The sequence below is a fragment of the Pagrus pagrus genome (genome assembly GCF_965226575.1).
Source record: "Pagrus pagrus genome assembly, chromosome: 17".
Classification (NCBI taxonomy): domain Eukaryota; kingdom Metazoa; phylum Chordata; class Actinopteri; order Spariformes; family Sparidae; genus Pagrus; species Pagrus pagrus.
The window spans coordinates 16,963,768-17,085,663 of NC_140201.1; the positions used below are offsets into that span (position 1 = coordinate 16,963,768).

At 41.9% G+C, this 121,896-nt stretch overlaps 5 protein-coding genes and 1 long non-coding RNA gene across 11 annotated transcripts in view; 4 read left to right on the forward strand and 2 right to left on the reverse strand.

Moving 5' to 3' along the window:
* tra2a (transformer 2 alpha homolog) overlaps nt 1-1,529 on the forward strand; it is a 7,575-nt gene extending 6,046 nt beyond the window's left edge. Inside the window, exons 6-9 of the mRNA XM_084378894.1 lie at nt 114-229; nt 408-581; nt 662-732; nt 903-1,529. Coding sequence (XP_084235020.1) covers nt 114-229; nt 408-581; nt 662-732; nt 903-913 — 372 coding nt within the window. The 3' untranslated portion in view covers nt 914-1,529. The remainder of the gene's footprint in view (nt 1-113; nt 230-407; nt 582-661; nt 733-902) is intronic.
* A 7,223-nt stretch (nt 1,530-8,752) lies between these two features.
* igf2bp3 (insulin-like growth factor 2 mRNA binding protein 3) lies at nt 8,753-34,249 on the forward strand. Of its 4 annotated transcripts, none has more exons than XM_084379902.1 (16): nt 8,753-9,590; nt 10,595-10,655; nt 16,290-16,338; nt 19,932-19,983; nt 20,254-20,317; nt 21,135-21,413; nt 23,900-24,034; nt 24,508-24,630; nt 24,802-24,937; nt 27,617-27,748; nt 27,953-28,021; nt 28,868-28,990; nt 29,139-29,213; nt 29,449-29,580; nt 29,761-29,874; nt 31,077-34,249. In XM_084379902.1, the coding sequence occupies exons 1-16, from the start codon at nt 9,416-9,418 to the stop codon at nt 31,182-31,184; spliced, it is 1,827 nt and encodes a 608-aa protein (XP_084236028.1). In that variant the 5' UTR covers nt 8,753-9,415; the 3' UTR covers nt 31,185-34,249. The 4 variants fall into 4 exon arrangements, with proteins under 4 accessions (XP_084236028.1, XP_084236029.1, XP_084236030.1 ...); XM_084379903.1 differs by having other exon boundaries at nt 28,871-28,990; XM_084379904.1 differs by lacking the exon at nt 27,953-28,021 and having other exon boundaries at nt 8,757-9,590; nt 31,077-34,248.
* Nucleotides 34,250-35,856: 1,607 nt separating this feature from the next.
* On the reverse strand, nt 35,857-44,591 carry gpnmb (glycoprotein (transmembrane) nmb). Of its 3 annotated transcripts, none has more exons than XM_084379641.1 (12): nt 44,338-44,591; nt 42,508-42,657; nt 42,268-42,429; nt 41,076-41,249; nt 40,811-40,972; nt 40,370-40,693; nt 39,336-39,380; nt 39,023-39,226; nt 38,228-38,333; nt 36,924-37,144; nt 36,688-36,778; nt 35,857-36,538 (listed from the first exon to the last, which is right to left on the reverse strand). In XM_084379641.1, the coding sequence occupies exons 1-12, from the start codon at nt 44,405-44,407 to the stop codon at nt 36,385-36,387; spliced, it is 1,863 nt and encodes a 620-aa protein (XP_084235767.1). In that variant the 5' UTR covers nt 44,408-44,591; the 3' UTR covers nt 35,857-36,384. The 3 variants fall into 3 exon arrangements, with proteins under 3 accessions (XP_084235767.1, XP_084235768.1, XP_084235766.1); XM_084379642.1 differs by having other exon boundaries at nt 42,289-42,429; nt 42,508-42,660; XM_084379640.1 differs by having other exon boundaries at nt 42,508-42,660.
* A 4,101-nt stretch (nt 44,592-48,692) lies between these two features.
* Nucleotides 48,693-55,329, forward strand: LOC311272504 (polypeptide N-acetylgalactosaminyltransferase 15-like). The gene is made up of 10 exons (XM_084378957.1): nt 48,693-49,913; nt 50,035-50,201; nt 50,284-50,488; nt 51,261-51,428; nt 52,670-52,787; nt 53,255-53,449; nt 54,134-54,265; nt 54,419-54,520; nt 54,597-54,740; nt 54,832-55,329. Exons 1-10 carry the CDS (start codon nt 49,384-49,386, stop codon nt 55,015-55,017), a joined length of 1,947 nt encoding a protein of 648 aa, XP_084235083.1. The 5' UTR covers nt 48,693-49,383; the 3' UTR covers nt 55,018-55,329.
* A 9,833-nt stretch (nt 55,330-65,162) lies between these two features.
* Nucleotides 65,163-118,943, reverse strand: kcnh8 (potassium voltage-gated channel, subfamily H (eag-related), member 8). The gene is made up of 16 exons (XM_084379785.1): nt 118,630-118,943; nt 102,183-102,416; nt 98,249-98,380; nt 95,918-96,045; nt 94,068-94,305; nt 93,492-93,649; nt 88,367-88,571; nt 85,469-85,678; nt 83,275-83,474; nt 80,873-81,122; nt 76,732-76,946; nt 75,017-75,055; nt 73,569-73,852; nt 72,314-72,429; nt 71,989-72,068; nt 65,163-67,360 (listed from the first exon to the last, which is right to left on the reverse strand). The coding sequence occupies exons 1-16, from the start codon at nt 118,703-118,705 to the stop codon at nt 66,773-66,775; spliced, it is 3,153 nt and encodes a 1,050-aa protein (XP_084235911.1). The 5' UTR covers nt 118,706-118,943; the 3' UTR covers nt 65,163-66,772.
* Nucleotides 89,862-102,318, forward strand: LOC311272981. The gene is made up of 3 exons (XR_014624628.1): nt 89,862-90,064; nt 90,486-90,637; nt 102,235-102,318. It is a non-coding gene; the product is annotated as an uncharacterized lncRNA (long non-coding RNA).
* Nucleotides 118,944-121,896: the final 2,953 nt, after the last annotated feature.

The window sequence follows — 121,896 nt, forward strand, 5'->3', positions numbered from 1 at the left end:
GGGGTTACAGTGTGTGATGTAGGTGGGCCTTTGTGAATTAAATCATGATAACCAAAAAGCTTACATTAGTCCGATAACATCTTCGGTCTTCTCCTGCCTCTTGTGCTCCCCAGGCAATGGAGCGGGCCAATGGCATGGAGCTGGACGGGAGGCGTATCAGAGTGGATTATTCTATTACCAAGCGTCCCCATACGCCCACACCAGGAATCTACATGGGCCGACCTACTCAGTAAGATCAACACTACTGTGAAATAATGCATATTAGTGTCCTTAATCTATTGTGCCTCCTTTCTTGAAACACATGTGATTTGTAACAACTTATATCAGTTTTAATGTGGTGCTGTGTTTTTTCAAGAGATAAGATGCCTGGAAGTCACAGCTTTGTTATTTATTTTTCATTCCAACAGCAATGGTGGTGGCGGGGGTGGTGGTGGTGGTGGTGGTGGTGGCGGCGGCGGCGGCGGCGGTGGTGGTGGCAGCGGTGGCGGCGGCGGTAGCAGCAGAAGGGGAAGAGATTCATACTATGACCGTGGTGGCTATGACCGCTACGACAGATACGAGGAGTACGACTATAGGTATAGGTGAGTGATAATTTTCTAGTCAGTGTTACACTTCTGCGTGGGAGAAAATGTATTAAATTTTTTCTTTTGTCTCTTCGCAGTCGCAGGCGCTCTCCATCACCCTACTACAGTCGATACAGGTCTCGCTCACGGTCTCGCTCCTACAGCCCACGTAAGTGTGAAGAGAAATACATACAATAGAAAGCTTGCCTAACTGCATCCTTTGTATCATCTTAAGACATGAATTCAGACTGCTGTTAGTGTGAATATTTTAACAAGTTGGATTTTTATGAGTAATTTACTTACAACTGCACTCATGAGTGTCATATTTTCTTTTTGCAGGGCGATACTGAGTTCTTCCAACGTTCAGCTTCCCTTCCAGTAACTGATGATTCATCAAGGTGTTTCTGAGGGGAACATTTTTGAATTAGCATGTCTTTATCAACAGAACTCTTCAGTTTGAGATAGTTCCTGTTTACATGCAATAGATGTCTTAATTTTTAGAGGTTCTTATGCATTTGTGTCGAGTGTGAGCAAAGAACTTGGCTACTACTGGTTGCTGTCGCTTCATTCTTGGACTCGCATCTTTCCTTCCCTCTTCATCTTCGGCAGCAAGAAGTGATGATTAATATGATTTATTGCATTAATCACTGTCAACATGGTTCATGATGGGGAATAAAAACTGGGTTTTAGTTAATAAAGGTGACACTCATGGCCTGTATTAAGGAAGTAAATCTAAGAATACAAGAGAAGATGACATAAATGCCAATGTTAACTTGTACTGGGTTTACTGGTAAGTAACAGGTCATTTGGGATGTAAATGGGTGTTTTTCTAGCAATCAGTGTTTGGTTCTCTGCTCACATTCAGAGTCACTCTTTTCTTTGAGTTTCTCCAGAGAGTTTTATTATCATGTATTACATTTTTTTATTGTCGTTTCTTTGTATGGAAATACAAATATATGAAAAGTTTGTAATGCGTTGTTCTGACTCAATATGCATGAAATTGAAGTTGAACTTTACTTGTACAGGTGGGAGGTAATACTTTAAGTTGAGTGGGTGAGGTGGGAAAACTAGCTGGGAGAGTTTCACAGAACAAGACCAGCGCCAAGATGTTGTGGATGATAAGTTTATGTTCACACAAATTCTAAAGTACTTGGTCAGGAGCCACAATAGATTGTCCAAAAGTTTGAGTTTGAGTCCTTTTTTTTTCTCATTCAGGCTACACCAATGAAAACACACGAAGAAGGACCTTTTACCAAGCTTTTATTGGGTGGCTTTCATTACATAAGATACAAAGTTCACATCTGAGAAAACAGACTATTATTCAGAGTATTCTGTAACTACATGTCTTTTTCAGAGGCATTTCTCAGTACGTATTCAGTGTAACAAAGGGGATTGTGCTTTGTTTAAAATTCATTACAAAGTGACTTCTTCACTTTCATGTGACGTTGATAAACCTCAATTTTAATGACACTACTAGAGCATTTCTGCATTGCATTATCACAAGATGACAGAACACAGTCCAGTTTGTTCTAAATAAAACAAGAATAGCACTTAACAAAACCTTAAAAATTGCAACAACACAACATGATCTGTTTTTGTCCCGAATAAGATACATGTTGGGGCAAACAAGATCTTGAAACTGAAGAGACTAATCACAAAAGTAAACCTGAAGGAATGGAGTGCTCTTTATCTGTAGACCTTAGTCCAATAACAAGGCACTTCATTCAAATGGGGTTAATAATCACTGCTGACATGTCATGGGGCCCCTCGGAGTTATGCGTTCATTCACACTGACTCAAAGATAATTCTTAAGGTTCCAAGGTAACCACTAGCTGGAAGGATACAAGGGTCAAAGTATGAGGTCTTTCTCAATAAAGGTTCAACACTCAAAGCCAGAGTTGGACGTCTTATCATAGGTATTTGTGCTCATTTTCACCTAAGATTTTTACGTTTACGACACCGATAACTGCTTTTCCTTCATACACAATTTTCTTGTGTAATAAAATAAGTTAACTGAAATATTAGAGTAATTGTCCATTGATAATAGTCTAATGCAGCCACAATTGAAGAGTTATTAACTGTAGAGAACACGTGCAGATCGAAGAAAATGCAGATAACTCACTTGATTTTATAGTCACACGTGAGGTTGTGTTGTGATACATGAATTTCTTTCTCACTGAAATTGCAAAAAGACAACTTGTCATTAAAATTGCGCAAAGACGCATACTTTCTCTCTAAAATTGTGCAAAGAGGCACACTTTCTCACTGAAATTGTGCAAAGACACAATCTTTCTCACTGAAATTGTGCAAAGACACACACTTTTTCACTAAAATTGCTCAAAAACTGTGGTTTAATGGAGGGGGGGGACATCTACCAACAGGCCGACCAGCAGGGGACAGAATGTGTAGATGGTTTCATAATAATGAGATTCCCATGAAGCGACCGTCTCGCCTATAGAACTCGGACTCATGCATTCAGAAAGATAGACACACGTAAGTTATTTCCTGGTTCAGAGAAGGGACAACATCATGAGTTATTTAAAGAATTTTCTTGGAGGAAGCAGTCCACACCTACTCCACAAAATAGGAAGGGATGAGCCAAATCCCTGTGACACTCAATGCATTTTGCTTCTATATAAAATACAGTTTCCATCTTTCCTCAGTTTTCATCAACTTAACAATGAACATTTTCTGTAGAGATTTTATAACAGAGGATCAAACTTTAACATCACTGATACAGATTGAAACTGGGAGGGTTCCTTCCTAACGTACTGGGCTACGTCTGAAGGTTAACAGCATGTCCATGTTCTCTATATGGTTTGAACACAGGATGGCTGCTGGAGGGGGGAAGGCTTAAATTCCCCACTTCCTGAGCTGTTCACGTATGAGCAGTAAACATGAGGCTCCACTTGGAACAACAAGCATTAACAAGGGTTTGCTATTTTAGCTGCACATGTGCTGATTATCTGACTTATCAGTCCGAGCTGTTGATGGTACTGATGTCCAAAACAATTATTACTTGACCCTTTTTTATGCTTTTATTTAGGGCTTAGCTAAAACTTCTTGGTCTCAGTGGGTAGAATATGTTTTTTTGTTTTTTGAAAATGACATCTTTGGAGGTTAAATTCGTTTATCTGCTTATATTTCAAAGAAATATGTCCAAATTCAGCAAACAAACAGCTCTGAACCGTGCCCGAAATGTGTTTTTATTGTATTTTTAGCTGTAGGAAAGTTTGTATCATCATTATAAAATATTTCATTATCAATTAAAAAACTGTTTGAAACTTGTGATCAATGTTTCACACTTGTGTACGTCTCAGATTTTACGACAAATGACATTCCACAGATAGCACAGAAACTTAATTTACTCCGCCATAATATTTGAAAAGGCTTCTGCTACAAAAAACATTTTAAATCCACATCATATAAAATGTATTTCTGGACTGAAATTAATCAACAAAATCATGCAGTTGATGAATGATTATCTCACACTTTTAACTCAAGTCAATATTGACACACAGTAAATAACAGCTATATTTTAAACACGAATTTGCAAACACTTCTCCACCTGAGAGAATACACAGTGTAGTCTAATCCAGATTCAACAAATAATGCACTTTATTTTGAAATAAACCTAATCCAGTGCAAAATTACAAGTGTGAAAACTTGATGCACAACAAAACCATTCGCCTCTGGTCCTTTAAAAAAAACAAGATTTTTGCAGAAATTCATTGATTTTGAGTTGTTTCAAGAGAGATTTTCTCAACAGCAAATCACAACACAACCAATCAATCAAGGTGCTGAAACCAGTAAAAACAACAGCAGCCCAGAAGGGAAGTGTTCTTCTAATAAGAGACAAAGCTACAAGCTACAGCATGGCCACACAGCTGCAATGTGTGACAAAGTCTGCAAATATTCATGTGACTGTGCGTGAAAACACCCACTTAAAATCAGAGTTTTTGTGCTGCAGGAACATGTGCTGTTAATCTGATCTCATGTTCAATAACAATAAAAATGCACCCATCTTAAGAGCACAAAAAATACAACAATCAACAGATGTTTATTAGAAAAAACTAGATTTCTGTGGGAATAATGGCATATAAAAACAGGTGAGAATTGCAGGCTATTTCTTTTACACACTGAGCAGAGTTTGTGTGCAGAATTTGTTAAAATTACTGGCAATTAAACACACACCTCATTAAAAATGTGGGCATTGTTGTGAGCAAAACATTCGTATGACGGTCGCTGTGTTTGGCTACTATTGATAGCTTTTTTTGGGTTGTTCTTAGCAAAACACAACACCAATCATTTCCTCAAAAATTAACCACACATTTAAATTATCTTTTCTGCTCCTCTGGATGCAGGCTGATTGGACTTTTTCATGCTCATTTCCAGGATTTGACTATTGTTTGACACACACACACACAAAAAAGTGCACAAGTGACGAGAAAACGAGAAAAGCCACATGTTCCTTTACTGCTTTTAATCTCTTTTAAAATAACAAAGATATTAGCTGGAATATATTTGCCTTTTTAATTTAAACACACAGCATTTACTCATTATTTCCTCTTAAAACAGAAATCTCCTCTTGGCATGATGTGTTTTGAAGGGGGCACAAACCGCCATTTTCTAATGAGATGAAGGGTGTCACCCAGGAGAATCTGAGGAGAAAACATCCATTTTTTGGGGGTTCTGGAGCCTCGATTTAACTCTTTGATGCAAACAGAAAACATGTGTCAGGACCCTTCAAAAGAAGCCCTCCATTAACATCGATAAGGACACTGTTTCCATGAGTTAATGTTACTGTGAGGCTCCAGATTCTCCTCAACATGGCGTTCACCACCACTCTTCCCTGACTCTGTCCGAAGCGGTCAGCCAGTGGATTTAATGGTTACAACTCAAGTGGAAAGAAAACATTGTTAAAGATTTGAATCGCCTGACAATAAATAATAAAAAAAAAAAAATAGAAGCAATCTCACCGGTAAAACAGAATCCCTTGATTCAGTGTAGCCTAAAGGGGTTTTGTGAAAGAGCCTTGCGCTTGGCGACGTAGACTATCTACATCTTGGAGTGAGGCCAGCAGCTCAAAGTTGGGCTATAAGCTGCGTTTTTACTTAAACAATCTGCCTCCCCTCTCCTCTCTCTTTCTCCTCCTCTCTAGAAATATCCCAGACTATGTTTAACCAGATCGATTTTGTCAGTTCTTTTTTTTTCCTCCCTGCACTGACATTAACCGCAGCAATCTTCCCACATAGGATGCAGTCTGGTCTGAAACTTTATGTCAGTGTTTTTTTCCCTTTTTTTGCGCCCCTATGGAATTTGTCCATAGCGAGGAGTCCTTGCGAGCTGGGGGCGGGGAGACTTTCTGTACATTCCTCAGCGATACATTCACTGCTCCTCCTGCAGAGCCAGCAGCCACACACGCAGACAGCGGCTGCAGCCATGCATCAGCTCATTTAAACCGACAAAAGTCAGGCGAGCGCTCACATGACTGCCTCCTCTATACGTCCGTTCTGCAAGATGTGCCCGTCTGTGAGGCGCTTTCCGGCGGGCACCCGCAATCTCACGCCGAGCTCCTGCGTGCGCGTTTCGTTATTTCATTTGCAGTGGAAATCATTAAAGCCAAATAAACCAGGTTATAAAAAATTGTATGCGCCCAACTAGGCCAACGGAAAGCGCCCAGGTTTAATAAATCCCTTATATTGGTCCATACAGAAAGAATATATGGATCTAACCTGTGAGTTAAAACTTGTTAAGAAAACTTTCCGGGAGGGGAAACTTGAAACAAATTATAAGACGATTAAAAGTTAGTATGAAGTGCATTTAAAGTGTATATTAAACGCTCCCTTTTATTCTGTTGTCTTTAAATCGATTTAAAAGACTGGCCCAGAAATGTAAACACAGCCTAAAACTTCCTGAAAAGTTGAGAGCAGTTATGAAAAGTGCCGCGGATTTGGCCACCGGCTCGTGTTCCGTTACATCTTTATGGCTTATGACAAAGCCCAGCAGAGGAAACATGGGCACAAATGCGTAATTGGCGCGCTGATTCATATAGAATAGTCGAGCCGGGGAGCCAATGAATGAGCGCGTTGAGGCCGAGCCAGCAGCAGTAGTACGGAGCGGGTCTGCAGCCCCCTGATTGGACGCGCCTCCCGGCCAATCAGAGGGCTCTGTGTGTTTGTTCAGCAGCAGAGGAGTAAACCCACTGAGACAGCCATGGCCCCAGTCTGAGCCAGTGGCTGAAGGGCCCACTAAACCAACACTGCCTTTGTAACCTGCTTTACATGAGCATGCACACCTAGGCCTATTCATTAGCAAGCACTGCAGGGACACACTACTATCATTTCAGCTCCGAGCATGGCTCTGTTGCACTGGCAATTGCAGGGCTGCAGTGGAGGTTACACCCACCCCTAAACTTTTCCAATATGAAATGAGAGTTTAACCAACTTTTTTCAGAATCCAGCTGTTTAAAGGCTCAAATGACAAATAATATAGGCTGCTATGAAAAAAAAAAAGCACATACACCCACAGGCCAAATGGAATTGAGGTTAATGCTATCACGTCAGTTTTTATAGTTTACATTTCTGGTTACAACTTTTTAATTTGTCAGCCATAACTCATATAGAACTACTCCTTTAACTTAATCATAGCAATTACATCAAGTCCTTAGGTATGCCCACACATGATCTAGAAAAAAAAAACAAAAACAAAAATACAGATATACAATCCAGCAAAGCTCATATTTCACATTACACTGTCAGGTGTGTCTGTGCATCCAGCACAACTTAACACTCATGTAGCCTGGACCCCCTCAGTCTGAAGATACTAAACTTAAATATTATTTATGAATATTCATAAACACAAACACATACACTCAGCTGCCAGTTTATAACGTACACAAATCTGAAACTAGTGCAGTAAATTCTGTCTTCGTGGAGTTGAGAGTGGTGCCTATTTCAACTTTAAGGTCGTCACGCTGCACAATGCGTGCATTTCCACATGCATTTCCACTGCAGGACAGACTACAGCCTCCAAAATGGCCGCAATGTTGAATCAGTAACTCTGTAACGGTACATCACGACCTCCATGAGGGTAGAATATAAAGCAAGATGATTGTCATAGACTGCATCAGGGTTAAGTGTGTGTACCTAATAAACTGGCAAAGAAGTGTAGATAGATAGATAGATAGATAGATAGACAGATAGATAGATAGATAGATAGATAGATACACTGTACAATGTTATTCCGACACACAACGGCCTACATCAGACCTGTTTCTGTTTCCCTTTCCCCTGTTTTCAATTCCTTATTTTCATTTTGGGCTCCCTGGTGTTGCAAAACCTGAAAAACGACTCCTCTGACAGTATATCGACCTTCGTACCATCAACAGGTATGGATTCCACCCGCCGTCCCTCCTGTAAACACGACCAGTCTCTGCACACTGGCCCTGCGCGTAAACTACCGGCCTTCCCTTACGATTTACAAAAAAGATCATATTGAGAGTTGTGTAATATTTTAGACATGTATTCCACACGTGATTGCATTGGGCTGTTCGTTACATAGGACGCTAGGGGCACTTCAGTGTAGAGAGACCCCTCCCTCTTTCCGTACATGCAAGTCAATGGCGGAGGTATAGCAGGAGAAAGGGGGGGGGGGGATTCGCCATGTGCATTCGCTCCACATGGCCAAGGCTCTCTCGCTGTGCCAAACGCTGCGAAAGTTAGAGAAAACAAGTGGCGTGGCGGCTCTCATCTCGCTCAAAGACACCCCCACTATGTGATTTTGTGTGTCCACGGGCGAGCCGGGCCTTCTGTAGTTGGACTTTGAGTTGCGGATCAGCGAGGGCATGGCTCCACTCTAGTTGGAGAAGATGGATGCCGTCATGTGGGATAGTAGTACGTGTCATTCCCATATTGCGCGAGGGCCCGAGGAGTGGCGCAGGGCCCTCCCTAGTCAAGTTTCTTAAAATTAAATGTGTCCAGTATGCAATTTAACCATATAGTGCAACATCTTTATGAATGGCCCCACCCCCTTTTCCTCCTACTGTGTCATCAGTACAGCGCACTTAGCACAGCCGTGCGCACAAGCCCCCGCAATATCAGCGTCTCCCTGCTATGGGCGTGCGTGAGCGCACTGCCGTTTTACTATTCCGCAACCGGCCAATGAGAATCAAGGCTTTGCAGAGAAAGGCACACGAATGTGATTCTAGTAAAGATACACTGGGTTCTCACGGAATCCCTTTACGCACATAGCTCGCCAGGTTTTTTCCCAACGCCAATCCACTCTTCCCCTCCTTTTTTCTCCACTCCCCTCTGCTGTCCCCACCCCAGATTCCCGTGCAATTTTCCCCAATCCCAAACACTTAATTGAGCAATTGGGATTCCTCACGTGTGGGCTGATTTGTAGTTTGAACACGTGGCTCATTCAAAAAGCCGGAATAGCAGAGGATTTTTTTTTTTCTCCCCCTTCTTCTTCTTCTTATTCTAGGCTCTAGACTTAGAGGCGGGCGCCAGCCTTACCGTGTGTGACATTCTCTGTCTCTTTGCCAAGGGGTTTGGAGGAAGACACAAAGTAGTTTCTCCTCCTTTTCACCCAGCCCGCCATCGTTTGGAGACACGAGATTAATAATTGAGCATTTATTTATTGCGCGATAGAGACAGAGGGGCGAGGGAGAGCGAACGCACTGTGAGGCTGCCAGTTTAAATCTATCTGTGGCTTGAACGACCGGGAAGCACGCCACAGCCACTCCGTAGTAGTAAAGGCGATTTAGGCTACTCCAAACACTGCACATCCGTGAGAGCAAATAACGGTCTCTCCCTCAGCGTAAAGATTGTCCCTTTTCGGCGCAGAACATGAATAAGCTATACATTGGCAACGTGAGCGCTGAGGCGAGCGAGGAGGACTTCGAAACTATCTTTGAGCAGTGGAAGATTCCGCACAGTGGTCCATTTCTTCTCAAAACTGGCTATGCGTTTGTGGATTGCCCGGACGAGAAGGCTGCGATGAAGGCCATCGATGTTCTTTCAGGTGAGACATTTTGTGGCATGTTAAAAAAAAAAAGTGTTATTTGCAAAGACGCACGAACTGCTGCAATTGTGTGGAGATCGGGCTTTGCTTGAGCCCTGTAGGGTGGGGGTGTATCCAAAGCATTTCTTTCTCTCACACAACCTTTACTTGGCCTTTTGACACCGTGGGCTCAGACGAATAGCTTGCCCTGGGTTCGAGTGAAATTCTGCTCTTTCGTAAATTCACTGAGTGTCGCTTGGTAAAATGGTCGAGTAAACACAATCATGAGGGATGAGACTGCCATCGCTTTCCTAATGCAGGTTCTGTGCCGTCCAGGGCAGCGGGGCTGTGGACGCCGTGAAGTGAACCTTATTGTGGGCTCTATCACACAGCCCACTTCGGCCTCTGCCCCTTATCGTGCCAAAGTGTTGTACTTGCTTTTACCAGTTTCACTATGAACTCACACTCGTACCCGGGTTTCAAACTACGGGCCCTCTCCAGTGGCCACAACTCGCTACATTGTGAAGCCATTTTCGCCCATGCTGACACACCAGGTGGTTTAATTGTGTTGGTCAAATGTAGGCCAACTAACAGAGCCACACGACCATTAGCTGTTGTGTATTAGTCCCTTCGTATCCTGGTTTGTTGTTTATTTCCACATGGGCCTGCACACGCAGGATACGTGCCATTTTTTAGCTAAAAACTCGTGTAATTTTACGAAGTGTGCTCACATTTGGCTCATTTGTGCACTCGTGCTATTAGTGGCTCGCACACTTTTCAGCAATTTGTGTTGCTCACATGACACCGTGCTGAAAACCCCCAGGAAGGTGCCATGTTTAGATTTTTAGCCCCCCCAGGCTACGTTTTAAAATGAGTATTAAACACTGACCATAAATACACGTCCATAAAGGCGAGGAAGCAGCAGCAGGAAGGAGAAGAGGAGGAGGAGGAGGGGGGCTGTTTTTAGGGGGTCAAAGGTTTAATTAAATTAATTGTTGTATTTTATTTTTATTTCTGTATTTTAGGTAAAGTTGAACTTCATGGGAAACTTCTCGAAGTGGAGCACTCGGTCCCTAAACGTCAAAGGTAGGTCGACTTTTATTATTTAGTGCTTGGTTCAAACTCGTGGGAGCTCCAGTGTTTTTTCTCCAGCCATTTTCCACAAGAAGCCCATTTATTTTTTTCCCACACTGATATTCGCCGTACATGTGGCTGTACGTTCCTGGTGAGCTTTGTTAATTCAGTGGCGTGAGTATTTTCATATTTGCTGAACGCTGTGTCTTTTTTTCTGCCTGCTCTGGGGTCAAATGAAAGGGGCGTATGGTGGTGTACTCCCTCCTCTCGCCATGACTGTGGGGTGCTCCTAAAACCGTCGTGCATTTGGGTTTAACCAGCAACATGCCTGCATTTTCTCGCTGCTATTTTCTTGTGTACGCACACCACTTGATATTATTTGAGCTCCAACCTCGGGGGCCGATTATTTAAAGCCCGGTTCGTGCTGGCTGAAATGTGTTGCAAGAGTGAGTGCAGGCTGGGTTTGAGGCGTACAGGCCTTGTGGAGTCGTCCATTTGAGAAGGATCTGCCCGTCATTCTCCCTGCCTGCCCTGCGCTTCCGCCCTCCTCTGCACATTGTGCTGCTGTTGCATGAGATGGACTCCCAAACGCGAGTGGAATGGGAGGTTTGGGGCCCAAGTCACGGAAAACCTTAGTTTCAGAGTTAGACCCCCGTGTCGTGTTTCAGTGGGTGATTTTTATGAAGTGTAGCATACATATTTTCTGTGTGCTGTACGTAATCTGTGCTGAGAACGTAAAATACTGGTGCTTTTTGGCATTGTGTGCGTAATTTTTTTTTAGCTGGTGACGCAATTCGGCCATAATTAAACGTTTTCTTGAATTAAATTAAAATTGCTCGTGTCTGGTGATCGCTCTAAGGATTTCTGGGGCATTACACGTAATATGCATGGCTTGTTTTCTGTAAAGTTTGAATAATCTGCTGTTTTTACGCTGCGTTATTTGAATTGCAAGTCGAGGTGAAACGTATGTGCCTTTTTCTACTATTACACGTGGCGTAAATTGATTAGAAAGTGGTAAAATGCGAATGTGGCTCTAGTAGGGAATTTCTGACGCCTTGACGTGAAATTTATTTTCCACCTGAAGGTCATACAAGCTTTCCCTGGCAGCTGCTGGGTTGATGATATAAATTGTAGCTTGGGTAAATAAACCAGGTGAGCTACGTGGGGATTTCGCATCAATTCACGTAAAGCTTCCTCCCCAAAATTAAAAAAAAAATAAAATAAATAAAAACATAAAAATCCCTCATCACGAAGAAGTGGTGACGTTGCTCTGTCTTTTAAAGTGCAGCCTGCTGTGTTGGCTATGGCAGCAAACAGAGTCGAGTTTCAGCCACACTTTAAAAAAAAAAAAAAAAAGTAAAAACGTGCCCTCCCTTTACAACATGGAACATAGTAGTCGTCAATGAGAACAGTATTCTGAGTACAGCCACACAACACACATTTGTACACAGGGGCCCCTCTTTGCATTCCAACCTGCGAATATCAACTGGGGGCTCGGCCAATCACCATGGCTTAACCTTTGAACCCGTCAGGAAGGGGAAGTGCTGTAGCAGACAGACATCAAGGTGGGGCTGCTACAGTTTGGGGCTCCTGACGACAGAGCTGCGTTGGGTGACACACTATGGAGCGTGGTGTTTCACACTGGCCAAAATGCGTCACGTAATCAAATACTTTAATGTACATTCTTCTGAATTGGTCATGGTCGTGGTCAAAAGCCCACCAAAATTATCTCCAGCGCATTAGCAAAACATCTGCTGCGCTCAATAATGACTCCTGAAAATATACAGTATGCATTTAACAACGTAACGCAAAAGAAAATCCAGTTAATTGAAAACATCTTGCCCACAGAAACATTGCAGTCTTTTCATAGTTATTAAACCTTTCAGCCAGCTCCTGGTCATTTACATTTCACTTTGCCTGACTTCTGCAAACGTTATGTGCCTGGCTTTTTTTTTTTTTTTCTTTTAATCTGGCATTTAAAGATGACACCCACATGTTCTTGACAATGTCCTGTGTTTTTTGTTTTTTTAAATTTCTTTTTAATTCTGAGAGGGCATTTAAATTGCACAATAGGAAATCAAGCATTAATCAGAATCTTACAGGTGTATTTACATTTAAGTTAAAACAGCCTCATTTTCCACAATTGACCTGATTTTTAAAACAACAATTATATTTTCACTTTTGACCCAGATTCTTACAAAAGTGCAGATTCTTACAAAATGTATGCTAACTGTTGCTAATGTTTTTAGAATTTCATTACAAAAATTTAGTTTGACCTGTTTTTTTTAATTATAATAACTTGAGTTGTAGGAGTGTTATTATTGTGTACGCTCTCAGTTCACTTCCTGGGTCAGGTTATGGATGAATTGAACAGAATAAATGTAGCTTGCCCTTCCCCACATGCACATACCCGCTTAGTCACATGTGCAAAAAGAGAGAAAATGACATGGCTATAGGAGGGGGAGGCCCCGTGTGTGTGTGTGTGTGTGTGTGTGTGCGCGGAGCAAGAGGGAAACGGACATCAAGCATGTACACGACTTTGACTTATTTACAACATGTATAGCGTAGCAGTTCTCAGGAAATGGTGTCAAGTTTCAGCCCCCTTTTTGCCCCTTTTAAAAAAAAATACATAAATAAATAAATTAAACCAAGCATCAAAAGTTCGTCTATAAATTGAGACAATGGTGTAGATCATATCAGTGCTGTTTGTAGAAATGGCTCCTGGCTCTTATTACAAGAATTCTGGGTCATGGGGTCACTGTGGGGCCCCACCTGCGAAAACGGGGATTTGGGACGGAGACTTGGGGTGCCAGAGAATTATGAATGTGGCCCCTTGTTTTACCCAGACTGCAGGCAAAGGTTCCTTAACTCTCCCTCCTCCTAGACTCAAATCAGCATCTCATTGTATTTTTGCTTTCTCTTTTTTTTTTTAAAACATACATAAAACGTATTTTCTGTGAGGTGGGGAGGTAGACACAAATGCGTAACAGTATTTGCAGAAGTTGAGTCATTCCTAACTGTTGATATTCAACTCATTGGAATTCTGAGGGAATTCCAAACAAATCTAACCAAACGCAAGTGTTGAATGTAGCTTATTGGGTGCGCAGTGTGCATATAAGGCCTGTGAGAGGGCAGCGGAAACCAGACTGCGTGGAATTCAGTCATTCAGAACCTCTGCATACTGAACAGTCGGTGGGTGTGGATGGGCGTTGAGCACAGATCTCGTGTGTCCCTCACCGTCCCTGATGGTGTTGATAAAGCGTGCTGCCGCAAGGATGGACAACTGCAAAATGGGGGTTAATGCAGGTGTGGTGCAGTGTCATGGTGCTTGCGTGTGTCTTGATGGTGCGGGCCTGTAGGTTTCAGCTGAGCGGCGAGAGAAGAGGGCGAACATGTAGAACGTTGGTCCATTTTTTAAAAGTAAATAAGGAGCCCGGCCTCCTCCTGGCCATCACATGACGAGCCAACCCCAGTCACTCCTGGCCTTCCCCTCCTTCCCTCCCCCTCCCACTTTTAACCCCCGCTCTACATGTTCCTGTCAGTGGACTTGTCCGTGTCCATGGCAACAGGGCCCCACCCCCACAGGGCAGAGAGGGCCCTTGTTACCCTTGCCTGAAACAGGGCTAGCTAGTTCCCCCCCCAACACCACCACACCCCACACACACACACACACACACACACACACACCTCCTCCCCCCCCTCCCCAAATCAAAGGCTGGGACTGGGGAATGTATACCACCCCCACCCCACCCCATACCCTGGCTGACTTCTTCTGTGTGTGTGTGTGTGTGCGGAGCTATAGGTTAATCCGACTGGAAGTGCTTGGTGCATTTGCACATTTCGCTTGGCGTTCCCACCGCAATGCAGAGCATACAGAATGTGTGGGGAGAGGGGGCCGGATCAGCCAGGAATGGCACAGTGGGCCGGAAAGGGCTGGAATTCCTCTTGGAAGTTATTTGGGAATTTTCTTTACAATTTGCCCATTTAGAATTAAGTATTTCCCTAATGTCTCAAATTGAATATGTTGCTGAACTGCTGTTGGCTTGATTATGGTCGTAGTGGCTAAGCTAAGGAATTCCAACTACTGCGGCCCTAGTTGCACATGTGAAGTACGTTTTTTTTTTTTTTTTTACTGTGTAGATGTGCTTGTGTGCAATTTTTTTTCTTCTTCCTTTTAAATGTTCCTTTTTGGTGTGTGTGCCTTTTTTGTAAAATTGAGTCCATGGTGTAAAGTCAGTTTATAAAATGGTTCATGTTGTAAGGTGCTATCTTCTACACAGCAGATTACAAAACAGCCATTAGCAGTAGAGCTAATAGATGAGCTGCATTTTAGACGTCATTTAACAGCTCAGTGAAGCTTGTGGAAAAGAACAGGAGGGGTGTGTGTGTGTGTGTGTGTGTGTGTGTCTGTAGTGTAAGTTTTATACAGTAGACAGAAAATGTCTACAAACTAAGTTAAATTGGCTGCATATGTGTCAAGTATGTGTAGCGAGTGTAAGGCTGGTGTGGAAATGGGTCGGGGTCAGGGTTTGTGTGTATGCGTGCCTGCGTTCATGCTTCAGCTCCCAAGCCATATGTACATTTTGTTCCTGTAGGTTTGTGCGTGTCAAACAGGCAGGGGACTTTGGAGTGGCCTCCACTCTTCGCACATTTTTATACAACATGCACAGGCGGACTACTTGTGAAACTCTGTTGACTCATTGATCCACAAGTTCCATTGTCTAAGGGACCTCAACACATGGCCACTATGCTCATGCTGCTGTAGACAAACCTTCATGTTAAAAGGATGAATTGGGGATGTCTGCCCTGGTTGTTTCTAGTGACGGAGCACAGCAGCACCATTGTAGCTGCTCATCTACACTCGCTTGTGCTTGTGTGTGCACTCTCTACGAACAAGCACGCAATTTTGATTCTTCCCATTTAGTGTGACGTGGCTAGCGGAGATTCCCTTTGGTTTCTGTTTGGCACCTGCACCACCCCCTCCTCACTTTTTTATTTTTTTTGATACAACAGCTGGATGCTCCTGGATAAGTGTCTATTTTGGTTGAAAAAAAAGTGGGTTTGAGTCCTGCAGTGGTTGACGTCTCATGATGCAGTGCAACAGGGCACGTGCTTGACTCAAAGAGGGTAGACATTATACCTTTTCTGCACTCACTACTCCTTTGACGCTTCACTTGTCATGTTTCTTTTCTGTGTGACGATTGGTGATTTGAGACGAAGGGTGTGGTGTGTTTTGTAGCGTAATTTTGATTTTGAGCACCCTCAACTCAATTTAGGCCACCCAGCGGTGATTCCTAATCACCCCTTTGCCTGCTTTTTTCTCCATCACTTCCTCCCACGTTTTTACCCAGGGTGCCTCAGTGCACCTGCTGGGTTGGGAAGGGAATTAAAGCAGGAGTCATATCCAACGCTTCTCCACCCTGGTCTGTCTCACTAGATGGCGGAGGGAATAAAGAGCTGCTGTTTTTTTTATTCTTTTTAATAATATCCCTCATTTCATTATTATTTTTTATCATTGTACCCTCTGTATTGTCAGCTACTAACGGTCTTTCTCCCCTCTTCTCTCCCATCTACCTTCATCAATTTCCTTCTCCCTCCTCCCTTTATCCATCCCCCACCCTTCTTCCTCCCTTGTTCTCTCTCCAGGAACTGTAAGCTGCAGATCAGGAACATCCCGCCTCACATGCAGTGGGAGGTGAGTGCTAACAGGCTGCTAACTGCTTCCAGGGCGGGGCACCATCGGGCAGCCCAACTGGGCTCCCATTTAGTGGCCTCTGGAGTCACCTTGCCCCCCGTTTGGGTTTCAATTGAGCAGGCGCTTGATGATTCGTTTGAACAAGGCTGCAGCTCAGGCCAGTGTAATGCACCAAGCGGTGGTCCAAACTGTGATTGGTAGAGCAGAAATGATTGAAAATACCACTGGAAGTTTGATAACGAAGATTGTGAGGTTGACTTTGTTCAATTTAGCCGCACAGTGGACAGTTGGTCATGGTTAACTAAGCAGAGACATTGGGGGACTTCAAAAAGATTCAGTCTTCGGCAAAAGTAGGATCCTTTAGGGTCGCTCACATGGGAAACTTTAAGCCGTCACATGATCTTTTTCAGCATTATAAGGCTTCAGTTGTTGGCTACCTAAAAGGCATGTTTTAAGAGCACTTTGAAACAGCTTTCTGTTGATTTGAATTGATTGTTGGGCTACACAGGATCTGATGTGTTTGAATGGGAAATGTTTCTAAACTGTTCTGTCATGCTGTCTTTCAGCACTGATCACATGTGCTAGTTTGAAAGCGAAGGCCTTTTCACATTGTGTGTTGGTGCAAAAAAAAAAAAGGAAATTAAATAATAAACCAAGTGTATTGTCGGAAGGGCTGTGAAACATTCATGCAGCATGGGATGTGACGTGGCCCCCCTGGCTGTCCATACATGGGTCATGGGATATTTATTTTTTCTAGTTTATGTATTTTTTTATGGAATGTCAATTTAGTTATTCAATACTGTGTTTTGTTGAATGAGTCTGGAAAAAGAATTGATTTGAATTAAACATGTGTCAGCGATTCCTTGTCGAGATTGTGCAGAAAATAAAAGCGACACTTGTACGATGTAATGCAACCCAATACTCTGTCCGTGCAAGAAACACTAAATGTTCGAAGCTTCTTAAGTTTAAGGTTTGAGTCTGTTAGAGATTTAACTGTATCTTAATTAAGTTTATAGTTTGAGGTGTGTGAGAATTTATATTTGTTGTTTATGCTTAATTTGTAACACAATGACAAACAGCACCTCAAATTCTTTACACTCCTGATTCCTGACGCAGTTGCTAATATACAGTATACACACTTGATACAATTGAATGTGACAGAAATAGAAGCCCTTATTTCAGGTTTATTTTGCTATGTTGTTTGCAACCATACTTAAATACAAACAGCTTAGAGATGGGGCCAACATTTAAGAAAAAAAATCTAAAATTTAAATTCCTTACTTGATGTTAATCCTCTCAAAAAGGAGTTGCATACACCACTCCAACAAAGGTGACTTTTAAACTGCATGAAAATTGGCCTTGATCTTTTTCGTGAACCTTTGGCATTTCAGGCAAAAATACACCCTCAAATATTCAGATGAAAAATTTTAGAAAACCATCTTTGAGTTGATCAGGCAAAACTGTCCTCTGTTGCATGACTCAGATGAGTGTTAATGGAACGACAGTGGACTTAAAGTTGAAGCTGTAAAACTGACGCTCAAGGTCAGTTTTTTTTATTTATTAATTTTATCTCTAATACAATCCACTTTGTCCATAAAGGATTAAAGGGCAAGAACATGTCACGTAAAAATGAATAATATCAGTAGAATTGGTGAGCTGTAACATGGTCAGATTTCAAGGCCACTGCCTGATTAGTGAAAAAAATAGTGTTGAGCAACAGTCGTGTGTGTGTGTGTGTGTGTGTGTGTGTGTGTGTGTCCATGCATTGCATGTCTTTCTGTGCATGTGATAAGCATTTGATTTAAAACCCTTCCAACCTTTTGTTACACATTCTACTCATGTGATGGGTGCGTGTAAATTTATCTGTACTGTAATTTCAACATTTTAAAGTTGTCTCACAAATTTCACTGAAGCTTTTTTCAGAAATTATTTGTGTCAAACTCTCACTGATCTCACTGCTAACTTCAGTGTGGAATCTCAGTAACACAGCTTTACGTGACCTTTTTCTTTTTTTCTTTTTTTTTCCCCCCCTCTGCAGAGGTTTAGCTGTGATAGCGAGTGCTTGTAGTGTTGTTCAATTTAATTTTCTGGTCCGTAAGGCAATGTAAGCCTGATCAGAATTGTCTCATTGAATTGCTCAATTGTTCAGTATTCAAAATTGTGAGATTGTAAGGTTAATACACGGCTTTAGATTTCAGCCTGATTCACTCACTGTGATCAAATGGCTACGGACAGGCTCAGCGTTTTGTAATGGTGGGCTCGCTTTTGCCTATGCATGTCCCTCAACTGCAGCTCCAGATCCACCCATGTTCCTAGTATGTAGCGAGCTGTTTGCTTTCTCAAAAGGTGACATGGAGGTTTCTCCCACTCAGAGGGGGGAGGGGTGAGAAGAATGGTCGAACAGAATAGAAAGGAATCTTTTGATGCAAAGGCCTTGTATGTATCTTATCAGGTAGATAAGACAATGGGTCATAGTGTGTGTGTGTGTGTGTGTGTGTGTGTGTGTGTGTGTCTGTAGCCCTACAACGAAAGAAACGTAAGGGTAGTGGCGTGTTCACAAGCTGTGGTGGGTGGGCCTGGACTGCTTCCCCTTCCCTTCCATGTGCACCGATTCACAGAATGTGTAGCATGAACTCGCACCCCTCCCCCAGCCACTGCTTCCTGCTGGAATGTACCCCACCCTTTCCTGAATGGCCTGGATTCCCATTGGTCAGAGTCGGTGGACGGACAGGCGGTGCATCCAGCCAGCAGCGAGCCACTGTTGGCTTCAGGGAACTCATATCAGAGCTGGAGCAGCCTATGATCAGGAGTGGAGATGGCAGGGAGGCGGGAGGTTGCTCGGTTGGTGGGTTGGTGGAGTGGGGGGGCAGGGACGCACGCTTGTTGGCTAGAAAGTGGGGTTGAGCTCTTGGGGGTGTGGCCTCTGCGTTTTCGACTGAGCATGGTCGGATGTCTTAGCTTAGCTTAGAACCCTCGCTCCCCCTCTCGCCCACATTTGATCACATCTATGAATTAAAATCCTGTGGTCTCCACGTTTGGGCAGATGGCCAGCATAGTGTGGCTTTCTTTTGGATGCATTTTCTGATTTTTGACATTTCCCTTTTTTTATATTTGTGATTTCACTATGCTTAGATTTGTAAAAATGTATTAAATAATTTTACCAATATTTTAAAAACGACCAAAAGCATCCACAGATTAATAGATTTGTTTCCTGAAATGATGTGTTTAGAATCCATGTTTATTGTTAGATGAATTGCAGGTTGATGGAAAATCTAACATTTATTTTTTCTTACCAAATATACACGGTTATTTCAAATAAAGACTTTTTAAAATGTTATAAAAACCCGCTCAGTACCTGGAGGTCTATGTGAGTGCCCTTAAGGGAAGAGTCATAATTTGAGGTGGACGGGCTTTTACAAGAAGGCAGCAAATTTATCCACGTAACTCAACATTGAACCCTGGGTTTCAGAATTAATGGAGTGTGTCCTTGCAGCGAGCTGGGCTGGTTCCCATAGATAGCTTCTGCTCACTAACAGGTTCTGGTCAAAGCCTCCAAAGTCTGAGTAATCACGGCTTTTCTTTCTTTCTCTCAGGTTTTGGATGGTATGCTTGCTCAGTATGGTTCAGTAGAGAACTGTGAACAAGGTAAATACGCACTTGTTTAAGCTTTGTGTCGAAAAAATATAATTCCACCTGTCTTGCCTCAACACAAACCTTACACTGCATCCAGAATTTGTTTTTACAAATTTGTTTTTTCACAACTTCAAAATCTTTCTATTTTTTAAATTAAGAATAAATCATTGCAGATTTTCCAGAGTAGTGAAATTGTAATTGTTGAACCATGCAAAAGTAACACTGCGCTAAATTGTGTCGCTGAATGTGTGTGAATTGACTCTGCTGTGTGTTCTCCCACAGTAAACACTGACACAGAGACTGCGGTAGTCAACGTTCGATATGCAGCCAAGGACCAGGCCAGGCTGTGAGTACAAACACACACGCGCGCACACATAGTGTTTTCACATGATGAACCTCCACCTCATCTGTCTTGATGTCTTTGACGTGGATCTGCTGAAGTTTTTCAGTTTACGCAGCATTCTCTATTGGAAATTAGACCAACTTCCTCTGTATAGTGTTCTTACAGCACACCTGATTTCCTTCTTCCAAAAACCAGTCTAGTTTAATTTGACATGCAATGATGGCAGGGAGGAGGGGGGAGTGTATTTGTGTATGAGTGTGTGTGTGTGTGTGTGTGTGTGTGTGTGTGTGTGTGTTAGGATGGGAGGGGGCGTTAAATTAGCCATCTGGTGCCCCCTAGTGTACATGTTTCATACTACAATGTTGTTCTCTGCACGAGTGCTTGTAGAGGTCTTCTGGCTTAATTGATTGTTTCACCACAAAAACAAATCCTTGAGGCTGAGTAGGCAGACCTGTATGAGGTATGATTGCAATCTCGAGGTCAGAGTGAGTTTGGACGTGATGCTTGGCCACTGCCCTTCAGGATGTTGGGCTTGGAAGGAGGTCTCATCTCCTTGTTCCATGTGCCCATTATTTAAGACATAAACTGTATCAATTGGTACCAAAACCTCTTGTTTCTGTTTTAATGCCCCCTCGTCCTTGGAGTCTCCCATTGATGAGGAGCTGGGAAAGCACTTAAACAGGAATTTCTATGTTGATTGCCTCAACAGAAATTTGTTTGGCAGTTGAGCCATTTCACTCAAAGTCCCCTCTGTGCTTTTAAATCACACACAATCAGTGGCGATCAAGAGTTTCAGACACTGACATCACTTGCTCCACAGGGCGATGGAGAAACTGAACGGATCCATGATGGAGAACTATGCCTTGAAAGTGTCCTATATCCCAGATGAGATGGCTGCTGCAGAGGGTCCTCCAGCGGGGGGCAGGAGAGGCTTTGGCGCCCGCGGACCCCCTCGCTCCGGCTCTCCAGGTCTGGGCGCCCGGCCCAAAGACCCGATTATCATCCCGCTGCGCATAATGGTTCCCACACAGTTTGTAGGGGCAATTATCGGCAAGGAGGGCAACACTATCCGCAACATCACCAAACAGACCCACTCAAAGTACGTACACAGAGGTCAGGAATTATACTGAACGTTGGCTGTCCCTTTTCTGTGTCACTGACTTTTAGCGTTAGAAGTCTGTTTTCTATTCCTCCCAATAACGCAAAGTTAGTCTCTGGTATGAGCAAAAGCGCCATAGTTAGATGGTAAAAACTGAATGCTTGCGGAGCCGAAATAAAATTCCAGGTTCATAGTGAGATTTATAGGGAGATTTAGAACTGAGAAATGCAACACGGTCCTTCAGACACAATTGACAAAAACATTAATGATGCCGTTTGCTATATTTGCTACTGTTGACAGGCTGACAAACCGGTGCCAGTAGTCCTTGAATTTTTATCCAGTAATTCAGGCAATGAATTTGGATCCTGCTTCACTGACAACATTCAGTGAGTTGTGTTCCTCTGTCAGTTATAGGTGGTATCCATTTAAAACCAATTTAATTAGCATGACACAATTTGATTCTGACCATATACTCACGGAGGACAATGTGCCACATTTGAAATCCTGGTCTTGCAGCCCCGCCTCAGATGTCCCCGTGTCATCAGAGCTTCTGCAAATTGCAACACTTTTCAGTTTTCACAGGGAAATGGCCTGAGAGTAGAAGTTATTAAGCCACTTTAAAAAAATTATCTTAAACTACTCATTAGTGAGTGTTATGTGACTATCATTTTGTAAGTTAACTGAAAAGGCTGTTTTTTCAAGAGCCTTAACACCCTTTTGGCCCTAAACACTTGTTTTGATTCATTTCAGTCCGCAGCACAGAGACTGCTTTTTTAACATCTTAAATTACACCCATTTAAACACATGCAGTGGAAAATTCATGTTTATTAGATCTGGTATTATTAGATCTTGATGCTCAATTGGAAAATGTCAACCACAACATATTGTTAGACTGGCTGGAAAACTGGACGTGACCTTTTGACACAGAGCTAAACTGATTGAATCCTCCCCCGGTAGTTGCACATTTGAGTGGAGTGCCCCAAGGCTCCGTTCTCTGTCCTCTTGTGTTCAGTGTCTGAGTGCTCCCTATCATGCAGATTATAGAAAACGAGAAAGAGGCTCTTCAGACCTGCTATCAACAGGTGTTCAGAGTGATCTGATCACAAGTGGACAGCTGTTACGGTGTGAACACCCCAAAGATGCATTCGAGTCCTGATCACTGACCGGATCACTGTAATGTAAATTCTTTGGGCTCTCTTGACCTGCCAAAGATGGCAGCAGATATGTGTGAAGGCTGTCTGTTTCAACTAACCATTGAACTAGTAATGGCTATATCACCAGACTCCCTTAACAAATGTGTGATTTTTTTTATTTTATTTTTTTTTGTAAAATGTGGAGTGAAATGGCAACGGCAAATTCTAAAGCATTGATACCTATTTTTATTTTCAATAAATTAAACATGAAATTCAGCATGAAATGCAACACATTAAGATGTGTTTTTCCTTGTAAAAAAGTGTCGGTTTGTCACATAATGGCTGTACCACCCTGTCGGGTGAAATTAGTTGAAACAGTACGTTCAGACAGCACTTATTAAGGCATTTACACAGAATATAACATTGTCAATAAACGGTAACTGTTATAGCTGCTTTGCCTGTGGAGAAAGTCACTAGACTCGTGTAAAAAAAACAAAACAAAAAAAAACATTTTTAAACCTTGTTGCTTAAGAGAGTTTATATTTTGAGAAACACTGTCTACAACACATTCATGACTTTTTGGGCCGCCTTGTTGATTCAATGTACATGAAGATATTTCTTTGTGTAAAAAAATGTATTGGTTTGTTCCAGTGATGTACGTCTTTATTTGCATATATAATAGGGAAGTGAGATCCAATCACAAAAGGTTGAAGCGCATGTCGAGATGGATTTAATGCCTGGTATGAATTGACGGGCTAAAGCTGTCCTCTTGTGATCGGATCACTCAGAACGTAAACACAAATGTGCCTCAAATTTAAAAAAACATAATTATGCTAAGGAGCAATTTTAAAAATCTCTGCTTGGCTTCAGTCGACAACATTAAAGATCACAAACTAAGGTTGCAATTACAAAATCTGCCTATCACCTTCAGAATATTTAAAGAATTAAAAGTGAGTCTTAAAAGTTTCAGCAAGATTGCGAAAAAACCTGTCCTTGTGTTTATTTGCAGTAGACCAGCAAGTGACAAACAGGAAGCCAAGGGCAAATAACTGAGAACTGTGCTGATGTGGTCCAAAGAATTGACTTTAAAATTCTACTTTTGAATGAAATGAAATTCAGAAAGCACTGAATGATTTAGGACCAAAATCTTTCTGATCTGCTACGTTTCCAACCATCCAGACCCCTCATATCGTCTGCAGTAGGTCTGCTTTCTTTAAACAATTTTCTTTTTTGTTTGTTCTATCATTCTGTATCTTGTATGAATGCCTTTGTCTAATGTTAAGCATTGTGAATGGCCTCGTTTATTACAAGGTGCTATACAAATAATTGGCCTTGCCTCTCCTTTTGCTCCAGGATCGACATCCATAGGAAAGAAAATGCAGGTGCAGCAGAGAAGCCCATCACAATTCACTCCACCCCGGAAGGTTGTTCGAGCGCTTGTACGACCATCATGGAGATCATGCAGAAGGAAGCCGCCGAGACAAAGTTGTGAGTTTGTGCCCAGACAAAATGAGGGAGACAGATTGTTTGCTTAAGTTCAACTCTCGAAGCGCTTCTGTAATATATATATATATATATATATATATATATATATATATATATATATATATATATATATATATATTTTTTTTTTTTTTTTTTACTTGTCATAAAACAGTCAAAATGAGTATGGATGGTTAATTGTGCATGTTGTGATGGACAGCAGTGTTTTTCTGTAATTGCAGAAGTTTGTGGTTGAAGAAGGCCAGTGTATTGTTCGTCAGGCCTGTGTGAACATGGATGGATTAGAAGCTTTATTGCCCTTTTTTTGAATATTGATTTACAGCTTGCATGTACAACATGAAAGATGCATAATGACGTTTCATAACATGTGATCAAAATGCACATTGATAGGAGCGTTCTGATCTGAACGTTTAGTTACTGTTGCAGAGGGTTTAACTTAATAAATCTGTCTTGTCCAGCACTGAAGAGATCCCACTGAAGATACTTGCACACAACAACTTTGTAGGAAGATTAATTGGGAAGGAAGGACGCAACCTGAAGAAAATTGAGCAGGATACAGGAACCAAGATCACAATTTCATCGTAAGACTGACTTCACTATAATCTCTACACCCATTTATAAAAGTGCTACTTAACATAGCATGCATATTTAAAGTTGTTGCTTTTAGTGTCAAAATATATATACTCAATTTAAACAAACAAACAAAAAAAACTATTGTTCTCATGCCCCTGCCTCTGTTCTGTTCTGTCCAGTCTCCAGGACCTGACCCTGTACAACCCAGAGCGGACCATCACAGTGACGGGCCCCATCGATGCTTGTGCAAGAGCAGAGGAGGAGGTGATGAAGAAGATCAGGGAATCCTATGAGAGTGACATGGCTGCTATGAACGTAAGCATAAAGTAAAATTGCCTCAAATGTCACGTGAATCAGTTGACTCCTAATGGCAAGTTTTCATTGATTTTAAATTCTTCAAAAGTGACGCAGATGGTCTGCTATAGTAGATAATGACTGTGACCTATATTTGCATTGAAACAAGGAACCAGGTAACAGAAAGAAACGGTTTCTTGGATGAGTATCAGATAATGGTGTTGTGACATGCACGGCAGTGATCAGGAAACGCAGCTGCCGCAGCAGCACTTTCATATCCAGAAACGCTGTCATATACACTACTCAAAATCAGTTGGGGATATTTGGATATGGGTGCATATATTATTATTATTCTTTTATTTGGGAGGGACAATGCATGCTAATGAACATTTATTCACCAGGAATATAATGTTAGCAAGCCAGAATGTAGCCAAAGGCTAGTTTCCATCCGTTGTCCCCAAGTACATTTAAAAACGAACAAAAGAGACAGCATCGCCACACAATAATCAAACAAACAGTAATGAGAAACAAACAAACAGCTGGACAGCTCAGTACAAAATGTGGGACTGTGGGTGATGTGGAGGTGGACTGGAGGGTTGCAGCAATGCAGAGACCGTATCATGACTCTTATTGGGGTATATGAGAGTGAGTATATGGGAAGTAAGACGGGGTAGAATTTATAACTCACATTACTGATGCTCACAGGTCTGGTTTTCCCTTAACCATGATTTCAACGAGGATTTGAAGGTTACCAGGCTTGGGCATTCCCTCATTGAGGGTGGGATACTATTTCCATATCACACATCCTTTAACAGACAAGACATTTTGGGCAAATGATGTCCGTCTGAATGCGAGTTCACAGTCGCCTCTATCAGTGGCTCTGGTCATATGAGAGGTAGAGCCACGGATAGTCTTTGTGTGATAAAGGTGTTTAGTGGAGGGGGTGCCAGGCCATGCAGGACTTTGTAGATGAGACACGCAGATTTGAAGTTCCTGTGATTGATAAAGCTTAGAAAATTATATTTGTCTAGGATATTGCAATGATGATAGGAGAGGGGTTTTTTGTCCAGGACCTTCAGGGCTTTTTTATAACAAGCTTCAATGAGTCTGATGGTGGATGCACTAGTAGGACCTAGGACCAGGTAGTGATACAGTAATCAATGTGAGGAAAAAATCATGGAATGTAGGAACGTGATATATGCATGTGCATGGATATGCAATAAATGTCAAATATGTCCCATTATTTTATTTATTCACAAAACACAAATTAAAAATCAGATGTCGGAAAATAAACAATCAAGTGAAACGCTAAACGACAACACAGGTTTTCTTAATGAATACCTGAAGGAAAGATTTCTATTTTTCTAGCCAATTCAGATTTTGGGGATTCATGGTCATTTATGATGGTATATGAACAGTCTTGGGCTCTTGGTTGGATACAAGAAGCAATTTGAAGATGTCGCTTTAGGCTCTGGGAAATTATGACAAGCATTTTTGACATTTTGTAGACTGAAAATATTTGAATCAATGATTCGCAGCAGCTCTATTTACGAGGTGGACATAATAAATATAGTAAAGTTTAAGAATCTGGAACAATTATTTTTAGTTCCTGTCTGAAGTCCTCACTTCTATAAAACAAATTGTATACCAATTGTCTGGAGAGTTTTTCCACCACTGGTTTATCATAATGCGTACTGTTTATATAAAGTGTTGAGACTCAGGAGAGGCTTATTGTATGTATAATAAGTTTTTCCCAAACTCAACTTTCCCTTTTCAAAAAAACGGTAGTGTTTTTATATGCTGGTTATTAAAATGTCAGTCTAAGGATGTGGGTAAAGGAATCTGTGGTATGATAACATGACAAGTACTTTCACACCGCACATGTTTGTATTCAGAAGTATCCTGTCATAATTTAGAAAGCTGTTTGGATTATCTAAGAAAATGGAAAACTTTGCATTTGTTGTTCTCACTTTCTGAGCTCAAGTGTGAATATTTAGTGAATATAATGGCAAGACTACTTGTGACATTTTGCAGGGTTGAGATGGATCATGAAAATCCTTGAAAAGTCTGAAGTTATGCTTGGATTTTGGGTAAAGTGCTTGAAAGTCCTTCAGATTTGTTACTGTAGAAACTCAAAATGGTTTTTATATTGGCTCTGTAAGTGGATCCTATCTAACCTGACAGGTGACACATTTTGGAAACATGCAACTTTTTGTTTTCCTTGAGTTTGTCACCCTTCTATTGAATGCCATCACAAAACGGTTGTATAGCCTGACACTGGATATTTGGGGACGATGCCGTTACCGATGTTGGATCGGTTATCATTATATGTGCTGATATTTAGAAATATAAATGTGGTTATGGGACTCTAGTAACAAAGATATGTAATGGAGGCAGGATGTATTCCAGTTTAACACACACGATTTTTCTGCATTATGCTAATACAATAAAAAATCATATCTGCACATATGGGAAAAAACCCTGATTATAATATACCTGTGCTAAGCCTGTATCTGTTGGGGCTCTACAGATTTGTGGTTGTGTATAGCACAATAAAAACTGTTTTTAATTAGGATTGTATTAATGTGTATATATAATTTAAACCTGCTGTAAGGGGCTGTGAAAGCTTATCTTTATTTTGACTGATAAAGGTAGGAACGCTGGTATTGTGTTAATAGAAATGTTGTCATTTGTCTCCAGCTCCAATCGAACCTGATACCAGGCTTGAATCTGAACGCTTTGGGCTTATTCCCCAGTGGAGCACCAGGCATGGGTCCTTCGATGTCCAGCATCCCACCTCCCGGAGCCCACGGTGGATGCTCATCGTTTGGAGTAAGTCACGCACTCCTTTTCACAAAGTAAAGTGGCTATGCTCCATACACTACCATTATAAACCCAGGACAGGCTGTTTTTAAACCATTTTAAACTCCATATTTCTGCGACTCTTGGGTCAGGCTGGTGAGAAGTACAATCGTTAAAACAAAAGCAGACATTTGGTCATTAGCAACTCCGTTTCATGTTTCTTTTTTCCTTTAGTGCAGTCCTTATGGGGGTGAGGGGCCATTTTGGGCTTCTATGCTGTCGGCGAGCAGCCAGCCCTTTGCTGTAAGTCACCCGTCCCAAAGTGCTTTGCACGGCTTGTGGCTGCTCGCTGCGGGATTCGGGAAGGGCGGGGGGGCAGGGTCTGCTACATCGAAGTTCATCTCCATCTGCCCCTTCATCTTTGACCTTTTTTAGGCAGTCCATAATTGTGTGCAGTTGTTAACCTGGCGGATGGGGAGACATGAGTCCTGGAGGGAAACGGTAGCTTGGCTACTAGATTGGCTTCACCAGATGTGTTGCAGAACCATTTCTGCCAAACATGCTGCATTTGCTGTTTTTTAGGAAGGGTTTTCGGCATGTTAAACATCCTCCGCACTTAAAGCCTTTCTCCAGATTTGGAGGCTGCCAAAGCAAGTTGTTAGTGTGCCCTCAGCTGACACATTGACTGGAATATTGGGCTCCATCCAAAATCAACAATGTTGCCTACTTGTTGTTCATCTTTGACGGTGCAACTACTTCCCCAAGTGAATTGCACACTCTTTAAAAAAAAAAAAAACAAGATGTGTTTGCAGTGTCTTTTAAAAAAAATCATCTCTTATGAGACGCATATTGGAAAGGGGGTGGGAAGTGTAAGGGCATTGATATACTACTTTCCACCTGATTGTTTTCCTGGAAGGATTACTAAACTGATGCATGTGGTAAGCTCAGATTGTGGCTTTCGATAACGGAATGAAACGGAAGACAGATGTGTCTTCAAGTGGAGGGCATGAGCTAGAATGTAGCTTCAAGAACCAGACTGCTTCTTGCTAGATCCTCGGTTTGCATTTGTGCGTTGGTGGCTGGACTTGAGCTAGTGGTCTGTAGTTACTGTCTGCCTGATCACAGCAGTACTAACGTGTTCATACCCAGCAGGGACACCCAGAGTCGGAGACGGTTCACCTGTTCATCCCAGCGCTCGCAGTGGGAGCCATCATTGGAAAACAGGGTCAACACATCAAACAGCTGTCACACTTTGCCGGAGCCTCGATCAAGGTGAGTGACGGACAGGAGGTCTTCTGAATCTCAATGGTAACGCGTCGATTCCAGCTGTCTAACCAGTTGTCACAGGACTGATAGGAATTGAAAGTATAAGTGAAGGTTACCTTTTTTTGTAAAATGCTGGCTGTCTGCCCTCCTTCAGATCGCCCCCGCAGAAGGAGCAGATCCCAAACTAAGGAAAGTGATCATCAGTGGACCTCCAGAGGCTCAGTTTAAGGTGTTGTACCTCTGCACAGCCACATAAACCCACAACACAATGTTGGTAGAAATAAAAGAATGGAGCTGCGCAGTAAAATTTGATGTTGGCAGCTGCAGTCTTTTGGTATGCAAGTGTCTCTTTGCAGCCTGTACAGAAATGTATTTTCTGTTTTTTGTTTGCTTATTTCCTGGAAACAAGTCTCATTTCCAAAGTGCAGCATGAGTAATCTGTACTCCAACCTGTCCGACTGCAGGCTCAGTGTCGTCTCTTTGGCAAGCTGAAGGAAGAGAATTTCTTTGGACCCAAGGAAGAGGTGAAGCTGGAGGCTCACATCAAGGTTCCTTCATTTGCTGCTGGACGAGTCATCGGGAAGGGAGGCAAAACGGTAAACAAGGATTAATCAATCACTGCGCTAGCAGCACAAGACCAGGCTAGAATATTGCTACGCTTAGCACTGACATTAAGTTTGTTCCAACAAATGAAATGCAATGTGTCAACTTCGTATCCAGTTCTGTAAGTTTTTTTTTTTTTTTTTGTCTTTTGGTCTCTTTCGTTGTGGCTGCAGGTAAACGAGCTGCAGAACCTGACCTGTGCAGAAGTGGTTGTGCCCAGGGACCAGACGCCTGATGAGAACGACCAGGTTATAGTTAAGATCAGCGGACACTTCTTTGCTTGCCAGGTGGGTTTCTGCAAAGACAATAAAGATGTTTTGCCTTGGGAAGGCAAAGAGGCACATAACGTAAATGTTAAGTACACCCAAAAATGAAAATTCAGTCATTATCTACTCATCCCCATGCTGATGGAAAGTCGGGTGAAGTTTCGTAGTCCACAAAACGTTTGTGGAGCTTAACAGCAAAATGGCATTGCCGCATTGTCCTGAACAACTGCAGTAGATGGGGACTTGTTTTAAAACTTTAAAAATCACCTGAAAGAAAATCCCCATCTACTTCAGCTGTTTAGGAGAATGCTGCAACTCTTTTTTTTGCTGTGAAGCTCCAGAAATGTCTTGTGGAACAAAACATCGGCATGGAGGTGAGTTGATAAAGACTGAAATCAAAGAAATGTCCCTGCAATAAGCCCGGGTCTTACAAAGCCAACGTTTGGAAAATGCTTAATTTTAACAGTAGTTTTTCGAGGTTAGGGATGTACCTGATTGTCAACATAAATCCAGTGTTTCATCTACACCAGGGCTGCCCAAAGTGAGGCCTGAGGGCCAAATGTGGCTCACCAGAAGTTTCGAGTTACATAAATGATAAAAATGAATATGCAGCTTTCTTTGTGTTGTACAATTATCTGTTTTCATTTCTGAGCACAGAAGGCAAGGTGACAATTTGTGCAGGAAAATAAATGAAGGAACTTCTGAAAGATTACCCTGGCCAAACATTTTTTTTTTCACCTGGTGTTATTTATACAGGAGAGAAAACGATTTAGATCAGATTTAGAAAATGGATCAACAGAATTTTTTTTCTTACTTGCCTCTCTGGGCTTCCTTAGAGGACCATTTGACCATTTTGAGAAAAAGTTCGGCCACCCCTGATCTACACAATCACTTTTTGATATTTTAAATTAATCGATCTCATCATATTTGGTTGTCTCCTGATCAAAATATACAATCAAAGCTGGTGACTGTCAATTGATTGCTGTTGGTATGAAGGAATTCTGTGACCTTTTTTTATTTTTGATAATTGCATTCATGGCGACAATTTAGATGTGTTGGTGTTTGGTTTAGGTCCCTTTGATGGTGCTGAAAAGGGCTTGAATTGTACCCTTTTAAAAACTGTACCAAACCTGAGTATGGTCGTTGTTGGGAATGGCAAATGAGTGAGTGGCTTGACTACTTTGTGCTGTGATCTGATCGTCACACTTGAACTTGTCTTCCAGCTGGCCCAGAGGAAGATTCAGGAGATCCTGGCCCAGGTAAGGAGGCAGCAGCAACCTAAGCCCGGATCCGGATCTGGATCCCAAACTCCACAGCCCCGCAGGAAGTGAAGATTCAGCGGACCTGGAGGAATGGTGACCGAATCTGCCAGAAGACTCGACAGACGGACAGATGCAGCAGAGTCCGGGGGAGAATAAGAAGACAAGGGGTCGTAATGCTCATCTCAGGGGTCAGAGGTTATCAGAACCCAACCAAACATCTACCCCTCCTTGTCTTACTTGATGAACTTTCAAGTGTGGCTAATAAGAGACCCTACACCTCTAAAACTCCACCCACCTCACCTTTCTGCATCTCTATGAGAATGTACTTCTGAGGGCTCCCAACGAACGTCACCTGCCCTCACATGTACACACCCCTCGACCGCTCTCCTCCTCCCCACCACGGGTGTGTTAAATATTTTTTTTGTCCTCTTTTTACACTAGAAACACAAAGAAGAAATAAGGATCCCCCTCCTATCACCTCCTTGGTGTGGTACTTCAAACCTGACAAGATGTTTTGGTTGACTTCAGATTTAGTTTTTTTTTTTTTTTTTTTTTCTTTTTTTTTTCCTTTTTTTTTTAGTGTTTAATTGGTTGATGAAGCTTTCTCATGAGTTTTCTGTGGAAAGAAAAAGGCATTGCTATCAAGGTCCAGGTTGGACCAACATAGGTTTATTTTGGGGGAGGGTTGGCTCAGATTGGGTGGGCCATGTTTAGGGGAAAGATTCTTGTTTCAGGACAGGACCCCTGAAAGGGTGGATTATATTGGGCGTCCTGCCCCTGTAATGATAGTGGCATTTTATAAATTTGGATGCATTTTATAGATAGACCTATATACATAGATGAATATATATTTAGAGGTGAGGGCAGCACCATGACTGACACTTAGGGAAACGGTGCCGAACTGCTGCTGCCCAGGAAAACCAATTTAATATGCATTTTACTTAACTACCTCAGGATCTAGTACCTCAGAAGAGAAAAGAAAATGATTATATATATATGAAAAAATGTTCCTTTCTTTTTTTATTTTGCTTTTGTGGTATTTTGTATACTTTATAAAGCTGATAGTCTTTGAACATTTTTATTTTTTTAAGAAAATTTAAAATTTGGTCAGCTGCCAACTGACCTTGCCTTCAACTCTGGTGCTTTAGGTGGCATTGTTCATGTGTATGTGTGACTTAAGATGACCCTGTACATAAAGTCTATTTGTACATAGCAGCCCCGGAGCAAGAGTTGGCGCCCCCTCAGCTGGCGGCTGACAGGAGTATCGAGAAAATCGCCTCAGTTTTTCCCCTGAGGGTCCACCATGTTCTGGAAAAAAAAATGTACAAAACAACTAAGACATGCAAATAATGCCAACCGTACATAATTACAGCAATGCCATTTAGTTTTGGGATTGACATTGTTATTGGTAATGGTACTTTAATTTGTCAAAAAAAATTTCCTTTTTGCCTTCCTATCGAGGGCTGTGGTCAGGGCAGAGCAGTGTGGACTTTTAACAGTCCCCTCTCTTGCTGCTCTGGTGTCAGCAGAACATCCGATTTTTGTCTGTTCTGTTCCCAGACCACCTGCCACCTTCTTTAAAGACGGTGTCTCAGCAAGGTCCAAGCCCAACTAGGTTTATTTTCACAGAGCAAGCTTTGTCAGTTCGGAGTGGCCCTTGTAGCCAGGCCATTAATGTCAACGTCGTTCACTGCATGGTGAGGGTAGGGGGAGTCACACTGATAGACGCATATATTTTTTTTGTTTGTTTTGCGCTATAGGAAGATGATTTAAACAAGACATTCTCTGTAACCCACAAATGTAACTTGATGTTTCAGTTTGTTGCTCAAGCAGGGAAAACGAGCCCGAACAGGCACACAGAATACTGAAGGACCCCTGACTGAAAAGATGGAAGAAATCCAAAAGCTTAAATATACGATTTAATTTCATTTTGTCTCTTCATGCCGAATGTAAATATGTTGATTGTGGTAAAAGTGCTTGAGTGTATCCATGCTTCCACAGTAGAACGCCGTCTACCTCAGCTGAGGGGGTGGGGGGTTGTTGTGGCACTAGGCACCCCACCCTGCCCCCACTGAGCGCCAGCGCGCACCGATACCTCAGTCCCCCTGAACACTTCTTTCTTCATGGGCGCGCCATCCTAACACCGCGCTTAACTGAGGGGCACAAGTGATACTTAAAATTATCCCCCAAACACCCCCCTGACTCCCTGCCTCCTTCCTGCCAAACCACCCTCCCCACCCCTTCCCTCCCTCCCCCTCCCCCTCCTCCTCCTCCGCAGTTTGTTTTGATCTACCTCTTTAGACACGTATATGAAGTAGAGGCATTCTTCTATTTGTTAGTTTAGCCCCCCTCGCCCCTCCTTTATGCCTCCCCATGCTTCCCCAGATATGAATGAAAAACTAAAAATCATGTACTATTTAGAATCGAGAGAATAATCGAAAAAGTGATCAAAAATATTTTCTTTTTGCCAGTGTTTATATATACTCTTTTTGGCTTAATTGAAATCCTCAAACGATGGTTCTTTCTTTCTGCTTTCTAATTTTTTTGGTGGTGTGGCTTACATGTATTTGAACTTTTTGCTTGGGTTTTTTGTGACAAAAGGTCAAATCACGTGTTTGATTTTTTTGCATTCAATAGTTTAAATGAGAAAATACAGTTTTAAAGAAAAAAAAAAAGGGCCTGCCTTTTTTTTTTTTTTTTCTTTCGTTTCTGATTTGTAAGACTTCAAAATAGATACAAGTCCTGTCTTTTTTCCCTTTGTCTTTCACAGATGCTACACTCACTCACTGATTTGGTAGCTGTTTTCTTCTGTTAGCATTTCTTGGCTGTGTAACGTGGAACATCCTCTTGGTATGAGACAGATTTGAGGGACTGGGTCTCTGAGTTTATTTGGAAAAGTGATCTAACTTCAGCATGATATTCCCTCCTCCCCCTCTCTGCAACCATGCTTGTGCCCCTTCACCTCCCCTTCACACACAGCTCCACTTGTCAAATGCCTCTGAATAAAAAAAAAAATAATTAAAATGCCTTGTTTGTCTTTTTTAAATTTATTTTGTATTTAAATGCTGCCTTCTTTCTGTATTTGGGTGTTTACACTTCTGTAAACCAGGTGTGGTTTACAGGTGTCCCTAACAAGTTTGTATTGGCGAGCTGAATATTGCATGTTGAATGTTCCTTCTCAGTAAAAAGCTTTTGGGGTTTTTTTCTGGCCCACTGAGTAAAAGAGGAGAAATGGAAAATCATTTGCACCATTTATTTGCATTAGTTACACCATAAGGAAGGGCAAGTAGCTACATCCCTTTGACTGGGAGGGGAAGTGGCTGAAATCATGATTTTGAGATCTTGCCTGAGAATTCATATCATGGATTGGAAGTATGTTGTACATTCAATAGCTATGTCCAAAATCTACACTGCATAAAACCTTTTATAGTAAACTCGTATAATCAACATACTTGTACTACTTTAATCTTGAATACTAATATAATTTCCCTAAAAAAATTGACTTTAAGCTTTTTAATTACATGTACATTTTCCATCTTAGTCATAAGTTCAATGCAAAGTGTCACATTTAATGCAGATGTAACTTAATTAATTGATATAATTAAATGAATGCTGACATATGCAAACCTTATGTATTTCCTTTTAATTTTTACACAAAGTTCAGGGGAAGTTCTACATAAATGTGTTTAAAAATAAAGTGTTTATTATTCAAGCATGAAACATTAAAGGAAAGCATTTCAAATGGTTATATCTCCTGTATTAAATCACACAGCTAGTTATTAAATTTGTGCACATTGAGCCAACATGAAAGAAGATGTGACGCTCTACATTGAACTACATTGAACTGAGACTTCAAAATGGCACTGCCGATTACACTTCACAAAGACACCAAATTGTATTTCAAATTCTATTTTTTATTTTAATTTTTTTATATGTTTTCTGAGCTTTTCTGGGAGCTGATTGACCAATAGGCAAACCAGGATCATGGCAGTTTGTGACATAGTGATGAAATGTAATCTATAGGATTTGTGAACATAAGTACAAACTGTTAATTTTGTTTGTGGCACTCAACACGGTTAGAAATGGAAATGTCATGTATTTTTTATAAATGTCTAACCAAAAGTAAGCCTAAACTGAAACGCCTTGACTGTTTCACAGACTGGAAATATCTTTTCCAAACCTTAACCAGAGTGTTTTTGTTGACTAAACTTGGAGCAAACCCTGGATTCTGGTGTGACAGACATCCACCCAACCTCCTCCCTGTGACTCCAGCACAGTTCATAAATGTAATGTTTCATTCTGTCAAACATAATTCAGGCACAACGATAGTCCTGCTGAGAGTCACGAAATAAATTTCGTGCCCATATATACTAGCTAATCCTGTTGATTACATTCCATGACTGTCACACAAACTGTTGAGTTTGAATATGTTTCATTTTCTCTCCAGTTTTGAGAAGCGCCTCCATTTTCTTTGAGAAATGTGTTTTTGCGGGAACGGCAAACTCAAATATCAGGGTGTTCCCCATATTTGCATTCCTTATTTTGTCTGTTTCACAGTTGGGCTGCGGGAAACTTATCCTGCCGTGGAGGAAGTGTTGCTGTCATTGGCTTTCAATGGCGTGAACCGGAAGAGAAGTGTGAAGGTAAAATTGCAGTTTTTCAGCAAACCTTGAATTATTTGTTGTACATTTGTACTGAAGGAAAGGTGATGAAATAATTCATACTATGATGTCTTCAAAAGTTGAGCGGTTAGTTCACACCTTTATTAAAATCCCTTGAATTAGCTTTTGGGTTGAACAGTTTAAAAGCATCCTTGTATTTCAAACAACTGAGAGAGACTTTTTAGGAAAACCATCTCAAGGATTTGTTACTTAACTATGGATTATTGTTATTGCTATATAAGGCACAGTGTTGCAAAGCAGATCTTGGCTAAAATCTGCACAAATCAGAAAATAATTAATCTCCTAGCAACTACTTCACCCGATAATGAACAAGTAGAAGGAGAGCAAAAGGAGCAGTGCCTCAGTCAGACATTTAACATGCTCTTTTATACACTGCTGTAGCATTAGCCATTTGCTGAAGCCAACACTCTTTTAACAACTAAATTAGGACACAAACAGGATAGTATTATTATTTACTTACATTTCTCAGCAGATATAAATGTATTTCTGCTACTTTTTCATTAAATGATTACATTTGCATATGTCAATCATTATTATCTCTGGTATTTTTGCTACTAACAGGCAGAAATGTTGTAGCTCAATAAAGCCTACAGGGGGCGTCTCTCAGTCAGCAGGTGATGGCTTTCCTCGCTGGAGGGGAAGAGTGCCTCCCTCATGCGGACCATTCGACCTCTGACCCCAGCATGGTCGCAGGCATCCTCCACTAGTGGCCTACGAATGGGACGGTACACCTTGTAACGCCTGGGAGAGAGGAGAAAGTGGGGTGGGTGGGGGGGATTTGGTCAAAATAACAATAATGACGAAAGAAAGAGCAGGAAGAAGTGGCACTCAGATGTTTTGTGAAGACAGTTGTACATTGTCCCCAACCTCTGTATGTTACAGCTACTCACCTGCAGACCAGGTAGGCGATGAATGCAAAGACAGCCACCAGCACAGCAGTGGAGGAGAGCACCACCTCTGCAGCGTGAGACGTCTTGGACACTACAGAGACAACCAGAGAGACAGAGAACACCAATCTGTCCAACTTTCTACGTAGCCGCATGTTAAGCAGAATGTATTTGGTTAAATAAATAATTTGTGAACTTTGTGAGTGGGAGATGAGACCACATGTCTGTGTGTAACCAACCAGGTGCATCCTGGGACTTGTTGATGGTGACAGTGGTGCTGGTCAGGGCCAGGCTGCTCGAGTCCTCCAGGGTGATGTTGACGCAGTAGGTGCCGGGCTCCGCAAATGTTCGCCTGAGATGCACTTCACACTCTGAGGATGGAGGCACGTCATCGCACATAATGTTGCGCACCTGAGTGCAGCCGGCATCTGACACAATGGTGCAGGCTGAGGTGGGGGTGCTGAGGAGGAGGGGCGGAAAGATGACGGGGTTGAATGACATTTTTTGCGTTATGTGTTTATGTTTCCTTAATAATAATTCTTGTTCTTTGAAACATTTTTTGGGGAGACACTACAGGCAGAGACACTGCTTGCTTCACAAACAGGTGAATAATATGTTTTCTTTCAGACTAGTGGAAAAAAAAAAGGGTTACTCTGGTCTGGAGCGTAACCGAATGCACAAGTGTGTAGTCTGTAAGAATTATCCTTATTAAGATCAAATAAAGTCATCCTATTGCTTTTCTGTAGTCTTTATTTGCATATGTTTGGTATTGTGTTAATCCAAAAGTAACAGAAAGTCATCAAGTTACATTACTTTAATAGTGTGATACTTTGATTACGTTACTAATTCAATTTTTTAACAGGTAATTAGTGACTGTATCAGAATACATTTAAGTCGCCCTCCCAAACCTGTTTATTCTTGCTTAAAATGTATACCTATCATCTGTATTACATTATATATCATATTATGTATTATATTGAATTTTACAATAACCATCTTTACAGGCAACATGAGTTTTTTCTCGCACTCTCATAATCTCCACTTCAGTAGCACTTACGTGCACCAAACTTTCCAGTTTTATTCCTGTCTATGTGTATTCTGAATGTTACAGGGGCGTTTGTTCAAATATCATTCATAGCCTGATTTATGTTACATTTTATTCCCATAAAAGATGGGGAAAATTCTTATTTTTATGGCTATTGACAGTATTTTCTGATTTACGTACAGATAAAAAGAGTGTACCAAAACTCCCTCAGTAAAAGCTTTTGACTCGAAAGTGAAACAAGAGTTATGCAACTGGCTTCATCTAATATTCAGATATCATATGCAAATTGTTGCGTATTTAATTAGACAAAGCCTCCTTCGCATACTTAAACATCAAATTTCAGAAAACATTTTATACAAAAACTGTAGAAGTTTCACGGAGATATCAGTTGGTTGAAAAATAATAATATAAAGTAATATACAGTATTTTGAAATATGTTATGCCTTGACAGGATTGTCCAATAATCTAATTTCGATAATAAATGAATGGTACACTCACTTGCCCAAACACTTCACCAGGAAGCTGATGTCAGTGTTGGTCACTCTGGAAGCGGACACATCCACAATGCGACTGTTTGGCTGGCTCTTCAGTGTGTGGCTGGGCTCTGTGGAGAACACATAAATGCTGGCGGTTTTAAATGTGTAATCATCTTTTCATTACATTCAAATTATGAAGTATGCAAATGTTTTAGTGGAGAGCACTGAGTGCGTGTGTGTTTGATTCCACAAAGGGCAGGTTTAAAACCCAAACCACAACAACAAGGAGTAACACTTCTGGTATTAAATTATAATCCTTCCATCACATAAAAAAATGAATATGTAATTTGATTTGGTTTGTATTTTGATTTGTGCAAAAATAACTGTAAAACTCAACTAAAGACACAGATGGCCAGTTTCATTTGACAACCGCTGGAAACTGGCCCTGCTGACCATGTGACTGGAAGTCTGTAAATTTCTATTTTCTGTGTTGTTAACTTGTTTACTTGAAAATGAATAAAGGAATAGGTACAATACATACAGTATTGAAGGTAATCTTTTGTTTAAATATGAATAAATAAATATATAAACATCAAAATAAAGTTTTCGACCAGAGGTTCTTCTACATTTTTATTCATTTCAAAATATATGTTAATCATTTAAAGTATGAAGTTCTTTTCTCCTCTATCTGGGTCCCCTAGTGGCAAAAAGGCCCTAGAGCACCTATGCCTACATCCTGCCTTGGCCCTCAAGTGGCAGCATCATTAAAGGCACCAGACCACAGGGTTATGATCCCAAAGTTCAGCTTCCCACCTACCAATAATGGTGATGTTGCCCGTGAAGGTGCCATGGACGTAGCGGAAGCACTGGCTCCCCTTGAGGCGCCTGGCGCGGAGCCAGGCCATGGCGGTGGGGCTCGCACTGGCAACAGTCGGGGGAAGGGGCTCCGTGGTGGGCACGCCTGACGTCATGGCAACGGGAGTGGAAGGGGGCAGGGGATGTCTGGTGGTGGTGGGTGGAGCTGAAAAAGGGGAACAAGTGGCAAGACGCTCAGGTGAATTCACTTCCTCTGTCTTGGTCTGTCTCTCGCTTACACACACAAACAAACACACTGTTAGCTGTTAACTCACTCTGTTTGGTCTCCATCTTGATAGTCACAGCGTGAGTGGGAACCTCTGGAGGAAGAGACCGAGAATACAGTTTTGTGATATTACACTTCAATGATCTGTGCAGGGAAAGTCACATCTCGGTTTGTCCTCTCCATCAGGGTCAGACTGCAGCACCAGCTGTGGGACAGCAGTGATCCAGTGTCCTGCCCACAGTTAACATCATTTTATATAGCTCTATCTACAGAGGAAAGGAGCTCTCTTCCATCGTTTTCAACATCACAAGCACATTAAAGTTAAAGGCATGGATGGGAATTGAACCCATGATCTTTGGTTTACGAGACCAACGCCTTACCACTTGGCCACCACGCCATCTGTTCTCGGAAATCCATCTTTAAGACCACACCCAGCCAAACATAAGCTCTCAAGAAGGCTTTTTATGTTTGTGTCAGGGAGGGTGAGATGAGGAGTGCTTAGTTGGTTGCAATCGTTAGATGTCACTTAATCCTACACACTGGATTTTCAGTGGTTTACCTGGTCAGTTCATCAGGATTACAATAACACTTGTTATCATGCAGTGACTTTTAGTTTTATTTGAGATGACTTTCCCTGATGCTTCTTCTCCCACTTCAAAAAATTGGATGTGAATGTGTTTAAAGGTCCAGTGTAGAGGACTTCTTTGCCTCTGGCAGTGAAGTCGCAGATTGCAGCCAGCTGAACACCCCTCGCCTCACCCTCCCCTACTGTGGCCTGTCGAGAGCTAATTTTTTATCTTCTCCTGGCAACTGTAGATATAAAAGGCTCATTTGGAAAACATAATTATGAATATAATATTCCCTTTCTGCCAATATATCCCTTTAAATGCTACACACTGGACCTTTAAGGTCTCTAAATGTGAGACCTTGTACTTGTGACAAGAATGTCACATTTTGTCAAATGTTTCTACAAACAAAGCTATTTTGTCACCAGAAGGACTACAATTGCTTAAAACCCCCACATGTAGCAGTTTGTAAGGAAAATGTCATCATTTCATATCACCATATCCATGTGTCTGGTACCTGTGGGAGGTGGGGGCGTGGAGCTCCTCTGAGTCGGGGTGACAGCAGTTGGCGGACACTCAACGGGGAACGCTGCCTCCACCACCAGCATCACACTCATGCGCCCCAGCCGGCTGTAGGTGTGTGTGGTCACATCGCGGTGTGTCACCAGTTGGTTGCCATCTCTGAAGTCCCAGATGTAGTCGATGGCGGCGGCGGTTTTGAGGTAGCCGCTGGGATCATGGAGCTGGACTTTGAAGACCACGTCCTCGCCGCGAAAGAAAACATTGTCAGACTGGTTGACCGCGGCCCTCTGGGAGATGTTGACAGCCACAGGGATCTTATCTAAGAGAGAGAGTGTGACGGGGAGTCGTAAATAATTGATTCTCTAGGTTTCTGCTGTCTGTTTGGCTGAAACGTGCTGACAGATAAAGTTGTACAAGCTTGTGAGTTTGTCTCCACCTGTAACGTAGAAGACACCGTTGTCAGTGGTGAGGGGGCTGTACTTCCTGCGCTCACGTTTCCTGTAGACCATGACCTCCATGACCTCTGCCCCCAGGGGGATTTTGGTGGTGTTGATGGTCACACTGGAGGAGGAACCGTCACACGTCTCGTAATACTGGCCTGGAACAATCAGAGGAGACAAACGGAGAGAAAAAAACTGTTAATTAACGTTGATTTTGTGTATGCACATGTAAAAATCTGTAAACCTGTGTGTTCTTCTCACCCATTGTGTGCCACACGTAGACGTAGCTCTTGCGTCTCCAGTCGTTGCTCTGAGGGAAGGGCTTCCCATCGGGGAACACGTTGCATTTCGTTTTGTCTAAACACTTTCCAAAGCCGTAGTCGTCCAACCAGGAAGTCCAGTTATACACGTAGCCAGATTGCACCTGTCCATTGGCTGCTCAGAAGAGAAGTGAGGCAAAAGGCTGTGTTAGTAAAAAATAAAATAAAATAAAGCTGCACGAATTAACATTTCTTCATCGAAAATGGCTCAAATAACTATTTGTTGTGTGAAAGAGGTCACAAGACCATTGACAACAATCTCTCAACATTGCAGCTCTGTGGACCATTTTAGCCTTTTTCAGCTAATTGTTTTGGTTCAGTCTCACCACTTTTGTTTTCAGCAGCAGCAGCAGCAGCAGGCAGCTGTTTTCTACAAACTACCTTTGACAAAGTTAACAACTAGCCGGTGGAGCATTGAGCATCTGAGAAGCAAGAGATTTTCCTCCACAGCTGGTGGAGACAAAAAGAGAGTTAAACGGAGTGTCAATATTGGACTGGAAACAGCTCCAAATAAATAGTAGTGTTGATTTTTGCCAACTGGATGTGTAAAATGGCAAATGTTTGTCAACAAGTTGACCATATCAACTTTATATGGCGATAATATGACGGTGTTGTGCTTACACTTTGTTGTGCTGCCCCTAAGTGGCCAAAAAATGTACTACAGCAGCTCAAAGTCACTTGTTTAAGTGTTTGTTGGTAGTTTTTTAGTTTGATGTATGATGTAGTAAATCAAAAAATGTTCTGGCCTAGTGACGGGCCACACAGCCCACTTACACTCTGTGCAAAAACAGTCGTTAAATAGAGTGGCATTCAGTAGAGCGCATACCTCCGCCAAGGCCTAAAAGTCCCCTGATATTCATTCCACCAGGGTTCCCATGACCTTGCTATATCTCTGCCATCTGTGGGACTATAGTTGGCCCCTATTATGGCCCAGAACCCAGGAAAATGTCATGGGCACTCGTGTTCTGGCTACCAGATCTGGACCACCAGTGGACCGTAATCCATTTGTGCCGAGTGTAAGTGGGCCGTGTGGCCCGTCACTGGACCTGACCAGTTTTGCTGTGTGGTTGGCTGTCTAAAATGGTGCAGTGGTGTTTTTTGGTGCGTGGCCTGGCCGGGCTTTTTGGTAGCACCTGAGGCCTCCAGCTCCATACCATCCGGGCAGTGCTCATCCCATACAAGCTCCCCGTTGGCGTCCTCCTTCTGGCATGGCGGGTACTCCAGCTTCGCAGTGAAGGTGATGCATGAGCCATTGATAGCCGGACTGTCACTGGTAAGACGAACCTTGGGTTTACCTGCAGAAATGTGTTCCAGGTGAAAAACTGAAGACATAACAGGGAGAATTCAGAGGAAAAATAGATGACTCGACTCACCTCGGTGGTGCATGAGCTCTTTTGGCTTTGGGTTCAGTGGAGGGTAGAGGTAATCATCCCATGGGTTGGTGTCAGGATCCCAGCCGGGGATTGGTGGAATTGGAAATGGGAATTTCCCTACTGCATGCTTGTGAGGGAACATGTCGCTGACTGCTGGAGAGAGAGGAGAGAGCACATTTGAAGACTTCGAGGCAAATTTAAAGCAACATTATGTAACTTCTTCACATAACAACATCACAGCTTCAAAACCATGTTGATGATACAGTGTCTTGTAATAGGGTGACTGGTGTCTCTGTCTCAGCCACTCCGCCCGTCTATCACTTGTTCCTGCACTATGTAACTTGAGTGAGAGGGTAGGATCACAGTGTTACATACATGTTTACTTCAACATACAAGTTTTTAACATATAACATCGTTATGATGTAATGAGTTTTGTTTGTAGTTAGCACCTACATTATGTCAAACTGTTACAGACCTGAGATTTGTATTAACGACACTGGTGTTGCACTAAGAATCTGTGGGGGGCGCCAAATCGCACAAAATTAATATTTCAACATAATATTACTTTAAAGGTGGAAAACTTTTAGTTTTATTAGTTGATTATGAACATAAAGAGCCACGTATTCTTACCTTTCTTTGGGAAAACTTACAGAAAATGTCTTCAATTTCTTCATCATTATAATTCGAGGTAATTTAATTGAATTTATTAGGATTGTAAGTGAAGTTTACTTTGCAAACATTTCTAATAAACTCAAGAGAATCCAATGTCTGCAGGCATAGTTTAAATCTTGGCTTTGAATAAAACATTTAATATTTTTCTATTAAAACTTTTAAATTATCATGACATGAACATTTTTTTGCAGTGTTAATGAAATCAGTCAGGCTGAAACACATAAAACAGAGAAAAGGTATGAAAATAATTGGAATAACCCTTTAATACCAAGCATACCTGTTCTGTGAGGGAGATTATATTAATTTTGATTCCAGACTAACAAATGTATCATTAACTTGAATTAATGTATTCCTCCAAATGTGTTTTATTTGTTTATTATGTTTATATTTTCTCAATGCCTTTGTTGTTGTCTTAAATTAGACTTAAGCGTGACAGACACAGTTCATCGGTCAAACATGGAGGGCAGACGGAGAAAACAAATTCCATATTTAATTTGATTAAAGAAAAAATGATCAAGATGTCTGTCTTCGTGTAAACAGTGAAACTGTGCTGATAATCAGCTCATGGTACGACAAAAAACATAGACTTTTCAAACTAAAGATGCATTCTTAATTAAAAATAATAATAAAATCAGCTGTTTTTACATAATAAATGATGTTTCTGCATTGTTTGAGGCTTTAGACTCGTGCTCCACGCTGAAGCATGAAACAGATTTTGTCGTTTAAATGTTAAAATTGAAGACATTGTAATTTTTTGGGGGATGATAAGAACAGTTTCCTTTGTGTGGATGAGTCGATATTTTGTCTCTCTGGAGATCGCCAGCCTTAATTAAGCTCATGGGACTCTGAGTGCTCACAGCTGATGGCAGGACAGCTATTACACAAACTGAGAGACGAATATCGAACATCAGAAGTCTGTTTCACACTTCATAACTTCTGCGCCACAGTCAGTTTTTCAAGTCAAGATTAGATCATTTCTGTGATTTCAGCGTGAACATTTAGTGGTGCAAACAAACAGGTATCAGATGTAGTGAATATATGATAAGTTTGCTCATATTTCTGTGTCAGATCTCGTCACACTTACTGTCCAAATGCTGCCGCCTGTCATGAACATAAACAGATAATCCGACTCACCAACTTTAAAGCTGCACCACTTACTTTTGCGTCCTTCAGCTTGGTAAGCAAAGCAGGCACAGAGCAGGACAGAAACACATCGCAGGACTTCCATTTCGGGAAAAATAATGCTCAATAAATCTTCTTAAAAAATAAAAATGAAAATAAAAAATAGCCAGTCCACCTCCCAAACAACAGTTTCTCTCTACACCGACGGAGCTTGTCCCTCTCGTCCCCTCTGCTCCTCCAGCTCTCCCAGAACTTTCCCCCCTCGCTTGTCCTGATGTTCAATAATCTAATCTGAGCGCACAAACATGTGACGTTTCCTAACGAGACGCAACTCATCCCTTATTATAGTCTCCTGAGCGCAGGAAACTCATGAGAGATGTTTTGCGCGCAGACATGCGCACGGCCCCTCTTCCCTCCCTCCGCCCTGATCAGAACTGATTAAGGCTTTTATTTCATGTTTACTTGTTTATTTGTTAACTGCATAATTACTTGCCTATTTTGGCCATGTGAAGAATGTTTGTGGGCGATGAAAACTCCCCTCACACTTGTATTTCTTTGAGAATCCCGGCCCTCATCTTTGTCCTCAATTTAGAGGAATTGATTCTGAAATCCTAAAAACTAAATATTGTTTCATTTTTATCTCTAAAAAAAACAATCTCACACGAAGTCCATTAAATATTTTTGATCGATATCTATCACTGAATGCTAAATAGGAATAAAATGCTCAAAAAGAAAATGGTCCAATCGTATTAAACATGATTTAATGACATTATTTTGTTTTCGTTGAATGCCTTTTTTTAACCTAAATGTCCACGCGTGACAGCCGAGCGCATGACTGGATTTATTTGCTACAGTTGTCTCATCCAGCTGTGTCACGGTGAGACGCCCCGCACTGGTTGCGTGAGACGTGAGGTCCGGGCAGGTTGCGCAGCAGCTGGACCCGCGAAAGCAGAAGGAAACAGTCGCGTTCGTTTTCCAGCGCAATCCAACATGTGACGGACATCATCACGGAGCGGCTTCTCCTGCCGCCTGTCACAAGGAGAGTTTGGAAACTGCGGCAAAGGGTCCCAGACTTTTCTGTTCAAAAGTCAAAGTTGTTTTCTTTAAATCGGAAACCTGAAATCAGAAGTGCTGCGGAGGTGAACTGTGAAAACAATTATGATTTCTGATCCAAAGAGAAACAAAAGAGAGGGAGTCGGATTTATTTTAAACTTTAAACAGATCATAATATAAGCTGAATATGGTAAACTTAATGTAAGCTACAGTATAGAACCAACCCTGTGACTTGTTAGAAGATGTCAGGGATTAAAAACCCAAATATTGCTCGGACATTCATCCACAGCATTCATGTTCAGCGTGTTATCCCAAATCCATGATGATAATCAAACCTGCACCCCCCACACAGTCTGATCAGTCCAGCTGTATAGAAACTAGGTGAAGAGCTGTGAAATCATCAAGTCTCACAGACCTTATTGTTGCGTTTCAGTCAGTCAGACTGCAACAAGACACTGAAGGCTACTTTCATGTGTGATCACTGTTATCAGTATGAATGGAAAACATGACATGAATCATCAGATGATAAATTTGAGGCTTCTTCTTCTTCTTCTTCTTCTTCTATTTCCTTCAGTCCTTCCATCTCCATGACAACCGGACATGAAACCCCACCCTCTGTTGGAGTCGGGGTCCCTGAAGTTTTCTTTCTTGTCAAAAAGTCATGAAATGTCAAAAAAAAGAGAAAAGAAAAACGTCAGTACAGCTCATCGTCCGGTAGAGGGCAGCACCACTCCGCAGCTCCTCGTGATGTGACGCTGGAGGAGGTGTTGTGGCCCCCAGACAGTCCCTCTCTCTCTCTCTCTGTCTCTCTCTGTCTCGGACTCTCTCTCTCTGTCTCTCTCTCTCTTTCTCTCTTTCTCTCTCTCTCTCTCTGTCTCTCTCTTTCTCTCTTTTTCTCTCTCTCTCTCTCTATTGTCTCTTTCTGTTGTTGTTGCCAAAGACACATTATATAATAATCAATCATTATTAAATGGTAGTTAATTAAATCAATAATAGTTATGCCACAACAAACAATTGACTGCTTTCTAAACCATTTATGACATATTGTTAAGATTTCTAAACATCAGTTATAAAGTCATCCAAATAAAGTTTACAGATGAACTACACCGTATTTATTAACCCTTTACAAAGTGTTGTAAACATCAGGTGCAACTTTACAATAAACAACAGCTTAATAACTGGTTTAGAAAGCTTTCCACTGAGGGTGACCAGTTTGACTAAAGTTTAATTAACTAAAAAGTTACCACTTATTTATTTGCTTATTCTATTGTGTGTTCATAATGATGTGCGGGCCACACTGTTGTTGTTGTTGCTGTTGTTTGTCTGAGATGTCTTGTCTGTTCTCACATCAAAATTAAATAAAACATGTGTATGTGTGTATGTATTCATTGGATGTGACTGACAAATCATTACAAGATAACAAATGAACTTTAATGGTACAATGCAGGGGTGGACTCAGGAGGTCTGAGAACGAAAAGGGCACCATATGTGTGTGTGTGTGTGTGTGTGTGTGTGTGGGTTGGGGGGCAACAGAGCGCAGAGTCGTGATGTATTTGAAGGAAAGAGAGGACTCTTCAATCCATTACAACATATACATACACAGTTGAAACTATTATTTTCAGAATTGATTGCTAATAACTGCTTATTGTTTCCTGGATTAGTTGCTCAATCTTCTAATCTATAGGCCATAATCTGACAGACATGTGCAGAATGTCCATCACAGTTTCCCAGAGTCCAAAATGACGTCTTTAAAACCAAAGAAGATCTGAAGCCAAAAAACAAACAAAAAACAGTTAGCTGAGAACCTGGAACCAGCTCATTATTTGACTTATTTTATTTATTTTACTTTGAAAAAAAACCCCAAACTTTTCTGTCAGTCAACGTCTAAATGAATCAGCCACCCTGATAGTTTTATCTCTCTCTGTTTTCTCTTTGAGTCCAGACAGAAGAGTCCAGACATCAATGGCTGCAAAACAGCAAAATGGATGAACAACAAGCCAGAAATGCATTGTGCTGCCAACAGTCACTGTTATTCTCCCTCTGTCTTTGTTTCTCTGTCTCTCCCTCTCTCCCTCTGTGTGTGTGCATGTGTGTGTGCGTGTGTGTGTGTGTGTGTGTGTGTGTGTGTGTGTGTGAGGGGAGGATGCATGCGAGTACTTGTCGTGCCTTCTCATTTACAGCCCTGGCTTCAAGTCGAATGGAGGAATGCAGGAACATTCCCGAGAATGTGGACTGGAACCTGGGCCTTCAGTGTGTGTGCATGTGGGTGTTTATGTGTCTGTGTGCTGGCAGCTGGAAACTCAGATTCACTGTGTGTTCTGGCTGCAGGCTGGAAACATATGGGAGTGTTCACTGTGCAGGACTGAGGATACATGAAGACTGTCTTTTGCTTCTCAATCTCGAGGCTTATAAACATATTCCCACAAGAACACAGGAGCCAGGAGCAGGTCACTTCTCCCTCTGATCTGCCTTCTTTTTCATTTCCACCCTCTGTGCAACACCCTCATCTTGTCCTCTGAAGTCCTCCTTTGCGCTTTCAACTTCTCAACCTGTCTCTCCAGGTGTCCCCCTCCCTCCCCTGTATACTGTAATCAGAACCATCAGCAGCCATGCTGCCCTGTCATCCTGAGCAGAGGGGAGGTGAGTGTCCAAGAAGCTGCTAATCCCACCAACTCACTCAAAAAGAAAGGCTGCCAGACAGTCATCACCATCACCACCACCTCCACCAGGACGGACAGGAGAGGGGGGGGGGGACTGGTTTCTGACAGCAGCCGAACTGGCTTCAAAGCTCCACAGGCTGCAGTCAGAACAGAGCTGGTGAAGCAGGCTGACGCACAAGGTCTTCATTTCTACTGATGTGGTGAGAAAAACTGGGCACAGTCTGACCTCCTGTTGGACTTCACCATGAAGGAAATATCACCCAGAGGTCACTTGGAAAACGCATCAGGAAATGATTAGTCATTTTTCCACTGACTTTTCCCTCATAAAGCCGTTTTTCATAATCTAATTTTGGTGCCACTCGCTGTGCAAAGTCCATTTCCAGTGTGATACGGTAGGAAAAACAACTTTATGACAAAACAAAACAATTTTCCACTTGTCAAAAAACGACCTCAGACTGTTACTGACAAACCTCTTTGTCTCCATTCACACGAAAACAGCTGTCCGGGCTGCCAAGATCTCCTCAGAGAACCCGGTGGAGATCGAAGCTGCGACCGCCCCGCTTCCCGGCACCGACAGACGGTCATGGGACTGCGCGGCCCGCCGCCAGCTGGCCGGAGAGAGCGTCTTTGATGTGTGACGCACCGGGGAGACGCCTGCCTGCACCGAGCCGACTCTCTCACACACACGAACTGGAGGAAATATAAAAACACAGTCTCATTCCACTGCAGTGTGAGCGTATTTATAACCGACTGCTGTTTGTGTTGGAAACGGACATATTGCCATCTCCATGAGAAAATGCTTGTAATAACTTTGTTTGGAGTCACGACAGGAATATTTGCACCACATGACTCCCGCAGACATCCAGCACTCTACATGTTCCAGTGATTTAACGTTGAAAAACACTAAAACCAGTCTACTTTTACAGCTTGAACGCTCTACTTTTGTTGTTTTTCCTGCATAAAAAGACGGGTTTAATCCCTGTTATCATCTGAACTTGAGGTTGCTTTGAGAATCAGCCCAATTAACAGGTGTCGGAGCAGGTGGATTCCTCAGGTGCACCCCGTGAGCGCAGATCTGCTCGGGCTTTAGGACCGCGGGATGAGCTGGATGAGAGGCGAAGTGTGCGCACCTCCACCATGTAGAAGTTGAGGGTTCGTCTTGAACCTGCCTGCTATGTTAGTGTGTCCCAGTTCTGGTTCTCCATGGATGCAGCGCTACGCTTCAAAGCGCAGATGGGTAACTTGTTTCTTTTTCTACTTTTTGGATAACCCCTGTAAGATCACAAACTTCAAAGTTGAGTTAAAACTCAAGCATGGGGAGGTCGAGACAGCGCTGGGCTAACTTCTGAGCGCCGAACCACTCTTCATCATGAGGCTGTGGAGCAGAGCCACGGCCGCCCGGAGGAGGATGCTCTGCCTCTGGCTGCTGCTCCTCGGGTTCGCCCTGGCGACTCTGGCGCTCTCGGACCTCTTTAACCGGGACCGGAGCCACAGTCAGGAGAACCCTGGCCCTCCCCGCCGCCCCCTTCAGCGGATTCCCGGTGCGCCGGACCTGGAGGTCATCGTGGATTCCCGGGACCCTGCGTTAGAGCTCGGCGCCGATCTCTCCCCGCTAAAATCTCTGCAAGAGGACCAGCTTTTATTCGTGCCATCGACACAGGGCACGAAGAACCCGCAGCAGAAGAAGGGGAGTTACAAGGTGCTTCTGCCCGGAACAAATAAGGACACCCGCGCCACTGCGGCTCCGACGCACGGGGAGATGGGGAAAGCTGTCCTGCTACACCTGGAGGGTGCGCAGAGGGATGCGGAGATCGCTGCGGTGCAGAAGTACGGTTTCAACGAGGTGGTCAGCGAGAAGATATCACTGCATCGCAGGCTGCCTGAGGCGCGCCATCCTGAGTGAGTTACCAAAGCGCACGACTGAAACCAAAACCTTTGCACCGGAGCGACCCAATTTTGGTATCAAGACACTTTAAAAGTGTTAAATGAAGTTGTGAATTTGTTTGCCACGTACAAACAGGTGTTTGGGGGCGCACTACAGCGAGTCCCTGCCGTCGGCAAGTGTTGTTATCTGTTTCCACGACGAGGCTTGGTCCACGCTCCTGCGCACCGTGCACAGCGTGCTGGACACTGCACCCAAACAGTATCTGCAGGAGGTTCTGCTGGTGGACGACCTGAGCCTGCATGGTGAGTCCACATCCATCCATCCATCCATCCATCCATCCTTCCTGACCTTTGCATGACCTTGATGCCTCTGTTCACTTCTCAGGTCACCTGAAGAGTGTGCTAAGTGAGTATGTGTCTCATCTGGACGGGGTGCGTTTGATTCGCAGCACCAGGCGCCTCGGAGTCGGAGGTTGCCGCGCTCTGGGTGCTGCCAGAGCTGCGGGGGAGGTGCTGGTGTTCATGGACTCCCACTGTGAATGCCAGAAAGGCTGGCTGGAACCACTGCTGGAGAGAGTGGCACAGGACAGGTACTGTCTACTGTAGTCATCTACAAGATGAAATGAACTGTTGTTGTTGAGTTTTGTGATGAAGAATAATTAGGATCTAGAACAAAGTTTGTTCTGGAAAAATCCAGCTGTGCCCAAACTGTCTGCGTTCTGCTGTTTGACAGAAGCACTTGAGAGAAGTGAGAAGAAGGAGGGTGCAGAGTTATCAGTTGTCCTCACTCATTAGTAAGGCAGGGGGTTACATGTGCTGTGTGTGTATCCAAAGCTCAGCTCTCATGATTTGGCTCTAGTCTTGTGTCTCAGGCTGCCTGCAGCGTGCCTCTAATTAGACTAGGTAATTAGGCTGAACTCTCAGACCTGGAATCTGCAGCCTCTCAACTCTCTCAGCCACATGTTTGACCCTTCTCCCATTTCTCACTCTCTTTCTTCCCCTCTTTTAATCTCTTCATTCCATTTCCTCTGAGCATCACATCACACTTGGCCCCTCGGTAGGAAGATTTCACATAACATATGTGAACCAGAGCTGACTCCAGCAGAAGACAGGATGTGCCTCTAAAGATGGCCTCTGTGACATGAGCCCAAAACACACAGGCTTTGAACAATGAGTGAAAATGAAACCGAGGACGGCTGGTTGTGATTTTCAAAAATGTCTTTCTTCTTCCAAATCTTTGAGCGACAGGAACCTACTTGTCATTCATAACACCGGCCTCATTTTGAATCACACTTCTCGATGAAAAAACTCAAATCTGAATATAGGAATGTCTGTTCAGATGGATGTGCTGTCTCCATGCAGGACAAGAGTTGTTTCCCCCATCATGGATGTGATCGACTGGCAGACCTTTCAGTACAACGCCACCCAGTGGCCAGTTAGGGGAGTGTTCGACTGGAGACTTGACTTCCACTGGGAATCTAACCCTCAACTGCAAGATAAGGACCCAGAGTCAGCTGTTCAAGCTCTAAGGTGAGCTTAAACCTAAGAAAGCTGACTTTTACTTGGAGTAATGTTGAGGGAAACCTAAGAGGAAGCACTAACCAAATGTTTTTTATCTTTTTATGTTTAATGGTTCAGAATAATCTGCATCTTGAAAAATGCAGCAAATGAGAGAGATGTATGAGCTATAAAGGAAAAACTGCACGTTGTTTGATTATTTTCCTCGAGGCCAGTGGTTCCCATCTTGAGGTTAAGGACCCTCGGTGAGATTTCATGTTATGAAAGATAAAAAATAAAACAATAACCATATTAACTTAATTAAATGAGTGTGGCTGATTTATCAACAGAACGTCGGTATCGGCTAATATTTGCCTCACTCGCTATTGGCAAATAGGATGACATTCACAGATGACAGTAGCTGATGTTTTTCTGTTGTGTCACATCATCTGAAGCATCTGAAGCAGTAACTTTAAAAGAAAAATAATCATTTCTATTCTTTTTCATGGTTAATATTAAAGGTTGTTTCATAAATGTGTATGATTGATAATGAAGGGCTGAATTACTTAAAAAACGATTCCTTTATGAAAATGTCCCTGGAACAAAAGAGGGAATAAATGACAACAAAAACAAAATTGAAAAAACAAACAACAAAAACGTTGCTGTTGGCATCAGCTGTTGGCAAAATTGTTAATTCAAACATCAGTGTCTGCCCAGAATTTCACAATCTGCCATTTCCATGAAGATTTGTTCATTTTGTCAGGCATTTTCTGTTATCTTTGCAAATCACTTGTGAAATACTGTATAGTTCAATGTCACACACTCTCATTAACAAAAACAACAACAAAAGAGGTAGAACTCTTTGCTTTAAAGGGGCAGTATGTAGTTTTGGAGAAGAAATATAAACTTATAATTTTAATATTCACAATATAAACGAGGTAATAATACAAACTCAGAAGCTGTTCTCAGAGGAAAGCTAGAAAGGTGGCAGGGTCCACCACATATAAACAAAGTAAAACAATATAAAATTGTGTTGTCCTTTAAAGTCAGTTTGCTTATTCAGTTTATCAGTCATGAAAACAAAGAGTTTGTTAATATATAACCTTTGACAAGGATTTTGTGAGTTAACTTTGATTAGTTTTAATGGCTGGTGAAGAAGCATTGCTCTGGGCTGTGATCCATTTGTCCTCAGTACTCAGTTTGTAATGTCTCTCTGCTCCACCAACATGAAGACTCACTCCTGTGTTAAAGTGCTGCCGTTCTGTCTATAACAGGAGCCCGGCGTTAGGAGGCGGAGTTTTGGCCATCGACAGACACTTCTTCCAGAGTGTGGGAGCCTACGACCCGGGGATGCTGCTGTGGGGGGAGGAGCAAATTGAGCTGTCGATCAGGGTAAAGCAAACGTTTTATTTCAATTATCAACTTGCCATCCAAATCCTTTCAATCATTCACTCGCTCACAGGGGACAGAGAGATGACAGATTGCTTTTGTTTTCATCTTAAGTCACATAAGCTGTTTTTAACAATGCTGCGGCTCAGTGATTCGGTTGCCTTCTGTCAGGGCCTCAGGAATGCTGCACTGGGACATGATGCCTTTTGCACATGGAGATCTTAGGTTGAATAGTGGTCTGGGAATGTCTGGGCCAGTTGACAAATGCACAAGCAGGAGAGGAAAATGTTGCTTGACCACCTGTTTCCCTGGGATGACCGTTAAATGTGTTGATTTGTACAATGTTTTGCAGAGATTAAAATGCAAAATGGCGCAGTTTGATCATCAACATGCAAAGGATGATAAGACTTGTCATGTGCTTTTGTGATATTATTTAAAACAGAATTTGATAAAGCTTTCCTATAACCTAGGTGTGGTCATGCGGGGGATCCATGGAAGTGGTTCCCTGCTCCCGTGTAGCCCACCGGGATCACCACCACCTGCCCTACCAGTTCCCAGACCAGGAGCTGCTTCAGAGGAACAAGATCCGGATTGCTGACACCTGGATGGACGCTTACAGGAAGATCTTCTATAGGAGAGACACGCTCGCTCATTTCATCAGACAGGTGTGTATATTTGGTTTGGGGATTCAGTCGAGAGATTGGTTGGGGAGTATTTATCATTTAATATCATATTCCCCTTCAACAAAAAATAATTGTTACAGATCAAGTGCCCATTTCCAAAGTAAAGGTGTGCAGTGACTCAGAGACAACAATCATACACACCAACTCAAATATCACAAATGTATCTATACATTTATAGTTAATACAACTTTAGTTGATAACTATTTCACTGTTAAAGGTGCAATATGTAAGAACTGACCATCTGTTGAATACATACTCCAAACAAAAAGGGGGAAGCACAACCGCTAACTGCTGCTAACTGTAGCTGACGTTAGCTACAAATCACAGTTTACAGTGCAGCTAGCGGTCATATTGGTTGACTCTGTCCAGACTGGGAGCTTGCAGCACTTGGGGAGTGTTGGTGTTGTTTTCTATCACACTATCACCCTACAAAGTGGCTAGGGGCTAGAAGGTTAGCATGCTAACTTCAATAGATACAGAGATCTCTCTGACACAATGTTCAAACTGTTATTTCTTTACGTTCTGTTGACAATTGAAGTTAATTTGAGACAAAGACACCATTCAACCTATTACAAGACACTGCACCATCAAAATGATCTTGAAACTTTTTATTTTGAGGTAAAAACGTTACATAATGTTGCTTTAATCGTTCTTTCTTTGATGAAGTCTGAGAGTCCGAACATCACAGAGCGTCTGCGGCTTAAGAGGAGTCTTGGCTGTAGGAACTTCCACTGGTACCTGACGACTGTTTATCCGGAGCTTTACATCCCTCAGGACAGACCTGCACTGTCGGGCGAGGTAGAATACACTCACACACACGCTCACACACAGACAGACAGACAGACAGACACACACACACACACACACACACACACACACACACACACATGACTTTCACTAACCATTGATGGGCATAACAGACTGACACATTCCATTCGTGCCTGTTCAAAGCTGTACAACGTTGGCACTGGCAGCTGTGCCGACTACCCCCGAGGGCAGGGACTGCAGGACGGGGCCATGAACATCGCACCGTGCAGTGGGACGGGCAGCCAGGTAACAATGACAACAGTTGTGAAAGTTGACGTAAGATAGCACACAGTGGCATAGATGATTTCTCTTGTCATCGCAGCACTGTGATCTAAACTCTGAGCTGGAAGTGCATTGGGGTCCCATGGGGGCTTTGTGCTTTGACGCCAGAGGAGAGAGGGTGGTCTTATCTCCGTGCCCCAGACAACGACCAACCATCAGCAGACTCCGGTGGAAGTTCATAAAGGCAAGGCAGAGCATGAAACTTTTATGCGAGATAGATGTATGTTATCATGTGGGGAGTTTGGCTGACTCAGTGTTACTGTTTTATGCTTCAGCTGAGCGGTCAACTCGTCCACCAGCAGTCCCAGCTGTGTCTGGAGGCTGTAAAAGAAGGAGGGCTCCCGCAAAGCAGCCCGAAAGACGTCAACACGCACACAGGAGGTCTCTTCCTGCGCCCCTGCAACCGCCACCCCAGACAGCAGTGGCATTTTGAGCAACTAGTTGCTCCTAAAGGTACCTGACATAGAAAGCACAGAGGGATTCATTGGATTTGCGTGATGTAAATCTGTAGACAGTATGCGTAGCAGCATATAGTAGTGAAATGGTGTAGAAAAATACACAGAACTTCAATTTTTTCGCTCCACTTTGCCACTTGTTCCTGTTTTAAGGATTGCAAATACAATTTTACCGTGTTAAATAATAAACAACAAATGATCTAAAATGACAATGATTACGCTGGAATAAAGTCTTTATTTAAATATACCTTTTTAGGAATGTCTATTACTGTATTTATGTACTGTACATTTAATCATATTCAGTGTGAAAAAAACATGTAGAGAAAATGACTGATTAAACGATTTTTGTAAATGCTTTGATTACTTTATGTGTAAATGTTTTTGTTTTAGTCTAAAAGTATTCAGTAGACAGAATATCATTAAAAACCAATACATCTCTATAGGCTGAGTTTAGGATTTATGGAAATTAATGAATCTATACAGCAAAATTGCTTAGTATTAAGTAAGAGACAGTACCAAAAATCAACTCTTAATTGACACAAACTGATGATAGTCCCATGATTCCTCGTGCAATCATGTGAGCAAGCTAATTTAACCGCGAATAACTGTGAACTAGTATTAATGAAACATATTGGCCAGTTATCTCATATTATCCCAAGTGAATGGATATCTTGTGAGCCACACTTGAATATTTTCTAACTTATTGAACAAGAGACTCTGACATACCCTCCAACTCAGAGGCCAGCGGAGAAATTGCAGAGGTTTAGGTGCCTAACATCAGCCATGCCACAACTGCTGCTGACTTATTCATACATGACACTAGGCGGCCGCAGTTTAATACGCAACAGAATTTTGTACAACGTACTTATTCTGCTGATTTGTGAGTATTTTACAGGATTAATTAAGTATTGATTAGTCTAACCTCACCAAAAATGTTATATTCTAATTTATATATTATTTCTCAATGTGTTTAGGATCACTGCACTCTTATTTTCACCAAAATAAATGTTGTAAATGTAAATGTGTAGTCCTTATCAGCTGTCAACAGCAGAGGGAGCCACCTGCCTTCAAAATCTTCACTAAAGCCCCAACTGATCATTTTATTATTGTTACACATGCATTAACTTCTCATGTGACTTATTTTTGACTCTTTCTTTGAAGATGTTCTCAGCTAAACTTTCAGTGACTGGAGGTAATCTAATATAGTTTTGCTGTTCATTAAGCCCATCATGTGACAGTAATGTACCGAAGTGCATGTGACTGAGGGGAGTGGATGCAGTCTGTAACGGGCAAACCTGTGATCAACATGCAGATAGCTGTGTCGTGTGACCAAGCATCTACTGTAACTCAGCCCAAACACAAGTGAAGATGTTTTTTAAGCCATATATATAGAGCCCAGTGTTGGGATGGCAACTGAGATGCAGGCAGGACCCCGAGCTGGTCCTCGGTAACTCTCTCCTCACCCCCGAGGCACTGAGCTCTAATAACTGCCTATACTCTGTCACAGAAGTGCTCTTCTTCAACCCATGGTGCACTTAGCCCAGTCAAGTACACAGCACCTTTTAAATAAAACCAGTCATATGGTATGTCTGCAGCTTCGAGGCATAGCACTTGGGCAAACAACATGTATTTGATTAGCATGTCTTCCCTCAGTTACATAACTGTAGGTTACTGAGCTGTTGTAAGAGAAGGGCAACGTCTCTCTACTTTGGCTCTTTAGAGGACGGCAAGAGGTCGCAGACTCTTTGTGTGGCTGTTTTCTCTGGGAAAAGCAAGCCATGTCTGGCCAGAAGGTCGCAGGACATGCTATCAGAAAGCTGTTTACTAAACAAAGAGACAAAACCAGGAAGAATTTATGATTTTGATGCAATTTTTCAGAAGTCTGCCACAGAAAAGGATGCACTGGGGCACCAGCTGTAAATCATGTTTAAACTCAACAGATTTTATTAAGATTACGCAAACTTTTCACACTATTCTTTGTTTGTGAAGGACTTTTGGGCAATTATATGATGTATCAAAAACTGATTCCCAAAAAGTTGGGATGTTGTGTAAATAAAAACAGAATGCCATAATTTTCCAACCAAACTGAGTTTCCTGACATAAGTTTTGTCGAGCCCATGTAGTAATATCCTTTATCCTATTGTGCGTTTCACTCGTCCCATCCTTGTTTGTGAAGGTCTGAGCCTTCCGAGGATGCGCTTTCACACCCAATCATGATATTACCTGGTCATTAACAGGTGTTTCATACTTAATTGACAAAAATCAATTAAGTCGATTTGAGGTAAAACCTTAAATATATTATCTTTGTACTGTTTAATTGAGTACATTTCGAAAAGGATTAGCAAAGCAGATCACATTTTGCTTTATTACCTGTATGTTACACAGCGTCCTAATTTTTTGTCACAGTTTGTGACAGAGGGAAGGGCGATCCCTCCCTGCATTTTGGGGTTTATTGAGGTCAGAATCTAAGAAAAAAAATAATAAGGCTGTTTATATTTGCAGAGAATAGACTAGTCCATTATTCATGCATCAAATCTGTCCCACCTGTCAGCACTGATTAGAAGCCACACAAACACAACAGACCTGTGAAAAGAAGACAGGGGTAAGACTTTACAATAAGGATACAAATCATAGTAACGCGCAACTCATGGATGTGTCATGGATTCCTGTTATTCACTGTTAACAAATTAAAAGTTACTCGCACTCGCTGGATTTCAGTTACATGAAAGTTATTGTATTTAACTGTATTTATGTTTATTGTTTTTATATGTTTACATCTGATGACTGATTAAAAACAACAGCTTCACATTTCTACGTAGGCTAGGTGTAATTTACACTGGGGACGCTGAGATGTCCCCATCACTTTTTAAAATCACAATTTGTTAAAAATGTGTTAAAAAATAGCTTTAACCGAGAAATGTTAACATACAAATGAGATTAAATGAATTTTGATACGCCATTATGCACTTTTCCCCGCTGTTATTATCTATTCTGACCTCATGTGATCCCCTCATTACCTTGCCTAAAACTGCCTATGTTTAAGACCATCAAGCATGTTTTTTTTTCATCTGAGCCCTTATGTCTCCACCACTTTAACACAAAGGGGCGTCCTTTCATATCTATGAGAGAAATTAATGTTCTGCTCTCAGAGAGGCTGAGCAAACTCTGTTACTTCCAGTGTTGGAATGTAGCTGAGTGCACGTACGTATCGTACTTGAGTACAAATTTGAGGTATTTGTACTTTACATGAGTATTTCCATTTTCTGCTACTTTATACTTCCTCTCCATTACATTTTTTAGGCAAATGTTGTATTTATATTACTCACTACATTTATATTATAACTATAGTTACTAGTTACTTTGAAGACTACATGCTGCATCAGAGCCAAAGTACATCATTTTTAAACTAATCAGATAAAAAGACACTGATTCCAATAATCAGAAAAATATTAGATTAGAAAATCAGTCGACCCATTGCATGCATTATAACAATATATGTAAATATGTATAGATATTTCACTTTTTTGTACCTTTGATATGTAAGAACACTTTTACCATAGTAATATTTTATATCTTTACTTTTACACAAGTGTGATTTTTGGGTACTTTTGACAGCACTGTTTACTTCATACATTAACTGATATGAGAGTAAAATAGCCGAATTACAGTTACATAAAACAAAACAAAAAAGTCAGACAGCAGAACAGCACTTTTTCTCATAGAAATGACAGGGCATCACTTTGTGTTATGAATGTGTAAATAGTGAATAACAGGATTTCATGACACGCCCTGCCTTAACACATGCATTAAATCATCATGAATTATGCATTAGTAATATATTACTTAACCTGAGATCATAGCTCTGACACCCCTGTTGAAAACTCATTCTGCTGCCTGTTTTATGACGTAAATCTTGCAGCCTATAGGGGTCTCTGATGTCACTTTAACTGGTGTGAAAGTGTCCCAGTAGAGGATATAAAGTAATCACTGTCAATGACTGTGGTCTGTGTGAAGTCTCTCTGCAATAACCAGTCAAGTGTGCTGATAAAGCAACTCCCTTTACAAGACACTTGTTTGAGGGGGAATACAGCATGTTTGATAGTTATAACATATGGCAGCTGAAGGAGCTGTTGTTAACACAGACAACAGTGCTGTTGTTTTTATCAGAATATGTGTGCAAGTATTTAGTCTGTGTTAATTTCAAGAAATCTAAACCACCACTGAAAATATCTCCTTTCCTCTGGAATCAAATGCTCCCACTCCTGAGACTCTTTTTCTTCTGTCCTCAAACTGTCCTCCCTCTCTGTAGCTGCATGTGACCTTTTGCCTGCCCTCCCCTCCCCTGTGTCTCCCATCACTTGCATCTTCCATCTCATCTCCATGCTGAGGTGAGAGTGATAAATACAGAGATAACACCCACATCAAACGGCTGATGGCTGCTGGACATTCTCACCAGCCTCTTTGTTCCTTCTTCTCCTGTGCCACCTCCCAAACACACACACACACACATATAGGCACGTGGACACACATACACACATCGTGTGTGAGACTCAGATGGATGTCAGCTGCTGTGGTGCAGGATGCTGTGGCCTCTTTATGAAGATCCATGGGGCTATTTCACCAAGGACGGAGGTGGCTGTACTTACTGTGCGTGCCTTAAAAGAGCCTTGGGTCCTCTGTACAGAGACACTGTTGTTTCCAGTGATTCGTAATGTGCTTGTTGTGCAATTAGGTCTATGTGGATGGGCCTTGGGAGCCAGCGCTGACACTGAGCGGAGATTAAGTGCATTAAAATGTGACAAAACTTGGCTTGCAGCAGCAATTAAGGTCGGAAACAAAAACAGCTTCTGAATGTCTCGTTTAGAGAGTTCCAGGTGACACGAACACTTTATAGGGCACCCTTTTAAATTTTGAATCAGTGTTTTAATGATGCCTCTATTTGTGTAACACATTTAGTACTTAAAAATGGGTCTTTCAGGTCAAAAAACAAATTCGGAATTGCTGTAAGGGTAAAAATAATAGCACCAATCTTACTTATTTCACCTACTTACATGGTGAAGGATGGGATTCAAATATAAAGGGCGTGAGCAGGTTGTAGGAGTATGATTAAGCTGTTAAATTTGACCATGAATAGATAAACAATTGTGATAAAATATGAATTAAAGTTAGAGGAGAATAAAGTTGCTCTTACATCATCACATTAGCTTTAGGGGGCGTTCCACCACTGACAATGTCTACAGTCCTGAAGTGAACATAAAGCCCTGCACAGGAAAGTTTTAATGATCTAATATTACCCTTCAGTGTCACCCTTGCTCAGCTAGAGGTTGCAAACGAAACCATAAAGGGTATAAGACAATACGCAAGACCTTATAATGTGCACAGTGAGCTGATTTCCTGTGTGAGTGTTGCAATCAAGCCAGCTGAGAGGCCCTTCAGTGGCATCACACAGCTGATTGACAATGCGCTATAAAAACTTGGAGATTTCACTACCACACAAAGAAATGTTATGCAAGCTTGTCTCGCAAAGGACAAAGAGCTAAATGTCTCACCTTCACCCACACAGACCTTTTGTGGCTTCTCTGCCTCAGAGGTGACAAGTAAAAACATGGACAACATGTGGGTAAGAGACAGAATCAAGACAAAACGGAAAAATATATGTAACCTGAGAGTGAGACTCGTGTGAGCCCCAAAAAATGACATCTTACTGCCTGCAAATTTTATGTACAAATCGCATTTTTAGTTGATATGGTGAACTTCTCGCTGATTTGGAGTCGTGTTTCTGTCCCAGCTCAGACGCCAGAATATAATGTTGGTGGTTAACGTTTCTGCAAACCACGATTATGTTCACATTTGTACATGTCATATGTAGGCTAGCATATTGACATTACGACAATACATGTAATAACATTTTCATGTTTATGACCTTGTTTTCATACTGGGAGGTGGAGGATGTTTTTTAAGGATAATTTCCAGCCATGATTTTGCTAATGGAAAACAAATATTTTGGATGGGAAGTCAGGACATCTGTAGCCGTGTTTGTGGCGACCAAAGCAAGGATTTTATGCCAAAACATCATCTTTTTCTAACTCTAACCAAGTGTTTTTTGTGCCTGAACCTAACCAGACCATAAGTACAGTGCTGTCACAACATAAAGTAGAACATTTAAAAGTAAAGTGGCAACATAAAGTAATGTTAAGTTTCAACATATCCGTGGTTTGCAGAAACGTACATTGCCACCATTTAATCTAGCGATTGGGTTTGATCATCTGGTGAATCTTAGTCCAACATTCAGCCTCTTTAAGCTCTGTTTCTGGTCTCTGCCAACTCCTGGGGGAAAGATCTGGCCCTTTATCTGCTAACTGTTCCTCTATGTTCACCAGCTAGTTGTCAACTGTGTGTCTGGTACTGAGCAGATAGTGTAGAAGGGCTTTAAGAGATTTTTCACTGACAACAGCCTCCTGCTACAGCTGAAAATGGTAAAGTTGGCTGGCGGACAGGTAAACAATGAGCTTAAACTTACTGTAAAGCTCCCTCAAGCCAGCGGGGAGCTGCAGATTCAGGTGATAATTCTCTATAGGTTCATGATAAAATAATAAAACACCTTTCACATTGATGCATTATTAAAAATATTGATTATAGCCGCCTCAAGTAACTATTTATCATATAAGCTCACATACAGAGTTTTAACCCTCTCCATCTTAAAAGGCTCACTTTGTAAGAAAGTTGATTTTTGAGCCTCTTGTCAAATACTGACACTCAAAAATCAACTTTCTTACAAAGTGGTCCTTTAAAGATGGTTCAGCTCTCTTTCCGTCTGTCCCTCTTTTCTGTTTTTTTTTCTTTTTTACTTTCTGTCCAACATGTGTATGATTTGGATCTTCCTCCGATACTGAACAACTTAAGAAACTTGAAATAATTAATCCATAGGCTTGTCTAAAAATGTGCATATTGCAGCCATAAAAAAGAAATGTTGGTTTTTGACATCTAGGTAGCTGACAATCAGATGCTTAGAAGACAGTGAGCCCCATCACAGCCGCATGCAGAGTTAATAGTTCAGTAGTTTTATCACTCACTCATTAGATGAAAAGAAAAGCTGTTGGTTCATTTTGTAATGTCGATTTTTGGCTAGTTATCCTAGAAAAACGCACCATCACATAACAAAGTGGAAAGGTACATCATGTTTGGCTTCCCAAATGGAGTCAGTGCTGCTAGGTGTTCACATTCAGAAGAATGCCTTCAGCCCTCTACTATAAACGAGTGAACATTTTAATCCAGACTTTTCAGCAGGGAGCCTAACATCATTGCTACATCAACACAATGGAAGACAACTATTTAGCAAGAGCTTTACATGCTGATGACCCACCTATCTGCGGTTATAAAATGCCAGACTACTCTCTGACAGGTGAACAACAAAAGAGGTAATTTAGCAGTCGTTCCAGTATCCACGCTTGATGGGCATAGCCAGACCTGCACTTCTAAGAGAAGAAGCCACCATTAATCTCCACTTCTGACATGCGCATTGTTCTGCTACCCCTCCCACCACCACCAGTAACACAGCACCCAGGAGAGCAGCTCAGACTCATTTATCAAACACACAAGATGTCCTGCAAGCCCCCCATCCCAACTCCCTTTCTGCTTTACACCAATGCAAATATTACTATCTGGATGTGCAACAGCGGCCGCCGTCTCACTCAGAGTGGAACAGAACAATGTTAAGCCCTTGTGTGGAGAGCTTTCTCCATACGTACGTGTGTGCTTATATTTGCATACAGGACGCACAGACACTTGTGATATGTGGATGTACCTCACACAAGTTGAACCACACACATTCAAACACAAACACAATGTGTCCTTGGTTCAGCACACAGCTCGGCCTCTTTTCTTCAGCAGGCAGCCTATCGGATCCGAGTAAGGGCTGAATGGAAGTACCACACCACAGCTGGCAGATTTCAACATATCTCCATTATGTCTGTGGAAATGAAAGGAGAGAAATGGACAGATTTTTATTACCTGAGAGAGAATTTCTCACCTCCTGCACAGCGATGGTGTTTTTCAGCACTGAAATCTGGGGCGAGGGACAAGTGAAGAGGCTCTTTTCACTGGTTAAAGTGCTCATTTGAATGGAAGAGTGAATGTGTGAGTGTGTGTGTGTGTGTGTGTGTGTGTGTGTGTGTGTGTGTGTGTGTGTGTGTGTGTGTGTGTGTGTGTGTGCTCACATGGCATTTCTGTGTGTGCTCAGATGAAAAGAGTGGACAGGGATGAATAGTTGCTGTATTTGGGTCAGGGCCATTATTGTACAATGTGAAAATAGTGGTTTAATCAAACACAGAAATAGAAGGAATAGGAATCACATAATTCAATGTATGTTTAATATCAAGATGAAAGCTCATACATCATCAGTACACATCCTCTTTTAGCATTTGTGTTGCGCTTTCCCCAGTTCCAGCTCTATTATATCGTCCTCCCATCCCTCTGAGTCAGCCCCAACTTTAATCAAAAATCATAAGAAAGTAATGGTGTAAAAGAGGAAGGCAGATGGGCCTCACTTTGCTAATGACAGATTGTGGGAAGAAGTGAATAAAAGATGAGTTTGCTAGCAGGTGGATAAAACGATGCATAAACAGCCAGGATGGGATTGTCTGTACACCATTAAATATGGATGGGTCTGCAGGACCCCGGGCTAAATAACAGCATTCCCACAGATGTGCTGGAGGTGCTGCTAAATACACAGATAATCATCCTCAGAGCAAACACAACCCCACCCACCTGCAAGTCCCTTCTCAGTAGAACACACAAGAAATTGTGTAGGTGGAGAATATTTTTACAACACGCATTTTAATTTTCACTCACACAATTGCCGGTTCTTAAATCAATCATTTACAGACATGCAAAACCTTATTCTAACTTTGAACTTAAAACCAAGTCTTAATCCTCAAACAGCCATTTGAAGTTGTTTGGGCACACCAAAATGTCCCCACAAAGCACACATGTCCTCATAAAGCACATATGTCCTCACTCATAGGCAGAAATGTCCTTGAAATAAAGGTTTACACAAACACGCACACAAACCTTGACAGTTGTAATGTTACCTCAATCATAAATGCCCATAAAGCATATCTCACCAGCATCCCTCCTGCACACATGTATTCCCCTAACTCCACTTCCTAACACACACACACACACACACACACACTAGGGCAGCCCCTCGCCAGGTGAGAGCAGCTGGACCTATGAAAGATGTGTCAATGTGATCCACAGCACGCATACTTACTCAGTTTTCACCCCAGCCGCCCACGTCACCGCAGAAGGACATGACGATTGCAGTGCTTTCACCTCAGATGAACCGTAGCGGCAGCTTATGAACGACAGACACACACGCACGCGCGCACAAAACAAACACATACTACTATTATAAACAGAGTGTGGACAGACGTCAGTGTTTCGTGACAGAGAATTGGCATTATTTACTTTGTGTGTTTGCTTATTTTTGTGTGTGCATGAAGATCAACAATTTACTTTGCAAACTCGAGCATAAGTTTGTGTTAAATACAAAAGCGTGTGCTGTGGAACAATTTACAAATTCTTGTCCTCACTCAGTTTTCATTTTTGAGTGTATGAACCGCACAACAAGCTATAATTTGGGCATTAACCAGTCTCAGATGCTTTAAGATGTCTGTGCTTTGTTTTCACATAAAAAAATCCATTATGCTGATGCTGATCTGTTTTTGTTTAGCCATGCGCTCTAGGGATGATAATGTCAGTCTGACAGTTCACTGGTCTAGACTGAAATATCACATTCATACAACATTCATGCCCCCTTCAGCATGAATTGTAATAATAGTGGAATGCTGGCCATCCCTCACTTTTCCACTACTGTCATCATCAGGTCAAAAGTTTGTCCTAAGCTTTGGTTTACAGCTCACCACTTAATTGAAAATTAAAATTGAAAATTAAATCCACTGACTTCCAAAACACAGAAACTGAGCAGAGTTAAGTCTGTATTGTACATGTTGGTTGTAAGGAATACTGTATAGGCTTTGTGTTTTGGATAAGTGAAAAGGCTGATTTCCTGGATGTGACCTCTCATAACCTCTTCCCAGCATTAATGAATGTCTCTGTGAACATTGGACACAAAAGAAAAAGCCAGGACATAACAGTCATATTTGTCATTTATTAGCATAACAGTTGTTTTTTGTATCTAATAAATATCAAAATGTTATGGGAAAAAGATGTTTGATTACAGTACATTCCATTTGCAGAGAAGCAGAGTCAAACCTACGTGAATTCAAAAGAGAACAGTAGATCTGTTGGGATGAGAGTTAGGACCTTTTTCCTGGTTTAAGATTGCATTGGCTGGCACCAGCAAACAGCACTGCCATAACCTCATATACAATGGCATCATTTACTGCTATCCCACACTCTTGCATTCTTTGAGGTAAAAAAATACATCTTTAGTAATGATACATTCATAGAAATATAAAAGCGTCTATATCTCCTTATTGTGCTTTTATGTGGGGATATTGCCTGTGCTCCGAGCAGCTGAGAAAATGGATCTCAGAGCTGATAACCCTGGGTAACGATCAGGGAAATGGCCGACATTTGGATCGTGAACCAATTTAGTATTGGTGCTTTGCTCCAGGCCACTTGACAACAGGGGCGACTACCTTGTGTCTAAAATTACCCAGTTGTTTAAACTGAGCCAACATCCAATAAATATGCATCAGTAAATGCCAGGTTCAGCTATTAAAAGATTGAACCGTGTTTCCTTTAAATAGATAGATAAATGGCAAGCTGGATTTCCACAGGGTGACATGCAGCATGTTAATGTGTGTCTACAGGCACTACTCAAAAGGCTCGGAAAGGCATGCAGAGAGCAAGTGAAAGAGAAAGAAGGAGGGGGAGTGACAGTGGTAGGTGAATGGAGAGAATCACTGGAAACGAGAAACAGAGAGGGAGACAGAGTCCCTGTGCTCAGTGTGACAGACGACAGCAGGGGCTGTGCTGCCCAAGGCATAACATACCCCCACCACCACTTCCACCACCACAACCAACTTCCTCCATCCTCCACCTCCCTTTCCCTGAGGGCCAGCAGTAAAGAGCACAATGAGTCCCATCTCTCCTCACACCATCTCTGTGCTCCCAGTCCGACCAGCCCAAACCAGCCATGCACTGGTCCACACAATCCAGAGCATCAGGCATGGGTTGAGTGAGCAAGGAAAGAAGGGTTAAAAGGAAAGGAAATTACAGAGATAGGGGGTTGGGGGAAGCACATTAACGACCCCCACCCCTCTGCTCCTTGTCTCCAAAGCCCACCTCCACTACTCAAACCAGCCCAGCCAACCTGAAACTCGCTAAGAGCAAAAGAGAGGACAGAAAGGACTCTCTCCTCCTTTGTATTCCGCTTGTCCTCCATTATAGCACAATCCTGCCTCAAGGAGGGGAAGGGAAGTAGGCTGGGGGTGAGCTGTGCCTAAAGAGCTGCCATCATACAGCTCCACAGCTGACCCAACCTCTTCATTCTGTCTAACAACACTATGTTTCTATAAGGTAAAGCTAACACACCTAAACCTTCTGTACTTGTTTTCATGCAACATGGTTTTTTAAACGCGTGCCTTTAAAACAAAAAGGATCTGAGTTGCATCCCTGCAAACGTCCTCCAGTGATATGGTGGACCGCAGCTGATCAGTTTGATCTTAAGTTCAGGAACATAGCTCAAAAAATATCCTGGAAAAAAGTCCAGGGAAGTTCAGATGGAGGGCTGCTACAAACCCTTGGTTGGGTTGTGGTAGGTCCCTCCAAGTCCAGTTTTTGGAGAACACCCAGAGCTCTCATGAGGGCCCTCATCTCCCCTGTCTTCGAGGGGAGGACTGTGTCCCCTTGACCTGATGGAGCCAGGAACCCCGTCTCTGTAGTGGGAAATCTCTGGTGAGCTGAGGGGTGAGGAGGGCAGGTGAGGCTCTGCGATGATGGGCTGTAATTGGGCAGATGAGTTGGGAGTTGGAGGTAAAGTTGGGCTGGGTATATTGGGGTACCCAAGTTGGAGGTCCTGGGGTCTGTGTGTGAGGGAGTCCTTGTGGCACATCGCACCATGTTGCTGAGGGATAATGGCGGGAGAAGAGGGCAATGACATTGCTGTGTCCATCCAGACGGAGGCAGTCTGAGAAGAGGATGGTGAAGGGTAAGACTGAGGAGGGCTGGGGTGGGGAAGGTATGTGTGCTGTACTGGGGAGTAGTGCGCGGGACAGACTACTGTCGGTTGTGGCACTGATGGCATGAGGTTCTCCATGAGCTGGGCCATTCTCTTCATGACTCGTCCAAGGTCGGCCACTTCTCTCCCAAGGGTGCTCACCTGCAACACAAACCATATTTAGTTTGAAAAAGGAAAAAAAAGTGTCAAGTAGAAGATAAACAGTGTAATTCACACATCAACTGTGTTACAGCTGATGTGTGATGTAACCTTCAATTCTGAACCCTAACCCCAGCCCCTAAATATTTTCAGAACCCGCTTTTCAGTGGTCATTTGTCAGAACATACTGTGTTGAGCCGATATTGTGTGATCTGGTTCCAGTAGCACTAACTAACTATTTTGAAGTTTAAACTCTAGCTTTGCTAAACAACACGTTCATTTTAGCTTGATATTATCATTATTGTGCACTTGACACTCAGACAGGAGCCTGTTCTTATCAGATTTTGACGTTAACCTTCCAATTTATTTAACAAAAAACTGCTGATTTCTTCTATTCTTATTTAATAATTGCTCAGAGGTATCTTTGTCTCTATCTGCCCTTTAACTTGTCAGTCTGGTTTAATCATTGTACTGTGTTTGATTGAATGTACAAAACATTACTTATTTGGCAAACCCTTCACAAAATGACATCTATTTGAACTTTTTACGACCTAAAAGCATGAAAAAGCCATTCAGAAATGCAGAGTAATCCTTTCTGACTGTACCGTATTTTGCTTTCGTGGCGTATGAGTTGAAACTTTTAGTCGTGCAAGTGTGGGAGATTAACAGGAAACTGCATGTGCATGTAAGTCAGCACAATATTATCTCATTGATGAAAGCCTCGCTGTTTACAATCATCCTCTTTACAACGTTTGGGAGGTGCTTTAAAGGACTGCTAATGCAAACCCAACATTTCCTACTGCCACTGCTTTACATTAAACGCATCAACTGACACAAAATGGCCTCTATGCCTATAACTTTCTAATGCCTTGTTCAGATTGCCAGCCTCAATCCAATTTTTGGCATATCAAGATTAACTTTAGGAAGTCTTGACAGTGAAAAACCAAATGACATGCGATTTTTACAAGTTTGATCCAAACCCCATTTGAAAGTGGTTTGAAATGCTATTCAAATCATATTTCTACTGATACGTCTCAGTCCAGACCGCTAATAACGGATTTTGACCTTCAAATCCAGTGACAGAAGTGTCTCAGAACGGCTCAGCAGAATGCTGCTACCAGTGTATAGAAGACAACCCAGAGAAAAGTCCACGTAGAGACACTGAAATAAAATGTCTACTCTGCAACTTGACAGGGTGACTGTTTGGAAGGTGGGATGATGGATTTCAATTTTTCTTTCTTCTGTGCTGGAAGGCCATGTCACCAGCATATGTACTTCCTGACACCTACATTGTTACCACAGCAACCAAAGCAGATGTTTGGTTCGGACACAAAACTTCGATCTGATCACTAACAAATTGGTCTTAAAGATCTGATTTGAGAAACAAATGTGATTTACCTGCAGTCCGAACATAATCATATAGTCATCTTTTCCACATATGTAATAAAGACAAACTTTCTAGTGAAAACTTACTGATTACCTGGAACAAAAAGCCCCAGGATATACAGTACATCATTAAAAATTTGGTATTTTGGGGTCAGTAATTTTGGGTCAAATATTTCCGTCTCCTGCCTGCCATTTTGCATGTAACATCGTGCTGCTATAATTGGTCATTACACTGATGAGGGCGGGCTGGTGATTAGTTCCTCCCTGCACGTGGCGTGTCCACAGAGGGCACGGCTGTGAAGCACTGCCAACGTGCCATCTGCTTCTGCCAGTCAAAGCATTCATGACCATTCATCAGGCCAATCACGCACATCAGTGCTGCTCGATGCACATCAGCCCTCAGCAGGACACACAACTCCAGGTGGGAAGTGCTCCAGCCACTACATCAAGAGGTGATAGGGCTGAGTGCATATTGTGATCACGAAAGTAGATTTAATAGTAGTTTTTATAACATTTTTGATGTCATTTAACATTGTAGTTGTTTAACTTTAATCTACCACACTGAGTCCTTGACAATAGTTTTAACAGAGCAAAATCACATCTCTTTCCCTCTCTGCTGTGGCTGATAAAAGCTTGGGTCTAAACTCTGGCTCTGATAAAAATAGAAAAAGCTGAGAGCAACAGGACAGTCCAATCTGACACGCTGTCAACATGATTCCAGTACTCCCACTTCACATCACAGCCAATTGTCTGTGGAGATGGTCAGACAATCCAGCAGCCGTGGATGACCAGAACCCACTGCAGCTACAGGTACATGTAAAATCAGCAATAGCATCATTACATCATACAATGTACCGGCTGACTTATATAACATCTGAATAAATGCGCAGGAATAGCACAACAGTACATAAATATAATAATCCAATTGATTCATTAGATTAGATCTGATTGTCCACTGGGCTGGTTGATTATGCAATAAATAAAGGCACCATACCTGTCTGCATACTATTTGGCTTGATGCAACATGTACTGTATGTGCCTTCATACTTTATATTAACCTTTAAACACATGCTGTGCCTCAGGTGTTTAGCGACACCCTCCCTGAAACAATCTGTTTTTAACAGTGTTGTGTTTAAATGTCTAAAATCATAGAAAGCACTGTTTCCCCAGTGTTTTTTCCCAAAAAGGTTTATAGGCTTGTTGATGCCAGTAGCTCTGAAAATGAATTTGTACCTAAGGCTTTTGAAGATAAGGAATTGGTTTTGGTGCCATTTAATTAATTAAAGAGTAGGGTCTACACCTGCTCCAATTGGAAAGTGTGAGATAATATTTGTTGTGAATTGAGGCTATATAAATAAAATGGACTTATAAATTGACATATGAATCATTTCATTTAAACGCAGAGCTGGAGCATGAGAATGACGAAGCTGGCTCGGGCGAAATGAGCTCTGAATGTGACAATAGTCAAGACTGGAGACCAAAACAGCAAAGGGGAGAATGAATATTCACAGTAAATAGATAATACATAGATGCTGTGTTAATAGCTTTTGCCCCCATGTGGCCAAAAAATCAATTACTGCTGCTTTAAAGTCTTTGTACTGTTTAAAAATTCTGTTAAATACTTGCTTGAAGCTTTCGGTAATGACTTTGTTTTCTTATTGTTCATTTACTGAAGTAGGTCACTACTGCTGTGCATACGTGTGTGTACCAAAGTCTCATTCTGAAATGTATTTGTGGTGAGTGTATAATGTCACATGTTTCTTGCCTCGTATGATCCTTACAGGTGCAATCACTCAGACCTTGTAGCTTTCCTGTACAGCAGCATTATAGTTTCCATGACACGGAACAAAGGTCAACATGTTGGGCTTCTCTTTAACTACATTAATGTCTTATTCAGCTCCCACTAGAATAAACCTCTCAGTGTCACAGATGTAGCATAAGGTCAAAGAGTGAAAGGTCACGCTAAGAGGTCACACGGCAAAGCGGAGCTGATTTATCACTGTGTTCACAAAGTTTTTGTTCATTAAAATGCTGCCACCTTTGTGTTGTTGAGGTCACAAACAGCAAAGAAATTACCCTTGTCAGTTTTTTGTTCTGATTGGCCACATCTCATGTGTAAAATTGCAGTTTGTGCTCATTTATTCACAGGTACGGGCAAAGGTCTCAAAGGGCTCTTGCTCCTTGATTTTTGACAGAAGGAATTGGAACCGTTGTAGTTTTTTAATACAAAAAAATTAACTCTGCCAACCAATAAATTGGGCCCCTGCAATTGTGCATCTTGTTTTTGGGAGGACTGGTTATCTAATTCCAGCTCAGATTTATAAAAAATATGTTTTTTTTTCCAACGTTAAAACTTTTTTGGCAAATAAATACCTTCCCTGTCATTTGCCATTTGTATTTGTGTTGGGTTTAAACTAACACCCCCTTTTCATCTCCTATGGTGATCTGTGTGGATGGATCCAAGTGAGGATTAACAACCTACAAGACCACGCTGAGAGACTTCCTGTCAAACACGGGTAACCCACAGAGACACAGAAAGGACAACAGAGCCAATGTGTAAAACTGTGAAGGTGCCTTTCACACTCCCTATTTTCATACCTCTCTGTTTTGATTTTTGTTTCTTCTCGTAAAGCTATCTCCCTCCGCTACTTCTTCTTCTTCTTCATGTTTCTTTTTCTCTCTGCCTCTATCAGCACTACCCAGGATACAGACTGAGGCTTAGCAGGAGGAAGCAAACACTCCTCCTCACCTGCCAAAAGTCTAATGTCAATTTAGCCACCCGCCAATCAAAACCATAGGATACAGCACGAGAGGCTGTGTGTGTGTATACTGCATGTGTGTGAACAGATTATTTCAAGCTCGACAATGAACCACTGTAGTCCGTAAAGCATCCAAATATGATACTTTTTAATGAGACACAGGCACAGTCGGTCTGCTAAGTGCTGCTGTGAAACATGAAAACATATGTGGGGTTCAGATGGATGAAAAATGTTTCCACACACTGTTTACGCCTCATTATTATTATTCTTTTAACTTTTTGCTTCATTACTTCTCTGAATCCGTTCACATGTCTTACCTGACATGCTGATATGGCCATATGGCTCATGCTTACCTGAGCCCACCTGTCTGTGTGTCGCTCGCTCTCTCACACACACACACACACACACACACACACACACACACACACACACACACACACACACACACACACACACACACACACAAACACAAACACACGGTCCTACCTGCTGGTCGAGGTGTCTCAGTTGTCCTCTGGTCTCCTCTGCTTTAGCTGCTAGCTCTGCTGTGCTGATCTGCAGCATATCTGTGACACAAATTGGCACAAATCAGTTGCTGAATAAGAATTACAAATTCACATCATGCAGTTATGGCGACAAGGCAGCTGATAAATACTCGTCAGGAAGTGAAAATTCACATTAATCACCCTTGTTATCCAACAGTGCTGCAATCATTTTTCCCTTCCAAAGGATGTGGGATGTTTAAGGGACTATAAGTGGTATTTGGTCATATTTGAGAGGTAAATTGGTGTGTGGTGTAAGATGGGAGGACCTGTGGCAGATGCTGAGGCACTGATTGGTTCACTGACAGGACAACCTCGGCTGCTAGAGTAGGAGAAGGCCAGGGAACTCTCCGTCCCCTCACTGTCTTCAGTGCCGTCCACTATCCTGCATAGAGACAAAAGTGTGCGTGAAGGAAAGTAAAGATTGTTACTGATGATGTAGTAATTATTAATGGATAATTAAGAAACAATACTATTAATTATTATTGTGGTTATTGTATAGTATCATATTGTTAAATATTGTGCTGTTATGTTCTTTAAGTTATAGTTCAGCATTTTGTGAAATGCACGTATGCACTTTCTTGCTAAGAGTTAGGTGAGAAGATAGATACCAAACGTGTCTACTGTTCCATACTGTAAGCTAAAGCCAGATGCTGCTTAGCATAGCTTAGCTTAGCATAAAGACAGGAAGCAAGGAAACAACTAGTGCCTCAGCTCCAAAGTTCGGCTAACAATCTTATTATAAATCTCATTATAAGTCAAATTTACATCAAAAACACAAATTTTCTCCTCCTATAAAACATTCTAATATTTTTGATGACACATCTCAAACTCATGGGTAAATATATTCTGTAAACCCTGTTTAAATAACAAACAAACACGTCAACAATATAACAGCATAGACCAGATGAAGATGGTTTTAACTGGTCACCAGCAAAATACTGGGTTTTTGTTATGAAACTGATCCAAATGATTTTAAAATCCCCAAAATATCCATGTTTGGGGTAACTAACTCCCACATGATCGCTAATATAGCACCCCCCCATTTCAGTGGTCTTTCAGAGCCTGTCTTGCCGGCTGGTGCCCCGCCACACACAGCTGGTAACCTTTAAATTTTTTTGGTACCTGCCCCTCAACCATCCTGAGTCTACCACTGTGAGTTTTTAGCAGCTAGCAGAGCAATACCATTTGTCAAAGTTGTGTAGTTGAATGTTGGAAAAAACAAACCTTTATTAATGTTTCCAAAAGAGCATTGTCTACTCCATTCATTTCTCTGTCATGCTACCCTGATCAAATAATGCGAGTGAGGGATGTGTGGGTGGTGGCCAACAGTTTACCTTTGACTGATCCACTTAAATTTGAAGTGTCTGATTCAGATCCCCCTCACAACTACACAATATATCACAGAAAAAGTGCCCAGCTCCAGTTAGTGCCAAGTGTACTGTGCTGCAAAAATAGACATAACGCAGAGTCACAGAGACACAAGCCTACACATGCAGACGAATCAATGGCGAACAAATTCACCTGGGGCTGAGGTTGGACGGGTCTAAAGTGGTGAGAGTAATTTCCTGGATCTTCCTCCGAGACCTCCTGGAGCTCTGTCCCATGTTCTTCTGGCTGGGGCGGCTCAGTGGAGACTTCCCACCTGTGTCCCTGAGGTCCATCGCCGGTTTCCGCTCTGATGACATAGATACAGACATGGCCTCGTCTTCCTCCTCCTCCTCCCCCTCATCTTCCTCATGTTCCTCCTGTGCCTCGATGATGGGCGGATAGCCCTGGACCAGTCGTCCGTTCCTTCCCACCCCAGACTGGAAATGAAAAAAAACAAAAACATTGAGAGAATCTTTGAGAGTCACGACAAATATCAATCGCCTGTGATTTGAGAACATTTTGAAATACAACCTTTGAGTGTGGATACTTGGAGAACTTTGTGGAGATTACATAAGTACGGAAAAAGCAGAGAGCTGATATGAAATTAAAATCTATTCATGTTGATTTGAGTCATCCGAAGCATCAGCCTTGATGGTGTCACATTTGATTAAATGTCTCCTTTTTTCAAAAAGCAGCACCTCTCAGTATTCTGTGTCACTCTGACTTTCTGATTCATTTAAAAATGCTGAATACACTAACATGTTTGTAATACCATGACCCTGAAATACACAGAGGTGCTTTCAATACATAGATAGGCACTAATTGCAAGGAGCAGACCTATCAGCTGGATTTATGAGTGAAAAGGTTGAGCACAAATCCTCAGATCAACATTTTTGACTAAACTTTGACCTGCAGAATAATGAAGGCAACACTGGTGAACTCTGACATCAGTCTTAGCAAACAATGTGTAGTCTTTTGTCAAGGGTGTGCAGTTGTGCTAAATTGCAAAGATGCCTATCAACCGTAAGATGAGGATACAATCATGTAATAACAGAAATAAGCACAACCGCAACCTATTGATCGGCGGCCTGTGACCCGACTCTCTCGGAGGAAACCGACACCAGCGTGAGGTTAATGGCTTCGACAGCTGCATTGATTTTCCCGTGACATATCTTACCACAGATGATTACATTTGTGTTATTCGTGCAGATTCTCAGCGTTCAAAGGGCGAGAGCATTTCATCGCCCTCGATTCTGGAGCGGCTGCGATTTAATGACTGCTAACTCATTCTTTGCAGAATTGATCGTCCTCCTCCTTCAACCTCCCGGCTCAAAAAAAGAGGAGTCATTAAGACTAAAAGAGTAATTGAGTCTATTATCAGTGTGTGAGGTCTACTGTTGGGTCGCCCTTCAGACTTTTCTGTGGGATAGAATAATTGATCTGTGGTTAAATGCAAATTCAATATTCAATATTTTATATTACGAGCTAATGTCAACAAACAAGGTGAGGGTGAGGGATATTTTTGATTTGAAGCGGCCTCATTTTGCCTTTTAGACTGTAAATCACCAATCAGTGTTTGTGAGTGTTTTGTGGTCTGTTACCTGAGTATCTAAAGCTGTTGTAGACAGTCTGGCCTTCACCTGGAGGAGAGGCAGAGAGATAATATTCAGTAAATGTGCTGCAGGACACAGCAATCAAGACGCGGCCTTTCTTTTCTCAGTTTTCAATTACAGAGGAGCCATTTCACAATGCTCAGCAGTTCATTTCTTAACTAGGTGGAAACACGAATATGATAAATGACTTAAAGGCTAGCAGTGATCCGATGATGGGAAATAATTCACCTGAACACACCGATACTATTGTGTTGTGCTCTTATAAAGTACAGTAATATCCAAAGAGTAATCTCAACCTCCCAGCCACAATCACATCCTCCATCCTGAGCTGCTGCCTCCTTCCTCCTGTCATTTTAACTCCTCTCAGTCCTGAGGTTTGGGCTGCCTCTCTTCACATTAGCTTCACCTAAAAGCCCTGCGGCAGCTAGTGTGTGTGTGTGTGTGTGTGTGTGTGTGTGTGTGTATGTATTGTGTGTGTAAGTGGGCCAATGGTGTTTGGATCGGAGAGACAGAAACACCTGACTGTAATTACAGCAGCAGAGTTCCTCCAAGTGCCCCGGCTATTTTTGCCCTCTTTCTGTTCTACACACACACACACACACACACACACACACACACACACACACACACACACACACACACACACACACACACACACACACACACACACACACACACACACACACACACACACACACACACACACACACACACACACACTTTTCTTACTTTAAAGCTTTCTTTCTCTAACTTCCCTCAAAGTCCATTTATTACCCTCCCAACTCCAGCCCTTCGTGCCCTCCTCTTTCCTCTCACTCAGCCCATCGCTCATTCTCACACATTATTACACTTCCCCGATTCATAATACAGAGAGATGGAAAGTGTGTATAAAGTGCTGTGTGTCATACATGCACTGTAAAATCTAACAAAGTGACTTATGAGGTAACCAATTACCTCAAAATGACCAAGTAAAGTAGACTATTCATTTTAAGTTGTTCGACCTTTTAGCTCATACAACTTGAATTTAAAAGTCTACTTTACTTGGTCATTCTGAGGTAATCAGTATCCTGCCTTTTTATTTTATTCTTTTTTCACAGTGCAGTCAACTTTAACATTTACTGTGTAAGGTTAATTAATTTTATATCAATTTTAAAAAAGTCAGGAAGCCGATTACCTCAGAATTTCCAAATAGACTTTAAAAGTTGTACGAGCTAAAAGGTTTTAACAACTTACAATTATTAATCTACTTTAATTGGTAATTTTATGGTAATCGGTTTCCCCCCTAAGTAAAATCACCTTGTCAGATTTTACAGTGTCACAAATTTGAGAGAAAATCTGGTGATAACAGATTTTGTTTTTTATTTATTTTTATTTACTCAAATTACTGTAATTAAGTCATTTTTGGGGGTATTTGTTCTGTCTGCAGTCTGTCATTTTACCCATACTCAAGAATTCATTACACCATGTAATCTACTTACTTTTAAGTAAGTACAATTTGAATCAATATCTGAACCATTTATCTGCATTTTTGTAGCCAATAAGGCTATCCTATCACAAACAGGCCAATGAAAACCGAGAAACCATGACATATGGACAAAAAAAACACAAAACTCTGCAGCAGGAATGCTCAGTGTGCATGAGCCTCAGTCGTACTGTAATGACGTCGAGCAGAAACAGCATCAATACTACTTCAGTGAACTTACGTGTGTCTCTTGTCCCTCCCTCAAGTTGTAAGTGAGGTCCTGCTGGATGTCCTGGACGAAGTGGTGCGAGTATTCAGGGTAGAGGTCCAACACCTCGTACAGCCCCCTCAGGTTGATACACTGCAGGTCACAGTAGGTCAGAGCTTTCACGTCCGCATTGGTTTTTATCACTCGGTCATCTAAGGACAGGTTCGCCCCGATGAGGTCGCCTTTACCTGCTCAGACAGAAACGAGGACAAGGGAGGTCAGAACGAGGGTCGCAGCATAGTGTCCATTATCCGGTGCAGTCTCTGCGACTCGGAGCTACCATTTATTAAAGAGGGAGTACTCAGGTTGGAGTGTGTGAGGGGTTTTGTAGCAGCCTGATGCTGAAGCATTACAAAGACTGCCTGTCCAGTCAACAGTCTGCTCAAGTCAGCGACCACTGCGACTGAGAGTTTGGTTTGAGTTGTTGCCATATTCTTGACTTGAGTCTATTCCTTTGAACTAGGAGCCCAAACTGAGGCAAACATGAAGAAATAAAATTAGCATCCAAACCGTCGTCCCGCCATCATTTAAGGTCACTGTAATTAAGGCTTTTGCCAACTGATGCTGTCGGAAACTGTGACTTCCTCTTCATCTACTGCTCATTTCACCCATCGTTACAGTAAAGAGCAGCAACACAGCGGGAAATAAACATACCTGACCCGACCAAGCTTTTCTATTAATGTTTTTAAAAAATTAACATAAGGGTCTGATTATAATTAACTGTTGCCACTTACCTGTTAGATAATTTTAAGATTAAAAGCACAACTAGTCATCTGAATGCATCAACTACCAGAGTGAGAATTTAATTGAGCAAAAGAGATTAAACTCAACTCAAACAAACGGACATAAATATTTCAGTTTACAGTCTATGATTTCTATTTATATAACATGATGAATCTCACTGCTTTAAGTAAACTTTCCTGTTTGAATGAAGTTGTGTTGACAGCTGTTTCCTGTTCTAGTGATACATACAGGAGGGAGCTAAGTACCCCGTTAGTGTTAATGCCCCTTACGCAGTGATAAAATATTCATTATGGTCATTGTGAACTGTGAGCGCTGCTAAATTACACCGAGGCTGCTGATGGAGCGGCAGTCGTGACTGCTCTTATTCTCCACCTCCCCTCTCCTACTGTTTCACAGTCCACTCCTTCTCTCTCTCTCTCTCTCTCTCTCTCTCTCTCTCTCTCTCTCTCTCTCTCTCTCCTCTTGCTATATTGAAAACCTTTGTCATTGTCCTCTCTTTCCTCATATCTGCCTCCCTTTCTGTATTTATCCTCTCCTTCTGGTCCACTCTATTGTCTTTCCTTTTCCTATTTCCTGCCTCCTTTCTTTCTTCGTCCATTTCCTTTCCATCCTTCCTCTTTCCTTCTCCTCCTCTCCATTATTCCTTTTTCTTCATTTTTTTGTTTGTTTCTCCGTCTGCATTTAACTGTATGTTACTTGCCTCCCGTTTCTACCTCTGCTTCCTTCCTGTTTCTTTCTAACTCTCCTCTTACCTCCTCTCTGCCTTCCCTCAATCCGCCCCCTGGCTTTTCTTTCACTTGTGACAGATATTCTCCCCATCCTTTCATGTATCACGACATGGCCTCTCTCACTTTCACACACTCTCTATCATCTGGTACTGAGCTGTGACGATGGACTTGTAGTGTGACAAGAAAGAGAGGGGTAGAACACACACACACACACACACACACACACACACACACACACACACACACACACACACACACACACACACACACACACACACACACACACACACACACTGAAAGAGAAAGAGAGAGCGAAGGTTTTTTTCTCATTCAGTCAGACACTCAATGTCAGCCTGACCTTCTGCACAGTCAGCAGGCGAACACAAAGACAATGCTCTTCGCCTGTCAAGCCTACACACACACACACACACACACACACACACACACACACACACACACAAACACAACTCTGTACACTGGTAAACAATTCCACCTACTCCATGCACACACACAAACTTTTTTTTCAACAGGAGCGCTTGCATGCAGGTGCTGTGACAATCAGGTAAACACACTGTACACACTCACACCCACCCATCCACACACACACACCCACACACACACACGCAGGATAACAGAGATTAAGATAAAGATTGTAAGTGCCGCACCAACAGAGACAAAGTGATGGATGGAGTTTCAGATCCAGATCTTTCTTTCAGCTTTCGCTGACTCACTAACACACACACACTCTTTACGGGCACACACACGCACTTGTGTCAGATTGGTCTATAACTCTGTGTCACGAAGGTTAGATAGCAAGAGCCATTAAGGTCACTCAGGACGAGTGGTTGCGTTACACAGCAGATGGGAATGGTAGGAAACAGCCAGACTGAACGCTGTTTGCATCATATTTCAGATGTGGAGACAGAAAGGTGAGCAGAGGTTTGTGGGTGGGAAGTTCTCCACCATCGAAAAGTAGGTGCAAGTTTGTGCAGATATATAAAGGAAGGTTACGGTGGTGACAGCAGCATTGGATAAGTTCCAAAAACAATTTTCGAAGCAACTTTTTCTGAGAAGATGAGAACAGCAATAACTAGAAAGATAATGGAAAGATACCTTTGCCAAAAGAAATTTGTCTTTTAGAAGGAACATTCAACATTTTGGGGAAAAAAAGAAGTGTAAAACAAACAATTTATGGATTCGCAGGGGGGTTATGTGCCGAACTATTTCTTGGTTGGGTGCACAGCCAAGAGAAAGATCAAATAAATGTGCAATAATATGTCAATCTGCAAGCTTTAGAGGGGAGGCAGACAGACTTTGGACAGAGGCAGGTTGAAGCTGATGCCTCCCTTCTCTCAGGTGCTGCTAAGCTTACATCCTGCTGGTCGTAGATTGAGTTGTTTACCACACCAGCATGAAAGGGGTATCGATCTCTTCATGAAAAAAAATGAGCGGATTTCCCAACATACATGTGCATTTTGTTGCTATAAGCTCGGGATTCTATGGAGACACCACCTACCCCGTCCACCTGCTGCGGTAGACGGGACCAGTTTCTTCATCTAGGTCGGTTCTTCTGAAGTGGTCTGCCACAAGCATCTTTTATATAATTTCATCTATTTTTCCTTTCATTAGCACTTCACATAACAACTCTTGTATTAACAACACTTCCTACAAAAATGATGACTATAAAGAAACATCTTTTCTTAGTTTGAGCAGAGTTGCAGCTTTCGCAAATGTTTTGGAAGCTTGTTCCTCCATTAATGAGAAGCCAACTTCTATTTTAACATCAATACATTCTTTTTCTGGAGTTGCTGATTTCAGTGTTATCCCACTACGGAAAAACACCTTTTTTGTAGTTTTATATTACTCTTGTAGAATGCCTTTAACACTGCAAATGAAGATGCATACCAATGCCAAACAAAGGCTGAATTCAACTATACCTTCACCACGGACTGGAGCGGACAGCAACAAACTGGCCTCGACCAGATGGAACTGAAATTACCTGACTGTGGTGAATTGGACTGATGAAATTGGCTGGACTGAACTGGACAACACAGATTAAAGCAGACAGGACTGAATTACAATGCTATAGAATAGACTTGAACATACTCAGCTGGACATCACTGGACTGGAGCAGCTTAACCTGTGTATAGAATTGGGCAATCCTGAGTTGCTCTGAATGGATTACTGGTGTATAATATAACATGATCTGCAGTGGCTGTCTGTGTGTGTTTCGACATCTGCCTGTCAGCTCTATTCACTTTCACTGGACTAGTACCAGTAGTTATTAACATCAAGTAAAGCTTCTGGAAGTCAAGACTCTAGCGCCCCCATCTTGCAGCACAGCTGTAGATAAATTACGTCTTCGGCTCTTTCTGCTGCAACATATTGTTGAAAACATGGCATCTGACTAGAGTTTAATAACAATAGGCTCTGAGATTGAGCTACCCTTTAAGACACTGTAATGCTTCTATTTCATCACAATGGGCTCATTTGCAGGGCCCGCTTCATCACAATGAGCCGCACAGAGCTTTATTATGAAGCCTGCTGCTGGGAGTTTGGTCTTTGTAAAACTATAATGATGGCACAGAGGTATTCTTGCTCCTTCTTCCCCACAAAACCCCTCCTCCCATCCTTTATCGTACCCAGGATGGCGAGCACCATGCCATCCTTCAGCACTTCCATGGAGCCTGAGCAGACGAAGAAGATGGCCTGGAGCGCGTCGCCCTGCCGGAGGAGGTACTCTCCGGGAGCGCAGAAGGACGTCTTGATGTGCAGCGACAGGGAACGCAGGCAGCCACGGCTGGCCGAGGCAAACAGCGACAGCTCCAGGATCTCCTTGTTAAGGTGCATGGTGATGTCGGATCGCAGCTCGTCCGGGAAGTCCTTCAGCAGCTGTGAAGATGATGCGAGGGAGAAAGGCAGAGGGTAAGACAGATGAAGCGGACAAGAGGGAGGAGCGGCATGGCAGCTGTGAAAACACAACCACGCTGCTACTCAGGGATGAAATCTCCAGCCTTGGTTGCCTTTGATTTGATTGCTAAGCTAGTGTAGTAAAGGAAACATCAGTGTCAAGACAAGTTACGTTTGTTTACATATCCCAAAATCAATCGTTTGCCTGAGACGGTTTTACAATCAACACATGATAATGCTACATATTAGGTAGGGTAATTGTACTAAGTGTCCTCATAAAATGCTTATTAACATTATGTGTTAATAATAATACCTGCCAAAACTTCCTATTGGGCTTATAATCTAACATTAAATGTGTTTATGATGCCATTATTAACACCTATCACACCAATCTGGAAAAACCCCTAACGCAGCTTTAGAAAAAAGTCAAAACACTGCATTTCATCTGTCATCCGTCTCGTTGTCAGGACCAAGATCTTGGGCTCACCGTCACACAGAGTCGATCAATGACTCGTCAGGCCCAGGCTGACTTTAATCAACAGGGCCATCTATAATTCATCTGTCTGGGATTCATCATCATCACTCCATCTAAACGCTGGTCTGGGCTCTGACAGCTGTCTCGCGGACATTCACAGCCTGAAGGGACGAGCTGCTATTCCACTACTAACTGGCTGCCTCTGTTTCCCTGTGCTTTTTTCCTGTTTGTGTTTTCCCGAAGCTGTCCTCATGGCAAATTTGCAAACGTTATTCTGTCTCCACCTGTCTCCATTTTTCAATTTATGTTAATCTGTAGTGTTTATATGTGTCAATGTCTGGCATTTGGCAGACATTCCTGTCTAGCAGAACCTGCATTAAATGCAACAATAACATACGCTCAGATCCTTTACAGTATGTCCTTAGAAAAATATTAACAGTGTAATAACAGTTAGCTCACTGTAGTATAGCTAATTTTCACTATATATACTTCTGAATAGTTTTATAATATAATATTTTTGGTATTTTGTAATATGCCAAATAAACTTACTAACAACTAAAAGCTTAAAAAAATTGGTGGAGTAAAAAGTACAATATTTACCTCCATCAAGGAGGTCTTTTATCCGTGTCAGTTTGTTTGTTTGTTGGTTCTTCCGGACAAATTTCCTCGAAACTTGGATGGAGGATGAGTGTCAGTCCAGAACAGACCTCATTAACTTTTGGTGAAGATCTGGATAAAGGGACGGATCCAGGAAATTTTTTTTCACCATCTTTAATGTTGCTGGCTAGGGCATTTTTGGGACATTTTCGTTAATTTCAGGGTATGAATGAGTGCAAAATGGGCCTGTTAGGCCTTGAAAGAGATGAGCGCCTACTGAGTATCATTCTAGTTCACCTCTGAAATGCACTGACACAGAGGTTTATCTTCTTCTATGTCAAAAACAAACATGTGGAAAAAAGAAAGCAGCATCTTAACACACAAAACTTTCTTAGAAAGTTTCTTACCAGCCGTCACGCCCACATGCACTAAAATGCACACAGAGTTTGGCCAGCCACCAAAACAAAGAACAGAGAAGCTCAGATCACAACACACAGAGGGAGTATGATGTCATTCTCTGTTCAGGGCGCTATCAGAAGCTATATTAAAGTTCAAAATCAAATTTAACCTTTAGGTATTATGCTTGAATGAATATACTCATTTATTTTCAACTGCTACCTTTCCTTTCATGTGCAATCATTTCACCTAGATTCCCCGCATTGTAAATTAATGTTCATGCCTTGTACTTGGCACATACTGTAACACAAGTCTGACGTCAGTACACGCAATCTAGAAGAGTTTAAACCCTCGGTTCTCAAGGTTACGAAACATCCTGTCATTCACAAATGACCACGTAAGAAAAAGAAATGATGTCTTAATTTTCATTCCTGTCTTCTGTCAAGCACTAAGCTCTTACATCGTGGATGATGTGTTATATCGATCACGTTACCACTCTTGTGATGAGCTGGAATGTGGACAATATGTGAGCGGTGAGAAGTATGTGATGTTTCAAATTAAGTATTGATCCCTATATGCTGTGCTCTTGGGTGTCAAAAACACAAGTTAAGTGATAAAGGAGGATAAGGATTTAAAGCAGCTGAAGTGTACGTGTGCCTGTGGTACCTCATTACAGTCAATGCCGTTGTTAACCGACCAGGTTGTCTGAAAATATTCCAACATTCGCTGCTTGAGGCTCTGTGGCAGATGATGGACACGTATGAAGTCCTTGAGGTCTTTGGTTCTGGTGTGGTACTGGGACCAGCGTGAATACATCCTCTGGATAATGGCTGTCACATTACCAAAGACCAAGGCATGCATCAGTGCTGCAGGTGTAAAGAGGGAGAGTAGAGGAAGAGATAAGGGAGGGAAGCGATAAGCATGAATGAAACACAGTTGAAAGGACAGGCAACCAAAACAGGAAAAACATTTTGGACTCCATTTTAATGGCAGAACCTTCCAGCAGTCAAATGTTTTTATAAACTGTAAGCTCGGCAGTGTCAAAATGTAGGAGGATGAACAGCAGGGGATGTTTCAGTGACAGTAATAAGTGCAGAGCAATATTAATGGTATGACTGGGATTCGTACTCGGACCACCTACAGGGCTCAAACCAGGTCAACGGTGTAGTGACAGGAACAACAAGGAGCAGCCATGTTCTGTCTTAGTTTCATGTCTTCACACTCTCTCCAGTAATCCCAGCCTGTGGCTAGTATATACTTGTAGTCTACATTTCCAGTACATATAAACACAAACAATTTAAACAGGAAGAACGCAAGTTTGTACTCAATTAAAGTAAATTCCAATATTTTTAAACTTGGGCCCTGTATTTACATGTTGGTGGGTAGGTGATTCATACTTAGAGCTTTTGGAATCGGTCCAGTAGAAAACCTAGCAACTATGGCTGTCAAAGTCAAGTCCACTAAAAGTGCCTGCTTTAGCCACTGACAGGTGGAGGTTGTTATTCTGATAATCTAACCAAAAAAAACACAAATCTTGCTCAAGTGGAAGTCTCGCTCCTAAATCTTGTGAGGTGTGAGTTGTTGCAGGAAGACAATAGTGGAAACATGAGTCAGAGTTGGAGAGAGTTTGGAGTTTATCTAGTGGGCCTGCCAGCAAGAATTTATTTCCAAAGTCATGGCTGAATATTTAACTGATATTGACAGTCTAACAGATGAGGCAGCAACGATAACAGCTTTCCTCACGAGATTTCAGAGCGAGACTTGTGTTTTTTCTGGTTACAAATGGATCTTTCTCTTTAACAAAAAGGTCTATCTCTGTAGGAATCATTTCCATACTGTTGTCAGACACTTAGAATAACAACCTCAGCCCGTCAGTGTAACTTTGACGGTCGGGGTTGCCCCGCAGGATTACAGTGCAGCTGTGTTGCAGCTGATTGATTCCAAAACTTCTGGTCAGCATTTAATACCTTAAATGTGTACTTAAGTACAGTACTGAGTTACATTCCATCCCTGCAAAAAATCCATTTTCTAAAACCCTACTTCACCCTAATCACAATAAACATCCCTATCATGTAAACATGACTGAACGTGATTCTTATTGAAAATGGATTTCTGTGATCAAATAAACAGACAAACCAGTCGACCAGTTAAATATAACATTTACATTCATGTCTTGCAACTATGCACCTCCCAGACAGGACCATCAGTGTCAGGACTGAGAGTATGAATGATAGCTGCCATTTATACGCCCACAGATAATGTATTCTCCTTATCTGAGGCACCAAACACTGACCGTATGTGGAGTGTGACTGTTGGGCCACTGACTCCTTTCAATTCAGCTTTTAAGTCACAGCATCTTAAACTGTTGACGTGAGGAAACTAATTCAGTCAAATTACCTCTCTCTATTTTAAACTGTAAAGCAGAATAAAGTTTAGCTCATTCTAATGAGGCAATAATCCAATTCCTTCCACAATCTCGTCTTATTTGACCTATGCTCTGCTATTATTATGAACAGGTGCTTTGAGTTAGTTTTCATTTCGCGTTAACACACAAGGGAGTGGGGAGTGTCCACAGGGAGAACCCGGCCACGGCGGCCAGTCTTCATCCTCCAAAATCTATAATATAACGATCCAGTCTGAAATGGATCGGACCATCTTGTAAAGGTCTGTGTGATATATGTTATACATGCTACTTGATTCTGACATGCCAAGGAAGATGTTAATACAGCTACTGGATCTTAGTGGACATAATGGATTAATATATAAAGACATTATAATTCTACATGCTGTTGTCTGAGTGTAAAGTCCTTTTTCAAAACCAGAGCCACAGCAGTGAAATCTGTGTGTGTATTCTCTGTACCTCCGATGAGCATGACGCAAATAGAGAAGATCTTCTCGGTGTCTGTGTTGGCCGACACGTTGCCGAAGCCCACGCTGGTCAGGCTGCTGAGGGTGAAGTAGAGTGAGGCCACATAGACGCTGCGGATGGAGGGGCCGCTGCTGGTCCCGTTCACACCCCCTAGGGCGTAGTACGGCGATTCCAGGCGCTTCCCCAGCTCGTGGAGCCATCCTGTTTTTAGATGGAAGGACAAATGGATGTTTAGAGCTCGCAACTCATGCCCTTTATTATGTTTCCTAGGTCCGCTCTATGTGTGACAAGAGCATGGTCATTAAGAGGCAAACTTTGGTGAATAACTATTAAGAAACCATATCAGTTCTGAGCAGCATCTATAGTATCTTAGTAAAAGAACCAAAGGGAGCCTTATTATAAAACTGGGACTAATTCCACACATTATTTCACAGTGTTCTTGCATCGCTGCAGGCCTCGATGTTATCACTTCAAGTGCACCATGCAGTTAGTTTTTGCTGCAGTGGATATCTCCAAGCTAAGTGCAGTGAAGCATGCAGATGCAGACAAAGCTGGTGGCATTGTTTCCTAGTTCTGGAAAAGGTGGTAAGCAGAGCTTTCTATTCCGTGCTACGTCCAGAAAAATGAATTTCACAGCAGACGCAGATCAGATGCTTGGGAACCTGAACTGATCCATGGTCAGTACAGTGCAGAGACATGCAGCTGATCCCTGGAGAGCCTCCTGCAGACACTGATGAATGGTAATTGGATGGAAGCCCCTCAGAGCTGCCTGACTTCAACGCTCACGTCGGCATCAAAAACGCATAATTAGGATACAACACATTAAACCTGCCTCATGCGCTGACCTGCTATCTTATGACACTGAAATGCAGTAATTGGTGAAGAGAAATATGCATTGTTCTCATGACCCAGTCAATGCTGACCCGGAACCAGTTAGGAAGACACCGGAGCGAGGTAATTGCAAGCAGTGCAGCTCATCGATACTGACCAGAGATCAGCCCAGGGGGCCTCATTATATGAGGGACCTGGAGGCTGAGGGGGAATTAAGAGAAGAATCATGCCATTTGCTCAGTCACACACACACACACACACACACACGGATGTAGTTGATGCTCTCACATTTTTCCATTCAATATATATTTTACAACAGATTTAAGAGTCAATAAATTCAAAGAGGAAATCATAAAAGATGCCATTTACTGAAATATTAAAGCACCTAAACAGATAAACATGAAGTTATTAGCAAAGACCTCTTTATATTTCGTGTTTCAAACCCACATCTGTGTGGTGTCTCTCTGATTAATCGATGAGGTCATTTTACAGGAGTGCTTTAACACCAAGAAAATGCATCTATGCTCGTGTAAAGTGCATCAGCATGCTCTGTACATTAACGCCTGCCTTAATAGCTTAAACACCTACAGGGATGTGCTCCATGAAGAAAACCAGGTCTATGGGTGAATACAAAAAACCCCCTGCATGTTTTATGCATCAATAGCTTCTCAGAACCAGTATTGACTTGGAAATAATGAGCAATGAAACAGCAATGCACCAGAGTACAGACATGTTTACCGAACCCCGCACCTAATGTCACAGTCGAGATAAAGCATAAGGTAAATCCGAAAACAAAGTTGAGGAAAAAGGAAAAGGGAGTTGCTTTTATGAGATGTATGTGGGATTTATGGGATCAAGTGAAAAATTACTTTCTTGTTAATGCCAGAAGATCAATAAAGAACAACATTTAGCTTTATAGCTCCTTCTGAGCCACAACGTCAGGAGTCATCTGTCGTTACACTTCTTTATATAGATTTAGTGGAGAGGTTTGACAAAGCTGGATAATGGCTCTCTCAGCTAGAAAAATGTATATAAAAATAAAACACTCCAGTCACACTGCTGCACAGAACTACAAGTGCATCAACAACACGACAGTCTGTACGTCACGCTCTGATTTCACAATCATTCTGAAACTGCGGAGATCAAATCCTTCCCTTCTTCTAAATCTCTACATTTTATGGCTTTAAAGCCGTCCCGACCCAGCGTGGTCCTCATTCCTTTGGCATCATGTACGGACGTAGACATCGTCTTGCTGCGGGGACACTTCTTCAGGCACACTGAGGCTTTAGTGTTGTGCTCGCTTGTTGAACACTCCTGTGAGCTCTGATACTTATAGTCCATTTCTATGTCAACAGACCTTTTTTATCCTCGGCAGCTACATCCTTGGAAACTGGATTATTTCTACAGAGGAAGGCCTTGTAGTTACATTAAATGTAAATCAAGTGTCTCTTGAAGCACTCAGAGGCCATCTGATAATAGCAAAGTATTTTATTAACTAAATCAGTATCTTAACAGTGTAATCATATATCATGTTTTGTGATGAATATATCGATATCATATTGTTATCATGATACTGTATGAGACTGTATTTCATCTTAGATCTTGGATATCTCCAAATCATGATATATGAGTGTTATCTTTTCTTTTGATTATTTATTAAAAATCTTATTGTGTTAATATTTTCTGAAAGTACCAGCAGTCATCCCTACAATATTACTGCAATATTGACGATAATATGGTCACAAAAATTGTGACATCTGATTTTGGAATTGTATTCATGTCAGACAAAATACTTCAGGCCTGGCAAATGACACACATGCACTTCATACTGTATCCCATTAAATCTCCCAGTAACACTGATCCTCTGTCTGATCTAAGCTCCAACGATGCCTCAGTATAGGCTTAACCTCCTGGTTTTGATACATTGCCCAGTAACACCCCTAGAGAGCTGGACGGGTTGTAGATGTTGCAGATCTCACTACAATCCCTTGTTCAATTCTGAAACATGAGCAGCATAAGTGAGCTGGGAGCTGCTTCGCATCATCTTCCTTCACTCACCGATGTCCCAGTTGTAGGCGTTGGCCTCCATCTCCATCTTGCCGATGATGTACCAGATGCAGGCCATCCAGTGGGCCAGCAGGGCGAACATGGACATCAGCAGCGTTAGGACCACGGTGCTGTGCTGCGAGTAGCGGTCCATCTTCTGGAGCAGCCGCAGCAAACGGAGCAGACGTACTGTTTTCAACAGGTGGACCACGGACACCTGGGGATAAAGAAAACAAGGGCAATTTACTTTTAGGAAGTATTGCAGTTCATACAAAGAAATGGATGCAGTCACATACATGTGAGTTCCACAAATATTCGTTTTTTTCTTAAAACGTCTCACTTAAAAAATCCATTTTGCATATTCAGCATTAACATTTGTTCAAATCATATAACCCTGGCAAAAACAGTACTGACACAAACTACAAGTGTACTGTGTGTAGTCTACAACAGGTGGGATGATGTTTAAAAAGACAAGACATAATCAAAAATATAGTCAAGTAATGATTAACAACATTCAAACTAATCCTTACATGCATACCATTACAACCCAAACCTGACTGTTACCATTTCCCTGTCCAGGACTGTCGCTGCGAGTGATCAAGTACCACAGCTACGGTACATAACCTACTTTTTATTTCTTGAGATTTTCTAGTGTTCTGCTCGGGGCTGAGGCCAGAGAGAAACTGTAAGCAACATCCCGTTAATCACTACCTGTTGTGTTTTCTGTTTTATTATGAAATACTATCATGTCCTGTCATTTCAGTTCCTGCCCTCGCATGTCTCCCACTCCCTTGATCATCCCCACCTGCTGCCAATTACTCACCTGCTCCTGGTCTTGCTATCAGCCAACCCCATATATGTTTAGACTCCCTGTTGCCACATTGTCTTTGTTCGTCCTTGTGTTGATAATTGCTTTCCAGCATTTTTCCTAATGTCGGTCTCTGTGGTTTTTGACTAAGCTTTCTTCTTGTTCTTTCTTCTTTGTTTTGTTTCTGACTTTTGCCTACACCCTGCCTGGATTTATTTGTGTGTTTCAGACTGGTTACCTGTGTTTTCTTTCCAGTGAATACGATATGTTTCAGACACAGATACGTATAAAGAGAGCGAAACAGACACTATGAAAGTGAGGAACTGTCTAGCTTTTACAGACAGTCAATCTGGTGGGAAGAGCAATAAACCACCAATACACACACACACGCACGCACAGACACGCACACACACACAATTACATAGCTCTGCTTGAAGTGACAAAAACCTCTTAACCATGCTTCACATCCTCTCCAACATTAGGCTGCTAAACTGCTCTCACATTCTATAATTAGAACTTCTGCATCATCAACAATACGATCTATATGACAATTTCCTGATGAAGGATCCTCGAATAGAAAATTACAGCAATCAGGCGCTTGTTCGCAGGTGTGTTTGTTTTGTTTCTTAATCCTCACCATTGCCATTCTGTACAGTGTTTGTCTGCTCTGGCTTTCTTTTCTCTCTCCGTGCTGTTTTCCGTCACTCTTTAACCACCTTACCTGCCACGAGCCTCGTGCCTCCTATTACTGACTCACATGCAAAAGCTACCTTTCACACCTTTCCCACAGTCATGTGCTGTATATGTGATGTGAATGTCATCCATTGTGCACCTGCTCCTCAGGCAATCTCCACCGGCAGTCTATCATTTAGGGGCCTCGCCATCGTGTATCCCCATTGGAGGTAGGCACACATGTACGCGCACACGCACACATATATACACACAGGTATTAGTTGCAAGGATATAGGACACAGAGGATATTTGTAACCTTTCTACGAGGATGTATGTTGCGTGTATTTGTGTAGTGTGTGTGTGTGTGTAGGGGTGACTGGAGACTGAGAAAGTGGGGCAGAAACTATACAGGAAAGATGTAACGTGATAACTAAAATAAATGGAGGGAGGGTGCGGGATATAGGCAGTAAACGAATGGTGAAGACAGAAGCGAGATAAAGTGTTTGTGTGTGTGAGAGAGAACTACACAATCAGACTGTCTGAAAACTAAGAGGAGGACATGTGTGGACAGTCCTTATCAGTACTGCCCCTGCTTGTATCCTCAATATGTTTTATGGTGGTTTTTCCACACTCTTGCTGTGAGAAATACAGAGCTGGTGCAGCACGAGGGGTAATGAAGCCTCCTACCGAGCCCTGGGGAGAAGTTCCATCTCCTCTCCACCATCTATCACCCTCCTCCCTGCAACCCACCTATGGAGAGAGCAGCCTGCACCACATCCCATTCTCCTCCAGGAGTGTGAGCAGTAAGTAGTGCAACACACCCGACATCGCTGACACACACGTTCTGCCACTTTCTCCTTCAACTTTTTCCTCTACCTGCTTCCATCTCACTCCTGCCACTCACATTTGCATTCCCTCAGCTCGTCAGGTGTGAAATTTACATTTAGCTGCTTGATTGCTTACGTTCCTTCTCCTTTTCAAGGCAGTATTTGAGAGACACGAGACGGGACTATAATTTTATAGAAATGCTCATTATTTCTTCCCCTGCAGCCGCGCCTTTAGTGCTCCGAGCAAATTACAACAGTGTGACTGGTCATGTTTATTCTTGTTTATTTTATGGATGCAGCACTATCAGGCCAATAAGCATGCACAATGCAGTTCTCCAATACCAACTAGGCCTCCGGGCCAAAGAGATGTATTCATAGGAGATTTAATAACAACTGTGGAAGTTATGGCAGTTAATAACAAATCACTGTCTTTGGCACAGGTGTTAAGACATTTTCATCTATCATCAACTGGCTGACCATCAGATGATTTTTGATATTATTAATCTCAAAATGCAGGGGTAGGTAGTAATGCAATACTCAGTAACTCTTACTGTATAAGGTAAAAGTACTTTCCTTAGGTTCCTTTCTTTAAGTACAAAAATCGAATGAAATGATTAGAAATTGCAGTTTTGACATTGTGATGTCTATGTATTGTGTATTTAGTTAATATGCTAACCAGCTAGCACCCACATGCCCCTCTCCAAAGCTCATATGCTAGCGTTGTAAACATTTAAGCTCCCCTGATCCCCGAGCTCCTAGTTGGAACCGCGAGCTGCACGGCTAACTGAGCTAACTAGCAGTTAGCAGTTACTCTGGTGATAGGCCGACACCTATTTGAATATGAATTTGACTGGTGCCCAATCCTTGCATATTGCACCTTAAATTTTTTTATGCATGACATCAACCTAACATGATGCCAGCTTTAACAATAATGTTACTTTCATAATTGCAGTTACTTAAAAATTACAAAATATTTAACTTACAATGGAAAGTGATTTATTGTGGGTTCTTGTAATTTATTGTGGTAATTTTGACTTTTACTTGAGTAAGTGTATATGAGTGTTTTGGTATTTCTTTTCCTGACTATAGATTTTTAGTACTCTATCTACCCAGTAGTGTCAAAATGTGAAAGATGAATGGTCATCCAGTTTAGTTTAGTGCAATTTCAAGGTCCACTTTATAAGAAAGTAGATTTTTTGAGTCTCATTTCCCAACTCGTCAAATGCTGACATTGTTTTTTTTTGGTCAGCCCCCGTCCCAAAGTGTCAGTTTTTGACGAGTTGGGAATGAAACTCAAAAATGTTCTTTCTTACAAAGTGGACGTGCAATGAAAGACAGTGACAATGTACATTTTTTCACAAACTGCTACGGAAGTCTTGAAAACTTCAGCACCCTTAAACTTCCTCAAAAGAAAAAAAAAGAATCATGGGAAATAGGAAAAATGAAAACAATAAAGATTAAATAGATATTGCACTAACAATAATAAAAAAAACAATGTCAAGGTGAAACTGTGAAACCACAGAGATATACGACAAAAACATAACAAAGGAGAACGCTGGGGAGGGACACTGCTGAGGCCCCTTGGCTCATTCTGGTGAATGATGGCGTCTGTCCTCAGAGGAGACATCATCAGTCTGAAAGCTCCGTCCTTAGAGGGGACATCATGCTCAAAGTTCAGCAATTGGCCATTCCCGCTCTCCCCTTATGGTGGCAGGGGAGCTTGTGGCCCAGTAGTCCCAAACCCAAATCCTGACCTACTGGGACAGTGTGGTATTTCCATTTATAGAGTCTGGAACCGAACTGCCTGGAGCAACCTGTCACTGTGCCTAACTCTCTACCACTCTCCCCTTCATTGTATAAAAGAAAGCATCTATTCTTTCTTTTTATAGCACTTTTTTGGACACTCCTCTTGCTCTTTCTCTGTTTTTTCTCTCACTTTCTGTAATCTGAGCCCAAGTTGACTAGATTGTATTCCTGTTGTTGTACCCTTATGAGAAGGATTCTTGAAGAGCTAGGGTTTTGTGTGAGTTCGTTCACACATGCACTCATATATTGGACCCTATGATTCACATTACAATGCTTGAGTGACAGCAAAAAGCAGCATAAAGCAGAGTCAAAGCATGTCTTTCTCTAAATTAGAGGCCAAAAAGCACAATGTCCAACCAATCAAAGCATCCCTATAGTGTAGTGCTTCCACTGTGTGATATCATTCAGCCAGGGACAAGACTGGAACGTCTATCTAATTGCTCCACATCACCGTGTCCGCCTCCATTCAACTATTCTTAAGGGGGCCATGTATATGACTCTGGCAGAACAGAAAAAAGGTTTTAATGATACAGGTTTGATTGTTTTCTCAGCACTTGTACAGTATGTGGAATCAATACGCAGAATCAAAGAGGCACTGGAGCAGCGCTGGAAACACGCCGTGCAATCTATTCCTACGAAATGTCAAATAAGCTGGAGGTGCTGCACTTAACAATGCACCAATATGTTGACAGGATTAGAGAGCAAGTCTCTGCTGCAGGGAAATCCATCAGTCGTGAGATTTTTATTTTTATCATAGTCATGTTTACTAACTTATACCAATATTTCCTTGTCCATTATCTCTTTCTTCCATTTTTTTTCACTGTATTTTTCTCATCTTTTTACATTTTCTGTTAAATACCAAATACTTTTGGATCAAATGTTTTTATTTATGAATAATAAGTTGTATTTTAAATCAAAAGATTCCTTGAAACGAGTGATAAACAAATATTATTAACAATGTGGCTCAGTGTTTGTGTTCTATATTAAGTGCTCAGGGTTTAGCAACGAGTCGATGGCTACTCACCACGCTGACTTTGAAGGCATAGAGCAGGTCAAAGGGCAGTGCAGCCACCAGGTCGATGATGAACCATGTGGTCAGGTAATGGATGCAGATCTGTCGAGCGTCAAAGATCACTTGGCCCGACTTGCTGACATAACTTGTGCGAAAATTAAAAACAATGTCTTGCAGGGAAATAGAAAAACAAACAAGTCTGGTTATCATAAAGTCTCAAGTATTCAAATCTGTATGAATATAAAAGTTAAAGGAGACCTATTATGCATTTTCATTTTTGTCCTTTCCTTCAGTGTTTTAGATCGTTCGATAGTTTGGCACGTAAGAACTGATTTAGCACAGCTGGGTCAGGCATGTGTGAGCTGACCAATCAGAGGGGACTGGGTTATTCAAGAGGGGGGGCCTTAAAGAGACAGGAGCTGAAACAGAGCATTTCAGACAGAGGGGGAATACAGTGTTGCAGCACTGGACAGTGTGACAAACCTGATGTGTTTTTTTCTGAGCATTTTCAGATTTCAAGAATGAGATTATGAACCTGAAAATAAGCATAATATGTCTCCTTAATAGTTCTGTAATTCTGCAACTAACCTATAATGAACAGAATCTCCACTGCGATGTCACTGACAGTTGTGCTGCGGGTCAGGTCATCATCATCACCGATGAAGCACACATTGTAGGGCACCGTCACAGCAACGTAGAATGTGGCGAGTAGTATCAGCCAGTCCCATCCAGCTTTGAACGTGCTGTAGTGGAGTAAGATGAATTTGGACTTTTTGGCATCTGCTACCTTGTACTCTGGCAGAGCAGGCAGATCCCCAAACACATTCTGGACAGGACAGGATGAGAAAACAGAAGTGACAAAGTAGCAAAAAGTTATTACGTCCACTTATTACATCTAATCCATCATGGAGTTTGTATGTGCAGTGAGGAAATTCTGCACCCAAGGCTAAACCAAGACGAGACCAGTACACTCAAACCTGAATTTCGAGCATTTCGAGCACGGTGCACCTAAATACAGTAATATTTAATTTATTTTATCTTTTGTTATTCCTTCATCAAAACTGAAGTAGTTTAATTCAAATTTCTGTGTCTCTTATATTGCTTGCCTTTACTTTCCTGTGAAACATGCTGATTTGCTTTGAGGTATGAAATGTGCTATAGAAATGAAATGGCCTTGCCTTGCCTTAGAGGTTGAAAAGATAAAATTAAATAGAATTTAAACAGTTTCACTGCTATCTAACTGTAACTTTCAAGGTTCTGCTTAACGGTTGCCAAACATTTTGACGAGTTGGTTTAACTTGTAGTTGAGTTGTATTTAACTGCAGCAGAATTAAGCTGAACTGTAATTTAATATCATTTCACCTAATTAACTGTCATACTTAACATTTGAACAGTAAGTTATGATAACCTGAAAAAATAAAGCAGCTGGCTAAAAATCAATGAATGCATTACACTTTGTACTTAAGGTCAGTGAGAGCCAGAGGCTTGACTGTCACACTAGCTAGCTCACTAGACCCAGTCTTGAACAGTTTTGTACACATTTCATTCTAACGTAAAATCTTTTTCTTCTTCAGGTCACAGTGATCTTTGACAAAGTAGTTTGCCTGTGATTAACTATTATCAATAATCAGTGATTAAGCATTATTAAATGTTCTTGCTCGGATACAATTTGTGACAGAGGGTATCAGGAACCTTATTTCAGAAAACATTTGCGCAGTAGTCAATGTGGAGATCATTTTTTATCCTTTTTGAGTTGTACTATGAGTTACACATGTTTGTCATATTTTGATAATTTTGCAATTTAAAAAAAATGCCGTTTGTCGTAGAGTTAGTCAAATATCATTGAGTTTTGTGTAAAACCGTTCAATAAACTACATCGTGTCGCTCTATATACATCACCAATCAGCACCAATCACCATCAGTACAGCCAGATTTATTGTGGTTTTCACCAACTGTAGTTTTGTGAAAGGTGAGTTAGGAAGTTTAATGAGCTAGCTAATATACAGGACCGGCTTGACAAGGATTCTGCTATTGGTTTTGGTGAACGTTACAGGACTGTTGGATGTGTAGTCTTTCTAATTATGTACATTAGTTTTTATGTCAAATTGTGACTTTTTCAAGTTGAAAAAATACTTCGTGTGTAATTCATGGCACAATTCAAACGGGTTTGAAAAATGATTTGTCTCTTGCCATTCACTATACATATTTTTTTCTGAAATAAGGTCCCGCGGTGGTCCTCTATTGTTTACATGACAGTTTCGTTAACTGGAGAGCCCTTCTCCATCTTGACACGATATTCCTTCCCCTTTGTTTTCTCCCACTGTGTTAATAACATCAGCAATCTTCTCACTTCCCATATAACAATCCACCCCCACCCACTTCTGAATGCTCCTTCATCATGTCACATCCTGCCTGTTGTTTGAAGTGTCTGATGGTACCTTGTTGAGTTTAATCTTGCTCTTCTCTCTGCTATGGAGGTGACCAGAGATGTGGTAGAGCACCGTACTGCTCCGCATACGAGCTGAGCTGAATGGAGAGCCTGTTTTTACCCTGCTGCGCCGTCGCTCTGTAAACACACGCACACACACAACAGTTAATACACAATCCCCTCTACAATACTTTACCCCCCAAGGTTAACTCCTGATGAGTGAAACAGTCATTATGCTTGATGAAATACATAATATTCTGTCCTGAATAGGAAAACATGAATATGCAACAGGAAGAATGTGTCATTTCTGAGCAAAATTGCACAATTTATGAGTGGAGTGAAAAAAAAAAGCTATTTACTGTCATTGTGCTTTTGTAAATGTCAAAGAACATGTGTTACCTGTTTTGATTCTCATTATCCAGTCATAAATATTGGCTGATGATGTCGTATTGTGTAAACACTATCTCCAGCAAAACAGAGCAATTTTCAGCTTTGATAAGTCGCTGCTGGGGCAGAGAGGCAGTAAAGTATGGAAGATTTTCTTCGGTCGATTGCTACTGGAGTGGGTTTGTGTGCGTGCCGTGCTTGTGTGTGTTTCTCTGAAGTGTATAGAAGTAGATAACGTAGATAGTGCAGGATTGATGGGTTCTGAGCAAGGAGTTGGGTAATAGGAGAAGGCACTTTATTGCTGCTAGGTTTTTGAGCTCGGTCCACAGGAGAAGACTACAGCCGAGATTGGCTTGAAGGGGGATAACGGCAATAACAAAAGCTGCAGAATAGAAGTGATAACTGCTTTTGAGTGTCCTTTGGAAAGTGTGTGCATTTGGGTGGTGTGTGCTGTGAGTGTGTGTGTGTGGACCCCCAGACGAGGCGAAGAGACAGGGCCATTCATAACGCGGTGCAGCCTTGGGGGACGCGACACGGCAGGAGCACAGAGACAGAGACATGCTTATTTTTAGATCTAATGAATTTCCCTCCGCTTTTATGGCCGGTCTTGTTGGGGTAGAAGGGGAGTATGGGAGGGGTGGGGTATTGTGTATAAGGGGGGAGGGCGAGGGCTTGTAAGGCAGATGATGAGTGAGAATGTATGGATACTGTAAACTGGAATATAAGAAGTAAGGGTGATGGAAAGAGAGGAGTGAGAAAAGGACACCGGACAGCAAGAAGCAAAGCTGAGAGTGAGATTTTAACCACGACAGAGAAAAGAGAAAATAGAGAAGGTGAGGAGACGGGGGTGTGAAAAGAGAAGAGTCGCCAGTTGACTGGGTTTCCCTCTTTTGCACACACTATCCACATTGTTTGGACAGAGAGATGAGTGGGTCGCATTGGAGGTGTTTGTCCGTCCCTGAAAGGCTTCCCCAGCATGGTGGAAATGCCCCGTCGATGTCACATTGCATGTACATCTCCAGGTCGTTCAACTTACAAACCAACTTTACTCACTTACTAACTCGTCTGCACTGGCTGAGACACAAACAAAACAAGTGCATCCTTTTTCTACACCTTCACAGAAAAGGGCATCCAAATTTGCAGGCATACACTCATTTTAAACAACTTTTCCGACCAAAACACATTATAGTTAGGTGTTCGTCTCTGTCTAAAGGCTTGCTGCATCAGCCTCTTTCCCTCTCTATGAAAAGCATTTCATTATGTGGGCAAAAATAACTCTGCTTTCTGTTTCCTGTTCCCCCGTTTTTACAGTAATGAGCGTAATTAGGCAGATCCAGGGTCGGCAGGCCTGAGATGAGAAAAGTCAGTTTGCTCACACACACACACACACACACACACACACACAAACATTGACATTCTCTCTTGCTTTTTAGGCTGATTCTGACTTTCTTAGGTGTTGCCCTTAAGGTATGATCGTTTGAGGAAATTGATTTTGAGGGCAGAATTTGCAACTTTGTTTCCTTTAGTTGCTTTTTGTATTGACAATGATGAGGATAATAAAAACACTAGGAGGGCAGATGTGAGTTGAGGTGCTGACAGAGATATTGGAGCCCTTTACAAATGTTCAGACAGTATATAACAGCCAGTGCTGCCACTTTATTTATTTATTTATTTATTTTTAGATTTCAAGAGAAAAGACCTTACCTAAAGATATTACAAAAAAACCCCAATTACAATTAAAGATATTAACCTGGATATCACAAAGTTTGCCTTCATAATTTCATTACGTTGTTTTGGCTCGTCATACTGCACATTTTGAATAACCCCGTTTCATATAAATCATGTTTATGTACCACTACTTTTCAAACATTTGAGAACCTTATATCATGACTGGACATTTCCGTCACTCGTCTGAGAACCGTTACAATCCTCCTTCATACATACACATACTGACCTTCTTTCTTGTCCTCCTGGATGGTTTTGGCTTTAGTGTCAGTGATGTCCTTAAATGAGGCCAGAAAGAGCACCACGTCTCCTTTCTCGTTCTTAATTGGCACAATGTCCAACAGGCACCAGAACAGCACAGCTGAAAGGAATACAACACTCTCATTAAGACTTTTGTAGCATCTCTGATTTGACTCAGAATGGATTTACATGTGCGTGTATAACCAGTGATTGTGTGAGTGGGTGGGAGGGTGGCTTAGAGCAACAGTTTCACAGATTCGCAGACTTGTACGCCTATCTACAGTTGGAAGTCCCTCTGGGGAAGCGGAGCCTTTAAATAGACCGAGTCGCTGTTCCCCAGGCACAGCAAGAGATGAACCCATCTCTGAGGTCCCATCTCCTGCTAAATAGCTTCCTTGTTAGAGGAACTGCAGGTCAGCATGTGTGCTGCATCAGCGACTCTGTGCTTGTGCTGAACTACTGTATCACTTTTATAAGCTTGATTTACCAAAAAGTTGTAAAGGACACAACACAAGTATTTGTCTTTAAGACTTAAAGCGGCTAAAATCAATATTGTTCTATTAAAAAAGGATTCCATGACTATGTATATGTGAAAACGGTGGCTTACAGCAATGAACCAACAGGAAATTATCACCGAAAGCCTTCACACAGGACTTGTATTACCAGGGGACCTCATGTTATTTAGAAATTACCCCGCTACATCAGTGTTTCGTGTGGCCCAATCCAACGGGATAAGGAAAGTCTGTATGTTACTCAAATTTACTGACATTATCCCCCAGATATGAAGTGGAGGACATGCTCTGCGGCAGCCACATTAGTAATAGAGTTTACAGTTGTTTTGCTCACATACTGCATGTGTTTGAAGCATAAATACACATTTGCAGCTCACACAAAATAGATGCTTTGCGGCTATACTTGAATATGACAACCTTTTGTTGCTTCTATCCTGTCCATCATGCCGATCTCAGCACAGCCATTGATTATTCATCATATTATGAGCCACGATCAAATTTCACTATTGTTCAGTTGTTGTAGCCCGAAACTGACGCTTAAGCTAATAAGCTAAATGTTAGCATGTTACACCTTCACACTGTTTTTCAAGCAGAACCGAGCCTGACAACATACTGTCAAGCTGAGCCGGAAAACTGTAGTTTGAGATGTTGTACGGTACATAAAAAGAGGCAATTTATGTTGAGCATTAGGGGTTCAAGTCTTATTAATGTTAATTAATTAATCCCATTAAATTTAGTCTGATCTGCATCACGCTGTGGCGTGTTTGATTATTCAATAAATTAAATAATCTAAGGTCCACTGATGCTGTATCAGAAGTCAAAAAGCTGATGTTTACAATGGCTTCCAAAAACTTTAATCTGAGGAAAAAGGTAATTTTGGGTTTTGATGCACGGTTTGTCAAGATGGTGTATCTTTCATGCTTCTCTATTCAATGACTAGGAATAAATTAAGAGGGATTTCCCACGGAGTTCCCTCCCATCACTCCCACTCACTGAATCTTCCTTGCTTGGTGATGACTCAATCACAGCGTTTTTGTCTCTGCGAGTGTATGTGTGTGTGTGTGTGTGTGTGTGTGTATGTGTGTGTGTGTGTGTGTGTGTGTGTGAATATCTGCATGCCTGCGAGACAAGGCAGCACTATCAAGCGCACAGTGAGAGAAACGGCGTTCCTGATTGCGAACACGCAGCTTTCTCTTTTCTCAGGCTGACAGACGGAGGACAATCAGCTACATTTACTTTCAGGACACTGCTGTGACAGACGCAAAGAGAGGGATGAGACAACAAAAAAAGGCTGGGGCAGGGGAAGAAAAAGATAAGTAAGGGAGACATACAGACAAACCGGCACAAACAGTACTATAGGGAAATGTTAAAAGAGGTGGGAGAAAAGAAAATGGTATTGACATGAGAGAGGCAGGGGGAGATGAAAGGTAACAAAAGGGAAGTGAAAGGGAACAGACGGGAAAAGGAGATTGAGGGGTGTGACAGAAAAAGACAACAAAGCAGGAGACAGATCGGCGTAGGCAGTCACATCTGTGATGGTATTAGCAAGGCTGTGTCTATGCAAACTGCACTGAGTCATCAACTGAATCTGTTTTATAAATGAGAGAAAAATTACAGGAAAGTGGCACGACATCTGACACATGCACACACCATTATAATACCTGCATGAGTCAGTCAGAGGAAAGCATACTGTATCAAACAATCTTTACAACTGTTGACAAAACAGTGTCACCAAAAGGTCCATTTAGCAGCTGAAACTCTGCCCACACATCCCATTTGTTGTTATGCAATTCAAATAGGTGCTGTCTTGTGTCTTTCAATGGCTGTTAAAGATAGATATCGCCCATCAGGGCTTAGTGGGCTGGATAAAAGGGACAGTTCACCCCAAAATCCAAAAATACATATTTTTCATCTTTCCTGTAGGGCTATTTATCCATCTAGATTGTTTTGGTATGAGATGAGCAGTTTAGGGGATATTGGCTCAGCAACTCACACCAAAACAATCTGGTTTGATAAACAGCACTACTGGCAAGAGGAAAATATGTATTTTTGACTTTGGGGTGAACTGCCCCTTTAAGAATGGGTTCTGTGAGCAAATAAAGTGGCGCCACTGTACAAGTTGTTCTGAGATTACATTCAGAATAAACAACTCTTAAATCGACATACATCTTTGATTGATGTAAAAACATTAAGTGAAACGCTCGTAGCAACTCACTGAAATGATGTCAGGCAGGTACATTACTCACCACTGAGTGGTTCAGGCAAAATAAATCAAAACAAATCCCCTTGAAAGAATAAGCAAACATGAACACAATGTCACGCTAGATGACTAAAGCAAAAATAAAATGGCAGTTCAGTCTGATTATCAGGTGAGGGCTTTGCTCAGGTTGTCAAGGAATTTTAAAGGTCTAAATTTCCATTCTTTTTCTCAGCACTTTCAGTATTTCTCGTCGATGTTGGCACAATAGCTGAGATGAAAAGGTGTAAAAGGTCTAGGATGAACTTCTGTAAGAAATAATCAAAAGCTCCTCAGACCTCAGACTATTTCATCAACATGTTTGAACGTCAGGAATGAACTCTTCATCCTTAACAGTCTTGTGGAAATTAGAAGTTTGTTTGCAGTGCTGATATAACAAATAACTAATTCCTCTTGATTTGTGACGGAGCTGCAGCCGAGGAAATTCACCACCAAATGGGGCCTGGCTCAATCAAAAAAAAGTTTGTAGATTCACAAAACTGAATCTACTGCAAGAGGCATGAAAGTAAAGACAACTCTGCAGTAACCATGCAAGAGCACATGGCACCATCCCACATCACAGCAAGCATGTATCCACTGATGCCTAGATGTGCTCATTATTTTCGACTCCATCTTGTTCACTGGCCAGCTGGCTAATCAGCGAGGCACACACCAAACCATACCGCACCGCGGCTGGCTATTGGGCTCAGTGTAATCGAAGGAGACAGGGTTAAAGAGTCACTAGCTGACAGCTATGAAAGTTTAATGTATCTCAGTGTTAAATAATAACTGGGGGACTTTTGTGACTGATTGCTTTGTTTAATCACCTTTTAATGAGACTGGGCCAATAAAAAAAGCCATACATCTATTCACGCAGTCATTACTTCATCTATCCATGGGTCCATCCATGCCAATTTTAATATGGCTTATCCAGAAATAGCCACAGAGAATTGCCATCTTTTTATGGAAATATTAAGGGAAAGTCATACATGGTAACCGCTCTGTCTGTGCACTCTCTAATGGCTTTCTGTGCTTGTCTACTTGCCTTGGTTTCAACACTTAATTGGTAAATGGTAGAGGAAGGCACAGAGTATGTGTGAGCATGAAAGTGCTGCAAAATTAAATGATAAATGAAAGGTATACAAATGACAGCAACTCAACAAACGGCTGCTCACCCGTCTTGTTGTAGAACATGATCTCATCCTTAAACTCCTTGCGCTCCTCCAGGGCTTCGTCAATGCTGAGGATGATGCTTTCGCTGGTCTCTGGCCCGTACAGGAACTTACAGGCACAGCTCTTCTGCATGACCTCAGCCCGGGAGAAGCCTGTGAGCTCGCAGAAGCCATCAGAGCAGTAAACGATGGGAAAGCCCTTCGACACTTGTGCGTTGGCCAGGATGAAGTTGCTGTCTGCAGGTGAAAATGGAGAAAGAGGCAAGGTGAGAGGAGGACAATGAGTTGAGGTAATGACACTATTCTTGAGGTTTTGTGAGGGTTAGTGTCTGAAGAATCCCTGAAGGTCCTACCAATCAACAACCACAGATCCAAAATCCTGCAAACGTCTGGCAAAACAAAATATAAATATGAATTAACATCAGTAATAATAATTTATATTAAAGGTGCAGTATGTAAGAATTGGCCACCTGTCAAATTCATACTCAAAGCAAATAAGGAGCAGCATATCACCAGTGTAACCGCTAACTGCCTCTTACTGTAGCTGCCATTAGCTAGTTAGCTCGATTAGCCATGCAGCTACAGTAGCAGTCTGGACTGGGAGCTCGGGGACCAGATGTGTGTTGGTGTTTACACTACTAGCACAGGAGCCTTAGACTGGGACAGGCAGGGGCTAGCTGGTTAGCATGCTAACTTCTCTGCAACATGATAAATAGATGCCATGATGTCAAACTGTTATTTCTTCATACTCTGTTGATGATTTTAGTTAATTTTCTAATTAAAAAGAGAGGTTGTGATTTTAGGCTTCAATTGACTAAGCATGAAACTTGATGTACACTTTTTTTGGCAAGTAGCAAACAAGGAGCCACTATAACATTCATTTGGAGTTGTATTTCTGGTCACCTGACAAATGTAAGTCCAATATTCCTTCTCTATTAGCTTTGGTTTGGTCGACACTCACTCTTGAGTTGGTAAATGTTCCTCTATGTTCACAAGCTATAGCTGCTAACTCTCTGTCTTTCTTTGTGCTGAGCAGGCAGTGTACAGTTGATTTATCAGATCTTTTTACTGATAACAGCTGCCTGCTATGGCTGGAAAGGAAGCTGATGTGAGTGGGTGACACTGAACTAAAAAGTAAAACCAAAAAAATCTCCCAGCTGGCTGGCAAGAGCTACGTGTGTTTTGGAGGGGTGGCTCTTAGGGGAGTGCATGGGATACTTTCAAAATTAAGATTTCTTTTTCTGGATTCTACAGTCTTACCAACCCCAGCTTTAATGACTTTTGCAGCAACACAGAAGCTGGATATGACTGCGACTACAACTATGACTAGGTTACTGCCTGAAATGTACCCGTCTTATCTATGACGTTGTACCGCCAACACTCCACAGACCACTGCTTTAACCTCCCATCACACACTTTTGAAACATCAGATAATAAAAATGAAACCATTTTTGGACCTCCCCTCTGTCTGTTTCACTGAATCAGTCTCATTAGCCACCGTGCCCAGAAAAATATGACTTTTAACATATGGACACAAAGGCTGAAGGGATCTTCATCTCATATAGATGACGGCCGGTGTGGGCTGCAACATGAAGGGCATTCACCTCAATAAATTACTGATTTATCTGCAAGCTGAAGAGCCATGGAATCCTCCTCTTGAAACTCATTTCGTAGAGTCAAGAAACTGACCCCGAATTAAAAATACTTTTCGTGAGAGTTGCAGTGAAAGAGAGCTTGTGAGTTAAGTAGTAAAGTTGGTAGAGGATCAGTGGGGAATCTGCTGGAGTGATGACAGTGAAAACAGAATATCACATTAGTGCTGCTGAAGTCTATCGCAATTAATTATCCTATTTGTGTCTAGCTCTAAACACCCGGTTGAAGAGGACCAGCTGTTTATACCTGAATCCATCTATTATGGCACACAAACACACACATCCACATGAACAAACACCCACAGTGCCAGTGCAGCGTAGAATGATGCTGAGCTGTGCTGATAGACAGATAATGTTTACAGTACGCTGCCCATTATACGAGACAGCGGGCGGCTGGGGTTTGGCAGATTCTATAAGGTGTGCGTGTGGATGTATGCGTGTGTATTTGTGCTGTAAGTTGATAAGCATTCAAACCTGCTCAAACTAGACCTGAAGTTGCATGACAACACGCACAGGCGGTACGTGTAGCATTAGCGAATTATTCCCAGACATTAGTGTAATTGCAGTAAATAAATGAGTCACAAATACACACATCGAGCCACACTCGCAAACACAAACACACGACACGACGTGAGCTTGTTTATAACCACTGCTTGAGACATCCTTCAAAGCGACGTGCTTGCGTTTCATAACAAAAATCAATTTTCTGCATCAATAATCCCTTTTCCCACCATCCTCCATGTTTAATTATTTCATGTTGTACGTCAGGCTTTTCTGAAGGAAACCACCTCAGATTTGACCTGGGAATACCACCGCAGAGGACCAAACCCTTGTACGTGCCTCTCCAGAGGAATGAACAACATGTTCCCTTTCATGATCCCATTCAGCGATCAACAATTGCTTCTGCACGCTTGCAAGCACTCGCTTAAAATTGTAATTCATGTAATTTTCAGGAATGTGGGACTTTAGACAGGAGGCACTTTGAGATGTGCAACAAACTTTTTAATCAGATTTGGGACCATTGCAACTTTTGCGAAATGTGCGTTGTGACTGTCGAGACTCTACGTTTTCATTATTGTCAACAAATCTCATGAAAGAACCAAATCCAACAATGTGTTAGTCCATCTCTCAATGCTGTCTGGCTTCCCCAGCCTGTCTGTGGCTCTTAGCTCTCTCTGTCCCTTTAATAGTTTCTGGACAAGGACTGTGATCTGTGGCTCATTGAAATAATATCCGGCTTTGACTACACAAACAATAATTGATAGTAGGATACATTTTTGGTTGCTTTGTCTTTTCTTGAAATGTATTAACATATAGAATATCTCCAGACGTATCCTTTAAAGAATCATTTCATTTTATAACAACTGTGTTCTGACAATCAGAGAGTTTGTGAACTGGCCTAATAGGTAGATTATCCAACACTTCAACTAGAAATAAAACTGAGAATAGTCCCTCACTGCACAGCGAGACTGTGTGCAAATGTGACGGATGTTTCCAATGGACAGTTGGGTAATTATTTTACAGCTCCAGTTCATCTAAATCATTTGGCTACCCTGGAGGTCTGTTTAAAATCTGTCTAATTGTCTCACCACTCCACTGTTTCTTGTCCCATCTGACTCCTTGTAGCAATGTCACCACATCTCAGCAATTACCATGAAAATCTTACTATCACTAACAGTAATAATGATGACCAACTTGTAATAAACTGGAATTAAGCTTCAACAATGTGTTTGGATGAGTATTACCCAGTGACAGTGATGCCTAATCATGAAAGAGAAAAACACAACGAGAGTGTCATGTCAGCTGTAATACTCTGACTGCGTGGCCCAGACAGATGGTCAGAGCGGGTCTCAGCGTTGGGACCGGCTGTCAGACGTGAGGCCCCTCAGGCTCGGGGTAAGCAAGAGAGAGAGCGACATGACTGCTGGCCTCTCGGGGAGCCACAGCACAGGCCCGCAGCCTGTCTGGTGGCAGCTTCCAGAGCACGAGAGGACGGTGCTGTCAGACAACGAATGTTTACAGAGAAACACACACTGCGCTGTGTTTGACTGAGGATTACTTTGGCTGGGTAGAATTGACAGGTACACTGTATATTGTCTGAGTGCACAATATGTATGTTTAGATAGATAAAGATATGGAGGAGAGGCAAGATGATGTTTATATCTTGTTTTGTGATGCAAGCGGGACCACATATTAAATATATGCTGACGACATACATTGGCGTGGCCGTGTTTCCAATCAAGAAAATAATTTTACGGTAGAATCCATCTTGCCAGGCTTCAAGCTACATGCTTGTGGCTGGACCACAGTGGTTCGGACCAATCAGCACCCTATGAGGAACTACAAGCAGCTACGGGAGCGGTTTAGATGTGATGACCAGCAGTAGTAGCTGGTAGAAATTAATTTAATTGAAAAAAGCTGACGCCACTTAATTCCATGCACCAATCAGGATTTAGCGACATTTAAATCAAACCCTAATGAAAGCTGTAGGGTTGTTGCTTATGGTGCCAGGCAACTGTCAATCAAACCTGATCGAACCACACCCGCACAATCCTAATGAATTCTAGCTGTGAGTACACCTTGGGGTGCTTTTCTTTGTAAGTTTTGCTTCAATTTTCAGGAGCTTTATGAATTGTTTGAATCAAAATCTTTCTTTGTTAATTTAATTATTTCAGCAAAAAAGGTTGGGATAGAATAGGATTACTATTTTATTAACCTTTTTATAATGTTATACTTTGTACTGTATGCAAATTCCCCCATCCTTCCTTTTTTCTACCTCTCTGCTCTCCTCCTTTCTCTCGCTGTCCTACTTTTCCTAACACCTTACCTTCCTCCTTTGTGAATGCACCAGCATTACAGCCTCCTTCTGTCCCTCACCCCACCAACCCTAATATTTTTGCTTCCCTATTACTTCCCTGCCTACCTTTACATTGCCCCTTCCTCTCTTTAACTCCCACTGTCTCCATCCCACCATCCTCTCCCCTGCCTCCCCTATCAACCTTCACTCCTTCCTTCCCTCCCAGCTGATTCTTTATGCCCCCCCTACCATTTTGGATCTCTGCGTCTAATTACTCTTCATCCCCTCTCTACCCTTGAAATTCCACCAGACCATTCCTCTTTTCCCAGATCCATTTATTTCCTTCAATCTTCAATCTACGCGTTCACCTTCTTCCCCATCACCTCTATAAGAGCATCATCTGACCCCTCCACCACTTCCCCCTTTGTCTTTTCTTTTGTTACTCCAGATCGCCTCTCTTCTGTCTCAACCTCTTCATCACCTCCCATTTCTCTACTGTATCCCTCTCTCCATTCTGAATTTCTTTTGGCTAATTGCTCCGGTGTAGAAGCCCATAGATCATCTCCCCTCATGCTCACACTACTGCATGACAGCTGCTGGAGAAACCCCACAGGGACACGAAGAACAGGGGGAGCGGAAGGGGGAAAGACACAGACAAAGAGATGGTAGAAGAAGAAAGAGGGCAGGGAAAGAAGAAAGAAGGAAGAAGAGAGAGAGATGGCTACAACATATACAATAAAAGTCAGCGGAGGTGCCTTGTAATTGTTGCAGAATGAATGACTTGTAAAGCAATTGTGTGAGCTATTAATAAACTTTTCAAGTGTAATTATACCATCAAAAGACCAGCTTCAGACAGCTGTTTCCTCCTCTCAAAACACTTTCAGTGAGTTGGTTCGGGATTTGTGTGGTTCCTCGTCATCTGATCAAGAATTAACGAGAATTTCCTCACCAAAAAATAAATGACAGCATCAGTCATTTGGTCGAATACGTACATAATTTGATCAATGCTGAGGTTTTCCTTAAAAGGGACACTGTGTGATAATGCAATTAATGACTGTTATCTCTGAACGCAGAGGGAGAAGGCGGCATCCTCTCTTCCACAAACGGTCTTTTTCAAGGGCACAATTTTTTCCTGACCTTAATCACGTAGATTCGCCGCATGCTGGCAATATTGAATTTCTCAGCAACTATTGTGTGGGCTGCAATGAAATCTAATACAAATCATGGATCCCAGAGGATGAATATTTCTGATTTTTGTGATCCCCTGGCTTCTTTTATGCTCAGCAAGAGGTCAACAGTGTTTATTTTGACTGAAATGTCCCGAAAATTATTAGCTGGGCTGCCATTAAATTTGGCACAAATGGTCATGCTCCCCAGTAAATAAATCCTAAAAACCGTGGTGGTCTGAAATTTCCTAGTTCCACCAGCGCCACTACCATCAAATTTATCATTAATAAAATGAAATATATCCACATTTAGTAAACACCGACACAGATCTACGGACATTCATGGTTCCTAGAGGATGAAATATATTGACAATTACTGCATGGACTGCCATACATTTTTTGATTCCTTCCCCATAGGAGCGCTAGTAAAATCTATGGTGATCGACTATTGTCAAGTCAAACTTCCAGAACCAATCATAATGTTTGTTTACAATAACTTCCAGGTAGAAAAGTCACTGCATCACGTAGCCTGCATGCCCTTGCATGCACGTGTATACATCTCATCAATCTAAAATGCATGTTTGATGCTTTCTAATAACAACACATTCACTAACATTACTTTGGAGAGCTAATTTACCCGTTGGGCCACAGATTTAAGAAAATGACAGCTTAAGTTTAGCCCAAACTAGCAGTTCATCTGATTGATGGTTAAGTGCCACTACTGATGAAAATCGGCATGACTCAATTTTCATGGACGGGGTCATGTTTTACAGTTTTATTCACATTAGGCTAAGTCACAATCATTGACTATCTTCCTCACTCCCTGATGTATCATCTGATAACACGATGAACTAGGTTGGTGAATATGGTTCACATTACATCAGCTAAACTTTGCCATTTTGAGCATGTAAGCCTGCCGATATTAGTATTTTGCTCAAAACCCCTTAGTGCAGCCTCACAGAGCTGATAGCACAGCTTTAGAGTCCTCCTATAACAACAGGGGTACCAGTTCAGAAAACACTCATATGGGTCATTTTTAAAAACAAAGACAAACAACCTGTTTTGTGGTTTGGTTTGGAGGACTTGTTGGAATTTACTTTCCCTGCAGGTCAGTGCTACAAAAGGTGGGTCAGAGAAAAAGCACAAATTGCACCTCTTCTAAATAAATTGAAAGGTGGGGAAGGGATGAGTGTGTATTCGTGTTACCTCGTCCACAAACTGCATCTTTGTCCCAGATCTGTGGTTTTAAACACACTCACAAATGCTCCGTATGCACATTCACCAGCTCCTAGACATCCCTGTGACACCACCTGGAGTAGCCCCTGAGCTATTTACAGCACAACAATTCATATGACGGGTGAGCAAGCAAAAGGAAGCAATGGAGACATAGAACAAGAGAGAGAAAGAGAGAGAGCAAGAGGAGGCAGAAACCAACAGAGAGGCTCAGCAGGGAGAGAAAAAGATGGATGGTAAAGTAGGTGAGAAAGTGAAAGATGAGGGGGCTGTGGAGAGGTAAGGAGAAGAGAGGAGGAGGCTGAGAAATATACCGATGCAGACAGATGAGGGTGGGAAAGGGACAGAGGGTGATGGGGTGATGTGAAAAAGTTGAAAGCAAGTGAGATGGAGCCGTGAGAGGGGGAATGATGAAAGATGGAGATGGAGAGTGGTAAAAATTGGCAGGGAAGTGGAGAGATGGATGGAAAGACCTCCTCACCTTTTTTGCCAGAATTCATGTGTGCTTCTGAGAAACTGCTGCAGAGCAGCCGCATTACAACAAAAACGTCACTCTAGAGCAAGGTTATTATAGTTTACTAAAACTAAACACACAATTAAAAACATTTTAGTTAACTGAAACAAAAATCAAGACTAGATGAAAACTAACTGACAGTGCTGGGTACTGATAAACCAAAAAACAAAAACGTGAGGAGGCATTTGGCATTTATCTCATGAACCTGTGATGTTAGTTAATTGTAAGGATGCATCTGTCGATTTCTTTCTTGATTAATTGGTTCGTTGTCATGAGTATATACTTATCATTGCAGCTCTATTCAATAGCCTTAAAAAAGTGTTGTATTTGTATTGTCAAAGCTTTCTGAACTTATAGTCTTGATTAATGCTCAACACCAGAGTTCCCCAGGGCTGTGTGCTCAGCCCCCTCCTGTTCATGCCGTTCACCCATAACTGCACTACCAGACATCAGGAGAACTCTACTGCTCAATGTCAGCAAAACCGAGGGGCTGATCGTTGATTTAAAAAATTTTTTTAAAAAGAGGCAAAGACAGACACTCTCTGAATAGAAAGCATCCTGACTGAAAACATCACAAACTGGCACGGTTCGTGCACAGCCCAGGACAGGAAGGCTCTACAGCGGGTGTATAAAACTGCCCAGAACATCACTGGTACCCATCTACAGAGCATCAGTGAGATCAGTGAAGTGAGATGTCTGCACAGAGCCCAAAGAATACTGAAATTCAACACCCACCCCAGCCACAGTCTGTTTATCCTGCTGCCATCTGGCAAAAGATACAGAAGTATCCACTGCCATACCTTCGGACTACAGAGCAGCTTCTTTTCTCAGGCTGTGAGACTTTAGAATTATTTTGTTTGTTTGTCTTATATGTAGCAGTTTTGTTTTACAATCCTGGTGTTGTAAAATGACAAATAAATGAACTTCTAACCTTTAAATCTTGACCCTACCGCCCATATAGTTATAATAAAACAACTAAAACTACCAATAATAACTCAATTAAAACTTAACATTTTTAAATAATAGTAACAAAACACGTAAACCGAATTAACAACAAAAAGAAAATACAAAACTAAAATGACTCTGCTCTACAGTTGCCATAGCAACCACTGACACACATCATACCAAACTGTACAGTTTGTCTCAGCAATGGATACTGAATCTATCCAACACGTGGGATTATGAGATCAATGTCACACACCAAAGTTCCTCTACTGCATTAACAAATTGTACGTTGTCAGAGCATATGCACAATTATAAATGTGCACACACACATACAGGACACACACAGCCCTCGAAACAGTGGTAATCCTCTTACACCATATAACTGAAGAGAGAAAATCATTAGACAAATCCACAGCCTTAATCACTTCTGTGGCTTTTTATCATAAAGTCCCCCAGGCGCTCACCAGCTGAAACATTACACCAGTCATTACATTCCTGTGATTTGCAGGCCCGCCTTCCTTTCTTCTCTCCATCTCTCTTGGTCAGTGTATCTCTCTCACCCTCCATTGTCTACAACCCTCTCCACTTCCTTGAAATTTCTGTCATAGCCCCTCTGTCTTTCACACAAAACCCAATCCTCTCATTTGAAAAACTAATTGAGTCTAAAAATGGCCGACTTTGCCTAGACTTCGGCTGGTGAAACCCCTGTTTGTCGATCGTTTTGGACAGGCCATTAGAGATGGTGATTAGGAGAGGATTCTTGCTAATTAGGCGGTTTAACAAGGCATAACGTCCGCGGTGATGGGGAGGGTCTCTTGCAGAAGTCCCAGAAGTTTGGTGGAACAGCCGAGGTACTCGCCTCCTTTAAGTGCACAGTGATAATCAAGTCGTGACCTCACGGCGAGGACAGCTTCTGCCTGCCGAGTTTGCACTGATGATGGTGGCTGAATACTTTGTCAAAGCCTTGTTAAAGCCAGTGGACACTGCTGGGCGGCAGCTCATTCAAAAACACTCATTTACATTTTCCACACTTAGCTGATGCCTTTAGCTATATGTTGGTTTACAGTGAGTGAGCACATAGATGCTGAGGAACCTGTTAATTATAACAAGACATGTAACTGATGATGTTATAGGAAACAGCCTATTTCTGATGAAGACAAGTTAAAACATGTTTTCCTGAGGCACATATGTGTATATGGAGGAGCCACCCAATCCTGAAATGCCATCGTGTTACTGGCCAGACCTTGAGGGTAACCTGTCTGTGTCCAACACGTTTGTTGTGGGACGGGAGGGAGTCAGTGTGTTTGGGGGAAGCCTGACTGCTCAAGGGCTCTGGGAGAAGCACGAGCACATTTGAAAAGTGCATTCTGTTAGGGGTACTTCATGTACAGTAATAAGTCAGCAGTGAAGTGTCTGGATAAGCTCAGGATGCAGCATTATAGTTACAGAAAGTCATGTGTTGTGTTCTGCTGCCACAGAAGAAAAATGAAAAGCCACTGTTCCTGCATCGTACTACAGCGTCTTCCTGCATTCTTCACAGCAGAGTTGGTCCAGACTGTGAATAGAAAGTTACCAGCTACAAACTACCGGGCTAAAGTAAATTAAAATAGGCCAAAACCAGAGGTCTCCCAACTTTGGTTTGGAGTTGCAGATCTGGAAAGGTAACAGCTGCTATGACAAAATTAGGCTTAGTGGGTAGAGCAACAAACACGTTGTGCAGCAACAACAACAACATATGTATTTATGAAGTGGTTAAGATGATTGATTACAGAATGCTTCATTTTCTTTTCATTTAATACTTTTTAATGCCTTATTATCTTTGGTGACTTTACTATGTGCCCAAACTTGGTCAGAGCATCCAGAGAGTCTCCTTACAAAATGACATCACCATTATATGATACACTACATTATCTACATTTTTTAATCCCCAATTGTTTAACCCAAGTTGGCGCCAATGAACAGCAGACAAAGTTAGCGACTATCTGGTGAAGCATTTAGCTAAAGTGCCAGATATTTCTCCTAGGAGCTTGTGGAAACGAGCTAGGAAGAGAGTGGTTATTGGTCCTTAATACGCTGACACAGAGTGCGGTGATGTTCTTGTTGCCGTACCCCCAAGTGGTCCTCACAGAAAAAAAACAACTGTATATGCTGTTTGTGTAAGCAGTTTAGTACGACCCATTCTGACATTTATTGCTGGGTGCTGACCCCAAGTGGCCGTGTTCATATTGAGGGTAGCAAAGGAGGAAATCAGATGATGTAGTATAAGAGCAAGAAATGGCAGACAAGATGGTGGGGACAAATAAGCACAGATCTTCTACTCAGGAGATGCTCATCCTTGAGTTCTTTTATCTTATGCAGCGTACTAAAACTACATTACATACGTGACATATCTTTAATGTTACTAACTTATTTTACCCACAACATGATCTTTCCCTAAAGCTAATCAAGTACTGTTATTTTGTTGCCTAAACCTAACCAAACTGTTTCATTACGTTAACCACATGATGACAAAGGTCCAGTCCGGTTGACCTGATGTAGGCACTGTCCACTGGTCACATGTTGTAGTATCATGTTGTTCCGGGAACGGTCATATACTGTGTGTTGTTTTGGTATTCATTGGCGATCAACCTATTCAGCCATTAAGGTATGATGACATGTTGCGAAAAATAATTACAGGTTTGGTTATTAAGTAGAATAACTGGAATAAAGAATGCATTGCAGTTCATTATGAAATAGGTCATAAATAGTTAGTTAGAAATACGTAAAAGTGCCTGAAAACTGTACAATATTTGAGTGCATGTTCTTGGGTACTTTTCACCACTGATAGATAGCATGTAGCCGATTAGCTTACTAGCCATAGCTTAGGCAGGCCTGCAAGTAATCTCTATGTCACCGAGCTATCCGGGAGGTTCCTGGGGGAAATGTTTATGGCGGCTATTTCCAGTGCTCGTCGGAAACTAGCGTAGGTAGCTAAGTATCATAATAATTGATGTACCAGCGACACACATACCAATCACTCGAAGAAAGAGGATAAGCGTCCTGTTACTATGGAAAACATCAGTTCTGGTAAGGTGATAGGACACACAAAAAGAATTTGCGCAAGGTAGCCACAGTGGATAGAAATGCATGAACAAAAGGTCCTCTGTATTCTACATTATTCCCTAGGATGCAGCACAGCTCCATCCTTTCTGTTTATCTTTTAACTGAAAATAAAACAGTCTCGATATTAAGTGGGCTTTGGAGAAAATGGGAACAGCGGTGCCAATCCACTGACAGTAAGTGAGAGCCCCTCCACACCCTGCAGCACTACAGTCAATGATGATTGATTACTCCCTCACAGTCTCATAACTGCACTCATTACTTCTTTCACAGTCAGTCTCTGGCTGAGGACAACGTTAGACCTGCCTTTTCACAAGTTATCATAATCAGATGGTAAAATAACACTGTAATATGTGTCTATTAAAGGAAATTAAAGAGCTGCTGATGTTTTTGACACTGTGTGACAAGAGTAATTCTGACTAATCCCAATATAATAATCCAGGTTATCTCTGCTTTAATAAATCTTTTTTGAAACATATGTGTGTCAGCATGTGGTCTGTAGTCTTTTATGCTCAGTAATTAGCTCCCTGGGTCTTCCTGCAGGTCACGAGGTTGCTGGTGAGACTGAGCCATGGGGAAAGCAGCAGTATATGCTCTGTCTTCTCTGAGACAGCAGGAGCTGATAGCGACAACCAGCTCTTTATTGTGTGCGATACACAGACAAGCTTTTAAACATTCACCTGGCAGCAAGAGGTAATCACGATGTGCGATCCCACAGCCGCGTCTTAACATCTTAATTAGATGTGCTGCATTTAAAGAAAGTTAATCAGTGGAGAGGAAACTTCTACTTTACTACCCCTGTGCTCAAAGACGGAGACAGCCGGGCACACACACACACACACACACACACACACACACACACACACACACACAAAACTACACACTTATATACACATAAAGTTCTCTGACACAAACTAGCAAAGTGCTGAATGCTGCACACTTTTTCTTCCTGCTCTTCTCTCTTTGTCCACTGTATCTTCATCTTTCTTTACACACATCTCTCTCTCTCTCTCTCTCTTTCATTCACGTACACACTTTAACATATTGACTCAACACACACAGCCATTCCTAGTCTTGGCATCAGTGATCGTGACAGTAATTACCTGCCTAGTGGAGGAGGATCTGGTATGTGTTCAGAGCTAGGAAATAGCTATCTGGAAGAATGGTGCAGGACTGGAAGCACCCAGCAAACAATTTACACAGCCCTCTGCTACAACTGCACCACCAAACCGTCAGCTTAATTTGGCAGAAAAGCAGCACAACACGTTTTCCATCTCCCCAACACAGGCCATCATTGGTGACAGAAAGTCGAGTCAGCAAGTATTCTGGTGATGCAATGACTTTATATATATAAATACAGCACAATATTTATGTGTTATAATACACATATTTCAGGCTGTCCTTGTCACAAAAATGACCATATAGGTCGACTGTGAAAGCAGCTTAATACAACCAATGTTTATGTTTCTCCTTGGGTGGCGACCTCTAGTGGCCATAATAATGATTACAGCAGCAAAGGAGGAAGTCAGGCAAAGTGGTATAATGAGGGACAAGTCCGCATACGGAGGAGGTCGTGGATGGATGGTTAGGTCAAACAAGCAACAGACTTTCACCCTCGTGTCCAATGTGAAACCGCTAATGACTCATTTTTGACTTATTAACGTAATCATGTAACGCCACATATGTTACATAACGGAAGTAACATACATAATGTAGGTATGTTCACAACTGAAGTTACATAAGTAACGTAGTTATTTTTACCCAAACATGGTTTTGCCCTAAACCTAACCAAGTAGTTTTTGTACCTAAACTTAACAAACTAGTTTAAGTGCCTAAACCTAACCAAACTGCAACTGTAAGAAAAAGATCCAGTACACATATTGTTGGTGTGCTGCACAGGTCATGTTGTTTTGAGAATGGTTCTGGTCACTGGCAATCGACCCATTCAGTCGTAAGTCAACTTGGCAAATTGTATTGGGATTTTTTGACATCTAAAGCAGCAAATTCCAGGATAAAGGTAGTTGGTTGTTGACAATCATCCCGTGTCATCATTTACTGATGCTTTTGGTTGGCATCTGACCCAAGCTGCCAGCCTAAAGCGTCAGTATCTCATGATATATATGATAATAAATAAATATCATTAGTCACATCCAATTATATGCATATGCTTCACATTACCATGAGCTAAGTGTGATTGTAGTGAGCAGCACACCACTAAATACAGCTCCAGTGATGGGCAGGTGGTAAGATTAGTCAGCTGGATGGCACTCTGTTGTAGTGATGACAGAGGGTGTTACAGCACTTTCACACAGTCATCTCAGCGCAGAGCTACAGACAGATTCTGTTATTTTAGTTACAGTACAGGCAAACAGGAACACACCGATCCCAACGCTGTCATCACAGGTGTCTGTCAACCAATAAGTCGGCAAAAGACAAGCAAAAACTGTTGGTCTGTTGAAAGGTCATGAACTATGTTTCTTCTTCCTCCTACAAGCCATTCTGAGTATTTGTAAGGGTATTAGTGTCTTCATACATAGAAATGGATTTAAAGCCTTAAATATTTTATATCTTCTCTCATCTGAGCGTTTTTTTATAGCTCTTCATCGACTTTATCCTGAAAGTTTTGCATTATAAGCTGTCTTTATAACCACTCGCTCATGCCTGGGATACCTCTGTTTATTTAAATAAGCCTGGGTCTGGACATCTCTGTCTTTATGAGCACTAACAAATCCCTTTTAAAGGCCCCCCGTAAGCATAAATCAACTTTTCTCTGAGGGCAAATCACCTCAATTTAGAAACTTGCCTACTTTCACTTTCATCCATTTATCACACCCTTTTTCCAGGTCCGACGTGCCTTCCCAGGCTTGGTATGACGTCAAAGGGGATCACATAGCAGTGAACCCAGCACTTCCCTTATATTTGCTCATGGCCAGACCATCAGACCCAATTTGTCCCGTCAAGCTCTGCTGCCTCTGGTCTGCCCCATCTCGCAGTTCAAATCCAATGTTAATTCCCTCTACCTCGCTGCTCAAAGACAAGCCACTTGGTGCTGTAGGCACCAGGGCTCCAATTCCCTTGGGTTGGAAAAGAGCTCCTGCACAGGCAGCTGGATGTTTGTTGCCACTTGACATATAGACTGCTCTTCATCGTACAGTGGTGCTCGACTAGTGGGTATGGGGACTGAAAAGAGATGGATGTTTGCAGTTATTATAGTGCCTAACTGAGTGCTGTAATAGTGGACAAAATGCCTCAATGAGAGGGGTACGAGTGGGGGCAGGTGTTGAGTTTAGGTCGGAATAGCTACAAAATACAGGATATATTTTTATCACTAAGATCTATGATAAGGATTTTAACAATGAGAGGAAAGTATTGGTACAAAGTGAACAAAACACAGATAAGAGGTTCTAGTGACATTTTGTGCAAATTCTGAAACAACAATAACACAAAAGGTACTCGCTGTGTATGATTTTGCCCAATGAACAATCTACAATACTAGTCTCCTACAAACACAGTATAGGGTACCAACCCCCCTCTAATTAGAGGCACTATGATTTACTGATACAGAGAACTGCAACGTGTAATCGATTAACAGATTAGCTGATGGACACAAAATTGATTGAAACTATTTTTAAAGTCAATGCAAAAATCATCTTAAAGGGGCACTGTGTCGCTTTGTAGAAGAAATTCAAACTCAGAATTTTAATGTTTGCAATATTAGATGTTTTCCATAACTGTATAAACAAGCTGTTCTCAGAGGAAAATAAGGTCCCCAGAACACTGTTTGAAGCTAGAGAGGTGGCAGGGTCCGCCACATATAAACAAAGTAGAACATAGCGAAATTGTGTGGTCCTTTAAGGTCAGTTTGTTTAGGCATTCTTTTCTGAATAAACTTTCTTCCCCAAAACTACATAGAGCACCTTTAACACTATAAACTGATCATCTCAGGCTGTGGACTGTGTAAACAAAACACTTGACGACATGACATTGGCCTTCAGGCAACTGTGATTGGCATTTTTCACTGTTTTCTGATGTTTTACAGACCAATCGATAAAAATAATCCTCAGCTGCAGCCTTACAGCTATAGTAACTGTCTGAACGAAAGAGCAAAGACATGACATTTAAGCCACAGTTTCAAAACCAAGACAATCTGATGAGAAAGGACTATGATGTGACTCTAAATGAGCAGAAGCAGAGATAGGCCAGGAGGATGGGGGTAAACATCAGCTGTAAAACAAACAGCTGGATTTCCAAGAGAAACAAAGGCTGTTCATTATGAAAAAAAGACCTCTAAGATAAGAGGCAAGAGTTCAGACAAAAGTTGTCGTTTGGAGATGCCTGTGTGTGCCTCAGCCCAGGGAAAGACTTGCTGTAATGCCGCTGCCGACCAATTAATTTTGATAAATGCGACTGCTGGTCTCAGACCGGCGGGAGGACTTGTCTGCCAAAGAGCAGAGATAATAAAGGTTAAGCTCAGGGAAAAATGACCCGTGGACATTTAAAAAAAAAAAAAAGAAAGAAAAAAAAAAGAAAAAAGTTGTATTTATCCAGGTGTGCTCACAAGTATATGCATCAAATACATGACACAGGCTCCAACCTATGAACAAGTCGTCCGAGTGTGTGGTACAGTACAGTACAGTGCAGCTGGGAGTGTGTGCGCCCAGTTAACCCTCTCTCGCTGTCTGTGGTGCGGTAGTGTTTCAGCACCGCGGACAGCGACAGACTCGGTCTGCTAATTGCTGTGGGAGCCTCTCCTGCTGTCCGTGTCTGTCTCACATGAAACCATTTGGAGTTACCTGGAAGTTAAAGTCCGTCTCGGGGAAAACAAACGGGCCAGAGAGATGTGGCGCCCTGATTTGGCAGCATCAAGGACAAGAAACCAAGAAGTCACTGGTGTTTATTTGATTTTTACAGGTGTTGAGCTTAAATCTGCTCAAGGATCTCAATGATCTCCAAGCCCCTTACAAACCAAACTGACTTCAGCCTGAAACTATTAGAGCTGCTTAAAAGACTCATGCAATTAAAAAATAATTAAAAGCAAACTTACGGGTGCCATCAAAGCGTGTGGCTATAGTGTCCAGAAACGTGTTCTGTGGCGCTAATAATCCCTTCATCACAGGCATTTTCCCTGCTTGATATCGAAGTCCCCATCAAAGTTACTGAAGAGAAGGTGCAAGTCGTCCAAACGTGTGAGGTGCTCCCATTTAAGCCTCTGCGAGAACAAGGAGCTATCCGGTCAACTCAGCACAATGCGATCCCCACGGTGGCTGGAGAGTGAACGCGATGCGCGCACCCGCGAGTCTGGAGCTCGTGTTGCGTGTGTAAACGACGAGAGATGATGAAGTCCACAGGTGCAGTTCAGGTAATAGCCAGGGACGACCGTGAGAGAGCGAGGCTCCCTGTCAGCGAGGCCATTATTATGCCGCCGGATTCAATGATCGTCTCTCCACAGCGCGCAATGCTGGGAGCCATCAATCAGCCGAACTACTGTGATCAAAGCGCAAATGAGGGAGTTTCTCAGTGTGGAGGCGCAGTGACATCACAAGTCAGAAACACAACTTTTATTGACGCTTTTCTCTCCATTTGTCCTCTGAATCTTCTTTTAGAAACCAGCCTTCTTTGTCTTATCGACGCATCAGCATAGAAAGTCTTCATTCATCCGTTTTATAAAGGGTGCAATCACACAATAGAGCAATGGCTGCCCACTAACAGCTCAATTGATGGGAATCCCATTAAAAGCGCATGAAAAATAGTTCTTATATATCATGGTTGACTCTTTATGATGTAGTGCACTCTTTATCAAATCAAATATTTACGTTAATCTAACAGTATTTGGTGTGAAACTGAAAAATGAAAGACAGAAAAGATTTGCACATCCGTTCATGAATACAGCTGAAACTAAACACAGTGGTTGCACAGCAGATCTGAGCGCTGTGGTGTTGTCAGTCTGACTGTCAGCCTGTCGTCTGCTCTCTCTGAGCGCATGTACCTGTCAGCAGGCGCACAGCTGGCCACAGCGACAAAGAGATCATCAAAGAGAGTGTTTAGCGCCATCTGATGGTGAGATTAAGACATGACCTGCATGGGCTGGAGTCAAAACACCTCATGAGCGGTACAGAAGTGCTCAGCAGAATCATCAGCTGCACCATAGCGCCCTCATGTGGGCAGTAAAGTGTCAAGCTCCGGTACATAAAAGAACAGGTGTCTGAGAAAAAGGTGTATCTTTATCTTCATAATTGTACATAAGGCAGTGGAGCACATGCATGTAAATTAATCAAGTATAAAAACAATAGTACATCTGATGAGTTGTACAGGGCAGGTTAATTTTAAAGATTTCCTATTGTAATGCACTGGCACAGTGGATTGGTGTATGTTCTTGATTTTACAGTAGACTACTGGCAGCAGAGTTGCAAGTCCATTACTATTATCTGCAGATTTAATCACTGTAAATCTAATTTAACATTTACCACTGTTATAATACCATTTTATGTTTGATTGAGCTAAAAATGCAAGAAAAAAACAGTGTCTACGTCAACAGTGAAACTGGGAAAAATGTCTTCAGAGTTTTTTGACTGTCGGTGGTGATGAGCTCATTAAATGTGTATTATTGCACTCATTTTCATGGCTTCAAAACCATGACCAAGGACCCCAAAAAATGTGGAGACTGCACTCTGCACTTCTTATTCCATTATATCTGTATTGAATTGTTGCATTGTTTGCATTTTTAAAAAGTTGAAACTGATGGGTAATTGAGAAAAGTCCAAGCAATCCTAAAGTATTATTTTGTGAAATTTGACCTATTAAGTAGGCTTGATATACTGTATCATTTTAATTGTAACATTAATGTAACTGTATTTTTACAGTTATGGTTGTAGTTTCTGATCCCCATAATGCCTTGAGTTTTTTTCCTCTAAGATAGAGCTAGACCAAATGTAGATAATTTGTCACAAGATAAAATAATTCAAATTATTATTATTATTTCAAAAAGTTCTATTTCACTTTTAACAGTATAGTGGCAGCAGATGTTGTCATACTAACAGCCCAGACTGTAATTTTGGTTTACTGTGTAAAAACAGCATCAGCATGTCTGTCTGAGGTTTGTAAATTTTTTTCTGACTTAATGTTTGTGGGGAGCTGTTTTCCTTCTCTAAGGATGGGGTGTTATATACGCTGTACAGATTATTGTAAAGCTCCTTGAAGAAGAAATTGTGACTTCTAATTTTGGGCTACATAACTTAAATCAACTTTACTTGACCTTTTAGTGAAACTGACAGAAATTTAGTTTTTTTTGTTCATTGTTCAATGTTTACAGATGGCAAGATACACCAGTTGGTTCATGAGCAGAGCCTCACTTAAAAAGGTGGGCGGCGCAATTCTGATGTAATGATGGAAATCATTTTGAAAATGAACACTTCAAAATTCTGCCTCCAGTGATCATAAAATCCCACTTTGCAAGCTCAAACTCTCCTCTGTAAACCCAGAAATGGGATCGCACCCAAAGATTTTCAATTACAAGCCTTATGTTGCAAGTACAAGACACCTCCAGCAGATAACAACAAACCTGGAGTACGTTCACAAGCACACACACAAACACACACATATTGCAGGCAAAATATAACAGGCACAACCAATCTAGGTCAATCCCATTACCAACACTTCCACAGGACTAAACACCAAAAGTCAAGCACTGTGCCTCCGACTCTGATCCTCCACGGAGGAGAAGCAGCTGTTCCAGCCATTATGTCATTTAAACAAAGTAAGGTCATCAGGTGCTCTAAGGCTGACTGATGTGAATCATGTATCACCTCAGTGGCTTCAAACAGGCACACAGACTACATGTAGCCTACATACACTCATACAGACACATACAGGAAACATGTGAATCATGTCCCTGAGGTGAGGCGGTGTGCAACGCGCAGATATACTTCCATAAAAGTGTCAGCTAATAAAATTAAAACAGACAGCCAACGCACAGTGATGCTTCACCTGAGTAATTAAGTGCTTAATGCATCATTTAAGCCTGATCACCGCGCCGAACACACATTTTGTGTGCATGTGTGTGTGTGATAGTTAAGTTTGTAGTGAGGTGACAGTCGAGTCAAAGTGAGTCATTGTTGCTCACGGTGTTACCTCCCTGGGAGCTTTATTAGACCTGCATAAATTAAACTCCTTTTACTCACATCTCCATTTAATGTTCACTAGTCATTTAATTATCTTATTTAAGTTATTTTAACTCTCTGACTCAAACAGCTGATTTGGATCAGGGGAGACTTTGAGATCTAATGTGAAATACTATAAAGTAATAGATAGCCAG

Bases quoted from the DNA above. Each gene is read 5' to 3' on its own strand.
- igf2bp3 (XM_084379902.1), top strand. From the start codon at position 9,416: ATGAATAAGCTATACATTGGCAACGTGAGCGCTGAGGCGAGCGAGGAG. The intron at 27,749-27,952 runs GTAAGTCACGCA...TTTTTCCTTTAG, and splicing joins GTGGATGCTCATCGTTTGGA to TGCAGTCCTTATGGGGGTGA. The intron at 29,214-29,448 runs GTGTTGTACCTC...GTCCGACTGCAG, and splicing joins CTCCAGAGGCTCAGTTTAAG to GCTCAGTGTCGTCTCTTTGG.
- gpnmb (XM_084379640.1), bottom strand. From the start codon at position 44,407: ATGGAAGTCCTGCGATGTGTTTCTGTCCTGCTCTGTGCCTGCTTTGCT. The intron at 39,381-40,369 runs GTACCAGACACA...CTCTTCCTCCAG, and splicing joins CACGCCCCCACCTCCCACAG to AGGTTCCCACTCACGCTGTG. The intron at 36,539-36,687 runs GTGAGTAGCTGT...CCTCTCTCCCAG, and splicing joins ATCGCCTACCTGGTCTGCAG to GCGTTACAAGGTGTACCGTC.
- LOC311272504 (XM_084378957.1), top strand. From the start codon at position 49,384: ATGAGGCTGTGGAGCAGAGCCACGGCCGCCCGGAGGAGGATGCTCTGC. The intron at 50,202-50,283 runs GTGAGTCCACAT...TTCACTTCTCAG, and splicing joins GGACGACCTGAGCCTGCATG to GTCACCTGAAGAGTGTGCTA. The intron at 51,429-52,669 runs GTGAGCTTAAAC...TGTCTATAACAG, and splicing joins TCAGCTGTTCAAGCTCTAAG to GAGCCCGGCGTTAGGAGGCG.
- kcnh8 (XM_084379785.1), bottom strand. From the start codon at position 118,705: ATGCCTGTGATGAAGGGATTATTAGCGCCACAGAACACGTTTCTGGAC. The intron at 93,650-94,067 runs GTTAGTTGCAGA...TTTCCCTGCAAG, and splicing joins GGAGATTCTGTTCATTATAG to ACATTGTTTTTAATTTTCGC. The intron at 76,947-80,872 runs GTACGATAAAGG...CTGTCTGAGCAG, and splicing joins CATGGTGCTCGCCATCCTGG to GTAAAGGCGACCTCATCGGG.